This window comes from Oncorhynchus gorbuscha, linkage group LG05 (genome assembly GCF_021184085.1).
Source record: "Oncorhynchus gorbuscha isolate QuinsamMale2020 ecotype Even-year linkage group LG05, OgorEven_v1.0, whole genome shotgun sequence".
In the NCBI taxonomy this organism is placed as follows: Eukaryota; Metazoa; Chordata; class Actinopteri; order Salmoniformes; family Salmonidae; genus Oncorhynchus; species Oncorhynchus gorbuscha.
The window spans coordinates 74,969,726-75,104,538 of record NC_060177.1 but is presented as its reverse complement, the minus strand read 5'-3'; the positions used below and the strand labels follow the sequence as shown (position 1 = coordinate 75,104,538).

Genomic DNA, 134,813 nt, shown 5'->3' with positions numbered 1-134,813 from the left:
TTCATGATTGTGTCCCATTTGTTGTTGATTCTTCACAAAAAAATACAGTTTTATATCTATGTTTGAAGCCTGAAATGTGGCAAAAGGTCGCAAAGTTCAAGGGGGCCGAATACTTTCGCAAGGAACTGTAGATAGATAGAAGGAGCAAAAACATGGAGGGGGAGTTGGGGGAGACAATGGTATACAAAAGTTTGGATATAAACATGTTTTGGTCATTACTCTTAGTTACACCCAATCTCTATGGACATTTATACTAAATCACCACAGGAATATGTATTGTCCACTGGCTAGAGAGTTTTGAACATATACGTTTTTTGTCAGAGTGGATGGTCGTGGGGGCGGAACATAATTGTAATAATTGGTATACTGCAAATTGACAACAACTAAGACAAAAAAATTGATTGTGTCTCAATGTAGTTTTCAAATACAATCACGTCTTTCTTTTGAACAGATTTAGCTGAATTCCTGGTCTTTTTTAAGTCTTTTTTAAAATCACTTGCAGGAGGGTTTTGGCTCGTCGGCCGCCTGTTACTGACCCCTGGAACAGACTATCTGTCTTGAAAAATATGAAACTGTTGCTGCATTAGACTGCCAATTGTGATGCAGCCTGTTTGTCACTGTATAAAGATCCAGCCCCTCTTCAGTTAGTTCTGGTCTCACCTTGGTGGGGAAGTAGCGACTGAACTTGAACTTCTTGAGGGAGACGGTCATGGAGTAGGTCCCGAAGAACAGGATGAAGGACATGAGGGCCAGGTCAGGGACGTACTTACAGGTGTTGCCCACCAGAGAGCCTCCGTACTTCACACACTCCTTCTTACTGAGCTGGCTCCAGTCCAGGCCTGTGATGTTTAACTGGTAGGAGAGAGGGAGAGAGGGTTGGAGGGGGGCAGGAAGGGGGAGACAGTTTTACAGGTGGAAGAAAAAGGTGATGTGTAGAGAAAACGATTGGCATGGATGTGAGGATGTGAGGGTTTGTCAGGAGAGAGAGAAAAAAAAGAAAGAAAGAGAGAATAACAGGGAAGAGAGTGCAGGGGAACAAAGGGGAGACAAAAAAATTTAATGAACAGACTCTTTAAACATATAGTTTCCACTTAGCTTCGTGTCATACTCCTGTTTTTTAAGTAGTATCATTAAACTTGAGTTCAAACAAACAACAACTAGGAAGTCTGTTGTGTCAAAAAATGAAATATTGAAAAGCCCTTAAGGCCTAATGGGTATTCAGCAGGGGTGTGTTGTGTTTCCAACAGAACACCAGTTCTAACATCTCCTTAAAAAGACATGACAAAATAAACATTGAATAAAAACAACAACTTACTCCAAAGAGACTAGAGGTGTTATCAGTTGGCACTGGCACTAAACCATTGAAGATCATTGAAGCCACTGTTTAAGTTAGAAGAAGGGAGAAAGAGACAAAGAGAGGAGGGTAATGAAGGAGAAATGGAGATGCAGAGAGGGAAACGAGATGACGGCAGAGTCAGGGGACAAGAGAAATACTAAATAAAAGAAGATTTTAACAGGTAGACTTTGAGACTGAACAGAGAGAAGGAGTAGCTAGTTAAAGCTCATGCATACACAGGAAGTATTACTCACTCGCATCAGACAGCAGCCATTTGTGTGTGCAGCAAAAACAAACGTGAGACAAATCAGTTACAGTAGTCAAGTATCTTCAGTCAATTCTCATAACGTTTGCAATATAAGATTTCACAATGCAATCAACATCTCCAAACAGGCATAAAGGTATAATCCATTCTTATATTACCAAACCATTCTAGAATTGTGGTGTCCCCAAACCCCTTGGCGGTAGCCAGGTCCTGCTAATACCCACATTTCTTTGTGCTATTGACATTTCTATTCCTGTCAAACTTTTGACATGGTTGGCAAGACAATTCCCTAAGGAGCTGTTATGAGAGATTGGAAACAGACTGACACCCAGGCTACTAGGCCCTGATAACCTCATCATAAGCCTCTTCAACCCTTTAACAACTGTTATATCCTCTGCTGGGGACTCTGCAGTTCAGTAATATTTTATACAGCTAAGGATGGACTCACTGGGGTCTGGGGCCAGGCACTCGCACTTGTAGGCGGTGACATAGTCTGGCTTGAAGTCGGTGTTGATGGGGTAGTATTTGAAGGAGCCCATCTGTAGCAACACATTAGATAAACAGTTAAGTGTGTGTGTGTGTTTGCTTGCATGACTACATGTGTACTCGCCTGCGTGTGTGTGTGCGTGTGTGTGTGCGCGTCTGCGTGCACACACACACATGACCCACCATCTTCTTGATGGCGTCAGAGATGAAGATGAAGGAGATGAGGCTGGAGAAGCCCTCCTCTGTGAAGCGGGTCATGTACTTGATGATGTAGCTGGCGTCCGTGGCGACCAGGAGGAAGCACTGCAGACAGGAGTGGATCCCGATCCACAGACGCAGCTCCATGTAGTCTATACCATTGTTCCTTAGAAATAAGAACATTATTGATATAGGGGCAGAATGTGGAAGGCAGGAGAGTCTTTTATGAAGATGGAATGGACACATACTCTCCAATAAGACACATCAAATCTTATCTCACCATTGTGCCATTCATAGAACTGTCTGATGTGCGTGTTGCTTGAATTCTCATCAAATCAAGAGGAGGAACCATATGTATTCAAATACTACATATAGGCTACAGTGTCTGATTGTGAACTAGGGTGGGGTTGAGCTCACTCACTTGCTGAATTCGAAGAGCAGTTTCTCAAAGATGAGGATAGGTCCAGTAGAGCTGAGGATGATGAGGGGCTGACCACTAAACAGACAGAATACTGTTCCTGACAACGCTGTGCCCAGGAAACTCTCCATCACACCCTGAAACAGAGAAAGAGAGAGAGGGCAGGTGGGGTTAGTTTGAGAGAGAGAGAGAGAGAGAGAAAATGAGAAAGAGAGATAGAGAGTTCAATTCTACAACCATCTAAAAGTGATTCCCAAACCTCTTAATCTGGAGAAGAGTCCCCTAAGCAAGCTGGTCATGGGGCTCTGTTCACAAACACAAACTGAACCCACAGAGCCCCAGGACAGCAACAGCAACACAATTAGACCCAACAAATCATGAGAAAAAAATATATATAATTACTTGACATGCTGTAAAGAATTTACCAAAAAACAGAGCAAACTGGAATTAGCCATAAACAGAGAGTATGCAGTGGCATAATACCTGACCACTGTGACTGACCCAAAATTAAGGAAAGCTTTGACTATGTACAGACTCAGTGAGCATAGCCTTGCTATTGAGAAAGGCCGCCGTAGGCAGACCTGGCTCTCAAGAGAAGACAGGCTATGTGGAACTTACTGCACATACTAACCTCCTGCCAAATGTATAACCACATATTTCCCTCTGATTACACAGACCCACAAAGAATTCCAAAACAAATCCAATTTTGATAAACTCAAATATCTATTGGGTGAAATAACACAGTGTGCAATCACAGCAGCCAGATCTGTGACCTGTTGCCATAAGAAACGGGAAACCAGTGAAGCACAAACACCATTGTAAATACAACTCATATTTATGTTTATTTATGTTCCCTTTTGTACTTTAACTATTAGAACATCATTAGAACACTGTACATAGCCATAATATGACATTTGAAATGGGTCTATTCCTTTGAAACTTGTGAGTGTAATGTTTTTGTATTGTTAATGTCACTTTAATTTATTATCTATTTTACTTGCTTTGGAAATGTAAACATACTATTTGTTTCCAATGCCAATAAAGCCTTCTGAATTGAATTGACAGAGAGAGAGAGAAAGAGATGAACAAATGTATTCAGTTCAGTCATTGGTCCATATACTGCATGTGATGGATAGGGCCAGTGACTGAACTAAATCCATCTCTATCTCAGTCTCTCTCTCCCCCCAATTAAGCTACCATACATTTATTTGTTTTGTTCCATTTTGCAAATCATCGACTCAGAAAATTAGGACATTAATTAATTGGCCCTACCCTGGGTACCAGTCTGTTTGTGCTAACATTCCATTCATTGTACTTTGTCATATGCCAAACATATTGGTATATAACACGGAGTATAAGGGGTGGAATGGTAACACAAAACAGTTGTGGATTTCAGGCTAAAGCAGCCCAACCTGGTAGTTGTCTGTGGCGTCTCCCAGCAGGCCTCCGAAGGTGATGGCGTTGGTAATGCAGCCCAGGTAGATGAACAGCACAGCAGAGATAGACTGGATGTGAAAGCCTTCATAGAAGTCACTAAGCAACCAGGGTATTTTTCTCTTGATGTCAAGAAACAGACCTCCACAGAACCTGCAATAGACACTCTGGTTATGATGCAGAACTTACCACAGACAAGGACACACTGGTTACCACAGAACCTGCCACAGGCACAGACAAACACTCTGGTTACCACAAAACCTGCCACAGACACAGACACTCTGGTTACCACAGAATCTGCCACAGACACAAACACTCTGGTTACAACAGAACCTGCCACAGACACAAACACTCTGGTTACCACAGAACCAGCCACAGGCACAGACACAAACACTCTGGTTACCACAGAACCTGCCACAGACACAGACACAGACACTCTGGTTACCACAGAACCTGCCACAGGCACAGACACAAACACACTAGTTACCACAGAACCTGCCACAGGCACAGACACAAACACTCTGGTTACCACAGAACCTGCCACAGGCACAGACACAAACACTCTGGTTACCACAGAACCTACCACAGACACAAACACTCTGGTTACCACAGAACCTACCACAGACACAAACACTCTGGTTACCACAGAACCTTCTGCAGACACAGACACACTAGTTACCACAGAACCTGCCTCAGACACAAACACACTGGTTACCACAGAACCTGCTGCAGACACAGACACACTGGTTACCACAGAACCTGCTGCAGACACAGACACAAACACACTAGTTACCACAGAACCTGCCACAGGCACAGACACAAACACTCTGGTTACCACAGAACCTACCACAGACACAAACACTCTGGTTACCACAGAACCTGCTGCAGACAGACACACTGGTTACCACAGAACCTGCTGCAGACACAGACATAAACACTCTGGATACCACAGAACCTGCCACAGGCACAGACATAAACACTCTGGTTACGACAGAACCTGCTGCAGACACAGACAAGCTGGTTACCACAGAACCTGCTGCAGACACAGACACAAACACACTGGTTACCACAGAACCTGCCTCAGACACAAACACACTGGTTACCACAGAACCTGCTGCAGACACAGACACAAACACTCTGGTTACCACAGAACCTGCCTCAGACACAAACACACTGGTTACCACAGAACCTGCTGCAGACACAGACACAAACACACTAGTTACCACAGAACCTGCCACAGGCACAGACACAAACACTCTGGTTACAACAGAACCTGCCACAGGCACAGACACAAACACACTGGTTACCACAGAACCTGCTGCAGACACAGACACAAACACTCTGGTTACCACAGAACCTGCCTCAGACACAAACACAAACACTCTGGTTACAACAGAAGCTACCACAGACACAAACACTCTGGTTACCACAGAACCTGCCTCAGACACAAACACACTGGTTACAACAGAACCTACCACAGACACAAACACTCTGGTTACCACAGAACTTACCACAAACACAAACACTCCGGTTACCACAGAACCAGCCACAGGCACAAACACTCTGGTTACCAAAGAACCTGCCGCAGGCACAGACACAAACACACTGGTTACCACAGAACCTGCCGCAGGCACAGACACAAACACACTGGTTACCACAGAACCTGCCACAGGCACAGACACAAACACACTGGTTATGATGCAAAACCTGCCACAGACACAAACACACTGGTTACAACAGAACCTGACACAGGCACAGACACAAACACTATGGTTACCACAGAACCTGCCACAGGCACAGACACAAAAACTATGGTTATGATGTAGAACCTGCCACAGGCACAGACACATTGGTTACCACAGAACCTGCTGCAGACACAGACACAAACACTCTGGTTACCACAGAACCTGCCTCAGACACAAACACAAACACTCTGGTTACAACAGAAGCTACCACAGACACAAACACTCTGGTTACCACAGAACCTGCTGCAGACACAGACACAAGCACTCTGGTTACCACAGAACCTACCACAGACACAGACACAAACACACTAGTTACCACAGAACCTGCCACAGGCACAGACACAAACACTCTGGTTACAACAGAAGCTACCACAGACACAGACACAAACACACTAGTTACCACAGAACCTGCCACAGGCACAGACACAAACACTCTGGTTACAACAGAAGCTACCACAGACACAAACACTCTGGTTACCACAGAAGCAAACACTCTGGTTATGATGCAGAACCTGCCTCAGACACAAACACTCTGGTTACAACAGAACCTGCCACAGACACAAACACACTAGTTACCACAGAACCTGCCACAGACACAGACACAAACACGCTGGTTACAACAGAACCTACCACAGACACAGACACAAACACTCTGGTTACAACATAACCTACCACAGACACAGACACAAACACTCTGGTTACAACAGAACCTGCTGCAGACATAGACACAAACACTCTGGTTACAACAGAACCTACCACAGACACAGACACAAACACACTAGTTACCACGAACCTGCTGCAGACACAAACACTCTGGTTACAACAGAACCTACCACAGACACAGACACAAACACACCAGTTACCACGAACCTGCTGCAGACACAAACACTCTGGTTACAACAGAACCTACCACACTCACAAACACACTAGTTACCACATAACCTGCCACAGGCACAGACACAAACACTCTGGTTATGATGCAGAGCATGCTACAGACACACACAAAAAAACTGGTTACCACAGAACCTGCCACAGGCACAGACATAAACACTCTGGTTATGATGCAGAGCATGCTACAGACACACAAAAAAACTGGTTATCACAGAACCTGCCACAGGCACAGACACAAACACTCTGGTTATGATGCAGAGCATGCTACAGACACACACAAAAAAACTGGTTATCACAGAACCTGCCACAGACATCAATCAAATATATTTTATAAAGCCCTTTTTATATCCAAACTTTTTGCAAAGTGCTTGTCACAGAAACTCTAGTTATGATGCTGCACACGTTCTGTTTAAAATGTTTTATCATCTATTTAATGCATCACTGAGTCTCTTCGTTTCAGCCTGTCTGTCGTTTCACCGTGTGACTGGGTGGGCCAATTGAACCGCTGATGATTTAATACAATAATTTTGGGCCGATGAGAAATGGAGAGGTGATTATCTTGGCTATCCTGACCGCCTGACCAGTCACTTTACTCATCACTCCTGAGTGAGTGAATGTTCCAAATGTGAATTAACAAGAGACAGGACATTTTAAAGCACGTTTCGATGCAATATCCCTTGAATACTAATGGGTTGTCCCAGCAACTCAGCTCTATGTAAAGGCCAGCTAAAGGTTCCAATTCCACTCTAGTACTCTACCTCATATCTCAATTCACTCAGTAGTCTTCCTCTCTTATCCCAGTTCAGACCCAGTTTCTCTCACGTTATCATACTTCCTAGTCTCCTAACATACATGCAAACGGTGTAAATCCCAGTCCCCACGCAGTAGCCTACCTCCCAGTGTGTGCCAGCTCCTCTCCCAGTTCGTGAGCCACTGGCATCTCCTCATCCTCAGCAAGGCCTCCACCTCCTCCGGCCGCACCATTTGGCTGACCCAGCTCATTCAGAGAGAACACTGACTTCCTGTACACACAGGAAACAGGAAGTACACAGCGGCAGAGAAGAGAGGTATAGGAAGTGATGATGACAGACATACTGAGAAAGACTGCCACATCTGGGTCTCAGAGTTTTCAGGTCTCAGACTCAGAAAAAATGTAAGTATTATTATTAAGTAGGGGGAAATGACTAGAGTCCAACCTCTTGTCAGCCGAGGTCACTTTTTTAGGAGGCTCAATACGTATTTTGGGGTCCCACTCTCCGGGCGGCAGCACGATCACCTCATCCAGGAACTCATCTATACCTGCAATCAGATCCTCTCGATCTCTAGCCTTGTACGCCACATCACTGAACAGCTAGGGGAGAGAGAGAGAGAGAGAGAGAGAGAGAGAGAGAGAGAGAGAGAGAGAGAGAGAGAGAGAGAGAGAGAGAGAGAGGGAGAGAGAGAGAGACAGAGAGAGAGAGAAGGGAGAAAGAGAGAGAGAGGGGAGAGAGAGAAGGGAGAGAGAGAAGGGGGTGAGATAGAGAGAGAGAGAGAGAGAGAGAGAGAGAGAGAGAGAGAGAGAGAGAGAGAGAGAGAATGGAGAGATAGAAGGGGGTGAGATAGAGAGAGAGCGAGAGAGAGAGAGAGAGAAGGAGAGAGAGAAGGGGGTGAGATAGAGAGAGAGAGAGAGAGAGAGAGAAGGGAGAGAGAGAGAGAGAGAGAGAAGGGGGTGAGAGAGAGAAGGGGGTGAGAGAAGGGGGTGAGATAGAGGGAGAGAGAGAGAGAAGGGGGTGAGATAGAGATAGAGAGAGAGAGAGAGAGAGAGAGAGAGCGAGAGAGAGAGAGAGAAGGGGGTGAGATAGAGAGAGATAGAGAGAGAGAGAGAGAGAGAGAGAGAGAGAGAGAGAGAGAGAGAGAGAGAGAGAGGAGAGAGAGAGAGAGAGAGAGAGAGAGAGAGAGAGAGAGAGAGAGAGAGAGAGAGAGAGAGAGAGAGAGAGAGAGAGAGAGAGAGAGAGAGAGAGAGAGAGAGAGAGAGAGAGAGAGAGAGAGAGGAGAGAGAAGGGGGTGAGATGAGATAGGGAGAGAGAGAGAAGGGGGTGAGATAGAGGGAGAGAGAGAGAGAGAGAGAGAGAGAGAGAGAGAGAGAGAGAGAGGAGAAGGGGGTGAGATAGAGAGAGATAGAGAGAGAGAGAGAGAGAGAAGAGGAGATGAGATAGAGAGAGATAGAGAGAGAGAGATAGAGAGAGAGAGAGAGAGAGAGAGAGAGAGAGAGAGAGAGAGAGAGAGAGAGAGAGAGAGAGAGAGAGAGAGAGAGAGAGAGAAGGGGGTGAGATAGAGAGAGATAGAGAGAGAGAGATAGAGAGAGAGAGGAGAGAGAGAAGGGGGTGAGATAGAGAGACAGAGAGAGAGATGGAGTTATTCCTCTGCGCTGCAGTATCTGATACAAGGTTCTGACCTCTCCCCTCATTAGTTAATCGGATGCATACCCAGGGACCAATTCTTCATGTATGACAGTGGTGGGTGTTCAAAACACCTGCCAGTCTATTATGGGAAATAACAGGCTGTTACCTGTCTGACATAAAACATTTATATCCATGATATTTTGATAACGAGAGGCTGACTGGTACCAACAGCAAGCCATGAAGGCCTCATTATCACCATGTGGAGTTCTGGCTGACTCAAGTTAACACACCATCAAGCCTGTATTTCCATGTCATCTGTAATGTCATCTGTCATCTGCCATCTGTCATCTGTCATCTGTCATGTTCCCTCTAGTGGTGTGGGGGCTGTGCTTTTGCAAAGTGGGTGGGGTTATATCCTTCCTGTTTGGCCCTGTCCTCCTGTCTCAGCCTCCAGTATTTATGCTGCAGTAGTTTATGTGTCGGGGGCCTAGGGTCAGTTTGTTATATCTGGAGTACTTCTCCTGTCTTATCCGGTGTCCTGTGTGAATTTAAGTATGCTCTCTCTATTTCTCTCTTTCTCTCTTTCTCTCGGAGGACCTGAGCCCTAGGACCATGCCTCAGGACTACCTGGCATGATGACTCCTTGCTGTCCCCAGTCCAACTGGCCGTGCTGCTGCTCCAGTTTCAACTGTTCTGCCTGCGGCTATGGAATGCTGACCTGTTCCCCGGACGTACTACCTGTCCCAGACCTGCTGTTTTCAACTCTCTAGAGATTTAGATGCACTATTGTAAAGTGACTGTTCCACTCGATGTCATAAGGTGAATGCACCAATTTGTAAGTCGCTCTGGATAAGAGCGTCTGCTAAATGACTTAAATGTAAATGTAAATGTAGAAATACTCTTAATGATCGGCTATGAAAAGCCAACTGACATTTACTCCTGAGGTGCTGACTTGTTGCACCCTTGACAACTACTGTGATTATTATTATTTGACCATGCTAGTCATTTATGAACATTTGAACATTACATTTACATTTAAGTCATTTAGACGCTCTTATCCAGATCTTGGCCATGTTCTGTTATAATCTCCACCCGGCAAAGCCAGAAGAGGACGTGCCACCCCTCATAGCCTGGTTCCTCTCTAGGTTTCTTCCTAGGTTTTCACCTTTCTAGGGAGTTTTTCCTAGCCACCGTGCTTCTACACCTGCATTGCTTGCTGTTTGGGGTTTTAGGCTGGGTTTCTGTACAGCACCTTGAGATATCAGCTGATGTACGAAGGGCTATATAAATACATTTGATTTGATCTGTCATGTCATCTGTATTCATGAAAAGAAAGAAACATTGACAGACACTTACGTCATCCACCATTAGGGTAGCTATGGCTCGACCGATCTGATTATAGGACTTGGCTTTTCCTGTTGGCCCCAACAGAATAAACAGGAATCTGTGGTAGTGCGGGGGAAAAGAAACCTCAACAATGGCTCACAAAATGTCTAAATACAGTATGTGCTGCATGGGCATAAGAACAGATACAATGGACAAGGCAAGATGTAGCCATTATGTACAGCTAGTACTTATATGTCAGACATTGTTTACATGTTAGTCCTTTAGCAGGCGCTTTCATCCAGAGCAATATACGGTCAACCAAGGTTAGGTAAGGCTGTGTGGGGAATAGGTTAGGGTCCACAAAATGTCAAAATATGTGCTTGCATGAGCATAAGAACAGATACAAAGAAGGCAGGCAGGCAGGCAGGCAGGCAGGCAGGCAGGCAGGCAGGCAGGCAGGCAGGCAGGCAGGCAGGCAGGCAGGCAGGCAGGCAGGCAGGCAGGCAGGCAGGCAGGCAGGCAGGCAGGCAGGCAGGCAGGCAGGCAGGCAGGCAGGCAGGCAGGCAGGCAGGCAGGCAGGCAGGCAGGCAGGCAGGCAGGCAGGCAGGCAGGCAGGCAGGCAGGCAGGCAGGCAGGCAGGCAGGCAGGCAGGCAGGCAGGCAGGCAGGCAGGCAGGCAGGCAGGCAGGCAGGCAGGCAGGCAGGCAGGCAGGCAGGCAGGCAGGCAGGCAGGCAGGCAGGCAGGCAGGCAGGCAGGCAGGCAGGCAGGCAGGCAGGCAGGCAGGCAGGCAGGCAGGCAGGCAGGCAGGCAGGCAGGCAGGCAGGCAGGCAGGCAGGCAGGCAGGCAGGCAGACAGACAGACAGACAGACAGACAGACAGACAGACAGACAGACAGACAGACAGACAGACAGACAGACAGACAGACAGGCAGGCAGGCAGGCAGGCAGGCAGGCAGGCAGGCAGGCAGGCAGGCAGGCAGGCAGGCAGGCAGGCAGGCAGGCAGGCAGGCAGGCAGGCAGGCAGGCAGCTCATTACCTGGTGGGCACAGGAACCTCTGTCAGTCCTCCCAGAGTGGTGGCCTGGGCCAGACGGACAAAGGCTACAAAGGGCTTATCCAGGAAGTCCACTTCACCCACCAGAACATTAGATGCCTCAGCATCTCTAGGGATCTTTTTCATGAACTTATTCCTTAGCTATGGAGGGAGGGAATGAGGGAGGGAGGGAGGGGTAAGAAGGACAGTCAGAGAGAGTTGATACATCAGGGCATACTGTATATGGTATGGACACTGGATATCTTGTCAGCATAACTGACAAGAACATTTTGAGATGAAATTTCATCATATTTTCAAGTTCAAGTTTCAAGTTTTTTTTATACATTCATACGCACATAAATATCCTAATATGACATTAATAAAGGATTCAGTTGTGACAGGGAAGGCATTAGATATGTATATACAATAGTGTCCTCCTGCTTGACGTTGTCATTGTGTTCTATCAATGCCCTTGGCCTTTCATCGATCCACTCACTGATCTGTTTGAAAATATCATTACATTTCACCTCACTGCTGTTCTGGCAGCTTACGTTTTTGCTGGATAAAATCAACTATTCTCTGAGCACAACATTTAAAGCAACTCTAGTGAATGTTAAAAAAAAATACTACATCCATTGGTGACTGGGGCTTGACCGTGGGAAAGAAACGTGGCCGTATAACCTGAACTGACCCATCGCATGGGGAGGTGGGCTGCAAATGAGATACTAACGATCTCACCCGATATGAACGTACAATCCCAATGCCAATCCCAGTCTCTACATGTGAGGCAGCAGAGGCACGAGGATGGGACACTGAGAAGCACGTTTTCCCAATGGCAGCTCAATACTGACCCAGGCAAACCTAGCACAGTCACGGGCTATGTCAGCTCATCTACGGAGGCCATTGCCAGCGACACACACAACACGTGGACTATCACTAGCAAACTGGCACATGTGACCTAATGTTGATTCAAACATGCCCCTGCGACTACGTTAAGTAAAAACCACTCAACCAGAGAATAATAGTGGTTAGAGCGGTGCGTCAGTAACCAAAACGTTGCTGGATCAAATCCCCGAGCTGACAAAGTAAAGATCTGTGATTCTGCCCCTGAGCAAGACAGTTTCCCGCGTGCCGAAGACGTGGATGTTGATTTAAGGCAGCCCCCCGCACCTCTCTGATTCAGAGGGGTTGGGTTAAATGCGGAGGACATATTTCAGTTGCATGCATTCAGTTGTACAACTGACTAGTTATCCCCCTTCCCCTAATCAGTGAGGGTAGATTGGCATAGCCTGGAAATCAGCCTGGTTCTGCTTTACGCTGGCCAAACAGATACAGGAACGGTCAAGTACCCAGAGATGTATTCATTGATGTGTCTACTGAGTTAAACATGGCATATTTGTCCAGCACATTATCTCAAGACAATTATTTTGGCATAAACTTGGCAGAGGCAACTGTTTCAACCCAATGCTCAGCACAATACACCTGACCAATCATTCAGGGAGGGGCTGTATTTCTCACTGGGTTTAAATGCTACTGTTAAATCATCCTTAGACAACACTGAGTTGTATGCCCGCCTGCTCCCCAGATAACTCTGTGACACGAACACTAAAACAAACACAATCCAAGATTTAATTATAACAACACTGTTTCCATCGGGCTCCCCTGGCAACAATGAAACACAACTGTAATCCAAATCCTCTACTGCATATGTACAGAAAGTAACATTAGATTACGGGTTAAATGTTATTTAATACACTATATGTCATGTACAAGCACACATATACACTCATTATAGCAAACATTAGGACCACCTTCCTAATATTGACTATATTTTGCCCTCAGAAGAGCCTCAATTCATCGTGCATGGACTCTTCAAAGTGTCGAAAGCGTTCCACAGCGATGCTGGCCCATGTTGACTCCAATGCTTCCCACAGTTGTGTCAAGTGGGCTGGATGTCCTTTGGGTGGTTTGATACACACTGGAAACTGCTGAACGGGAAAAACCCAGCAGCATTGCAGTTCTTGACACAAAACAGTGCCCCTGGCACCTACTACCATACCCCATTCAAAGGAAGTTCAATCTTTTGTCTTGTCCATTCACCCTCTGAATGGCACACATACACAATACATGTCTCAGTTGTCTCCTTCCCTTCATCTACACTGATTGAAGTGGATTGAACAAGTGACATCAATAAGGGATCATAGTGTTCACCTGGAGTACACACTCAACATGTTGTGCTATTACAAAATAAGAAACATTCATTCCTGCATTAAAAACACTCTGGTTGCAATTCAATCAAACAGCTTTGCAGAAAACTAACATCATCCCTAACTAACCTAGATTAACCTACATGAAATAAATATACATTGTATTATGACAATAATTCAGTAAAACCAGTCATTTCTCTGTGCAAGGACAATGTTTGATTGAATTGAGCCTGATGAGTTGTAATGTTATATTAGTGGGTCACCTGGTCTGTGCTCGGAGTGTCTGAAATGTCATTCATGCTCCTACTTTGGGCATGACCTGCAAAACAACACAGTACATATAAACAATTGCTTAGGATATGGAGAGGGTTCTAATTATCAATGAAAAATGTGCAAATCATTTTTTGTTCAGTTTTTTCTTCTTCAAATGAAATGAGTTCATGCCATGAAGACGATTAAATATTGTCTAGTATAGTACATATTATTATATATTGTCTAGTATTCTAGAGCTTTAAACACATCTGAAAAGACAGGGAAATAATTGGATATTTAGAAGTGATAAAAGAAGTCAAAGGAAGAGTGGGTGAAAGAAAGAGAGAAAGAGAGACAAACAGGCTCTAGAGAGATGAAGAAAGCAGTGAGAGGTACATAGAGATAGAGATATAAACAGAAAGAGAGAGGTACAGAGAGAGAGAGATGTACAGAGAGAGTGAGAGAGAGAGAGAGAGAGAGAGAGTATATAGAGAGAGAGTTGTACAGAGAGAGAGAGAGAGAGAGACAGAGAGAGAGAGAGGTACAGAGAGAGAGGACAGAGAGATGTACAGAGAGAGAGAGGTACAGAGAGAGAGAGAGAGAGAGAGAGAGAGAGATGTACAGAGAGAGAGAGAGAGAGAGAGAGAGAGAGATAGAGGACAGAGAGAGAGAGAGAGAGGTATATAGAGAGAGATGTACAGAGAGAGAGAGGACAGAGAGAGAGAGATGTACAGAGAGAGAGAGAGATAGAGAGGTACAGAGAGAGAGAGAGATGTACAGAGAGATGTACAGAGAGAGAGAGATGTACAGAGAGAGAGAGAGGTACAGAGAGAGAGAGAGAGATGTACAGAGAGAGAGAGAGAGAGAGATGTACAGAGAGAGAGAGAGAGAGAGATGTACAGAGAGAGAGAGAGAGAGAGAGAGAGAGAGAGAGAGAGACAGAGAGAGAGAGAGAGAGAGAGAGAGAGAGAGAGATGTACAGAGAGAGAGAGAGAGAGAGAGAGAGAGAGAGAGAGAGAGATGTACAGAGAGAGAGAGATGTACAGAGAGAGAGAGAGAGAGAGAGAGAGAGAGAGAGAGAGAGAGAGAGAGAGAGAGGGACAGAGAGAGAGAGAGAGATAGAGAGAGGTACAGAGAGAGAGAGAGAGAGAGAGAGAGAGAGAGAGAGAGAGAGAGAGAGAGAGAGAGAGAGAGAGAGAGAGAGAGAGAGAGATGTACGGAGAGAGAGATGTACAGAGAGAGAGAGAGATAGAGAGAGGTACAGAGAGAGTGAAAGAGAGGTGCAGAGAGAAAAACAACAACAGGAAGATGTATCTATCCAAAATGGAGATGTATGGGTTAACCACTTCTCCAATCTTTTTGGCTATATAACAAAGAACAAAGAGCAAAACATATACATGATCAAATACATATCTTAGAATCAAATAAAGACTACCAGAACCCACTGGAGTCTCCAATTACCTTGAATGAGCTACAGGACCAAATAAAAACCCTCCAACCCAAAAAGGCCTGTGGTGTTGATGGTATCCTCAATGAAATGATCAAATATACAGACAACAAATTCCATTTGGCTATACTAAAACTATTTAACATCATCCTTAGCTCTGGCATCAACCCCAATATTTGGAACCAAGGACTGATCACCCCAATTCACAAAAGTGAAGACAGATTTGACCCCAATAACTACCATGGGATATGCGTCAACAGCAATCTTGGAAAAATCCTCTGCATTATCATTAACATCAGACTCGTACATTTCCTCAGCTTTTTACCAAATTACCATACAACAGACTATGTATTCACCCTGTACACCCTAATTGACAAACAAACAAACCAAAACAAAGGCAAAGTCTCGTGCTTTGTTGATTTCAAAAAAGACTTTGACTCAATTTGGCATGAGGGTCTGCTATACAAATTGATGGAAAGTGGTGTTGGGGGTAAAACATACGACATTATAAAATCCATGTACACAAACAACAAGTGTGCGGTTAAAATAGACAAAAAACACACTTCCCACGGGGCCGTGGGGTGAGACAGGGATGCAGCTTAAGCCCCACCCTCTTCAACATAAATATCAACGAGTTGGCGAGGGCACTAGAAAATTCTGCAGCACATGGCCTCACCCTACTAGAATCTGAAGTCAAATGTCTACTGTTTGCTGATGATCTGGTGCTTCTGTCACCAACCAAGGAGGGCCTAGAGCAACACCTAGATATTATGCACAGATTCTGCCAGATCTGGGCCCTGACAGTAAATATCAGTAAGACCAAAATAATGGTGTTCCAAAAAGGTCCAGTCCCCAGGACCACAAATACAAATTCCATCTAGACACCGTTGCTCTAGAGCACACAAAAAACTATACATACCTTGGCCTAAACATCAGCGCCACAGGTAACTTCCACAAAGCTGTTAACTTTCTGAGAGACAAGGCAAGAAGGGCATTCTATGTCATCAAAAGTAACATAAAATTCAACATACCAATTAGGATCTGGCTAAAAATACTTGAATCAGTTATAGAACCCATTACCCTTTATGGTTGTGATGTCTGGGGTCCAATCACCAACCAAGAAATCACAAAATGGGACAAACACCAAATTGAGACTCTTCTGCAAAAATATATTCTGTGTACAACGTTGAACACCAAATAATGCATGCAGATCAGAACTAGGCTGATACCCGCTAATTATCAAAATCCAGAAAAGAGACGTTAAATTCTTCAACCACCTAAAAGGAAGCGATTCCCAAACCTTCCATAACAAAGCCATCACCTACAGAGAGATGAACCTGGAGAAGAGTCCCCTAAGCAAGCTGGTCCTGGGGCTCTGTTCACAAACACGAACACAGCCCACAGAGCCCCAGGACAGCAACACAATTAGACCCAACCAAATCATGAGAAAACAAAAAGATAATTACTTGACACATTGGAAAGAATTAACAAAAAAACAGAGCAAACTAGAATGCTATTTGGCCCTAAACAGAGAGTACACAGTGGCAGAATACCTGACCACCTTCAATTCTCTATTTTGGTTAGGTTGGGGTGTGACTAGGGTGGGTGATCTAGTGTGTTTATATCTATGTTGGCCTGGTATGGTTCCCAATCAGAGGCAGCTGTTTATCGTTGTCTCTGATTGGGGATCATATTTAGGCAGCCATTTCCCAACTGTGTTTTGTGGGATCTTGTTTTTGAGTTAGTTTGTTTCCTTTTGTTTTTGTAAGTTTCACAAAAATAAAGATGTGGAACTCAGAGCACGCGCCTTGATCCGTCTCTACACACAATATGACATTTGTAATGTCTTTATTCTTTTGGAACTTCTGCGAGTGTAATGTTTACTGTTCATTTTTTTGTTTATTTCACTTTTGCATTTTATCTACTCCATTTGCTTCGGCAATGTCAACATATATTTCCCATGCCAATAAAGTCCTTTGAATTGAATTGAATTGAAAGAGATGTAGCGAGAGAAGTACAGAGAGAGAGGTACAGAGAGAGACAGAGGAGCAGGCAGACTCACGCAGACGACCATAGCCTCCTGGCTGTGATTTCATGCGGAGGTCTTCTGTGGAGCGGTTGAATGCGGCTGCTGCACCTGGACTACGGGCTGAGGAGGGAATACAAGTAAAGAAGACAGCTGAACAAGATTATAATTCCCCCTTGGCGATAAATAACGTTTGTTGAATTGAATTGAATAAAACTGAGATTATTGCATGAAAAGATGTGTGGTCAATTGCAATTAATGAAAGTGTAAGACAGCCTGGGCAGTGGGCATACAATTTGATGTTTTCATGTATATAAGTAGAATACAAATGTAACATTTAGGAAGTACTATAATGTGTCTCAAGCTACTGACGGCCATACTTGACCAGAGAGCAGAGGGACACTCACGGGCACCACCACCGCTGGCCTTGCCCATGTCAGCCAGAGAGCGGTGGATGGGCTTTTTGGTCTGGTGCCTGTGCTTCCTCAGGAGGACAAAGCTGATCTTCTCTCTCAGGTCAGGAGATAGCATGCCCTCGTCTACCTGCTGCTCAATGATTTCATCTGGAGGAGAATGTGGTCTTATTATTGTTTGTGTAGAATCACTCACGATCATCACTTCATTTCCTTCTTGGTACCATAACATCTTTCTTGTCAACAACTGAAGGCTACTAGCGTCTTCATTTGAGCCAGTTTGCTACAGCAGGAAAATAATCCTGCAGCAACAGGAAATGTGAATTATTATGTAGATTATCATTCATGGACATTTTTGTAGAGGTTGATACAAAATGTTGTACGGGAAAATCAAGTCTGAAATTTGTAAGTGGTAATTACAAACTTCCAAAGCCTTTTTAAACCTCAAAAACACTACAAGTTTTAAATTTCCTGTATTGCAGGAAAGTTCTCATGCAATAGGGTGATCAAATTAAGATCCTACATCTGTACACATTATGATAACTGTTCTTAGAAGGGCAACCATGCTGAAATGCCTCTGCTTGTCAATTGTGACAGAGACTTGACATTTTTTACAGTACTACGTCTTAACATTAGGTAGGAATCACACATATGGCATGCATTAGTGCTCTGTACAAAGGAGTTTGTGTTGCTCACCAACTATCTGTGGCAGTGAGTATCCCTCCAGATCAAGCAGCACAGTGCCGGTCTGTATACAGGTCCTCAGCTCAAACAGACTGTGCAGGGACAGGGTGGACACATGGGGCTTGCTCCACCTCTCTCCTCCCTCCTCCACCTTCTCTTCAAACTTCACCCACCTGGACCACAGCACAGGGACAGATAGAGGACATGAGTTCGAGGCGTCAAATGAGTTGGAAGTTAAAAATGACTAATGTCGAATCTGGTATTAGATTAGAACACTGACTGAAAACACTGACTGCACTCAGACATTCAGTACATCAGACATTCAGTACATCAGACATTCAGTACATCAGACATTCAGTAGCTACGACATTCAGTAGCTCAAACATTCATTCATTCAAAATTGGAATGACATCTGTCTATGCTGAAGGAATGGGACAATTTGTTTTATGGCATGTATTTTGGTATCACCATGCACATGTTAAAATATAAATTAGCCTCTACTACAGTTGACTCAGAAGTTGATAACATAGACTGTCAATTTAACTTGTTTTGACATGAATTTGTTTTGGCATGAACAGATTTGACATTGGCTGGATTCTACTGTACGTTTCTGTTATGATTCTGTAGGTCTGTGTGTGTAATCTGTTATGATTCTGTAGGTCTGTGTGAGTAATCTGTTATGATTCTGTAGGTCTGTGTGTGTAATCTGTTATGATTCTGTAGGTCTGTGTGAGTAATCTGTTATGATTCTGTAGGTTTGCGTGTGTAATATCTTATGATTCTGTAGGTTTGTGTGTGTAATCTGTTATGATTCTGTAGGTTTGTGTGTGTAATCTGTTATGATTCTGTAGGTTTGCTTGTGTAATCTGTTATGATTCTGTAGGTCTGTGTGTGTAATCTGTTATGATTCTGTAGGTTTGGGTGTGTAATCTGTTATGATTCTGTAGGTTTGTGTGTGTAATCTGTTATGATTTTGTAGGTCTGTGTGTGTAATCTGTGGGTCAGCAGTCACCTAGCAGACTCTTTCCACTCCAGCTCATCCCCGTCCTGCTGCAGCGTGTCCATCTCAGTGAACAGTGTGGGGGTGGGCATGTCATCCTCCTCTCCCAGGATATAGCGCAGCCGCTCAGCTGCAGGGGACACTGGGATGAACACACACACGCACACACAGGACACACACCGGTCACACACACACGTCCGATATCATCACTGATGTCAGACTCATATTTACTCTGGAGATGTTTTCTTTATCTTGACTTTTATGGGTCAGAAATCTAAGCGTGCTTAATCTTTTCCCAGTTTAGCCACTTATTAGTTTCAAGAAATGGTGTAACGGCAGACGGTGATGATCACATTTCCTAATATCGAAAAGAAAGAATTTGACTGGCTTGTTGTAATTCCTCACACACATTATTATTTAGGGATGGTTTGCTGACACATCAGAAAGTGTTGAACTTGTCTTCCCCTTTCATTCCACTTAAATGGTAATGATCTGATCTTGAGCTTGACAGCATTTCTATTAATCCAACAGGAACACCCATAACCAGAGGGTTTGGTCTCCACACCGAGCAGTCAATGCTTAGGTTAACTCAGCGACCTGGCTTGTCACATTACAACCTCAATATAGGGGATAATGGGGTGTGTTGAGACATTCTACACATTCAGCATCACTACGTCAAGGGAAATATAGTATTTTTTCGAACAAAGATATCTATTATTCAGGATGCTGTGTATCCCTGGAAATAATCTGAATTAATTAAAAAATAACAACATAGCTTGTCCATAAAAAGTGATCTCTTGGCACAACTTGGCAGATTGAAACAGGTAAATATGAAATAATTGAGCATTGGTTCAGGGTAAGTGGAGCCGCCTTGGGGTAAGTGGGTGCCGGTGTCCTGTGACTGGGTGATGGTGCTGGTAGGTCAAAGTTTAATTAATGGAATGGGGGTGTGATATATGATCTTAAATGTATGCCTACATTCAGATATAGATTTCTCTATTCAATATCACTTACCCTTCCATCTCTTGACCAGTTATCTGGGACAGGGATGTTTCAATCTGCCAATTCATTGGCAAGTTCTCTGCATTTGAGGCTACTAAGCCCATGAAACTGGTCCACGAGATTCTTGATGTGTTTATCATGCTCAGACTCCAAGTCATCAGATGAGACCTTGTGTTCCTCTGCTACTCTGTCACATCCTCTCTTTATACAGCTCAGACTCCAAGTCATCAGATGAGACCTTGTGTTCCTCTGCTACTCTGTCACATCCTCTCTTTATACAGCTCAGACTCCAAGTCATCAGATGAGACCTTGTGTTCCTCTGCTACTCTGTCACATCCTCTCTTTATACAGCTCAGACTCCAAGTCATCAGATGAGACCTTGTGTTCCTCTGCTACTCTGTCACATCCTCTCTTTATACAGCTCAGACTCCAAGTCATCAGATGAGACCTTGTGTTCCTCTGCTACTCTGCCACAGACTCACTTTCACACAGCTACATGTTTGTTTTATTTGTTTGTCTCTGTACCTCTTCAGTGTCATTCAGTCTATTTTTTCCACCCTTGCTAGTTGCTTGTACTCTTATGGACTTCTTCCCTTCTCTCACTTCCTTGGCTGCTCTGTCAAGAACCTCAAAGGGGGGGCTAGACCCCTGCTTGTTTTGCGTTTGATTACATGGGGCTTGATGATCTCTGTAGCAAAACTAATGCACATCTTGAGTTCATATGGATGACACCTTGCTAAAGTACGATGAATTTATGCATAAAACTGACTGAACGTGTTGAAGACTATCTGACTGAAGGTTCTGGACTCGACAACTGGGCCACGACAACACCAATAGGAGGAACAGACTTAGTTGTTGCCCAGCAACAGAGACTGACTGTTTGTACTAGAAATACAAGGAGGTGACTCCAACTGTAGTCCAACTGGATTTGTACCAGAACTTAGAACCTATCAGGGGTATGTAGTATGGTGGCCATTGGCTCATATTAGCCCATACAGATACAAGTATGCACTTTCATTCTAGGTTTAGGACCTCCTATTGTAGCTGAGAGAGACCCCAACTGATGAATAAAACAATCTTAAAACTATCTACTTAGGTTTAGATACAAGCATCATAAAAACGTATGACACAATAAATTCACTTGAAAATCTGTTGTTTCTTTCTCTAATATTTACATGAAGATTGACATAGATGTCCATACCTGTGTCCCAAATTACACTCTATTTCCTATATAGTGTACTACTTTTGACCTGAGCCCTATGGGTTATGGTCAAGAGTAGTGCACTAAATAGGGAACAAGGTGCCATTTGGGACACACTCCATATGTGGGTTGTAGTTAGCTGAGGGAAGGGAGCTTTGCACTGCAGCTGGTGGTCACAGTGTTCTAACCTAACCGACGGATGGACCAGAGCAGTCTATAAATTACACACTGAGCTGTAAAAAGCCATGATGGATCAATGGCTTTAAATCATTGTATCGACAGGAACCAACCCGGGAGTGAATCCCTGTTATATTTCCTGTTTGCATACATTAGTACCCACAAAAACCTCACTTGTCAGCTTATGGGGAAGGACCATAGAAACAGAATCCCATCATCATAGTGATTCTATTTCTATGTAGAAAGACAGTACATGTGAATGAGACAGAGCATATTACTTTTTTCCCAATGCAGAAAACAACGACTGGGAAATAAATATTCAGCAACCATCACTCCTGTGTTCCAATGGCAGTTTCATTAAATAGTACCTGCAAAACACCAGTCTCAATGTCAACAGTGAAGAGGCGACTCCGGGATGCTGGCCTTCTAGGCAGAGTTCCTCTGATCAGTGTCTGTGTTTTTTTGCCCATCTTAATCTTTTATTTTTATTGGCCAGTCTGAGATATGGCTTTTTCTTTGCAACTCTGCCTAGAAGGCCAGCATCCCAGAGTCAACTCTTCACTGTTGACTTTGAGACTGGTGTTTTGCAGGTACTATTTAATGAACCTGCCAGTTGAGGACTTGTGAGGCATCTGTTTCTCAAACTAGACACTCTAATGTACTTGTCCTCTTGCTCAGTTGTGCAACGGAGCCTCCCACTCCTCTTTCTATTCTGGTTAGAGACAGTTTGTGCTGTTCTATAAAGTGAGTAGTACACAGCGTTGTTTGAGATCTTCAGTTTCTTGGCAATTTCTTGCATGGAATAGCCTTCATTTCCCAGAACAAGAATAGACTGACGAGTTTCAGAAGAAAGTGTTTTGTTTCTGGCCATTTTGAGCCTGTAATTGATCCTACAAATGCTGATGCTCAAGATACTCAACTAGTCTAAAGAAGGCCAGTTTTATTGCTTCTTTAAATCAGGACAACAGATTTCGTCTGTGCTAACATAATTGCAAGAGGGTTTTCTAATGATCAATTAGCCTTTTAAAATGATAAACTTGGATTAGCTAACACAACGTGCCATTGGAACACAGGAGTGATGGTTGCTGATAATGGGCCTCTGCATGCCTATGTAGATATACCATTAAAAATCAGCCGTTTCCAGCTACAATAGTCATTTACAACATTAACATTAACATGTCTACACTGTATTTCTGATCAATTTGATGTTATTTTAATGGACAAAAAATGTCTAAATTTCTAAGTGACCCCAAACCTTTGAACGGTAGTGTATATTTTTTAAACCCTTACGTATTTATCCAACTGTAATAAAAACACTGACACAAACAGTTTTCAAAGTGTGAGAAAATGACAGGTACGGGTAGACAGAGAGACTGTCGCTACAGTAAGCAGTTTCATTCACTTTCCCGAAATTCTCTTTATTCAGCATTTTCTAAGGTTTCATCTCCCAAAATGTTGTTGTCCTGAAGGGACTTTGGTACGACTCACAACCTTCAAACAGCTTCTAATCTTATAGTTCAGTTCCACAAAACAACATATTTATGTGGGACTGAACTATACCTTGTATTTCCTTCTTCTCTCAAATATATTCAAACATAGTGTTCCTTTAATTCCTGTGTAACAGCCCTCTCCTAAAATTGCAGCCATGCAGATGCTCTCTTACACCAGCTAACAAGCTGACTGAGATGAACAACAGCTGCATATTCATACTACTGTGCTGCTTTGAACTCAGTTACACCACATAAAGTGATGTGCACAGCTTCACCGAGCAATTTAACCAGGTCAGCATTCTGGCCAAGGGATGCAATTCCAACCAAACCTGATGTATGTTTTATTTGAGTTCCTGTAAGCATTACAGATCCACTTCCTCATACAGGAAAACACATGCAGTTATCTACATTTGACATTTCAGCCAATTTAGCAGATGCTCTTTTCCGGAGGGACTTGCAGGATAAATGAGAGTTGAGTGCCTTGCTCAAGGGCTTTGCTTTCAATGACTGGCCCATCATGCTTAACCTCTAGGCTTCCTGCCGCCAAAAGGGAAATAACAACTGGCTATTGAATCTGAAATAGTGTCTTGGTCAACTGTCCGGACCGTGCGTCACTGAGAGTTGTTATGATGCAGCCAGCGTCACAGGAGTTGTGACTTGTGGAGGGAATGGAATGAAATCAAATCAAACAAATGGAAACCATGTGTTTGATACCATTCATTCCATTCCCTCCTGTAGTGCAGCATAGTGACATGTGACTCATCATGACTTACTTGTGATGTGATGCGTGAAGTGATTGGTTTTTAATGGTGCATAGGCACTGGAGTGTGATGTGATTGAAGCCCAGGTAGTGCACTACATAGCGAATAGGGTGCCATTTGTCACGCAGACCATGACTAACTTGTGCGGTTGATGTCTTGAGGAACTTGGAGGTCATGTGGGTCCATGAGTCCCTCCTCCAGGTCCCTGTATCTGTCTCTGTCATCATGGTCATGGTGTCTATGGTGGTCGTAGTGTCTGTCCCCCTCTCCTTGTCTGCTGCCTCACGGCCCCCCGCAGAACGTCTTCGCCGGCGTTTCCGTCTGTACCCACGAGGCACCGGGACACCGATGTAGATGTTCTGCTGGTCTGTGGACAAACGGTAATGCAAATGACATTAACATCAAAGTTGGTTACTGGGACACTAATGCAGATGGACGAATGGCCTGTAAACAAACCGTAATGTAAAGTCACATTAACATACATGATTTAAATCAGTCATTGAGGAGAACGTACTGCAAACATGTATTACAGAAACAGAACGTCCTAAAAAAGACATTAAACTGGGCTTAATAATAGTTTTACAATATCTAGAAAAGCCAAACAACAACCTTGACAGACTAACATAATCACAGAGTCCTGCCACATCACTCATTAATCCCTGGTACAGAAAGGGACATTTCCATAAGCGTTCAATCATTGAAACAAACAATGAATAAATTATGATACAGTGTTCATGTCTGTTTCTCTAATAAATAAACCATTCTCAAGTATTTTAGTCAGGGTTGAAAATTCATTCTTATCAATGATTTGCATGTAAAAGATTACTCTTCTTCTGCACATTGTCTTTTCTTACATGACATACTTTGTCATGTTTTCCTGTCAGCTACTAACAGCAGGAACCATGTCAACGTTTGTGTTGTTTTACATTACTTTGATACCAACTGTACTGTCGCTTTGCAATGGACTCCTTTTTGAATATCAATGCATGATCAAGTTCATTTTATGCAACAACTACATTAAAACACAATTAGAACATCGTTCTAAATTGAATAATACGCTGTTTGCCGAAAGGACCCCCCAAAAATGAACCTAGCATGTGAGGCCTGAGGGGTAAGCCAGATCTACTCAGGGTTTTCTAAAGTTATCCAGCTTCAGTTAGCTTCCCATTCCAGCTCAGGCTTCATCCGGTGGATGGACGGTGGATATTACTCTTCTGCCTGCCACTAACTCTAGCAGGCTTGTAACTGAGTGTGCATGTCGCATGTGACTAGTCGAATTCCGAACTCTTCATTGAGACAATGCTGAAACATCAAGCCATGGGCAAGTTAGTGTCATATTTTAATTTGTGCCGAAATCAAAATGAAAGAAAAATCTTGCAAATTCAGCAGTCTTTTAGAAGTTCCGTCTACACAGCCTCCTCTTCCTAATATTCTGATGGCTAATGTCCAATCGCTGGAAAATAAATGTTGAACTCAGAGAAAGGCTTCAATCGCATAGGAACATCAGGGAATGCTGTGTCTGTTTTTCAGAGACATGGCTTATGGACAATTCACTTGCTCTGCTATTCAACCAGACGGCTTTTCCATTTTCCGTATGGATTGAACGGCGGCTTCTGGTAAGAGCAGGGGGAGGGGTATGCATCCTCATCAACAAAACATCTCAAGCTCCTGGTCACCCAACCTGGAGTTTTTGATGCTAAAATATGCTGAAGGAATTCCTGTGTTGTTATCACAGTGTGTACCTACCGCCGCAAGCATCAAGGCGGAACTCAGCGAACTGTCCAAGGACATTAGCCAGCAAGAATCCTCTCACCAAGAAGCAGTCTTTATTGTCGCAGGAGATTTTAAAACAAAGTATCACCAACATGTATCCTGCCTCATGAGAGGAAACAATGTGATGGACCATGTATATACAAACATCCGTGACAGAGGCAGAATCAATGCTGCAGGACTGTTTTGAGAATACTGATTGGAATATGTTCAAAGAGTCTACTCAGGACTCATCCATCAACATTGAGGAATATATATCATCAGTCACAGGCTTAATTAGGAATGTGTTAATGATGTTGTAACAACAATAACAATCTGTACATACCCAAACCAAAAACCCTGGATGAATGGTGAAATCCGTACCATGTTAAGAGCCCATACTGCAGCATCCAATGTCGGCAGAACAAATGACAGAATTCCGACGCATGTGGCAAAGACTACAGGCTATCAGGGACTACAAAGACTACAGGCTTTCAGGGACTACAAAGACTACAGGCTTTCAGGGACTACAAAGACTACAGGCTTTCAGGGACTACAAAGACTACAAACTATCAGGGACTACAAAGACTACAGGCTATCAGGGACTACAAAGACTACAGGCTATCAGGGACTACAAAGACTACAGGCTATCAGGGACTACAAAGACTACAGGCTATCAGGGACTACAAAGACTACAGGCTATCAGGGACTACAAAGACTACAGGCTATCAGGGACTACAAAGACTACAGGCTATCAGGGACTACAAAGACTACAGGCTATCAGGGACTACAAAGACTACAGGCTATCAGGGACTACAAAGACTACAGGCTATCAGGGACTACAAAGACTACAGGCTATCAGGGACTACAAAGACTACAGGCTATCAGGGACTACAAAGACTACCGGCTATCAGGGACTACAAAGGCAGATCCAGATGTGTGGTGCTCACTGAAGGTTCTAGCTGCTCCAGATGACCAGGTGTTTTTACTCTCCAAGGCTGACATGGGGAAAACTCTAAAAAGATGAAATACTCACCAAGCCACCAGGCCAGATGGCATCCCTGGCCGGGTGTGTGTTAACCAGCTGGTGGGCATCTTCTCTGACATCTTCAACCTGTCCTTGTCCAAGGCTGTAGTCCCCACTTGCTTCAAGGACACCACCATTGTCCCCATGCCCAAAACCAATGTGACATGCCCAAATGACTATCACCCGTCTCACTCACCACTGGCATCATGAAGTACTTCAAGAGGCTGGTCATGGACCACATCAAGGCCAGCATGCTAGCCACACTGGACCCACTCCAATGTACCTACAGCTCCAACAGATCCATGGAAGATGCCATTTCCATCGCTATTCACACGGTCCTAATACACCTGGACAAGAGGAACACCTATGTGAGAATGCTATTAATTGACTACAGTTCAGCATTCAACACCATTGTTCCTCCAAGCTCATCACCAATCTCAGAATAATGGGTCTGGACACTGCCCTCTGCACCTGGATCCTGGATCCTGGACTCCCTGATGGGCAGACCACAAGCTGTGAGGATTGGCAACAGCCCCCCCCCCCGCAGGGGTGTGTCCCCAGCCCTCTGCTGTACTCCCTGTTCCCCCACGACTGTGTTGCTTTGCACGACACCAACTCCATCATCAAGTTTTCTGATGACACCACGGTTGTAGGACTGATAACCAACAACAACGAGTCAGCCTATAGGGAGGAGGTAAGTGAACTGGCATTGCGGTGCTAGGACAACAACCTGTCCTTCAACATCAGCAAAACAGAGGAGTTCTGGAAGCAGAGGAGGGAACAAGCCCTGATCCACATCAACGGGACTGCATTAGAGAGAGTCAGCAGTTTTAAGTTCCTGCGCGTCCCCATCACAGATAACTTGACATGGACCAACAACACCCCCACTCTTGTCAAGAGGGCTCAACAGCACCTTTACCCACTAAGGCGGCTTAAGAATTTTGGCTTTCCACCCCGGGTCCTTGCCAAATACTACTGCTTCACCATCGAGAGCATACTGACCAGTTGCATTATGGCCTGGTATGGGAATTGCTCGGTCCATGACCGCAAGGCCCTACAGTGTGTGGTGAAGTTCGTCAAGTATCTCACTGGGACCGTGCTCCCACCCATCCAGGAAATATATTTGTAACGGTGCCTGAGGAAGTCCCAGGGAATCATCAAGGACCACACACACCCCAGCCATGAAGCATGAGGTCTCATACCAAAAGGCTCAGAGGCTGTTTCTAATTACAAACCATCAGAATGCTAAACACTTGAACTGGACTGACCAACTGCTCGGATTCTCCACACCTTAGCACACACACACACACACACACACACACACACACACACACACACACACACACACACACACACACACACACACACACACACACACACACACACACACACACACACACACACACACACACACACACACACACACACAGTCTTGTACAGCTAACAATGGGACACACAATTCAGTCCCATTCAACATCCAATTTTCTCTAACCCCTAATCCTAAACCTAACCCTAACCTAACCCTAACCTAACCCGTACTCTTACCCTAACCATAAACATAACCCTAACCCTAACCCAAAAACCTAACTTTAACCTTAAACCTAACTCTAGTGTCACGCCCTGATCTGTTTCACCTGTCTTTGTGATTGTCTCCACCCTCCTCCAGGTGTCGCCCATCTTCCCCATTATCCCCTTTGTATTTATACCTGTGTTCGCTGTTTGTCTGTTTCCAGTTCGTTTTGTTCCTCAAACCTGCCAGCATTTTCCCCTTGCTCCTGCCTGCCTTGTCTATATTCCTGTTTTCCTGGTTTTGTCCTTTCTGCCTGCCCTGAGCCTCCCTGCCATCCGGTACCTTTGACCTCTACTCTGGATTACCAACCTCTGCCTGACCTGACCCTGAGCCTGCCTGCCATCCTGTACCTTTGACCTCTACTCTGGATTACCAATCTCTGCCTGACCTGACCCTGAGCCTGCCTGCCATCCTGTACCTTTGACCTCTACTCTGGATTACCAACCTCTGCCTGACCTGACCCTGAGCCTGCCTGCCATCCTGTACCTTTGACCTCTACTCTGGATTACCAACCTCTGCCTGACCTGACCCTGAGCCTGCCTGCCATCCTGTACCTTTGCCTGCCTGTGTTCGTATTAATAAACTTGTGTTACTTCAACATTGTCTGCACATGGGACTCACCTTCAAACTTGATACCTAGCTCCTAACCCTAAAGCTAACCCTAGCTCCTAACCCTAAAGCTAATCCTAGCTCCTAACCCTAAAGCTAACCCTAGCTCCTAACCCTAAACCTAATTATAACACAAACATTAATTCTAACCTGAACCCAAAACAAACAAACAAAATGTCCCCAGTTGGTCAAATTGTTTGTGTACTATTCTTGTGGGGACTTCTGTTAAACACATCCATCACAACTGCTGCCACAAGATTCTTAGTTACGATTTATAATACTGCACAGTTTAAACACTTGTCCCCCGATTCCCCTATACTAGTATAAATATTGGACTATAAATTGTGTCTTCCTGTGTTATACTTATGCTAAAATGTTTGTTATATTCTACTGAGCCATTTACTTTATGTTCGTATTCTTATATTTTATTATTGTTGTATTGTCGAGGAGGAACCCGCAAGTAATAATTTATTTGGACGGTGTGTACCATGTGTACCCTGTACATACAACTAATGAAACTTGAAACATGAAAAGTCTGACATCCGCCTCAGTGCAAAGCTAAATACAGAGAAATCAATGCTGGAACAACAACATACAGCCCTGCTGGAAATACACACATCCCTGTTGCCAAATGGATAGATAGGGGCCTGCTTAGGACATGGTGAACCACACTGAAAGTACATACACACATGCGCACTCATATTCACATATAAAATGGTATCCAATGCCCATCATGATCATGTTATTCTTTCATCGTTGTTATTGCCAATTATCACATAGGACATGATTCATTCTTCAAGATAAACAGCACATTTACATAATGATACATTAGATACTTAAATACACTGAAATGATGAATGTCAGTTCATTCCATTTTAGCCAGGATAGTCCACTCAGTAATAATTGCCACTGTTTTACACAATACTGTAATTGAAAACAAACAAACTGTAACTGTAAATCTCTCATGTCCATTCTTGTTAGCAACAGACTGTTAGACCTATTCCATCATGATAGGTCTATTGTACATTATACATCATGTATTTCTATTGTAGACGAGGACAGTTTCCTGATGTACTGTGATGTGTCTCACTTACCCTCCTCTTCATCATATCCATGGTGAATGCCCCCCATACCCCGGTCTCCCATACCCCGTTCTCCCATACCCCGGTCTCCCATACCCCGGTCTCCCATTCGCTCATGGTCCATCCTGGAAAAAAAGAAAGACAGAAAGGGAAAGAACTGTGTGTATTTAGCACAGTTCACACAATCTTAGTTGACAACCCATCGGTTTCTAAGATCAATCAAAGTGATTGGAATGTATTTGCGTTCTAGAAATCATCAGAGATGTACTCCGATTCAGACGCATTGCGGAGAAGAAAATATTGTCAGTGAGCATTTGGTCGGAGAAAAAGTTTGGATAGCCAGGCAATATACAATGATAATGTTCACAAATTACAGGTCAGTGTGTGTACAGACTGAGTGCTGAACATTTCCCATATCTGGGAGACTCTGAGAATGTAGCGAACGTGTCAAGGATTTGAAGGGCGAGACAGTTCACATATAATGTATGCACTTAGAAGAGTGCTTGCATGGTTGTGACTGACTATATAGCTACTATTGTGTTTGTGTGCGTGCGTGCGTGTGTGCGTGTGTGTGTGTGTGTGTGTGTGTGTGTGTGTGTGTGTGTGTGTGTGTGTGTGTGTGTGTGTGTGTGTGTGTGTGTGTGTGTGTGTGTGTGTGTGTGTGTGTGTGTGTGTGTGTGTGTGAGACCCAACTGAGCAGTAAGCCATTGACCTGCATGTGAGGCTGCTGCTGCTGAGGATCACAGATCAATGTGGAAATAATTAAATGGCAGGTCAACTCAATGGAAATGTAATAATTAAAACAGATGAGCAGAGTACTTCATGCACGTGACATTTTGACATACCACTAGATATGGGGTAATGCCATTCACAATACTTAGGCTTCAGTCACGTTCTGACCTTTATTTCCTTTGTTTTGTATTTATTTTAGTATGGTCAGGGCGTGAGTTGGGTGGGCAGTGTATGTTTGTTTTTCTATGTTTTGGGGTATTTCTATGTTTTGGCCTAGTATGGTTCTCAATCAGAGGCAGGTGTCATTAGTTGTCTCTGATTGAGAATCATACTTAGGTAGCCTGGGTTTCACTGTGTTTGTGGGTGATTGTTCCTGTCTCTGTGTTTGCACCAGATAGGACTGTTTTAGGTTTTCCACATTTATTGTTTGTTTAGTTATTTCATGTCTAGTTCCTTGATTAAAGAACATGAATAACCACCACGCTGCATTTTGGTCCGCTTCTCCTTCACCACAGGAAAACCCTTACAGCTTCTCATGTTTGTGTGTCTTACTATTCCCAGGTAACATCATAACGTGGCACACAAAGTTCATAAACAATACTGACTAAACTATACATTCATAAAGTAGCCTGAGGGCATTTCCATGTAAAAAGCCCCATGAGGTTCATAGGGGCACAACACATTTGAAATCAAATGAAAGCTAAGAGTCTATTTAAAAAAATATATATATATTTATTTACATTTTCTAACTATTTTTCATCCTAAAAAATGGGATTTGATATCTGGTCAAACAGATGGAAAAGGGGGTCTTAGAAAACATCTTTCAGATAAAGTCTTAAAAGGTGTTAGAAATATATCAGAACACAACAATGTTGACGTAAAGACTCCTGCCAACTAATATCAGCACAGATTTAGCTCTGCAGAAATGATTTGTCTTCTGAACAACCCCTCCCTCTTTCTCTTCTCTCTCTCCAGTTAATGTCAACACTACCAACTATTACTGACACCTACCCATGAGTCCCCTTTCTTTCCTTATATTGTACTGTAACCTGCCCTCTCATGCACCCAGCACCAACTGATACCGGACGTGTCAATCCAAATCTGAAATAATCACAGACGTCTGCTTCACAAGTTTGGACAACACAGTACAGTACAGTACAGTATAGTGCAGTACAGTACAGTATAGTGCAGTACAGTACAGTATAGTGCAGTACAGTACAGTATAGTGCAGTACAGTACAGAAGAGTAAAGAAAAATATAGCAGAGGATAGGTCAGTGCAATACAGTACAGTACTGTACAGTAGAATAAGGTTTAGTACAGTCGATCACATTAGAGTAGAGAACAGTATAATTGATTGTATTGTATTGTACTGTACTGTACTGTAGAGTACTGTACTGAACTCTATTCTACTATAATGTGCTGTGCTGTGCTGTGCTATACTGTTCTCTACTGTGATGTCCAAACTTGTGAAACACATCAGTCTATGATTGATACAGGTTTGGTCCAGTGCGGACCAACAAAATGTGGTCTTGTTTGGGGGCAGAGACTCATTTGGGGCAGCAGGTAGCCTAGTGATTAGAGCTTTGGGCCAGTAACCGAAAGGTTGCTAGATCGAATCCCTGAGCTGACAAGATAAAAATCTATCATTCTACCCCTGTTCCTAGGCTGTCATTCTAAATAAGAATTTGTCCTAAACTGACTGTCTTAGTTAAATAAAGGTTAAATTAAAAGAAAAAGAAAAATAGAATAATAGCCAGTGTGTAGAATAATACCCCAACATATGACATATTTCTACCTTTGTGTTGCTATTCAGGATACATCACCATGAACAGAATGACATTCATAATGATGCATTTCTGTATAGTACAGATCAGGGACCCAGGATGTCATTCTGTTACCGCAATTCTGTTACCAGGTGTTAAATCAATTCACCTACTGTAGTTCAATAACCAAAAGAGATTATTTCAAACCCAAGGTGTCATATCATAGCTGACACCGCATTCTTTCTGCAGACATATTTGTTTGAAGTTTGATTCAAATGAGATATTTAACAGAGTTTTTTAGAAAACGTGGTCACCGATGAAGATTTTACCATCATTCTGTTACCAAACTTTGTACCTGCACTATTCTTTAAGTAAATGTGCTTTTGAATAATTTTCAGTGGAAATTGTTAAAAGTAGTAATTGTGCATAGAGTTGTATGATTTGTTTAACTTTGCAATCAATGGTTTTTGTGTGACATACATTTGAAGTAAAATATCTGCGTCTCAGCGTCTCATTCTGTGGAATTGCCCCTGACTACATTGACTCCACTTTAACACAAAATCAACAAGCATGAAAAGGGTAACAATAGTTAATATCCATTTCCTTTCAAACTATACCACCTGTGTATGCCTTGCTACCAACTATGAGTCCACCCTTTGCTAATATCACAATCCAACCTACAATTACTACCAAATGGATAGCAAGCAGAGTAGGAAAAATCTTGGTTAAGGCCATAGATAGTTAAGGCTGTGTTGAGCCTGTGTTGAGCTTGCGTGGTTCCTGTGTGTGGCTCTTGTTACTGCTGGCTTCCTGTGTGTGTAATTAGTCCTGTCACATCAGTGTCCTTCACACCCAGTGGACAGGCTGAGTGGGACCTGCAGGCCATCACCGCTCTGCTCTGACAGCCTGATCGATCCGCCTGCAAAGGCACTTAAACTCAATGTGAACAGCCACAGCACACTGATACAAACACTGGTTCTCTCTCTTTCGCTCTCTCTCTCTCTGTCACTCTCCCTTTCTCTCTCTCCCCTATCCCCCCCTTTCACTCTCTCCCCTATCCCCCCTTCTCTCTCTCCCCTATCCCCCCTTCTCTCTCTCCCTTATCCCCCCTTTCTCTCTCTCCCCTATCCCCCTTCTCTCTCTCCCCTATCCCCCCTTCTCTCTCTCCCTTATCCCCCCTTTCTCTCTCTCCCCTATCCCCCTTCTCTCTCTCCTTATCGCCCCCTTTCTCTCTCTCCCCTATCCCCCCTTCTCTCTCTCCCTTATCCCCCTTTCTCTCTCTCCCCTATCCCCCTTCTCTCTCTCCCCTATCCCCCTTCTCTCTCTCCCCTATCCCCCTTCTCTCTCTCCCTATCCCCCCTTTTCTCTCTCTCCCCTATCCCCCCTTTTCTCTCTCCCCTATCCCCCCTTTCTCTCTCTACTCTCTAAACACACATGCACTGCACTCCCCCGTCTCACCTTGGTGCACAATCAATAGTCACATCACATCTGCCTTGCAGATTATACTGTTTCTAGCTGAAAACAACACCTGCACCCAAAAAAGGCCAGCCCTCTGACATTTCTGTTGTATGGGTATCAGGAACCGTACTGCTCACAGTTCTGATTTCATTTGTTATTTAAAGATCAAATTAAGTGGTGTTTAATACATTGTAAATCCGTTTGCAGCAATTTAATTCCATGAAACCAAATTACATTAGCAGTTATCACAATTTTCTGTTCAAACATATTGTTTCCCAAAGATATGACACATTGAGTTAATTAAACAAAATTTAGTTTTGTACCCCAATTATGTTTATTCCCCAAGAACATTGCTTCTTAGATTAATTTGCTCAAAAACATCAACTGCTTAAAGACTTCACTGTCATTTTTGTGCCCATATCTCTACAAGACTATTCATTGACAGGCGCCAGTTCATATATATATATATATATATATATATGCTGGGATATCCAAGCCTACAAGATAAAACATAATACCCAAATTAATTTAACAATCCATCAAGTTTCAACAATTTATACAGACTTTAGGAAATCATCATCTGCATTTCAGTAAGTAGTTGACAGTGTGAGTTTCGGATCTATTTGCCATCTCCAGCAGGGAGCCTTGATTCTGCAAATGGAACCAGACTAAACAAGACCCAGAGGACAGGTTAATCTATGCACAAAGAGGGCTTACCTGGTGTAGTTTCCTCGCCTGCAATGAGCAAATGGAGAGAGAGAGGTCTTCTGTTAATTGCAGGGATGCATCAATGAAAACATAGTCTACTGTACCAATGGAGCTCTAATGAACTACTGACAACACCAAACTGAGGAATGGGGAAGAGTTGTTCTCTCTCAGCCCCCCCCCCCCCTCTCATCTCACACTCTCTTTCTCTAACCAGACAACTGGGATTGAGGCTGGGCCACAGGCTGGTTTGGGTGCTGGTGGGGTTGACTGATCAACCTTCTACAGTGATATGATTACTCTATATGTGACCATAGGAATTCCCTCACTCACACACATACCCTTCAGCTGACCAGGGCATATTTATATTGTCAGTTATACAGTTTTTTTTACAATTAAATTGAACACTGTATGCCGGTTCCACCATCAATGAGGTGTACTGATTTCGAACACTAGTTTCCCCCGCCACACACAAATAAACCAACTGTTATATACCTTCTGTCTAGAGAAACTACATGGTCATTGATTGTCACTGTCGTAGGCTCATCTTCTTGGATTTAACTTCACTTCGCTCTCTGAATCTGCCATCCTGAATCGCTGGCAAAAGGAAGGGTGTTGTACCAAAGAAAGTGGAATGCTAACAGAATGTGGGGGGGCACCTGGATTTGTATTTTATATTTGGAATCGCATTGTCTGAAAGAGATTTACACGGTTAGCAAAATGCCACGCCAGAATAAGCCTACACGAAACACAGGGCTTAATGGAAGTGTTTCTAAAATCCTCTATGGGAAAACTGAATGGTCAAAAAAACGATTGTAACCATTTCCCTGTTTAACCGCTAGATTTGATGGGCATTATGACTCATACTGTGGTACTCTATGATGGTATTACCCAATAATTGATATGTACACTAGATGACTGACAGGGGGCGCTGTTTTGAAGTCACTGCACCTCTCTCTTTACACTCCCCCACCATTGTAAAACATATTTTGGAAGCTATAGAAATGCATTTATTAATGTCTATATTTGTTTTTTGCCACATTTATTCTACTACAGACACCTTAATGCATACTTTTACATAATATTATGTGAGCTAAACATATATATTTTTTTTATCCGTATGATTTTTGAAAGTTCTAATGTTACTGTCCCCACTACAACAACAAAATAGTTAAATACATGTCATTTTGTCTTCGAAACATTCATTGAAATACTGTAGAACGAACTCTACTTGAGGACTGCCAGGCAGGTAGCCTGGTGGGTAGGAGCGTTGGGCCAACAACCGAAGCTGGATCGAATCCCTGAACTGACAAGGGAAAATGTGTCGTGTCTGCCCCTGAACAAGTCAGTAAACCAACTGTCACCCGGATGACGTGGATGTCAATTAAGGCTGCTCCTCGCATTGTGTGATCCCTCCTTAACCCATAAGAAGTTGACTGCTTTAAAATGGTGTAAGTACTCAACAGCAAAGTCCATGCAAAAACGTGTTATTTCCAAGCATCTATCTCAATAGGTTTTACTGATCAGAAAAGGAAGGGATGATTGGTTTTATATCTTTTAAAATAACCTCATATGGGTTCTTCTAATTGTTCAGATTTGTGTATATCAGCTACCAATCACATTGCATTTTATTTATAGTCCTATTGTGATTGGTCTCTGGAGCAATAAGAAGCCATTTCAAAAGGGTCCTTGCTATCCAGGTTCCTTGGGACATTGCCTGAGAGGGTAATCCAGTAAATATTGTAAGTGAATATGTAAGAACTCAGTACTATGCTGTCTTGGATATATTCACTGATGCATCTGAGGACCCTAAAACAGGGAGGACAGGTGCAGCTTTTAGTGTTTCTGAGTTGAAGGGAACATTGATAAAAAGAGCAACAGATCATTTATCTGTTTACACAATGGAGTTGTTATCTGCTCTGTCTCATCTGCAGCACTGATGAGTTTAAATGAATTTGTGTCAAAGGAGCATCCAAGATGCATCATATGTGATTATGCAGTGCCTGTTTAGGATGAGACAGCTGGGGGTAATGCTAGCAGTGGCGTGTATTCATGGGTGCCATGAGAAGCCATACTTCCCCCAAAAATGTACCAATATATAAATTCTATAGCATAAAACAATTGATCTTGCGTCTCTCTGTGTTTCATAATTTTCCTTCAGTTTGCAAGAGGCTGAATGTCTCTCACAGGAGAAAGCATCCGAGCGAGTAAAACAGCGCCCCTCTGTCTCTCTACGTGTAGGTCATCTAACTGATGCTGTCTGGTCCAAACCAGCATGACATCGTTGCCGCCCGTAGCATTGAAGGAAAGGGAAGCAAGCTGAGCACTTGGCCTCCCTTGATACCTCTATAAAAAAAATGGCCAATCAGCGTTGAGCTAAAGTGAGCGAGCTCAACTGTGAATTGTCCTGGCGCACCAACAAAAAGTGTCAATGGAAGCCAGCTTGGATTTAGCGTAAGTCCTATCAAATCCCATTGAGAGCATATGTCATTGACAGGAAAAACTTGAATTGTTGCATTCCAGCTAGCTAAAATTGTCTGGTTCCTAAATTAGCCATGGATGGAGATACGGATTTGGACTTGTGGTTTTACCAAATTCTCTGTACTGGCCAATATTTATAAAGGCAATTCTGATCCAACCATTAATTCATACATTGTCGTGCCCCTGGCCTGGGAGGATGGAAGTTCAGTATGTAGCTAGATATAAAAGGCTAATGTTAACAAGCTAACGTTGCCCATGAATGGAAGTTAGACTAGCGAGCAAGCATTTTAAACAGGTAGCCTAGGACAACAACAAATTAAAAGGTGTACTGTATGACAGAGTGATAGACCGTTCCCTACAAGTAGGGTGAGTCAACATGTTTTTCTACTTGCACGAACGTGCGCACACACACACACAGAAATCAGAATCATGGACAGCCACACCATATTTAGTTTAAGTTGATTGGACTAAATAGTTTTTGGTATCTTGTAGTTGTCACTGTATTAGACTAAGCAGAGGTGATTTGATGATGTTGATATGTTAAAGTTGAAATGGTGCTGGAATAGTGGAGGCAGCTCCTGTTTTCTTTGTGACTTGTGGTGACTCTATAACTCTGTGTTGTCGTATGTTGCCATGCCATGCTATGTTGTTGTCTTAGGTCTCTCTTTAATGTAGTGTTGTGGTGTCTCTCTTGTCGGGATGTGTGTTTTTTCCTATCTCTTCAAGAGAGCGAGAGTTGCACCCCTTCTGAAAAAACCTACACTCGATCCCTCCGATGTCAACAATTACAGACCAGTATCCCTTCTTTATTTTCTCTCCAAAACTCTTGAACGTGCCGTCCTTGGCCAGCTCTCCCGCTATCTCTCTCTGAATGACCTTCTTGATCCAAATCAGTCAAGTTTCAAGACTAGTCATTCAACTGAGACTGCTCTCCTCTGTATCACGGAGGCGCTCCGCACTGCTAAATTTAACACTCTCCCTCTGCTCTCATCCTTCTAGATCTATCGGCTGCCTTCGATACTGTGAACCATCAGATCCTCCTCTCCACCCTCTCCGAGTTGGGCATCTCCGGCGCGGCCCACGCTTGGATTGCGTCCTACCTGACAGGTCGCTCCTACCAGGTGGCGTGGCGAGAATCTGTCTCCTCACCACGCGCTCTCACCACTGGTGTCCCCCAGGGCTCTGTTCTAGGCCCTCTCCTATTCTCGCTATACACCAAGTCACTTGGCTCTGTCATAACCTCACATGGTATCTCCTATCATTGCTATGCAGACGACACACAACTAATCTTCTCCTTTCCCCCTTCTGATGACCAGGTGGCGAATCACATCTCTGCATGTCTGGCAGACATATCAGTGTGGATGACGGATCACCACCTCAAGCTGAACCTCGGCAAGACGGAGCTGCTCTTCCTCCCGGGGAAGGACTGCCCGTTCCATGATCTCGCCATCACGGTTGACAACTCCATTGTGTCCTCCTCCCAGAGCGCTAAGAACCTTGGCGTGATCCTGGACAACACCCTGTCGTTCTCAACCAACATCAAGGCGGTGGCCCGTTCCTGTAGGTTCATGCTCTACAACATCCGCAGAGTACGACCCTGCCTCACACAGGAAGCGGCGCAGGTCCTAATCCAGGCACTTGTCATCTCCCGTCTGGATTACTGCAACTCGCTGTTGGCTGGGCTCCCTGCCTGTGCCATTAAACCTCTTCAACTCATCCAGAACGCCGCAGCCCGTCTGGTGTTCAACCTTCCCAAGTTCTCTCACGTCACCCCGCTCCTCCGTTCTCTCCACTGGCTTCCAGTTGAAGCTCGCATCCGCTAAAAGGCCATGGTGCTTGCCTACGGAGCTGTGAGGGGAACGGCACCTCAGTACCTCCAGGCTCTGATCAGGCCCTACACCCAAACAAGGGCACTGCATTCATCCACCTCTGGCCTGCTCGCCTCCCTACCACTGAGGAAGTACAGCTCCCGCTCAGCCCAGTCAAAACTGTTCGCTGCTCTGGCCCCCCAATGGTGGAACAAACTCCCTCACGACGCCAGGACAGCGGAGTCAATCACCACCTTCCGGAGACACCTGAAACCCCACCTCTTTAAGGAATACCTAGGATAGGATAAGTAATCCCTCTCACCCCCCCCCTTTAAGATTTAGATGCACTATTGTAAAGTGACTGTTCCACTGGATGTCATAAGGTGAATGCACCAATTTGTAAGTCGCTCTGGATAAGAGCGTCTGCTAAATGACTTAAATGTAATGTAAATGTAAATGTTATTTATTTTGATCCCAGCCCCTGTCCCTGCAGGGGGCCTTTTGCATTTGGTAGGGCCTCATTGTTCTTAACTGATATGCCTAGTTAAATAAAGGTTACATTTTTATTTTTTATTTTTTATATCTCTGTAGTTCTAAATCAATAGTTGTTTAGTTGTCCGAAACTAAACAACTATGGTGGAAACATTAACTTGCTTGACCATGCTGTTGGTCATGCAATATGCTTTGTGGACTTCACTGGACAGAGGTCGCTATCCAGTTTTGTGATAAAACAAAGGTGTGGTGAATGTATTCTGCCATTGTGCCTTCTAATTGTCTCAAACATCCTAGTATTACATTTACATTTACATTTAAGACTTTAGGCCAATATATCATCCAGTGGAACAACCACTCAATAGTGCAAAATATTTTAAGGCAAATTAATTAACATGTTGTAAAGTAAACAAAGGGGGTGCTCGCTCCAAGCAGGCTCTCAAACATCCTAGTATGATATGATGATGTTGAAATCCTGATATGAAAATATCAATCAGTAAAGCAGAAGCTAATGAGATAAAATGAACAGTGGTTAAAAACAAATGTCAATAGTTGTGGAACAGGGAGGGCAAGGGAAGATAACTGTTTAAGATCCAGGAAAAGGTGGGGGCAGGGACGTCCTCAGGTCGAAAGAGAAGGGAGAAAAGTGTGATCACAAGGCTGAGACTGGGACACACATGGCTCAACAGTATATTGACATTGGTAGGAAAACATCTGACTGGGAGGAATGATCACTGTCAAGAAGAAGGATGCCTTGGAACAACTTGACATCACCCCATTGAAATTGCGTTAAAATGGTTAAGGAAAGGGTGTCACACCCTGATCTGTTTCACCTGTCCTTGTCATTGTCTCCAACCCCTCCAGGTGTCGCTTGTTTTCCCCAGTGTATTTATCCCTGTGTTTCCCGTCTCTCTGTTCCATTTCGTCTTGTATGTTCCATGTCAACCAGCGGTTTTTCACGTTCTCCTGCCTTTGCTCTTCTCTTTTTTCAATTCCTCTCGGTTTTGACCCTTGCCTGTTTCTGGACTCTGTACCCGCGTGCCTGACCATTCTGCCTGCCTTGACCTCGAGCCTGTCTGCCACTCTGTACCCGCCTGCCTGACCATTCTGCCTGCCTTGACCTCGAGCCTGTCTGCCACTCTGTACCCGCCTGCCTGACCATTCTGCCTGCCTTGACCTCGAGCCTGTCTGCCACTTTGTACCCGCCTGCCTGACCATTCTGCCTGCCTTGACCTCGAGCCTGCCTGCCACTCTGTACCCGCCTGCCTGACCATTCTGCCTGCCTTGACCTCGAGCCTGTCTGCCACTCTGTACCCGCCTGCCTGACCATTCTGCCTGCCTTGACCTCGAGCCTGTCTGCCACTCTGTACCCGCCTGCCTGACCATTCTGCCTGCCTTGACCTCGAGCCTGTCTGCCACTCTGTACCCGCCTGCCTGACCATTCTGCCTGCCTTGACCTCGGGCCTGTCTGCCACTCTGTACCCGCCTGCCTGACCATGCTGCCTGCCTTGACCTCGAGCCTGTCTGCCACTCTGTAACCGCCTGCCTGACCATGCTGCCTGCCTTGACCACGAGCCTGTCTGCCACTCTGTACCCGCCTGCCTGACCATGCTGCCTGCCTTGACCACGAGTCTGTCTGAAACTCTGTACCCGCCTGCCTGACCATTCTGCCTGCCTTGACCACGAGCCTGTCTGCCACTCTGTACCCGCCTGTCTGACCATTCTGCCTGCCTTGACCTCGAGCCTGCCTGACCATTCTGCCTGCCTTGACCACGAGCCTGCCTGCCATTCTGTACCTCCTGGACTCTGAACTGGTTTTGACCTTTTGCCCGTCCACTTCAAATTTTCTTGCCTACTCATTTTAGTATTATTAAACATCTAAGACTCCAACCATCTGCCTCCTGTCTCATCTTGTGTTATGATAAAGGGTTAAGGTAAGGGTTTTGGTTGGGATTATGGTAAGGTTTAAGGTTAGGGTTTATGGGCGTCCCAAGGATGCTGGATAGCACTAACTATTTCGAAGGGTATATAAAATCTCCACTGATTTTAGTAACAAAACACCCCCAAGTAAAACTAACTTTTCCCTTTTTTTGTCAAAGCGCAGGTAGTCTGTGATCATTTCCGCAAACACTCAAGCTGAACAATTGTTGCATGAAAAATACAGACCCCTTGATAGGGTCGACAAGTATGAAGGTAGGTCTACTTACCAGAATGCTTTTGAGCTGTCTGTCACTCCTCTCCCCATTCACATGGTGTCCTTAGTGACCATTGCTCAGTGGCCTACACTGATGGAGAGGTGGGCTGCATTGCAAGCATAGGCAAATAGAAATTGCCTAAGCATTAGATGTCCAATGCAGTTGTTTTTATCTCAATATCATTTCTGGCTAACAAGTAAGTACATTACTGTGATTGTTTTCTATTAAAATGGTAAAAACAAATAGCTTCTTAGCAAAGAGCAATTTCTTAAGCAACCATTTTGCTAGGACTTGATTGGGAGTGGCCTAAGTGGGGAGGGGAAAACTGTTGTCATGAATTCACATTGGAAGAACATCTCCATCCCACCAAAACAGACATTTGCTTGGAAATAGGCTACAATGACACCAACATTATGTGATAAGGAATAAAGCAAGATATATGGCCTACTCAACTCAATTTTATTATTTTTATTTCACCTTTATTTAACCAGGTAGGCCAGTTGAGAACAAGTTCTCATTTACAACTGCAACCTGGCCAAGATAAAGCAAAGCAGTGTGACAAAAACAACCCAAAGTTACACAAACAAATGTACAGTCAATAACACAATAGAAAAATCTATCTACAGTGCAAATGTAGGGAGGTAAGGCAATAATTAGGCCATGGAGGCAAAATAATTACAATTTAGCATTAACACAAGCGATAAATGTGCAAATGATGTGCAAGTAGAGATACTGGGGTGCAAAAGAGCAAGACGATAAGTAACAATATGGGGATGAGGTAGTTGGGTGTGCTATTTACAGATTGGCTGTGTACAGGTACAGTGATCGGTAAGCTGCTCTGACAGCTGATGCTTAAAGATAGAGAAGGAGATATCAGTAATTTTTGAAATTCGTTCCAGTCATTGGCAGCAGAGAACTGGAAGGAAAGGCGGCCAAAGGAAGTGTTGGATTTGGGGATGACCAGTGAAATATACCTGCTGGAGCGTGTGCTATGGGTGGGTGTTGCTATGGTGACCAGTGAGCTGAGATAAGGCGGGGCTTTACCTAGCATAGACTTGTAGATGACCTGGAGCCAGTGGGTTTGGCGACAAATATGTAGTGAGAGCCAGCCACCGAGAGCATACAGGTCACAGTGGTGGGTAGCATATGGGGCTTTGGTGACAAAACGGATGGCACTGTGATAGACTGCATCCAATTTGCTGAGTAGTGTTGGAGGCTATTTTGTAAATGACATCGCTGAAGTAAAGGATCAGTAGTATAGTCAGTTTTACGAGGGTATGTTTGGCAGCAATAGTGAAGGAGGCTTTGTTGCAAAATAGGAAGCCGATTCTAGATTTAATTTTGGATGGCTTATTGTGAGTCTGGAAGGAGAGTTTACAGTCTAACCAGACACCTAGAATATGTGGACAACTACAAATACCTATGTCAGAACCGTCCAGAGTAGTGATGCTAGTCGGGCGGGGGGGTGTGGGCAGCAATCGGTTGAAGAGCATGCACTTAGTTTTACTTGCATTTAAAAGCAGTTGGAGGCCTCGGAAGGAGTGTTGTATGGCATTGAAGCTCATTTGGAGGTTTGCTAGCACATTGTCCATGTGTACAGAATGGTGTCTGTGTAGCAGTGGATCAGAATCACCAGCAGCAAGAGTGACATCATTGATATATACAGAGAAAAGAGTCCTGCCCAAGAATTGAACCCTGTGGCACCCCCATAGAGACTGCCAGATGTCCGATTTGACACGCTGAACTCTATCTGAGAAGTAGTTAGTGAACCATGCGAAGCAGACATTTGAGAAGCCAAGGCTGTTGAGTCTGCCGATAAGAATGCTGTGATTGACAGAGTCAAAAGCCTTGGCCAGGTCGATGATTATGGCTGCACAGTACTGTCTATTTTCGATGGCGGTTATGATATTGTTTAGGACCTTGAGCGTGGCTGAGGTGCACCCATGACCAGCTCGGAAACCAGATTGCATAGTGGAGAAGCTACAGTGGGATATGAAATGGTCGGTGATCTGTTTGTTAACTTGGCTTTCGAAGATTATAGAAAGGCAGGGCAGGATGGATATAGGTCTATAACAGTTTGGGTCTAGAGTGTCTCCCCCTTTGAAGAGGGGGATGACCGTGGCAGCTTTCCAATCTTTGGGGATCTCAGATGATATGAGAGGTTGAAAAGGCTAGTAATGGGGATTGCAACAGTTTTGACGGATAATTTTAGAAAGAGAGGGTCCAGATTGTCTAGCCTTGATGATTTTTAGGGATCCAGATTTTGCAGCTCTGTCAGAACATCAGCTCTCTGGATTTGTTGAATGAGAAGCAGGAGAGTGTGGGCATGGGTAAGTTGCTGCAGGGGGTGCTGAGATGTTGGTAGGGGTAGCCAGGTGGAAAGCATGGCCAGCAGTACAAAAATGCTTATTGAAAATATTGATTATTGTAGATTTATCGGTGGTGACAATGTTTCCTATCCTCAGTGCAGTGGACAGCTGGGAGGAGGTGGTCTTTGAGTTTGAAGGTACAGTATCACATTGAGTAAATCCCAAGAGAGCTGCTCTTATCTGCCCTTACTGCTTGAGAATAAGCGATTGAATGGAGTTCATGATTTAATAGAATTTCCATATCTAATCTCAAAGGCTAATATGGAAGTATATCTCCTTTCATATGGATGACAAAAATGGCATTTATAATTTGAGTCCTCGGAAAAGGATACAATGACCTCTGCCTTTGCTGTGATAATATGTATGGCCATGCTTCAGTAGGAAATGAATGATTTGATCTTATATGGACTGTCTCACTACATCAGAGGTAGACAAAAGGAAAGGGGATTCCTAGTCAGTTGCACAACTGAACGCATTCCATGTTCAACCCAACCCCTTTGAATCATAGAGGTGTGGGGGGTGGCTGCCTTCATCAAGGTCCACATCATCAGCACCAGAAGAGATTTTGTTACCTCAGGGATTCGAACCAGCAACCTTCCAGTGACTGGCCCATGGCTCCTGGGCTACCTGCCACCGGCTGACTTTTGTTGGAGCGGATGGTTGGCTGGCCGAAACAACATAATTATAATAATTTGTACACTGCAAATTGACCACAACTAAACCCTAAATAGCGATTATATATGAACAATAACAACACGAATACAGTTGAAGTCGAAAGTTCACATACGCTTAGGTTGCAGTCAATAAAACTTGTTTTTCAACCACTCCACAAATGTCTTGTTAACAATCTATAGTTTTTGCAAGTCAGTTAGGACATCTACTTTGTGCATGACACAAGTAATTTTTCCAACAATTGTTTACAGACAGATTATTTCACTTATAATTCACTGTATCACAATTACAGTGGGCCAGAAGTTTACATACACTAAGTTGACTGTGTCATTAAACAGCTTGGAAAATTCCAGAAAATGATGTCACGGCTTTAGAAGCTTCTGATAGGCTAATTTACATCCTTTGAGTCAGAAGTTTACATACACTAAGTTGACTGTGTCATTAAACAGCTTGGAAAATTCCAAGAAAATGATGTCACGGCTTTAGAAGCTTCTGATAGGCTTCTGATGGGCTGATAGTTGTACCTGTTGATGTATTTCAAGGCCTACCTTCAAACTCGGTGCCTCTTTGCTTGACAAATTGGGCATCAAGACTTTAGAAAAAAATGGTAGACCTCCACAAGTCTGGTTCATCCTTGGGAGCAATTTCCAAACGCCTGAAGGTACCACGTTCATCAACAGTAGGCAAGAATAAACACCATGGGACCACGCAGTCGTCATACCGCTCAGGAAGGAGACGCCTTCTGTCTCCTAGAGATTAACGTACTTTGGTGTGAAAAGTGCAAATCAATCCCAGAACAACAGCAAAAGACCTTGTGATAATGATGTAGGAAACAGGTACAAAAGTTTCTATATCCAAATTAAAATGAGTACTATATTGACATAACCTGAAAGGCTCAGCAGGAAGAAGCCACTGCTCCAAAACCGCCATAAAAAAGCCAGACTACAATTTTCAACTGCACATGGGGACAAAGACTGTCAGGATTTGGCCAGGGTTGTTCCGGTTTTTGGTCACTAGATGCCCCCATTGTGCCTTTTGACCTTTTGTTTTCCCTTGATCCCCATTATTATTTGCACCTGTGCCTCGTTTCCCCTAATTGTATTTAAACCCTTTGTTTTCCTCAGTTCTTTGCTCTGTGTTTGTATGTCAGCACCCAGCCCTAGTACTCTGTGAACTCTTATTGATCCCGGTGGACTCTCTTGTGGAATTTTTTTTTGTTCTTGTTTGTTTGTTTTTGTTCTTGTTTGTTTGTTTTTGAGTATCTTTTGAGGCTTTTTGTGCTTTACCTTCCACCTTGTGGATTTACCTTTTTTGTCTTGGAGGATTACCTTTGTTCTTGTGGAATTCCTTTTGAGGTTGTGGAGTTACATGTTTTCCTGAAGAACTTAACTTTTTACTTCATTAAATACACCGTCTCAAGTACTGCTGTGTCTGCCTCATCTTCTGGGTTCTGCAGACTATTCGTGGCTCAGTTGGTTAAGTGACTGTTTCTCACTCCGGAGACCCGGGTTCGCAACCGGGTCCTGACAAAGACTGTACTTTTTGGAGAAATGTCCTCTGGTCTGATGACAAAAGAATAGAAATGTTTGGCCATAATGACCATCGTTATGCTGGGAGTAAAAAGGGGGAGGCTTGCAAGCCTGAAGAACACCATCCCAACCGTGAAGCATGGGGGTGGCAGCATCATGTTGTGTTTTTTTTTGCAGCAGGAGGGACTGGTGCACTTCACAAAATAGAAAATTATATGGATATATTGAAGCAACAACTTAAGATATGAGTCAGGAAGTTAAAGCTTGGTCGCAAATGGGTCTTCCAAATGGACAATGACCCCACCCCAAGCATACTTCCAAATTTGTGACAAAATGGCTTAAGGACAACAAAGTCAAGGTATTGGAGTGGCCATCACAATGCCCTGACCTCAATCCTATAGAAATTTGTGGGCAGAACTGAAAAAGCATGTGTGAGCAAGAAGGCTACCCAAAACATTTGACCCAAGTTAAACAATTTAAAGGCAATGCTACCAAATTCAAATTGAATGTATATACATTTCTGACCCACTGGGAATGTGATGAAAGAAATAAAAGCTTAAATAAATCATTCTCTCTACTATTATTCTGACATTTCATTCTTAAAATAAAGTGGTGATCCTAACAGACCTAAAACCGGATATTTCTAGTAGGATTAAATGTCAGGAATTGTGAAAAATGTACTTTAAATGTGTTTGGCTGAGGTGTATCTCACATTCCGACTTCAACTGTATTTCTTGACTACCTAGGTTTTCAAGCCCCTGTTAGAATCACCTGTGACAGCGATTACAGCGTCTTTCTGTTCACATCTCTAAGAGCTTTGCACACCTGAAATGTTCAATATTTGCGCTGTAATGGGATATTTTTTTTAAACCGTGTGAAACTGTCCTATTATAATGTCCTGTTCTTCTGAGTATAATTTGGTATTGAATACCAGTTTGCTCCTGTGTCCTTGTAGGAGAACTGAAAGTCCCACCCAAGAACAGGAAACTATAAAGATTCGTGCTTATCACCCAATGCTTCGGAATTCAGACTATCTGCACTGCGCTGTGTAACTCTGTTCTCATGAGTTCACAAAAGTAAAGAATCTTTGACTTGGACTCCAGCAAATCCTTATTTTATAATATCCACCACAGCACCTTATTATTTTTTAAATTCTTCAAACTCTGTCAAGTTTTGTTTTGTTGATCATTGCGAGACCGACATTTTCAAGTCTTGCTATAGATTTTCAAGATGATTTAAGTCAAATCTAACTGTGCACAGGAACATTCAATGTCGTCTTGGAAAGGAGCTCCTGAGTGGCGCAGGTGTCCATAGCTGGCCACAATTGTTAGGGGAGGATTTGGCCGGGGTCATTGTAAATAAGAATTTGTTCTTATTAACTGACTTGCCAAGTTAAATAAAAAAAGTATATTTGGCATTGTGTTTTAGGTTATTGTCCTGCTGAAAGGTGAATTTGTCTCCAAGTGTCTGTTGGAAAGCAGACTGAACCAGGTTTTTTCAGATTTTTTTCCTGTGCTTAGCTCTATTCTGATACTTTTTATCCTAAAAAACCCTCATCCTTGCAGATGACAGGCATAACCATAACATGATGCAGCCACCACATGCTTGAAAATATGAAGAGTGATGTGTTGTGTTGGATTTTTCCCAAATATAACACGGTGTATTCAGGACATGTTTTGCAGTTTCATAGTGCCTTATTGCAAACAGGATGCATGTTTTGGAAAAATGTTATTCTGTACAGTGTTCACTCTGTCATTTAAATTAGTATTGTGGAGTAACTGCAATGTTGTTGATCTCTCCTCAGTGTTCTCCTATCACAGCCATTAAACTCTGTAACTATTTTAAAGTCACCATTGACCTCATGGTGAAATCCCTAAACGGTTTCCTTCCTATCCAGCAACTGAGTTAGGAAGGACGCCTGTATCTTTGTAGTGAATGGGTGTATGATAAAGCATCCTAAGTGTAATTAATAACTTCACCATCTACCAATAGGCACGCCTCTTTGCGAGGCATTGGAAAACCTCCCTAGTCTTTGTGGTTGAATCTGTGTTTGAAATTCAGTGCTCAAATGAGGGACATTACAGGTAATTTTATGTGTGGGGTACAGAGATCATTATAGTAATTCAAATCATGTTAAACACGATCATGCAACTCATTATGTGACTTAGTAAATGTTTACTCCTGAAATTATTTAGGCTTACCATAACAAAGGGGATGAATACTCATTGACTCAATACATACTCAATTCAGTTTTTAATTTTTAATTCATTTGTACAAGATTCTAAAAACATAATTCCACGTTGACATGATGGGGTATTGTGTGAAGGCCAGTGACACAATATCAAATGTTATTGGTCACATACACATATTTAGCAGATGTTGTTACGGGTGTAGGGAAATGCTTGTGTTTCTAGCTCCAACAGCAATATCTAACAATTCACAACAATACACACAAATCTAAAAGTAAAATCATGGAAATAAAGAAACATAAATACTAGGACAAAAAATGTCGAAGTGGCATTGACTAAAATACAGTAGAAGAGAATACAGTATATACATGTATACTGTTTTTCAGTCTCTCGGTCCCAGGTTTGTTGGCCATGTACTGACCTCACCTTCTGGATGATAGCAGGGTGAACAGGCCTTCACTCGGGTGGTTGATGTCCTTGATGATATTTTTGGCCTTCCTGTGACATAGAGTGCTGTAGGTGTCTTGGAGGGTAGGTAGTGTGCCTCCAGTGATGGGTTGGGCGGAACGCACCACCCTCTGGAGAGCCCTGCGGTTGTGGGTGGTGGAGTTGTTGTGCCAGGCGGCGATACAGCCCGACAGGATGATCTCAATTTTGTATGGCGCTGGAGAAGAAGCCTGATGTTTTACATGTCTCCATCCATGTTAAATGTGCAACAAGAGGAAAAAAACTCTGGAACACCTTTACTCCACACACACATACAAAACTCTCCCTCGCCCTCCATTTGGAAAATCTGACCATAATTCTATCCTCCTGATTCCTGCTTACAAGCAAAAATTTAAGCAGGAAGCACCAGTGACAAGATCAATAAAAAAAGCGGTCAGATGAAACAGATGCTAAGCTAAAGGACTGTTTTGCTAGCACAGACTAGAACATGTTCCGGAATTCCTCCGATGTCATTGAGGAGTACACCACATCAGTCATTGGCTTCATCAATAAGTGCATCGATGACGTCATCCCCACAGTGACCGTACGTACATACGTACCCCAACCAAAAGCCATGGTTTACAGGCAAGATCCGCACTAAGGTAAAGGAAAAACTGCCCCTTTCAAAGAGCGTGACTCTAACCCGGGAGCTTAACGAAATCCCGCTATCCCCTCCGACGAACCATCAAACAGGCAAAGCATCAATACAGGACTAAGATCGAATCGTACTACACCGGTTCTGATGCTGGTTGGATGTGGCAGGACTTGCAAACCATTACAGACTACAAAGGGAATCACAGCTGAGAGCTGCTCAGTGACGCGAGCCTACCAGACGAGCTAAACTACTTCTATGCTCGCTTCGAGGTAAATAACACTAAAACATACATGAGAGCACCAGCTGTTCCAGAAGACTGTTTGATCACGCTTTCCGCAGCCGATGTGAGTAAAGACCTTTTAAACAGCATTCACAAGTCAACATTCACAAGGCCGCAGGGCCAGACAGATTACCAGGACGTGTACTACGAGCATGCGCTGACCAACTGGTAAGTGTCTTCACTGACATTTTCAATCTCTCCCTGTCCGATTCTGTAATACCAACATGTTTTAAGCAGACCACCATAGTGCCTGTTCCCCAGAACACTAAGGTAACCTGCCTAAATGACTACTGACCCGTGGCACTCACGTATGTAGCCATGAAGTGCTTTGAAAGGCTGGTTATGGCTCACATCAACACCATTATCCCAGAAATCCTATACCCACTCCAAGTTGCAGCAGATCCACAGATGATGCAATTTCTATTGACTCCATACTGCCATTTCCCACCTGGACAAAAGGAACACCTATATGAAAATGCTATTCATTGACTACAGCTCAGCGTTCAACACCATAGTGCCCTCAAAGCTCACCAGTAAGATAAGGACCCTGGGCCCAAACACCTCCCTCTGCAACTGAATCCTGGACTTCCTGATGGGCCACCCCCAGGTGGTAAGGGTAGGTAACAACACATCCGCCACGCTGATCCTCAACACACTCAGGGGTGCGTGCTCAGTCCCCTTCTGTACTCCCTGTTCACTCATGGCTGCAAGGCAAGGCACGACTCCAATACCATCATTAAGTTTGCCAAAGACACAACAGTTGTAGACCTGATCACCGACAATGAAAAGACAGCCTATAGGGAGGAGGTCAGAGACCTGGCCATGTGGTGCCAGGACAACAACGTCTCCCTCAATGTGATCAAGTCAAAGGATATGATGGTGGACTACAGGAAAAAGAGGACCGAGCAAGCCCCATTCTCATCGACGGGGCTACAGTGGAGCAGGTTGAGAGCTTCAAGTTCCTCGGTGTCCACATCACCAACAAACTAACATGGTCCAAGCACACCAAGACAGTAGTGAAGAGGGCACTTCAAAACCTATTCCCCCTCAGGAGACTGAAAAGATTTGGCATGGGTTCTCAGATCCTCAAAAGTTTCTACAGCTGCACCATCGAGAGCACCCTGATTGGTTGCATCACTGCCTGGTATGGCAACTGATCGGCCTCCAACCGCAATGCACTACAGAGGGTAGTGCGAACGGCCCAGTACATCACTCGGGTCAAGCTTCCTGCCATCCAGGACCTGTATACTAGGTTGTGTCAGAGGCAGGCCCTAAAAACTGTCAGACTCCAGCCACCCTAGTCATAGACTGTTCTCTCTGCTACCACACGGCAAGCGGTACCGGAGTGACAAGTCTAGATCCAAGAGACTTCTAAACAGCTTCTACCCCAGGCCATAAGACTCCTGAACATCTAATCAAATGGCTACTCAAAGTATTTGCGCCCCCCCACCCCTTCTTTTACACCGCTGCTACTCTCTGTTGTTAACATCTATGCATAGTCACTTTAATAACTCTACCTACATGTACATGTTACCTCAAATAACCCAGTGCCCCCGCACATTGTCTCTGTACTGGTACCCCCCTGTATATAGTCTCGCTATTGTTATTTCACTGCTTTTCTTTAATTACTTTTTACTGTTATTTCTTATTCTTATTCATATTTTTTAAAACTGCATTGTTGGTTAGGGGCTTGTAAGTAAGCATTTCACAGTAATGTAACAGTAAAGTTACCTGTTGTATTTAGCACATGTGACTAATAACATTTGATTTGATTAGTGGTCAAATGTCTTCAGCCTCCTGTTTGTGTGGGTGGACCATTTCAGATCATCAGTGATGTGTACACCGAGGAACTTGAAGCTTTCCACCTTCTCCACTGCTGTCCCATCAATATGGATATGGGCGTGCTCCCTCTACTTTTTCCTGAAGTCCACCATCAGCTCTTTAGTTTTGTTGATGATGAGGAAGAGGTTATTTTCCTGTCACCACTCAGCCAGGGCCCTTGCCTCCTCCCTGTACGCTGTCTCGTCATCATTGGTAATTAGGCCTTCTACGGTTGTCATCTGCAAACTTGATGATGGAGTTGTGTGAGAGGTGTCGTGGCAGAATCAGAATCCTTTAGGTAACATTTATAAATAAGATGTTTTATTAATTTTTATAGTATGCTTATGTGGGAAAAGTTACTTGGGCCCAGAGAGGGGAGAGGTCGGGTTAGTCTTATCTGTGAATGTGTCTAACTATTCCTAAACCATGTGAAGGGATGGTGTGATTAATGGGGAACCAGTTAGGTGGCTCCACAATGTCTGTGTGCCAGTCACGTCTCTCTGTAAGCTTGTCCAGGAGGGGGTGTATTTGATATATGCCATTGGATGAGGTAATGTGTTTGGTTCTAAGTGGTACCAAGAACGAGATAAGAGCTTTGGTTTAGGAGACCAAAAGGAACGATAATTTATAGCTAATGCTATAAATTATGGGATACTCCTTTTTCTGGTGAAGGTTATTTGTATAATGTTCCTAAAATCTGTTATTTGTCATGTGAGTTTTGATGAGTGTTTCTTGGCTATAAATGATACTAAGGACTGTTTTGCAAGCACTCTCAGAGAATTCATTTATAAACACTGAATTGATCTGAGAGTCACAGGGCTATGGTGAAGGTCATACAATTAAAGATGGACTTTATGATAACTCTGACTTGTGTGTGGTTTGCTCTCTCATGATTTGGTAATACAGGAAATTTCCACAACAGACGTGTGTGTTGTCATGCAGTCATGGGTGAACAGGGAGTACAGGAGGGGGCTGAGTACGCATCATTGTGGGGCCCCTGTGTTGTTTCCTACCTTCACCACCTGGGGGCGACCCGTCAGAAAGTCCAGGATCCAGTTGCACAGGGCGGGATTCAGACCCAGGGCCACCGAGCTCGATGATGAGCGTGGAGGGTACTATGGTGTTGAAGGTTGAGCAATAGTCAATGAACAGCATTCTTACATAGGTATTCCTCTTGTCCAGGTGGGACAGGGCAGTGTGCAGTGCAATGGTGATTGCATCATCTGTGGATCTATTGGGGCAGTAAGCAAATTGATGTGGGTCTGGGGTGCAAGGTAGAGGTGATATGATCCTTAACTAACCTCTCAAAGCACTTCATGATGACAGAAGAGAGTGCTATGGGGTGACAGTAATTTAGTTCAGTTGCCTCTGCTTTCTTGGGTCCAGGAACAATGGCGGACATCTTGAAGCAAGTGGGGACAGCAGACTGGGATAGGGAGAGATTGAATATGTCCGTCAACACCGCAGCCAGCTGGGCTGCGCATGCTCTGAGGACGCGGCTAAGTGTGCCGTCTGGGCCGGCAGCCCTGTGAGGGTTATCACGCTTTAATGTCTCACTCACGTCAGCCACGGAGAAGGAGAGCCCACAGTCATTGGTTGTGGGCTGCGTCCATGGCACTGTGTTATTCTCAAAGAGGGCGAAGAAGGTGTTTAGCTTGTCCAGAAGCAAGGCATCCTGGTCCACGATGGGGCTGGTTTTCTTTTTGTAATCCGTGATTGACTGCCACATGCGTCTCGTGTCTGAGCTGTTGAATTGCGACTCCACTTTGTCTATGTACTGATGTTTTGCCTGTTTTATTACCTCACTGAGGGAATAACTACAGTGTTTGTATTCGACCATGTTTCCAGTCAGCTTTAGCATGAATGCTGCCATCTATTCACGGTTTCTGGTTTGGATAGGTTTTAATAGTCACAGTGGGAACACCATCCCCTACACATTTCCTGATGAACTCCGTCACCGTGTATACATCAATGTTATTATCCGAGGCTACCCGGAACATATCCCAGTCCGTGTGATCAAAACAATCTTGAAGCACGGATTCCGGCGTTGAATAGACCTTAGCATGGTTACGTCCTGTTTGAGTTTCTGCCTTTAGGAAGGGAGGAATAAAATGGAATCGTGATATAGTATGTTGCTCTTGCTGCGGGCGATTCCCTGATCCACCTCTACGCAGACGACACCATTCTGTACACTTTCGGCCCGTCATTGGACACTGTGCTATCTAACCTCCAATCGAGCTTCAATGCCATACAACACTCCTTCCGTGGCCTCCAACTGCTCTTAAACGCTAGTAAAACCAAATGCATGCTTTTCAACCGATCGCTGCCTGCACCCGCTTGCCCGACTAGCATCACCACACTGGATGGTTCCGACCTCGAATATGTGGACACCTATAAGTACCTAGGTGTCTGGCTAGACTGCAAACTCTCCTTCCAGACCCATATCAAACATCTCCAATCGAAAATCAAATCAAGAGTCGGCTTTCTATTCCGCAACAAAGCCTCCTTCACTCACGCTGCCAAGCTTACCCTAGTAAAACTGACTATCCTACCGATCCTCGACTTCGGCGATGTCATCTACAAAATTGCTTCCAACACTCTTCTCAGCAAACTGGATGCAGTTTATCACAGTGCCATCCGTTTTGTCACTAAAGCACCTTATACTACCCACCACTGCGACTTGTATGCTCTAGTCGGCTGGCCCTCGCTACATATTCGTCGCCAGACCCACTGGCTCCAGGTCATCTACAAGGCCATGCTAGGCAAAGCTCCGCCTTATCTCAGCTCACTGGTCACGATGGCAACACCGACCCGTAGCACGCGCTCCAGCAGGTGTATCTCATTGATCATCCCTAAAGCCAACACCTCATTCGGCCGCCTTTCGTTCCAGTACTCTGCTGCCTGTGACTGGAACGAATTGCAAAAATCGCTGAAGTTGGAGACTTTTATCTCCCTCACCAACTTCAAACATCAGCTATCTGAGCAGCTAACCGATCGCTGCAGCTGTACATAATCTATTGGTAAATAGCCCACCCATTTTCACCTACCTCATCCCCACAGTTTTTATTTATTTTCTTTTCTGCTCTTTTGCACACCAATATCTCTACCTGTACATGATCATCTGATCATTTATCACTCCAGTGTTAATCTGCAATATTGTAATTATTCGCCTACCTCCTCATGCCTTTTGCACACATTGTATATAGACTCCCCTTTTTTTCTCTACTGTGTTATTGACTTGTTAATTGTTTACTCCATGTGTAACTCTGTGTTGTCTGTTCACACTGCTATGCTTTATCTTGGCCAGGTCGCAGTTGCAAATGAGAACCTGTTCTCAACTAGCCTACCTGGTTAAATAAAGGTGAAAAAAAATGCCGAAGGGAGGGTGGGGGAGGGCCTTATAGGCATCCCGGAAGAGAGAATAGAAGTGGTCGAATGTTTTCCCAGCGTGAGTACTACAGTCAATGTGTTGATGAACCTTCGGTAGCATTTTCCTCAAATTTGCTTTGTTAAAATCCCCAACTACAATAAATACGACCTCCGAATATATGGTTTCCAGTTTGCATAAAGTCCATTGTAGTTCCTTGAGGGCCGTCATGGTATTGGCTTGTGGGGAATATACACGGTTGTGACTACAACCGAAGATAATTCTCTTAGGAGGTAATACGGTCGTCATTTGATTGTGAGATATTCTAGGCCGGCTGAACAAAAGGACTTGACTTTCTGTATGTTATCACAATCACACAATGAGTGGTTAATCATGAAACATACACCACACCCTTCTTCTTCCTGGAGAGTTCTTTATTCCTGTCTGTGCGATGTACTGAGAACCCAGCTGGCTGTATGGACGGGGACAGTATATCTGGAGAGAGCCATGATTCCATGAAACAGAGTATGTTACAGTCCCAGATGTCTCTCTGGAAGGAGATCCTCACCCTGAGCTCATCTACTTTATTGTCCAGAGACAATACTCGGAAGTGGTGGATGGTGTGTCCACCCCCACTTCGTCCACTTCGAATACCTCTTCTCCACCGGCGGCATCTTGGAGCAGCTTCTGGGATAAGTTCAATTGCGTGCGAACAAAGGTTCCAATACGGGAAAGTGGTATTCCTGGTTGCCTTGCTGGTGAGTTACCCCCGCTCTGATATCCAAAAGTTATTTCCGGCTGTTTGTAATAACACCAAAAACATTCTGGGCTAATAGTGTAATAAATAACACACAAAAAAAATACTGCAAAGTTGCTTAGGAGCTAGAAGCAGAGCTGCCATGGCTGTCGGCACCATCTTGCTGGTTCTCTAGATCTTAATTGAAGCCATTTTAAATTCAGGCTGTAACACAATTATTATTATTTTTAAGTCAAGGGGTGTGAATACTTTCTGAAGGCAAGTATGTCTCTTATTTATTTGTAAAAATAGTTGTTGAACAGATTTCCTAAATAAAACTCATTTTTTGCTGAATTTCTGGTGATTGTATTATTTTTTAACCCAAAACTAAATTTCCCCCACCCCCTACCTAGGCTACATAATCTATATTTCCATAACAATTATTTTGTTTCCCATCTTACAAATGGTTTTATTCTATTTATAGGACTATATAATTTATTGCAAATGATGAGGCCGTAATTGTCCACACAAGATGATGACAGCCTGTCTGTCTCTGTCATATGGGGCCTAACACAGACACACACACCCACCCACACACACACAGTCTATCTTCTCTATTAAAACTTAGTTAGCTGTCGTTTTATAAAGGGCTCAGAAATTATTTGAAGTGAAGCATTTTATGAATACAATCAAAGTGAAAAACAAGTGCAGTTTTAAAGCTGGGATCTGTGAAAGGTGAAACAGCGCCAGGGATCGCTCCCAGGCGATGTGGCAGTTTCATCGCTAAGGATTCCAGCTTTAAACCCAAAGACAGTTTTGGCAATGGCCAGTCACAGAGATAAATTAAATTGAATAGAAAAGCAGAACTAATTGCAAAGGAGAGGGGTAGGTTATGAGCAGTGGCCTCGCAGGATGCTAAAAGCTAGATGAAGACAGCAATAGTGAAAATGCAGAGAACTGTTTCAAAACACTGGATAACATTTCCATCATATAAGCTTCAAACTCTCATTAGTTTACTGAGGTATCAGCAGGATCACAGTATACTTGAAGAAACAACAAACACTGTGTCTCGGAAACTCACTCAGCAAATGAACGCACACGGTAAACAATTCAAGCTTTTGCAAAAGACAACAGAAAAAATACCTCTTTTAACAGGGAAATCATTTTAAAGAATTGTTTTAAACCTTTATTTAACCAGGAAAAGCCCATTGATACCCAGTCTCTTTTTCAAGGGAGACCTGGCCAAGAAGTCAGCAACAATCAATACATTACAGAATTAAAACATACAACAACACAATACAACAACGTGATCCAGCCTAGAAAAGGCATTAACACTCCTCTGTAACAGAGTCTCCCATCAATATTTCAAATTCATTCAGTGGCACTAACATATCTAGATGAAGCATGGATTGTTGATTATTCCATGCTTCTGGTGCACAAGAAGAGAAGGCAGTCTCAGACACCAACTGATCTGACATCATATTCTTTAAGTACCAACGGACACTTCCAACTGGTTGGATTACAGGAATTCCCCAACCTTTTGATGTTACCATTCTCTCTATGTTAACAAAGGGCTTTCCAAAAGTCCATTCTGTAGAGTGGAGAGAAACTGGGAAATGTGTTTATAGGGGTCATAAACCTCACCCAACAGGGCAATGTCATGACACTGTGCTATGGTGGGCACGAAAACAGGATTAAATGAAAAAAAAATACCTTTGGTGCTTAAAACATAATTTTGCTATTTGAAAACCAATTTCTCCAGAATTTTGCTTAAGAATGGAAGGTTGGAGATTTGCAGTAATTTGCTAAAAACGGAAGAATCTAGATTACTTTTCTTCAGAAGGGGTTTCACCATAGCTTTCTACTGCAGTAGAAAGTGCCTGTGAAGCTTGCACTTCTTCAGATATGCAATTAAAACCAATTTGAAGAAGGTGGTGGGGATAGGCAGGTTGAAGTCTTAAGTTATGATATCCCCTTCCTGAACATGGCTATGTCAACCAGGGAAAATAAATCCATAAGGCCTTTGCGTGCTAGGCTAGGGCACATATCATCAAAATTCTCATCAGGTCTTGCTTAACTGATACCCTGCCTAATGTTATCTTATCTTTGAAATCTGCCGCAAACTCATCATATTTAGATATTGAGGAAAGTTCACATAGGTTTGGGGGGGTAAGACTTATCAGGCCATCAATGGTCGAGAAAAGGACTCTCGAATTATTTTGATTACTAGTGATCAAGATTTTTAAAATGCACTCGTCTGGCATGTCGAATTGCCTTTGTGATGACCCTCCCACTCTGTCTGCTGAGTTCTTTCTCTTTGCTTTTGTTTCCCTTAATAGGATGTTGGTGGGCGGAGCCGGGAGTGTCGTCAGCGAAATGGAACACACCTGGGCCCGGGTGTGAGATGTAAATACAATAAATAAATAAGTAAATGAATCAGATGTAAATACATCTTTCCCCCATTCGTTGAGGAGACTCTCTCCATGCAGACACATTGTTGGATTTTGGTTGTGGCCTGTTTGTTTTGTTTTGTTTTGCTTTACTTTGCTTTGTTTTGCTTTGCTTTGCTTGCTTGGGCAACTTTCAACACCCCTCATTATCACATCTATGCACGCAACCACTCACTTACACTACTGACTACATACAGCATTGTTAATTGTTATACTGTAGTTTACTTTAGTTAATAAATATATTTTTGTTATTCCTTATCTCCACATTGTCTCCCTTTTTGTTATGGGCTTCGAGCCGGTTCGTGACACCTTGTTATACCAAGTTGCTCTCTCAGAATATCATAATGAACCTGCAACTTGGACTTTCTCCACTTCCGCTCTGCCTTTCTGCGAAACATGTAAGACGGAAAAAAATCAAGTAATTTTGGCCTTCCATTATTGTTTTCTGTGATTTTCCCATCTGCCATCTTTCTCAAATTCTCTTATAGTCCTCGCTTCAGAACTACCATAGATAACAAGACACAAAAAGCCTTCTTTCCACCAAAGTTTGAACAGGCACTATCTGTACCAGCCATTGATTTTTCATCTGTTACATCTTAATCCCAGTCTAAAACTCAGTCATAGATCAGCTCTAAGAGGGTACATGGGGGGTTTGTCCTTGAGAGGCTCCCTGTCTGCTCTTGGTAATTACCAACAGCAGCATTCATGTTGTTATTATCATAATGGCTGTTTGGATGCGTCTCGTTCTTGCACTCAGCCCACCGAGTGTTATTTTGGCGACGCAATTCATTTCCTCCCATTGAGCCTCTCGCCTGAATATAATTATTCCACCCGCTTGCTCTTGATCACCATCACAGAGGTGAGAAGAGAGACACAGAGAGAGGTAGAATAGAGGTGGGTGGCACAGTCTCTTTCTCTCAGTCTATCCCCCTCTATTCTAGCCATCTCTCTGCCCCTCTCAAGATATGTGTCATGTTCTGTTTGTAGAAATGAATTGATGCATACCTGTATATGCATTTCATTGAAAGGGTCTTTCTTAGAATTCCATTAAGATAGTAAAGTATTTCCTTTTAATGTGATAAGCAGCAGCTCGGGAGAGTCAAACATGTCAAAGCGGATACCAGTCTATGGCGAGTCCAAAACGGCACCCTATTCCCTATATACTATAGTGCACTGCTTTTGACCAGGGCTATGACTGACGATTCAAAATCAAATCAAATTTGAAAGGTTGCGTTAACATATTTTGTATGTTTTCGCAGGTGCAGCAAAATTCTTACGTTTCTAGCTCCAACAGTGCAGTAATACCTAACAAATACACACAAATCCCAATTTTTTTTGAAGGAATTAAGTAATATCAGAATGAGCAATGTCAGAGTCAGGAATATATATATACATGTATATATATACATACATACATACATACATACATACATACATACATACATACATACATACATACATACATACATACATACATACATACATACATACATACATACATACATACATACATACATACATAAGAGCGTCTGCTAAATGACTTAAATGTAAAATGTAATGTAAATGTATATACACACATATATATATATTCTCATTCAAGGGTTTTCTTTATTTTTACTATTTTCTACATTGTAGAATAATAGTGACTACATCAAAACTATGAAAAAACACATATGGAATCATTTAGTAACCAAAAAAGTGTTAAATAAATCAAAATAAATTTAGAGATTCTTCAAAGTAGCCACCCTTTGCCTTGATTACAGCTATATACATAGTGCAGCAGTCTGTTAGCTGCAGGGTAAAGTACAGAGTAATGACTGATGATTAAAGCCAACCGATCTAGGATAGGCATTGGCAGTTACCCATTTCAGAAATGCATCTGTGAAATTACATTTCCCTTTTAAGTGAATGAAAAGTGCATAGGCTTCATATTAACTCTAAGCACATAGCAGCACATGCTACTGGTGGTGGTACTATCAATCTCTGGCCTGCTTCCAAGCATCTGCTGCAATTTGCCCTGTGTGCCAACCGAGGGTGCATCCCAAATGCCACCCTATTTCCTTTATTGTCCACTACCTTTGATCAGAGCCCATAGGGTTATAGTGCCACTTTGGGCGCAACCATACTTTTCATGGGAGATGGTTGCATGCATCACATGTTTACAGGCAGAATACAGATGACATTACAGCAAAGAAATCAAGTTCAAAACGGCTTTATTAACAATGACAGTAGTGTTTATACAAGACCAGAGCTAAGATGAATCTAAAATAAATCAGATATGAAAAAAGATCCTAGCTAAACATGGATTGATATCATTTGGACTCATGGGCGGACAGGCCATCTGGCTATTTGGGCAAATAGCAGATGGGCTGGTCCATTTTTAGCCCAGTGGGCCTGTGTAACTTTTTTATTTTTGAGCAAAATGATCATTATCTGGGTAACAATGGGGACCTCAAAGGGGGGGGGGGGAGTGGGCTGGTGTGGGGGCCACAACTAAAAAAAATGGGCAGGTGTGTTAGAAATGCCAGGGCCGATTTCTGGTCTCAGTCCGCCCCTGTTTGGACTGGATTTGTTTTATCCCTTATAATGTATTATAAAAGTATAATAAATATGGAGGAAATTGTTTGAGAAGAGACTGAAAACCCCTGATGAGACGCTAAAAGAGCTGTAAACAGTTTGTTTTTTAAACTTCATTAAAATACAAAACACACATGCTTCCCACGTTGTTCCTGAATAGGCAGTTCATAGCATACATACCGGTACAAATGGAATCAAAGAGTTCATACTAAAAAAAGAAACATTAGGCTACACATCCTTCACAGACACGCAACACAACGCAAGACACAAGACTGACTATTGCTATTCCTCTGCTCTGACTAGAATGATCATCTCAAACTGATCATTTCATAAAGTCTGTATAGTAAATATACATGACGTAAATCTTCTTCTGACTACTGGGCTACATTTGAATACAGCCTGAGGTATGCTTTAACTTCAGCATTTGAGACAAAGCTCAAAATCAAAAACCCCCAAAAATAGCTGGAACAAAATTATAAGAAATATTTAAATAATGCAGAGACGGCAGCTCCACTTGAAAGTTCCGTTTTGAAAACGACACACTTAAAGGGGTGTCTAAAAGCCACTGCAGCATCTTGTTCTTTTAAAGATTTGGACTTCAAAATAAAAAATATATAAAAACAGGAAAAACGCCAATAATGCCTTGTCAAAGTGCCATACCTCTGGTCGCTTTCCAGACAACTACATGCATCGCATCAACCAACTGTTGTGTGCCACATCATCGACTGAACAGTCGGGAATCAGATTGCTATATCATATGGTGCGGTTAGCTGATACGTTAAACACCTATCCAGGAATTGAGATCTGGCATGCATCTGCAATGTAGTCAACTAGGAACGTGACCAATATAACCTGTAAACCTGTCAGTTAATGACCATTGATTGGTCTGACCACCAAATAGAACCCCAGGTCTAACCTGTCCTTCAACAAACACAGTGACCAACACAACAACAAAACAACTGAGAAAATTCACAAATCAATATTCCCTTCTTTTCTGCTTATTCTGCTTACGCCCAATGTCTACCTCATCCAGTCTAAGCCCAGATAGCTGGAGGTCTTGGAGGGATTGGGCCAGGGGCTTATGGACTTGGACGGGCAGGGGCCGCTGGACCCGGATGGGGATGGGCTTTAGGTCAGGGTCAGACAAGATGGGGTCTAAGGCTGGCAGAGGGAGGTAGCCTCCGTCTCTGGGCAGACACAGGCAGCAGCCGGCACCAGCCAGGTCCAGCTCGCTGTACTCGAAGCCAGCCCTCTTGAGGATCTTGAAGTCCACCATGTCCATGGACTCGCTCATCTCCACCAGAAGGTTCCAGAACATACAGCTCAGCATGATGCCCATCAGCTGGAGAGACACACAGGAAACAGAGCAGAAAGGCCAGTAGCATTTAGACTCTGACACTGGGACTAGTACACCACACATCCCATCAGCTGGAGAGAGAGGGAACATAGAAGACCAGAGAGACCAGTTAGAGTTAAGACTCTGATACCCTATTCACTTTATATTCCACTACTTTTGACCAGGGCCCATAGGGACAAATATTACAGCTGTAGATACAAGGACCATGTAACTATGTACTTAAATATATTGCACTGTCATGTGTGTGTTTAATGTGCTTGTATGTACCTGACACTACAAAAGTTGCAGAGGCACACAAATATCCAACTTTTGAATGAATGAATATCTTACTTTGGTCCCAAGGTGAGCTATGCCTGGGCAAGCCAACTTGAGCGTGCTGTTGTCCATTCCCCAGTGCTTTAAAAATGGACTAGTTCACCTGAGCTTGCCTGATAAGAACCCCCAGTTTCCTTTTCCATTTGAGAAAGTTTTCTGCAGCCAGTCTGTGGTCTACTGAACCCTGGTGTACTGGACTGTCTGTCTGCTACTGAACCGGACTGTCTGCTTCTGGACTGAACAATCTGCTAATGGACTGGACTGTCTGCCTGCTACTGGACTGTCTGTCTGTCTGTCTGCTACTGGACTGTCTGCTACTGGGCTTGACTGTCTGTCTGCTACTGGACTGGACTGTTTGTCTGCTACTGGACTGGAATGTCTGTCTGCTACTGGACTGGAATGTCTGTCTGCTACTGGACTGGACTGTCTGTCTGTCTGCTACTGAACTGGACTGTCTGTCTGCTACTGAACTGGACTGTCTGTCTGCTACTGAACTGGACTGTCTGTCTGCTACTGAACTGGACTGTCTGTCTGCTACTGAACTGGACTGTCTGTCTGCTACTGAACTGGACTGTCTGTCTGCTACTGAACTGGACTGTCTGTCTGCTACTGAACTGGACTGTCAGTCTGCTACTGAACTGGACTGTCTGTCTGCTACTGAACTGGACTATCTGTCTGCTACTGGACTATATGTCTGATACTGGACTGACTGTCCGATACTGGACTGGAATATCTGATACTGGACTGCCTGTCTGTCTACTACTGGACTGGACTGTCTGTCTGCTACTGGACTCATGGCCTAATAGTGCAGCGACTGCAGACTCAGGATGTGGTGTTATTACACGTCTCCAGGGGGGCTCGCATTGAAGTCTGGCTGCAAAACTTTCACAGCACAGGAGAGGAGTGAGGCCGGGGTAGGAAATGGAATAGAGAGAATGGATGAAAGAGAAAGAGGAGAGGAAGAGAGAATGGGGGGACAAAATAAATTAGAGACAGATAGACAACAGATAATCAAGGTAGATGGATTATTTTAAATATGTTATTGGACAATAAACAGATATGGCTTATTAACCTATACGGTCCAAATAATGATGATCCAAGCTTCTTTGAAGATATAAGAATTGATCAACTCTACAAGCAACACTAGACTATTATTATGGTGGGGGATTTTACTATGGTTTTAAATACTTTCTTATGTCATCATCTCTGGCACCAAAAGTTTAAAAAGTGTTGATAGGGGACAGAATGCTGTCAGATCATCACATAATTGGCATATATATATGTTACTCTTTCAGAAATTCCACATGGGAGAGGATATTGGAAATGTAATCAAACCCTACCGGATGATAACTTGTTTTTAACTAGGACAGAATAATTTATAACTGACTTTTCCCGACATTACATACAGATCTTTACTGTATGGGACACTTTTAAATGTGTCTTTAGAGGCCATGCAATTCAGTACTCATCTATAAAACAAAAGCAATTTAGATCAAAAGAGTCCAAATTAACAAATGAAATTGAAGGACTAACAGTAAAGTTAGATAGCAATAAAAACTGTACCATAGTGGCACAGAATATGATAGAGGAAAAAGAAATGGAGGAACCTATTCAAGAAAGATCCAGTGTAATAAATTATACAAATTAAGCAAATTGGTTGGAATATGGGAAAAATGCACCAAATTCCTTTTCAATCTTCAACATAGAAATGCATACCACTTTTTTGATATACTCAGAGGACCATTATTAGTATGTTTTAACCACTCCTATATAAACTGTAGATTATGGGACACACAACAAGGTCAGATTTCATTATTACTGAAAGGATCCAAATGGTATATATAAAAATCCAGTCCACAAAAAAATTGGAGGCCTCTTACACTTCAGGGTTGTGATGCAAAACTTCTAGCTACTGTAAATGCTTGATGCATATAATTAAAAAGGTATTGTCGTATTATTCATCCTACTCAGGAGACAGGTTGTTTTACATGGACGATACATTGGAGGTAATATAAGACAAATACTGGAAACAATGGGATAGTATGAAATATTGGGGAAACCAGGCCTGGTTTTCATAGCTGATTTTGAAAAGGCTTTTGATAAAGTACGACTGGTGTTAATATATACAGTGGGGAGAACAAGTATTTGATACACTGCCGATTTTGCAGATTTTCCCATTTACAAAGCATGTAGAGGTCTGTAATTTTTATCATAGGTACACTTCAACTGTGAGGGACAGAATCTAAAACAAAAATCCAGAAAATCACATTGTATTATTTTTAAGTAATTAATTAGCATTTTATTGCATGACATAAGTATTTGATACATTAGAAAAGCAGAACTTAATATTTGGTACAGAAACCTTTGTTTGCAATTACAGAGATCATACGTTTCCTGTAGTTCTTGACCAGGTTTGCACACACTGCAGCAGGGATTTTGACCCACTCCTCTATACAGACCTTCTCCAGATCCTTAATGTTTCAGGGCTGTCGCTGAGCAATACAGACTTTCAGCTCCCTCCAAAGATGCTCTATTGGGTTTAGGTCTCCCAGCCTTGTGCAGGTCTACAATTTTATCCCTGATGTCCTTACACAGCTCTCTGGTCTTGGCCATTGTGGAGAGGTTGAAGTCTGTTTGATTGAGTGTGTAACAGGTGTCTTTTATACAGGTAACGAGTTCAAACAGGTGCAGTTAATACAGGTAATGAGTGGAGAACAGTAGGGAAACTAACAGGTCTGTGAGAGACGGAATTCTTACTGGTTGGTAGGTGATCAAATACTTATGTCATGCAATATAATGCAAATTAATTACTTAAAAATCATACAATGTGATTTTCTGGATTTTTGTTTTAGATTCCGTCTCTCACAGTTGAAGTGTACCTATGATAAAAATGACAGACCTCTACATGCTTGGTAAGTAGGAAAACATGCAAAATCGGCAGTGTATCAAATACTTGTTCTCCCCACTGTAAATGCCTAGAATATTTCAATTTTGGAGAATCTCTTATAAAATAGGTTAAAGTTACATATAAAATAGTAAATAATGGCTACATCTCAGAAGATTTAAACTGTCAAGAGGAGAAAAACAAGGTTGTCCACTATCGGCATATCTATTTATTATTGCCATCGAAATGTTAGCTGTTGAAATGAGATCCAACAATAATATTAAGGGATTAGAAATCCATGGCTTAAAAACAAAGGTTTCATTCTACGCTGATGATTCATGTTTTCTTTCAAAACCATAATGATAAATCTCTCCACGGCCTCAGAATATCTAGATACTTTTGCTAATCTCTCGGGATTAAAACCAAATTATGATAAACTTTTACATTATCGTGTAGTTTACCAATAAAAATGGTCTGACGGGGATGTGGGCATATTCGGTATACTTAGCCTGAAAGAAAGAAATGATTTCACTCCAAAAACTTTTAATAAAAAGTGAGCAAATATAGACAAGATCTTGCTACCATGGAAAGGAAAATACCTGTCTATTTGTGGAAAAATCACCCTTATTAACTCTTTAGTTATATCACAGTTTACCTATTTGCTTATGGTTTTGTCTACACTGAGTGACCTGCTTTTTAAATTATATGAACAAAAAATATTCAAGTTAATTTGGAATGGCAAACCAGAAAAATTAAAAGGGCCTATTTATATAACAAATATGATTTTGGAGGGCAGAAATGATTAAATATTAAAGCATTAGACCTCTCACTAAAGGCATCAGTCATACAAAAGTTATACTTAAATCCAAAATGGTTCTCTAGTAAATTAGTAAGACTGTCTCACCCCATGTTCAAGAATGGCCTTTTCCCCTTTATTCAGATTACAACTGCTCACTTTCGTTATTTGAAAACTAAATCAACTCAAAAATAGAATTATTTTCTAAACAAGCCTTAGAAAGTTGGTTGCAATTTCAGTTTAATCCACCTGAAAAGACAGAACAAATAATCCAACAAATATTGTGGTATAACTCAAATATACTACCGTAATTATATTTTGATATAATAAAAAAAAAGGTTTAATTTTTGTAAATTATATCATAAATAAGACTGGTGGAGTTACATCAGACGTGCAGCTAACACAGACATGGACAAAATTACAACCAACTAATTACAACATTATCACAAAAATGGAAGAGGCAAGTAGAAGGGGAAAAAGTAGGGAACTTGTCTGTCGGCCCTGCATTAAAGACCATAAATGGTTAAAGAAAATTGTGATAAATGAAAACATAGACCAATTTCATTTAAGGACCAAAAAATTGACAGCTGTGCCATATACCTTATACCAAATAGTTGGGAGGAGATTTTCGATGTACTGATTCCATGGCACATGGTCCATGAATTGACACGCAAAACAACGCCTGATTCAAACTTCACATTTTTCTATTTAAATTATTATACAAAAATCTTGCAACCAATAGAATGTTATATATATATATATATATATATATGGGGGATACAAACTTCCCAGCTCTGCAGATTTTGCTGTGAGGAGGCAGAGTCATTAGATTATTTATTCTGGTCCTGTCCACATGTAACTTGTTTTTGGTCACAGGTCCAGGAATGGCTGAAGAATTGCAACATTTACCTAGAACTAAACGCTACAGATAGCAATACTGGGTGATTTGAAAAATCATAGTCAATCGATCAATAATATAATAATTATTTTAGCAAAAAATGTTTATCTTTAATTTCCAATCTGTAGAAGCTATGAGAATAGAAAGGTTCAGAACTTACAGTATGTGAAGCATCACAGTACAGTTGAAAAATATATGGCAAATAGAAATCCAAAACGGATGGTGTTAAGAAATAGATGGGAGGGGTTGAATTGAGCTGAAGGGTGGGACTAATAACAAGATAACCAATGTAAAAAATATGGGGTTTGTAAAATGTATATAGGTTCAGAAATGTTGTGAAAGAGCACAGTTACAATTAGAAATCAACTTGAATGGACATCAGAAATAGAAAAGGACTAAAAACAAACAAAATATAACTATTGTAAAATAGATTGTGTCTTTAAAATGTGTATAATATGTATAAACTGAAGGTAAAAGCCTACTGCTGTGTATTGTTTATTAGTTTGTTTATTAGTTTACTCAAATTGGGGGAGGGGTGGTAGAGTTTGCGTGGAATAAAGATATATTAAAAAAGCATGTACAGTGCCTTGCGAAAGTATTCGGCTCCCTTGAACTTTGCGACCTTTTGCCACATTTTAGGCTTCAAACATAAAGATATAAAACTGTATTTTTTGTGAAGAATCAACAACAAGTGGGACACAATCATGAAGTGGAACGACATTTATTGGATATTTCAAACTTTTAACAAATCAAAAACTGAAAAATTGGGCGTGCAAAATTATTCAGCCCCCTTAAGTTAATACTTTGTAGCGCCACCTTTTGCTGCGATTACAGCTGTAAGTCGCTTGGGGTATGTCTCTATCAGTTTTGCACATCGAGAGACTGAATTTTTTTCCCATTCCTCCTTGCAAAACAGCTCGAGCTCAGTGAGGTTGGAGGGAGAGCATTTGTGAACAGCAGTTTTCAGTTCTTTCCACAGATTCTCGATTGGATTCAGGTCTGGACTTTGACTTGGCCATTCTAACACCTGGATATGTTTATTTTTTAACCATTCCATTGTAGATGACAAATCTCTGTCCCAGTCTCAGGTCTTTTGCAGACTCCATCAGGTTTTCTTTCAGAATGGTCTTGTATTTGGCTCCATCCATCTTCCCATCAATTTGACCCATCTTCCCTGTCCCTGCTGAAGAAAAGCAGGCCCAAACCATGATGCTGCCACCACCATGTTTGACAGTGGGGATGCTGTGTTCAGGGTGATGCGCTGTGTTGCTTTTACGCCAAACATAACGTTTTGCATTGTTGCCAAAAAGTTCAATTTTGGTTTCATCTGAACCAGAGCACCTTCTTCCACATGTTTGGTGTGTCTCCCAGGTGGCTTGTGGCAAACTTTAAACGACACTTTTTATGGATATCTTTAAGAAATGGCTTTCTTCTTGCCACTCTTCCATAAAGGCCAGATTTGTGCAATATACGACTGATTGTTGTCCTATGGACAGAGTCTCCCACCTCAGTTGTAGATCTCTGCAGTTCATCCAGAGTGATCATGGGCCTCTTGGCTGCATCTCTAATCAGTCTTCTCCTTGTATGAGCTGAAGGTTTAGAGGGACGGCCAGGTCTTGGTAGATTTGTAGTGATCTGATACTCCTTCCATTTCAATATTATCGCTTGCACAGTGCTCCTTGGTAAGTTGGTTGTCTGATTGGAGGCAGTTGCGCAAGTGTGTGTGTTGGGTGTTTGTCTGTGTCTGTGACTGACCTGTGGCAGCCCTATAGCACAGCAGAGTCCAATAGTTGCTCCCACATTGTCTCCCATCCACAGGTTGACAGCATGGATACAGCCCCGCACATGGATCACCTCATCCAGGAGCTCACGCTGACAGAGAAAGAGAGAAGACCGGTAGAATGAAAGAGAGAGAGACTACAGTACATGAGATGCATTTGACTGATTGTAGATATGTTTTAAATATATGTCATCAAGGCAAAAGAAAGACAGTAATTTCACAGATGATGAGGCACTACAATGCTAATATGAAAAATAGAAAAACAGTGGATTTTCTTCGTTTTTATCTACTACGACAAACTAATATTGTGTCTTAAACTAATAAACTATTCCCCACAAACAGCTGAGATTTTCCATAGTACCAAAGAAAATATGGAGGTGAGAACATCTCAAGGACAGAAAACAGAGACAGCTGAATCAATATCACAACAATACCAGCCACTACCAGCTGGCACAATATATCGTGACTCAGTTAGTCTACCTTATTTTCAGCATGCTGCAGCTAGAGAAAATAAAATGTTTTGGGGCCATGAAAGTAAATGATCCTGCTGCTGCTCTTTTCCCGTTTGTAGTCTCTGAATGCGTCCTGATGCGGGCCCTGGTCAAAAGTAGTGTACTATGTAGGGAAAAAGGTGCCATTTGGGACGCAACTCCACAGACTAATGAAGACCAAAAAGTGAGCAGAACACTGGGGGGGGGGGGGGTTTCACAGCCTATTAGGAGTGGAATATAGCAACTTATTTTACCCTTACCTGTTGGCTGAGAGTCTTGTAACCACAAAGAGTGTTGACAACCTCTCCCACCTGGGAAAAATGAGACAGGAAGAGATGAAGATCATAAAGAAGAGGATTCATGTATTGTCCATTCTTCTGTGCATAGATAAGAAGGAGAAAAAACTACAAACATTTCCTAAGTCAGATATGCTTGTAGTGGCCCAGTTAAAAATACGCACGTTGGACACACACACATCCCCTAATCTGTGTTTATAGCTGTTTGGCGCTTTGGAGTTGCCCTGCGTGGGCACAGACCAGACAGAGGAAGAGAGGAAGAGAGAAGGAGAGGAACAGATGAAGAGAGAAGGAGAGGAATAGATGAAGAGAGAGCGAGACAGAGAGGGAGAGGAAGAGAGAGCGAGATAAAGTGAGAGAAATAGAGGGCAGAAAGAGATAAGCCCGAGTGTGAGTTAGACAGGGGGAGAGAGAATGAATCATGAGCTCAGTAAATTAATTTGATTAGCTCCCACTCTCTCCACTGATGCTGAGGTCTCGGGGTCTCTTCCTGTGCCTGAGTGGCTTTACACATTTCACTGTAACCAATTCAGCCAGCGCTAATTACCTAGTAATGAACCATGAGGCCAGGGGAAGTACTGGCAGGTGGAGAGAGGCTTTACTGAGAACAAAACATGGATCCCTCCAGTCACTGCATTCACACAGCCAGCCCAATTCTGATCTTTTTCTGTTCCCTTGTTGCCATACAGTTCTGTGCGTGGGGAGCCTAGATGAGCACTAAATGAGATCCACAGAAACATGTCTCCCCCAGAGATGTGAGAGACTGATAGGCTGATAAGGAGGGCAGGTATAATATTGGATAAGGTTCATGTGTTATCGGATCCTAACTTTCAGAGCTCCTTTCATTCATTCACACACAGTCTAGATGAGAGGTGAAAAGCGAGTCGAGAACGGTTTTAGCATTCACCTTGTGGGGGACACAGCATGTATAAGGGACGCCACAGGCCAGTGGCCCGGTGCCATTGCAGAAATGGTATTGATTGACACCCCAGTCTTTGTAGTCGTCCCCACCACAACAAGAGAACTAGAGAGAGAGAGAGGTTTAATAAAAAATCAGTTAAGTCTATTGTTTTTTACTAGATCAATCACACTCTATCCATGTCAGTTAGGGCTGCAAAACTACAGGTAATTTACCAAAGTTACCAGAATCTTCATTACTTTTGGCAATTAAAGACACACTATGTAGAAATCGCTTTGCCATTTGCTGGATGCAAAAATGTGACAAAACAAGTCATGCATAGTGTCGAGAATCATTGTAACATCTAAACCGCTGTGAAATGTATTTTCCATAACCAAAAATATTGTATTTTAAGCTGTTTGAAACTGGTGTACAAAACTGAAAGTAAAAGACAGCAAAAAATAAACTTAAGAGCAGGAGGCATAGAAATTGAGCACATAGAACAGATCTACCGCTTCTTGGACTTGCTTTCAATGAAAAGGACATAACACACATTTCTATGTGAATTTGGTCAGGTCGCCCAAAGTTACATATTGCAGCTTTAATAGAAAATCTATGGCAATCTATCGTAATGTTGGGAATTTATATTTAAATAACTTTTTTTTAAAGTATTCATATACAGTGCTTTCAGAAATGGATTAAATACATTTTATTTTCTCACCCAACTACACATAATACCCATCATGACAAAGTGAAAACATGTTTTTAGAATGTAGTCAAATGTATTAAAAATGGAACACATAACTAACAGAACTTATTTTCACATGTGATAAGGCCAGAGAGAGGCCAGAGATAATTACAGACACCTGTGATAATGTGAAGTATTCAAAAGGGCCACTAGATGTCTTGTGATAGGTTACATATAATCCTTGAAAATCCTGGTAGTTTACTGGTAAACATATACATCTTACAGTAATATACCTTCTCTTTGCAACCCTACCCACTGGGCACAGATGTCAATTCAACGTCTATTCCAAGTTGGTTTAACATAATTTCATCAAAATGATGTGGAAACAATGTTGATTCAACCAGTGTGTGCCCAGTGGGTAATGTGTGGGTGTGTGCCCAGTGGGGCAGCAGGTAGCCTAGTGGTTAGAGCGTCTGGCCAGTAACCGAAACATTGCCAGATCGAATTCCCGATCTGACAAGGTAAAAATCTGTCGTTCTGCCACTGAACAAGGCAGTTAACCCACTGTTCCTAGGCTGTCATTGTACATCAGAATTTGTTCTTAACTGACTTGCCTGGTTAAATAAAACACGGTCAGTGGCCTCTTCATTCAGTACACACCACTATTTACTGTCTGTTGCTTCTGATAATGAAAAGGGAATCAGTCCTCTTACCTTCTGTTGCACAAAATCCAGGATGTTTTTGAAGTCCAGGTCATCGTAATAGTGTTTAATTCCCTCTCGTATACTGCTCTGGAACAGGGCTGATGTCTACAGGGAGAGAGAGAAAGAGTAGAGAGAGAAGAGGGATGATAAAGCCATGAAATTCCTCATCCATCACATTGAATGCTTCTTTGATGTGATCTTATCGTGACTGGAGGCGATGCCAGAGGCGACACTGGTGAACATGTGTTACAGCTGTGTGTGTGTGTGTGTGTGTGTGTGTGTGTGTGTGTGTGTGTGTGTGTGTGTGTGTGTGTGTGTGTGTGTGTGTGTGTGTGTGTGTGTGTGTGTGTGTGTGTGTGTGTGTGTGTGTGTGTGTGTGTGTGTGTGTGTGTGTGTGTGTGTGTGTGTGTGTGTGTGTGTGTGTGTGTGTGTGTGTGTGTGACAGAGAGAGAGAACTGACCTTTTTCTCAAAGATGAGCGCAACGATGAGAGCCACAGCCTGCAGGAACAGTAGCACACACAGGACACACAAAAACTGGAAGATAGATGGAGAGAGGGAGAGAATGCACTTAGCATGCCATGTACATATCAAGCCAGAGCGTCCAGAGATTGCTGGGCTGAGATTGGCAACAACAGCCTCAGGTTGACTGACATATCCCAGTCAGCAGAGTCCTCTTGTCCTGTCCCCTCCTCCTCCCACTCCATATACCTCGAGTCTCCTCAACCTAATCTCTCAACCCTCCTATTCTTTCCTTCATCCCTCCTCTTTTCCATCCTAACCTCCATCGCTCCTCATATCCCCCCTTCCCCCCTCCCATCCCTCCCTCTCTCTCTCTCTCACCATGTGTAGCAGGGTCTTGTTGTCCCTGAGGGAGCCCACCATGCCCACCAGGGAGACGGTGAACATCACCAGGCCCAGCAGGATGAGCACCACAGCGGGGGCCAGGAACACCCCCTCCAGGGTACGGTTCTTCTGACGCTCCACCTCCGCGTACACCCCCACGCACAACACACACAGGCCCAGGAGCTGGGGGAGGGAGCGAGAGAGGGAGAGGGGGAAGAAGAGAGGGTAGGGGTCGGGGTGAGATGGTCAGAGCTCGGCAGTGTGCCATTTTTCTGAATAAGCATCATTTCATGAGAGCAGTGTGCATAGAAAGCCTAACCAAGCAACGTTCAAAGCTACCGATTCCCTTGGATTGTGTTGTAAACTCATAGCTGATGTCAAATAACATGGACTTCTTCAAAATAGCATGGATAAGTCCCAAATGGTACCCTAGTCCATATAGTGCACTTCTTTTGACCAAAGCCCTGGATGTCTTCCTCTCTACTGGTAGCATCCTGATGATACGACCCATTTCCCTTGTTCCTTGTAGTTAATTAGGAAACACAAAGGGCTTTAGTTTAAAGTTGGCAAATGACGACAGGAGATGGTGGTTAGAGAACTAGGCCAAGGCTAGCTGCTGTGTTGTTGTGGCATCAGCCTTGTTAGCAACAAACAAACCCCACTTGACTACCTCCTGGTGTGCCATTTGAGAGCTTTCAAAACCATGGCAGGGTGGGTCTCACGTTGTCTGCATCCCAAATGGCACCCTTTTCCCTTTATAGTTAATTAAAGGGACTATAAAAGGCACTAGCCTATATCGGGAATAGGGTGCCATTTGGAATGCAGACTGACTCATAATGATAGTCCTTTCTTTCTGCAACAAACAATCTTAACCCCATAGGCCTACCTATTGATTCTCAATTAGGAAGAGAGGCAATCTGCACTAAGAGAGCAAGCCTCATCACTCTTTCCCTACTTTAGTCCATTCACGACTGCCAGCACCACCCCGCCCAACATCGGAAAAAGTGCCTACCCAGTGGGGTGCAAAAATCTAGTTGAATCAACGTGGAATACTGATTGGATTTGCAAAAAGTCATCAACGTAAGGGAATTTCATATTTTTTTCACACAACTTCACTCAAAGTAGGGTCAAATTGTAGGTTGATGTCACACTGAATTCACGTTAGTTGACAACTCAACATGTAAATCAAAACTAGACGTTCAAATGACATCTGTGTCCAGTGGATATTTTCAAAAGATGTCTACTTTTAGTCTCTCACAGCGGTTAGCTAATTTATCATTCATTCTGTCATCCACTGTAGTGTAGCGTAAGAAGGAGGCTACACACACTGAGACTGAGAGACAAACCCATCATCTTACAAAATAACAAACTTCAGACTGATAAGAAGCAATGCAAATAGGCTACACAGTACACATACTCTCTCAAAGGGTTAGTCGACTGACTCTCTCCTTCCCAAAGGAAACCTACACGCAAAACTGTGTGAAATGACACAAAGCAGATTGAACAGACAAGGAGAAGAAATAGCATTAATTAACAATGAGTGCTCCTGCATGGCTTTGGGCCAGGGGAGCTCTTGGGGGAACACAAGCCAAGGCATTACATCTGAACACGGCAGAGGAGGCAGTGCTGAAAGGAAAAAGGATTAACGAAAGAATGGAGAAAATAAAAATCGAAGCGGGGGAAGCTCCTACTCAGCAGCAGTATGGCTGACGAAGGGAGACAGGCAGAGAGACAGAGCTAAAGACAGACAGGTGGGGTGAAGATTGAACATGAAATTGACTGCAATTTCCTGTGAGAGAGGGTGAGAAAGCAGAGAGGGAGATGGCTGAGGAACGCTCAACTCCGTTCTCTTATATCGAGGCGGAGTTGAGTAGTGATAACTGGTCGCGCGATTCGCTAACAACAACATTGAGTCACCATCAGTCGTCACTTGTAAAAATGTAAATACTGAAAATGCTTACCGGTACCTATGTTTGACCTGTGCTACTGTGGTCCGTCCACATTAAAAAAAATGTATTGAAGACAACCACCAACTTTTCCCTCATTTGTGTTGCACAACTCAGCGTGAATGTGAATGTACCAATTGAATCCCAGCACACATAGTACGTCAAGGCCGCTACGTCTCCAGTTGAGCAACACAAAGGAGCACGGTTGTACAGGTCAATCATAGGTACAGGTAAGCGTTATCAGAATTGACATTTTTACAAGTATCAACTGATGGTGACTTAATGTTGTTGCTAGCAAATTGCAAGACCAGTTATTAATAGTCAACTCCGCATTGATATAAGAGAACGGAGTTGAGCTTTCCTGAGTTAAGAGGGAGAGAGAGCGGGATTCATTATAGCCGCTGATTGATTCCAGGATGACGAGTATTCACTAAAAATGGTGGCGGAAAGAGAGAGTGATGGCGGGACAGGGTTACATTTAAATGATAAAGTAACTGGATGAGAAAAATAGACTCACCATCTAAATCCGCTGACTCATCCACTAGCTTAGGCTATGGTTTGAAGTTTCAATTTGACAAATAGAAAAGAGGCGGAGAGCACTAGGATCTGTTCAATAGTCTCCTTTAAAGACTTTCTATTCTACCACCTTTCAGGCAGCACATCCACAACTAGAGGCCTAACTATAGGGGCACACAATGGATCTAGCACTCAAAGGTTGTCTATGGTGACTCATAGAGATGGGCGAATCAAATTCAATTGTATGTGTCAAATACACAGTTTACAGCAGGTATAAAAGTTGCAGTGAAATGCTTGTGTGCTAATAGCTCCCTCAACAATGCAGTACATTAGTCAATATGTATCATAACAATAATCCGTGTAAAATCTAAAATAACAAGTATGAGTGTGGGTGCTTGTGTGTTTGTGTGTAAGGGTTAAATGTGTGGAGACTCGAGAGTGCAAATAATAATAATAATAATAATCTAAATTGCAGATAGTCTCTGAGGTGCATGTCTGTGCAGGGTGAAAGCTAGTTCAGCATTCTGATGGCCTGGTGGTAGAAACTGTCTCTGAACCTGATGCTCCGAAAAAGCTTGCCAGATGGTAACAGAGTGAAGAGTTTGTGGCTCGTGTGCCCTTGACAATCAGTCCTTGACAATCTTACTCAAACATCGCCTGGTGTACAGTGGCAAGAAAAAGTATGTGAACCTTTTGGAATTACCTGGATTTCTGCATAGATTTGTCATAAAATGTGATCTGATTGTCATCTGTCACAACAATAGACAAACACATTTTGCTTAAACTAATAACACACAAACAATTATACGTGTTCATGTCTTTATTGAACAGACTGTGTAAACATTCACAAGTGCAGGGTGGGAAACGTGTGTGTACCCTTGGATTTAATAACTGGTTGACCCTAATTTTTGCAGCAATAACCTCAACCAAACATTTTCTGTAGTTCAGACCTTCACAGCAGTCAGAAGGAATTTTGGACCGTTCCTCTTTACGAAACTGTTTCAGTTCAGCAATATATGGGATGTCTGGTGTGAACTGCTCTCTTGAGGTCATACCACAGCATCTCAATTGGGTTGAGGTCAGGACTATGACAGGGCCACTCCACAAGGCGTATTTTCTTCTTTTGAAGCCATTCTGTTGTTGATTTACTTCTGTGTTTTGGGGTCGTTGTCCTGTTGCATCAACCAACTTCTGTTGAGATTCAATTGGCGGACAGATAGCCTTACATTCTCCTGCAAAATGTCTTGATACACTTGTGAATTCATTCCATCAATGATAGAAAGCTGTCCAGGCCTTGAGGAAGCAAAGCAGCCCCAAACCATGATGCTCCCTCCACCATACTTTACAGTGGGGATGAGGTTTTGATGTTGGTGTTCTGCCTTTTTTTCTCCACACATAGTGTTGTGTGTTCCTTCCAAATAACTCAACTGTAGTTTCATCTGTCCACAGAATATTTAGCCAGTAGCGCTGTGGAACATCCAGGTGCTCTTTTGCGAACCTCAGATGTGCAGCAATGTTTTTTTGGCTTCTTCCATTGTGTCCTCCCATGAACACCATTCTTGTTTAGTGTTTTACGTATTGTAGACTCATCAACAGAGATGTTAGCATGTCCCAGAGATTTATGTAAGTCTTTAGCTGACATTCTAGGATTCTTCTTAACCTCATTGAGCATTCTGCACTGTGCTCTTGCAGTCATCTTTGCAGGATGGCCACTCCTAGGGAGAGTAGCAACAGTGCTGAACTTTCTCCATTTCTAGACAATTTGTTTTACCGTGGACTGATGAACATCAAGGCTTTTAGAGATACTTTTGTAACCATTTCCAGCTTTATACAAGTCAACAATTCTTAATCTTTTGAGATATCTTCTCTTCAAGGCATGGTTCACATCAGGCAATGCTTCTTGTGAATAGCAAACTAAAATTGTGTGAGTGTTTTTTATAGGGCAGGGCAGCTCTAACCAACATCTCCAATCTCGTCTCATTGATTTGACTCCAGGTTAGCTGACTCCTGACTCCAATTAGCTTTTGGAGAAGTCATTAGCCTAAGGGTTCACATACTTTTTCCAACCTACACTGTGAAAGTTTAAATTATGTATTCAATATAGACAAGAAAAATACAATAATTTGTGTGTTATTAGTTTAAGCACACCGTTTGTCTACTGTTGTGACTTAGACAAAGATCAGATCAAATTTTACGACCAATTTATGCAAAAATCTAGGTAATTCCAAAGAGTTCACATACTTTTTCTTGCCACTGTACATGTCCTGGAGGACAGGAAGCTCACCCCCAGTGATGTATTGGGCCGTCCACACCACCCTGTGTAGAGCGTTCCAGTAGAGGCGGTGACGCAGCCGGTCAATATGATTGTGCAGCTATAGCACTTCTTGAGGATCTGAGGGCCCATGTCAAATTTCTTCAGTCACCAGAGATTGAAGAGACACTGTTACGCCTTCTTCACCACAGTGGTGGTGTGTATGGTCCATGTCAGCTCCTCTGTGACGTGCACATCGAGGAACTTGGAGCTTTTGATCCCCCTCTCCCCCTGTTTCCTATAGTCCACAATCAGCTCCTTAGTTTTGCTGACATTGAGGTTATTTTCCTGGCACCGCTCTGCCAGGGCTTGTCACCGTCGGCGATCAAGCCTGCCACCGTCGTGTCGTTGGCACTCATATACGTTCATAAAGACATCACTTAAACACTGAGTCACTAATCAAGGTTAGGTTGCATTTCATTACATAAATTATCGACCATACCGATCAATTTTATCCCAAGCATTTTTGCTGATATCCTTCATGACGATATGTAGCCTATTCTAGAGAAATGTGACATTTGAAATGAAATAGGTTTGCTAATATGGGTGATTGTTAATGGGACAATCGATGGCTACTACCATCAAACTGGTAGTAGTAGTTTACAGGATAATGAAAAAATAATTGTGGTAGACATTAATGTTAGATGATTATCATTCTACTTATCATATCAATTCATCGCAAATTTTGTCCATATCGCACAGCTCTATACTGATGTATAAGCAAAGAAAATGAATTGAAAGCAAGCTAAAGTCACCAAGCCACCCATCCTTATCTCTTACTAACTTTCCCAGTTCCCTTCCTTCTCTCTTTCAGCTGTAGCATCCTCACTGCCTGCTGGTGGGATGACAGTAAAGACTGACATTGCAGCATCCTACTGGATTAATGCATAATCTTCACAGACCTTTCTAGGGAGTTGTTCCTAGCCACTGTGCTTCTACACCTGCATTGCTTTTAGGCTGGGTTTCTGTTCAGCACGTTGAGATATCAGCTGATGTACGAAGGGCTATATAAATACATTTGATTTGACAAAGCAGAGCAGAGAGTACAGATCATCCCTCTTAGGAGCAATGGGACAGGGGGCTCTCAATCTCAAGCCCTCACTCTCAGAGTAAAAGCCTCTCAACACACAGCATGTCCAAATGGCAACCTGTCCCCTATGTAGTGCACTACATTTGACCAGGGCCCATAAAGCACTGGTCAAAAGTAGTGCACTATGTAGGGTATAGGGGACGCACAACAATATTACTGCACGCAACGCTTATCACCAAACTACAGCTGGTAAAGCAAATGACAGTCTGTGACTTGTGCCACATGGTACCCAGAGATAGGAATATGGTGCTGTGTTGCGTGTGGGTGGGTTGGTTGCATGCCCTTCCTGAAAAGGCTGTGTCAGAAACCCCAAATCATGTGACACTGGTAGACAGTGACAGTCTGTGCAATGAGATGGTGTCATAATTGAAGATTAAACACTCAGAAAACTAGGCTATTCACTACAAAATGGCACTAGAAAGTTCATCTGTAGACCGAGCAGCATTTTAAGTTAAGCTTATTCACCCAAAAATACGTATTTGCTGTAAAATACATCAATGATGCAAATTCCCTTATTTTAAACAGACACATAATACTTTTAATACTCTGTAATCTGCATCACTAGCCTTAAAGCCTACAGCGCACACAATTAAAATGTGTCATATAGGCTAGCCTGTCATGGACTTTAAGAGAATTAGACCTACCTGTGTAACCCACTACTGCCCTGAAAAGCTGTAATTACAATGTTGTAAATACCCTAAGTCTCAGAACACCTAACCAAGGCATGTCAACACCAGGCTGCATTACATGTCTCAGAACACCTAACCAAGGCATGTCGACACCAGGCTGCATTACATGTCTCAGAACACCTAACCAAGGCATGTCGACACCAGGCTACATTACATGTCTCAGAACACCTAGAAGAGGCTTGTCAACACCAGGCTGCATCACATGTCTCAGAACACCTAGAAGAGGCTTGTCAACACCAGGCTGCATCACATGTCTCTGAACACCTAGAAGAGGCTTGTCACACCTAGAAGAGGCTTGTCAACACCTAGAGGCTAGGCTCAGAACACCTAGAAGAGGCTTGTCAACACCAGGCTGCATTACATGTCTCAGAACACCTAGAAGAGGGTTGTCAACACCGGGCTACATTACATGTCTCAGAACACCTAGAAGAGGCTTGTCAACACCAGGCTGCATTACATGTCTCAGAACACCTAGAAGAGGCTTGTCAACACCAGGCTGCATTACATGTTTCAGAACACCTAGAAGAGGCTTGTCAACACCAGGCTACATTACATGTCTTAGAACACCTAGAAGAGGGTTGTCAACACCAGGCTACATTACATGTCTTAGAACACCTAGAAGAGGCTTGTCAACACCAGACTACATTACATGTCTCAGAACACCTAGAAGAGGCTTGTCAACACCTAGACGAGACATGTCAACACCAGGCTACATTACATGTCTTAGAACACCTAGAAGTGGCTTGTCAACACCTAGACGAGACATGTCAACACCAGGCTGCATTACATGTCTCAGAACACCTAGAAGTGGCTTGTCAACACCTAGACGAGACATATCAACACCAGGCTACATTACCTGTCTCAGAACACCTGGAAGAGGCTTGTCAACACCTAGACGAGACATGTCAACACCAGGCTACATTACATGTCTCAGAACACCTAGACGAGACATGTCAACACCAGGCTGCATTACATGTCTTAGAACACCTAGAAGTGGCTTGTCAACACCAGGCTACATTACATGTCTCAGAATACCTAGACAAGGCTTCTCAACAACGGGCTACATTACATGTCTTAGAACACCTAGAAGAGGCTTGTCAACACCAGGCTACATTACATGTCTTAGAACACCTAGAAGAGGCTTGTCAACACCAGGCAACATTACATGTCTCAGAACACCTAGACGAGACATGTCAACACCAGGCTGCATTACATGTCTCAGAACACCTAGAAGAGGCTTGTCAACACCTTGTTAGACGAGACATGTCAACACCAGGCTGCATTACTTGTCTCAGAACACCTAGATGAGACATGTCAACACCAGGCTGCATTACATGTCTCAGAACACCTAGACAAGGCATGTCAACACCTTGTCAACACCTAGACGAGACATGTCAACACCAGGCTGCATTACATGTCTCAGAACACCTAGACAAGGCATGTCAACACCTTGTCAACACCAGGCTGCATTACATGTCTCAGAACACCTAGACGAGGCATGTCAACACCTTGTCAACACCAGGCTGCATTACATGTCAACACCTAGACGAGACATGTAATGCAGCCTGGTGTTGACATGTCTCAGAACACCTAGAAGAGGCTTGTCAACACCAGGCTGCATTACATGTCTCAGAACACCTAGAAGAGGCTTGTCAACACCAGGCTACATTACATGTCTCAGAACACCTAGACGAGACATGTCAACACCAGGCTGCATTACATGTCTCAGAACACCTAGAAGAGGCTTGTCAACACCAGGCTACATTACATGTCTCAGAACACCTAGACGAGACATGTCAACACCAGGCTACATTACATGTCTCAGAACACCTAGAAGAGGCTTGTCAACACCAGGCTGCATTACATGTCTCAGAACACCTAGAAGAGGCTTGTCAACACCAGGCTACATTACATGTCTCAGAACACCTAGACGAGACATGTCAACACCAGGCTACATTACATGTCTCAGAACACCTAGAAGAGGCTTGTCAACACCAGGCTGCATTACATGTCTCAGAACACCTAGAAGAGGCTTGTCAACACCAGGCTACATTACATGTCTCAGAACACCTAGACAAGGCTTGTCAACACCAGGCTACATTACATGTCTCAGAACACCTAGAAGAGGCTTGTCAACACCAGGCTACATTACATGTCTCAGAACACCTAACCGAGGGATATCAACACCAGGCTGCATTACATGTCTCAGAACACCTGGATTAAAACCAGGTACTGCAGTGATACCTCTTGCACTGAGATACAGTGTCTTAGACCACTGCGCCACTTGGGAGCCCTCGTCAAAAGTAGCATAGTAATATGTAGGCATAGCATAGATAACTACATTTAATGGCCCTGCCTGTCACAATATTGCAATATGTAGGCCCTGGGTATGAAGTTAGACTGAAACAAAAATATGTGTTAATGGAATACAGCTAGAAACATGTTTCCTGTCTAGCAAAAATAAAAGATCCCACTTAACCCCTTTCACTGTATCACTCAGTAGTCCCACACCCTGCCCTGTACTACAACACAGAAAGGAAAGAGTGTAGCCTAGTGTAGTAAATTAACGACTGTATCAGACAAAGTGTACACACAGTAGTATTTCCTTGACATTATTTGTTTAGCTATCGAACTAGGAAGATGCAGTACAGATAGCTATACTCTTTAAAGACAAAGCAGAGCAGAGCAAACGGTTCATCCCTCTTAGGAGCACTGGTGCAGGTTGCTCTCAATCTCAAGCCCTCACTCTCAGAGTAAAGGACTCTCAACACACAGTTATTGTCCCAATGGCACCCTATGCCCTATATAGTGCACTACTTTTGACCAGGACCCAGATAGAGCTCTGGTCAAAAGTAGTGCACTATGTAGGGAATAGGGGACGCACTCCACCCCTTTCACTGTATCACTCAGTAGTCCCACGCCCTGCCCTATACCACAAAGCAGAAAGGAGAGTGTAGCCTAGTGAGGTAAATGAACAACTAACGTTATATCAGACAGAGTGTACACACAGTAATATTTTCTTGGTATTATTCGGTCTTCTGGCAAGCAATTTGGCACAAGAGAGTTAGCTAGCGAGCTAGGAAGATACCGATAGCTATACTAGCTAGCTACTACACTGGCTAGCTAGCTAAACAAAGGTGGTGGTTTTCTGACAGCCAACAATGTGGTCCCCCTAGCCCATTCAAATAGACGGCCATTTCCTGCTTGGGTTCTTGAGAGCAAGCTAGTGGTCACCAACCCTGTCCCTGAAACCAACAAGTCCATATTAACAACACTTACCGAGAAGAGCATTGAGTAGACATTTAAGGTGAATTTGATGAAATAATAGAAGCGGTTGCTGTTTCTCACTTCTTTGTATGAAGGCATACTGCTTGGTAGCTGAAGAAGCTTGGTAGCTGAAGAAGCTAGCTAGCTAGCCAAGACAGTAACGTTAGCTAGCTAGCTAGCTAGCTAGCTATGCTAGTAGAAGAATATCAACAACACTGATTAGCTATTTCAGCAAATTAGCTAGCTATATTATCGGATTTAATTTTCAAAACGTCTCAATTTTGCACGAGGACGTGAACGCTTTAATTGATCTCAAATAGCTACTCGCGTTAAATTTTGTCTCACACACACAAATCCCCCTCTATTCCCACAAACAATAACTTCCGTGCACGCTCTGATTTGGCCACATAATTTAAAGGGCCAGAGCGGTGAAATACATTGTACTAACGATGTAATTAACGTGTCATCTCACTCTATCTTTTAAAAATAATTATCGAAATACATAGCAATTTCGTTTTTTTGTTGTTGCTATTTATAGCAATTATCCAACAGCACTCGATTATTACAGTATGATCACGTGCAACAGCCCAGATGGTAGACAAAGGAGCTTGCATTCATCATCCAGACATGCATTGCTTGCTTTCCTTTGGAACGAACATCTTAAAGGAAATGGGTCACATCCAAGGTTCCCCTTAGCCGCTTAATAGGCTGTGTCACTACCCGAAAAATGTCACTGTTACTGGACAAAGAGCATTTAATCCCTGCTATTGCTCATTATTGCATCAGCTCTTGTTGGTGTATTTTTGGCACCCATGTATGTGATGTAGATACTGGATACTAGGCTATTACTAGGATCAGTAGTCTTTGTTGTAACTTACATTTTAGAAGCCGCAGGTAGGCCTACAATGAACACATCTAAATAGCATGTGCCCTAACACAGCTCACGTACATTAAGCACCATGGACAGCACCGCGAACCCGATTCAGCACCAGAGCCGCTAAACAGCGCAGCGCCCAGGCAACTCATTCCCCCTTTTCATGGAATTTACAATTGAAGATTCTACGCATCTGTATGGTGGCGCTGCAGAAAGGCCTGCAGAAAGACTCTGCCATGCTTTTGCTATTTTTCCCATTCCTTTCTTCGCTGGACATTATAATTGCAAACCTATAGGCAATATAACATTTCTTACAGGAAACAGAAGATACAGAACAGTATTTCAATAGCCTAAGACTACTGCTTTCAGACTCTTTTAACATTTAGGCTACATTTTATTGGATGAATACTGTATTAGCAAACAGACTCTAAGAATAGTGAGTCCAATTAATCAATCAATCAAGACATGCCCATTAATTATTATCCACATAAAAATTCACATTTCCTGTTGCTTCAGGATTATTTTCATGCTCTAGCCCCACACCTGTATTAGATTTTAAAGCCCTTGCAAGGTCTAATCAATAGCCTATGCCTTTGGATCTACGAGTCATTACACACCATTGATGTGAACAGGATTTAGGTAGCTAAGTAGCTAAGGTAGCTAAGTCCATCTACAGATAAATGCATGTTTTGGGGATTTGAAGCCCTCTTGCATTTCAATGGATAACAAGCTGCTCCTCGCTGCCTCTCACACATACACCAGAGCGTGCCTGGAATATGGGTGGCTTGCTTAATATTCAATAATGGATAATTCATGAATTATAGATGGTTGTGCTGAGGGCATTGGGGATCACTGAATGAATTACTGGCCAGATGCACGTTGGGGTCAGTCTATTGGATGCCAACTCACATAACCAGTGACCGACTGATGGACTGACGAAATGAATGACTGTCACAGTGGTTGACATGTCATTGTGAGTGAAAGTGGGAATATACACTACCGGTCAAAAGTTTTAGAACACCTACTCATCCAAGAGTTTAGAATAATAGTGAGGACATGAAATAACACACATGGTGTAACGGCGTTCGTCTGTTGAAGAAAGAGAGTCGGACCGAAATGCAGCGTGTTGGTTACTCATGACTTTAATGAAAGAAAACGCGGTGCATGAAAATACTGATACTAAATACAAAAACAACAGAACGGACCGTGAACCTAATTACAGCCTATCTGGTGACTATAACACAGAGACAGGAACAATCACCCACGAAATACAAAGCGAAACTCAGGCTGCCTAAATATGGTTCCCAATCAGAGACAACGATAAGCACCTGACTCTGATTGAGAATCGCCTCAGGCAGCCAAGCCTAACAACACCCCTAATCAGCCGCGATCCCAAATAATACAAACCCCAATACGAAAACAACATATAAACCCATGTCACACCCTGGCCTACCCAAACATATAACAAAAACACAAAATACAATGACCAAGGCGTGACACATGGAATCATGTAGTAACCAAAAAAGTGTTAAACAAATCAAAATATATTTTTTATTTGAGATTCTTCAAATAGCCACCCTTTGCCTTGATGACAGCTTTGCACACTCTTGGCATTCTCTCAACCAGCTTCATGAGATAGTCACCTGGAATGCATTAAAATTAGCAGGTGTGCCTTGTTAAAAGTTCATTTGTGGCATTTCTTTAACTTCTTAATGCGTTTGAGCCAATCAATTGTGTTGTGACAAGGTAGGGTTGGTATACAGAAGATAGACCTATTTGGTAAAAGACCAATTCCATATTATGGCAAGAACAGCTCAAATAAGCAAAGAGAAACGACAGTCCATCATTACTTTAAGACATGTCAATATGGAAAATTTCAAGAACTTTGAAAGTTTCTTCAAGTGCAGTCGCAAAAACCATGAAGCGCTATGAAGAAACTGGCTCTCATGAGGACCACCACAGGAATGGAAGACCCAGAGTTACCTCTGCTGCAGAGGATACATTTATTAAAGTTACCAGCCTCAGAAATTGCAGCAAAAATAAATGCTTATCTGAGTTCAAATAACAGACACATCTCAACATCATCTGTTCAGAGGAGACTGTGTGAATCCGGCCTTCATGGTCAAATTGCTGCAAAGAAACCCCTACCAAAGGACTCCAATAAGAAGAGACTTGTTTGGGCCAAGAAATACAAGCACATTAGACTGGTGGAAATTTGTCATTTGGTCTGGAGTCCAAATTTGAGATTTTGGGGTTTTATGAGACACAGTGTGGGCAATGGATGATCTCCGCATGTGTATTTCTCACCTTAAAACATAGAGGCAGAGGTGTTATGGTGTGGGGGTGCATTGCTGGTGACACTGTCTGTGATTTATTCAGAATTCAAGGCACACTTAACCAGCATGGCTACCACAACATTCTGCAGCGATATGCCATCCCTTCTGGTTTGGGCTTAGTGGGACTATCATTTGTTTTTCAACAGGACAATGACCAAACACACCTCCAGGCGGTGTAAGGGCTATTTTACCAAGAAGGAGAGTGATGGAGTGCTGAATCAGATGACCTGGCCTCCACATTCCTCCGACCTCAACCAAATTGAGATGGTTTGGGATGAGTCAGAGTGAAGTAAAATCAGCCAACAAGTGCTCAGCATATGTGGGAACTCCTTTAAGACTGTTGGAAAAGCATTCCAGGTGAAGCTGGTTGAGAGAATACCAAGCACGTGCAAAGCTGTCATCAAGGCAAAGGTTGACTATTTGAAGAATCTCAAATATGAAATATATTTGGATTTGTTTAACACTTTTTTGGTTACTACATGTCACGCCCTGGTCGAAGTATTTTGTGTTTATCTTTATGTATTGGGTCAGGCCAGGGTGTGGCATGGGGTTTTTGTATTGTGTTGTGTTTTGTCTTGGGGTTTTGGTGTTGGTATTGGGATTGTAACTTAGTGGGGTATCTAGCAAAGTCTATGGCTGTCTGGAGTGGTTCTCAATCAGAGGCAGGTGTTTATCGTTGTCTCTGATTGATAACCATATTTAGGCAGCCATATTCTTTGAGTTTGTCGTGGGTGATTGTCCTTTGTGTCTTTGTTCCTGTCGGAGAGGCGCCGGTATGAGGAGGCAGCATGGCGACTCGGAAGGAAACCTGAGAGTCAGCCCCAAAAAGTTATTGGGGAGGGTCTCAGGGAGAGTGTGGCAGAGTCAGGAGTCAGACCTAAGCCAACTCTCCCTGTTTATCATGAGGAGCCAAGGAGGAGACCAGAACCAGAGCCAGTGTTGGGGGTAAGCGAAGCAGAGACTGTGAAGGAGTTAATGGGGAAATTGGAGGAGAGAGAAATGAGGGAGTTGCTGTGTTGGTGCTTTTTGCATGGAATTCGCTCGATGGAACGTGTCGGGGATTTGATGGCACCTGGGTCAGCGCTCCATACTCCATTAGTCGGCTGGTGAAGTTGGTGCCAGCCTCACGCATCAGGCCTCCTGTGCACATCCCTAGCCTTGCACGTCCTGTGCCAGCACTGCTCTCAAGATCTCCAGTACGCCTTCACGGTCTAGCCCATCCTGTGCCACCTCCACACACCAGCCCTCCGGTAGCAGCTCCCCGCACCAGGCTTCCTGTGCGTGTCCTCGGTCCAGTACCACCAGTACCAGCACCACGCATCAGGCCTACAGTGCGCCTCGCCTCTCCAGCGCTATCGGAGCCTTTCTCCTCTCCTGCGCTGCCGGAGTCTCCCGCCTGTTCAGCGCTGCCAGAGCTTTCCTCCTCTACAGCGCTGCTGGAGTCTCCTGCCTGTTCAGTGCAGCCAGAGCTGCCAGTCTGCATGGAGCAGCCAGAGCTGTCAGTCTACATGGAGCAGCCAGAGCTGCCAGTCTGCATGGAGCAGCCAGAGCTGTCAGTCTGCATGAGCAGCCAGAGCTGCCAGTCTACATGGAGCAGCCAGAGCTGTCAGTCTGCATCGAGCAGCCAGAGCTGTTAGTCTGCATGGAGCAGCCAGAGCTGTCAGTCTGCATGAAGCAGCCAGAGCTGTTAGTCTGCAAGGAGCTGTCAGTCTGCAAGGAGCTGCCAGTCTGCAAGGAGCTGTCAGTCTGCACGGAGCCGCCAGAGCTGTTAGTCTGTAAGAATCCGCCAGAGCCGCCAGTCAGCGTGGAGCAGCCAGAGTCGCCAGTCAGCATGGAGCAGCCAGATCTTTCAGTCTGCCAGGATCCGCCAGTCAGCCAGCCTCTTCCAGATCTGCCAGAACTGCCAGTCGGCCAGGATCTGCCAGTCGGCCAGGATCTGCCAGTCGGCCAGGATCCGCCAGACGGCCAGGATCCGCCAGTCGGCCAGGATCCGCCAGATCCGCCAGTCAGCCAGGATCTGCCAGTCAGCCAGGATCTGCCAGTCAGCCAGGATCTGCTGAGACCACCATCCAGCCAGGATCTGGTAGATCTATCTACCTGCCTGAGCTTCCTCTCACTCCCGAGCTTCCTCTCACTCCCGAGCTTCCTCTCACTCCCGAGCTTCCTCTCACTCCCGAGCTTCCTCTCACTCCCGAGCTTTCTCCCACTCCCGAGCTTTCTCTCACTCCCGAGCTTTCTCTCACTCCCGAGCTTCCCCTCAGTCCCGAGCTGCCTCAGTCCCGAGCTGTCCTTCAGTCCCGATCTGCTCCTCAGTCCAGTGGGGTTCTGGGTGAGGACTACTAGGCCATGGTCGGCGGCGAGGGTGGACTATCTAGGGACGCGAGGAGAGGGGACTAAGACTTTGACTGAGTGGGGTCCACGTCCCGCGCCGGAGCCGCCACCATGGACAGACGCCCACCCGGACCCTCCCTATTGTTTTGAGGTGCGTTCGGGAGTCCGCACCTTAGGGGGGGTTCTGTCACGCCCTGGTTGAAGTATTTTGTGTTTATCTTTATGTATCGGGTCGGGCCAGGGTGTGGCATGGGGTTTTTGTATTGTGGTGTGTTTTGTCTTGGGGTTTTGGTGTTGGTATTGGGATTGTAGCTTAGTGGGGTATCTAGCAAAGTCTATGGCTGTCTGGAGTGGTTCTCAATCAGAGGCAGGTGTTTATCGTTGTCTCTGATTGGGAACCATATTTAGGCAACCATATTCTTTGAGTTTGTCGTGGGTGATTGTCCTTTGTGTCTTTGTTCCTGTCGCTGTGTTAGTTGACACAAGTATAGGCTGTTTCGGTTTTCGTTTCGTTATTTACGTTCTTTTTTTTGTAGTGTTTGTGTTAATTCGTGTTTACGTTGTTTATTAAACATGGATCGCAATCTACACACTGCATTTTGGTCCGACTCTCCTTCACACCTAGAAAACCGTTACACTACATGATATCATATGTGTTATTTCATAGTTTTGATGTATTTAAAAATAACGAGAAACCCTTGAATGAGTAGGTGTGTCCAAACTTTTGACTGGTACTGTATTTTATTGCCTGACTGAAAAAAAGGCACTTCAAACTTTTGACCGGTAGTGTAGCTTAACAGGATATTATATGAATTCTCAACTTTTTATAATCCCCCATTAGATATACATTTCACAAAATCTGCCCTTTCTATCAGAATAGGGTGACTCAGAGTGACTATTTAGAAATAACGAAACACATGGGTCTGGGTTGACCAACCCTCCCACCCCCAAAAAACTGTGGATGAAGAGTTGTCAAAAACAAGAGGAGAAAAAAGTCAGCTTTTGGCATTCAAAGCAGGTTGCAAAAATGTCATAACAGAAGAGCTCATTTGACCAGAAAGCACTTTGAATTCTGAGTTGTTCTCATGTAAATCAACAGGACAAAGGTCAGAGAGCTAAGGACTAAGATCATTCTTATTAATGTTTTGTCTATTGAAACTGTCCTTTAAACACTGGTGTAATTATTCCAAAAGGGAATTGGACAATTAGCATCTTATCTGAACCACCTTCCTTCATTGTGAGAAAGTGCTGGACTGAAACTACTCTGACATAGATCAGGATATTAGAGCCCAAAGACACAATATTAGAGTCCAAAGACATTTACTGCGTCATTGATTATTACTGTGTCATATCTACACCAGATAACAGGAGTTTGGTTCTGTTTCTGGACATCACTATATTAAACATTTATTTTCTTCCTCGTCTCTAAGGTGACAGGATAATCTAGTTTTCCTCTACCTATACTGTGAACCATTAACATTGTACAGGTTGCCATGCTAACAATAACATGCATGTACTGTGCCAAAATGAAAATCATGAAATTAATGTGAAACAATGTTGTATATGATTCAATCATCTCTCTCCCATTGCCTATAGGGGAACTGGTGAGAATGTTGAATTGCTGACAGCAGTCCCGATGATTACCTTGGAGCACTGATTACTTATTTCCCCCTATAGGAAATAAGTGATGTCATGTAAAAAAATAGAGGTTTAGGTGAGAGAGAATGGAATTTAAGAAGGACGTATTAAAGAGGATGAGGGAGAGGATAGAGGACAGTGATCAGGAAAGAAAGGCTGTGTGTGACTCACAAGGCGGGGAGCATGGAGTGGAGAGACAGGTAGAGAGAAACCCCAATATTCTGGACCATACATTTCATGACCACCCTTTCGTCCTCAAGTTCATAGCTAGTAGTGAGATGAATACCATATTTTCTCTCCAATAATAGATGATTCTATAGATCTTAGAGATAACGTTTACAGTAATAGGAGCTCAATATATGATGAAACCTACTGTTATCCAAGATAATGACATACTGTACTGTATGGCGGTACAGATGTAGGATCTTCATTTGACCACTCTGTTGCAGGAGAACTCTTCTGCAATGCAGGACATTTAAAACTTGTATTGTATTTGCTGGTTGACTCGACAAAGACAAACTGGCAACAGGCGAACAGAAACCACAGGTATAAATTCACAGGGGATAATGGGGAAGATAGGCGATACCTGGATGGGGGTGGAGACAATCACAAAGACAGGTTAAACAGATCAGGGTGTGACAGGCTTCTGAAGTTTGTCATTTCCACTTTGAAATCTAGACTTGATTTTCTCTTACAAAAAATCTATTGACCCCTGCAAAACTTTCCATGAATTACAGTCCACATAATAATTCCAATTTCCTGTTGCTCCAGGATAATTTCCTACTGTAACTGGCTCAATTTAAGGTCATACAAATTTAAGATCATACATCTGTACAGTAGTTACACCGTAGCATCCACTGTACTTGTGAGATTTTAAGCAATCCTATATGATAATCAATAGAGAGTCCTCATTGCAAGGGCTTCCAGCTGTTTAGTGATGGTCCTACTGTATAAGTGCACACTTAATGATGTTACCACTATGCTGTCAGGCATGTCAATGGTTGCTCTATGTGGAATAATATTTTAAATTCTTCTTCTCAATTGTAATAGGTACATTACACATCCATCCAGGTTGATTCCCCCCCCCCCTTGGGCTGTGCCATTGCGAAGATATTTGTGGGCTATACTCGGCCTTGTCTCAGGATGGTAAGTTGGTGGTTGAAGTTATCCCTCTAGTGGTGTGGGGGCTATGCTTTGGCAAAGTGGGTGGGGTTATATCCTGCCTGTTTGGCCTTGTCCGGGGGTATCGTCGGATGGGGCCACAGTGTCTCCCGACCCCTCCTGTCTCAGCCTCCAGTATTTATGCTGCAGTAGTTTATGTGTCAGGGGGCTAGGGTCAGTCTGTTATATCTGGAGTATTTCTCCTGTCTTATCCGGTGTCTTGTGTGAATTTAAGTATGCTCTCTAATTCTCTCTCTTTTCCTCTCTTTCTTTCTCTCTCTCTCTCGGGGGACCTGAGCCCTAGGACCATGCCTCAGGACTACCTGGCATGATGACTCCTTGCTGTCCCCAGTCCACCTGGCCGTGCTGCTGCTCCAATTTCAACTGTTCTGCCTGCGGCTATGGAACCCTGACCTGTTCAACGAACGTGCTACCTGTCCCAGACCTGCCGTTTTCAACTCTCTAGAGACAGCAGGAGCGGTAGAGATACGCTGAATGATCAGCTATGAAAAGCCAACTGACATTTACTCCTGAGGTGCTGACTTGCTGCACCCTCGACAACTACTGTGATTATTATTATTTGACCATGCTGGTCAGTTATCAGCTGATGTAAGAAGGGCTTTATAAATACATTTGATTGATTGATTGAAGTAAGACACATGAATCAACCTCCATTATTTTCAGTGATGGGATTACTACAGCATATGATGCTAGTAGTACTATGACAGGCTACCATTGTGTGGTCTTTTCTCAATTCTGAAGAGGATATTCCAAGAACTGCAATGCCCTAGCCTCGGCTCCCAGGCTGAGCTCACGTCATGTGAAAGCCTGTGACAGAGGCGAGCAATGGCCTTATAAAATGCAATGTCCTTGTTAAAGCATATTACTACATACACTACTGTTCAAAGGTTCGGGGTCACTTAGAAATGTCCTTATTTTTTAAATAAAAGCCATTTTTTGGTCCATTAAAATAACATCAAATTGATCAGAAATACAGCGTAGACATTGTTAATGTTGTAAATGACTATTGTAGCTGAAAACATCTGTTTTTATATGGTATATCTACATAGGCATACAGAGGTCCATTATCAGCAACCATCCCTTCTATGTTTCAATGGCACGTTGTGTGAGCTAATCCAAGCTTATCATTTTAAAAGGCTAACTGATCATTAGAAAACCCTTTTGCAACTATGTTAGCACAGCTGAAAACGGTTGATCTGATTAAAGAAGCAATAAAACTGGCCATCTTTAGACTAGTTGAGTATCTTGAACATCAGCATTTGTGGGTTCGATTACAGGCTCAAAATGGCCAGTTTTTCTTCTGAAACTCGTCAGTCTATTCTTGTTCTGAGAAATGAAGGCTATTCCATGTGAGAAATTGCCAAGAAACTGAAGATCTCGTACAACGCTGTGTACTACTCCCTTCACAGAACAGCGCAAACTGTCTCTAACCAGTCACTTAGACATTCAGACACAGAAAATCCCACAGAAGTATTTATCCCTGGGCCTCTAGGGATTTCTCTCTCTCTCTCTCTCTCTCTCTCTCTCTCTCTCTCTCTCTCTCTCTCTCTCTCTCTCTCTCTCTCTCTCTCTCTCTCTCTCTCTCTCTCTCTCGCTGTCTCTCTCTCCCTGTCTCTCTCTCCCTGTCTCTCTCACTCTCTGTGTTACTAAAGCACATTGACTGATTGTCGATCTGCCCCAATTCCTTGTGTACAACATTCATTCAGTAATTTAGCTATGACCATTATCGTGCAGAGAGCGCCACAGAGCATTGGGTGGTTGAGGCCAGATGGAGAGTGAGCAGGAACATGTGACAGACAAGTCACATTTTAAGTCAGTTGTGATAACTGACTTAAAATGAATTTCCCTGCTCTTTCAGGTTTCAGGAGCTGACTTCAGTTATGCTTGACATAGTACTCTATCTATCCCCTTATGGTGCATGCAATAGAAGCCCATCAGGTACGTTTTCAGAGGCCTCTAAAAAAAAACCACCTCAGTATAAATATCTTCTACACTTTTTACACCAATATGGGGAAAGGAAAACAGAGCAACATTCATATTAGTCTCTCTCTAATCTAAACCTCTCTTTCCCCTTTTCCTATTTTTTTGGCACCATGTCTTATTTCCCCAAGGTTGTCAGAATATGTGGCCTATGTTAGCTGATTGGAAATAGTGGGGTAGAGCCTATAATGAAATACATTCAGTTTATATACATCATCCATTCACTATAGGTATCCCCATATCCTACAGTAGCAATATGTATTTGTCGGCTACATATCTCTCTATTGTCTAAATTCAGACATTTATGAATTTGCTAAACTATGCTGGGCTCGTTGAACAAGTTGTCCAGTCCATGAACGTTTCCAGGTACCATATACAATTGCTGAAAATATCTGATATTTGCGTACGCGTGCTAAGTATGAGAGAGAGAGAGAGAGAGAGAGAGAGAGAGAGAGAGAGAGAGAGAGAGAGAGAGAGAGAGAGAGAGAGAGAGAGAGAGAGAGAGAGAGAGAGAGAGAGAGAGAGAGAGAGAGAGAGAGCGCACCCCAATGAGCCAACAGTATAGGGTACGGAGTAGAGCGCTGGAGAGGAGTCAAGTCTATGAACAGCTTCTTTCACGTCCTGTGTCTTTTTGCTGCGGTGGAGAAAAGGTGCTCCTTTGAACGCCAGGGAACACCTACATTTTACGCGGAGTGGAGTCAACTTAAATACACATTAATTATCTTATCCAAATTACATTTTTAATAACTGCGGGTTATTCTAAATGTTCTCTGTGTGTGCTGCTTTTCAGTGATCATTGCATCGTGTTACCAGTCTAATTTAGGGGTGCCAAATTCGTCAGGATGGCAATGACGAAGAAAGTTTCAATTGAAAGACATCAGTATTCTCCAAGATGATTCCTTACCATTTATTCAATCAGTAACTGGTTGATTAGTGTACATTTCATAGGTGTTGCATGGACTAATTATATTATTGTCACCAGCAGAACACCAAAAAAATGGATCCCTTGTTCACCACAACTGATTTAAAATTGCCAAGCAATTGGACTAACTCTTCAGGGGTCAATGGAACTGATCAGGACTGGAACCAGTTTGTGCAACCCGTTTGGAGAATTGTGCTATGGGCATTCGCCTACAGTTGCATGGTTACTGTGTCTCTGGTGGGGAACGTCGTTGTAATTTGGATCATTATGGCGCATAAACGAATGCGAACTGTGACCAACTATTTTCTGTTGAACCTCGCGTTTGCTGAAGCGTCTATGTCTGCCTTCAACACCGTTATCAACTTCATCTATTCCGTGCACAACGAGTGGTACTTCGGGCTGATGTACTGTCGCTTTCACAACTTCTTCCCCGTCGCTGCTGTCTTCGCTAGTATCTACTCTATGACTGCGATAGCGGTGGACAGGTGAGTTCTGTTTGGGGAGACGTTTCAATGCGCAGCTTCTTATGTCTCACATTGATGTAACAAATGTGAATTTAATCCAAAGGCTAGAATGTATGTTTATGGTGACAATAAATCAAACAGAACAAAAATGCACTTTAATAATAACAATAATGCACTTGAATCCAGTCACCAAGTTATTAGTAGCCTAATAACTATGTTATAACATATTAGGATTAAGACAATAACATTTATACATTTATACATAGGTTACATGTTATATAGCTAGTAATGTATTCATTCAAAAAAATTGGTTCTGGAGTTATGCTACTGCCGCTGCTACTACATCCTTCATCAAACCAACCAATCAATATATATTTAATTTGTGCACTGCAATTCAAACGGTTATTTAGGGTATGTCAATCAGCAACTGCTATAGATAATTGATGTTAATAATAATGTATATAGTAGATGTCTTCATGTTATGTATTGATGTAAGGTGACAGAGGCTGTGGTATGTTGTGTGTGCATGCATGTTCGTGTGTGTGCGTGCATGTTCGTGTGTGTATGTGTGAATGTGTGTTTGACCTCACTGTTTTGTTTATCTCCAGGCTTTTGTTTTTAAACAGACTCACCCATCACATGGCTGTTATAATTAACCTCCATTTCTGTTTGTGAGATAAGCCCTTCTCATGTGAATGCTGCTGTCTGATTTGTCCTCTGACTTCATACTCCAGCAGTAATAGTCTGTAATGCCTGGATATCTCTGCTTTTCTACAGTAGAGTCTGCATGTATTTGACCTTTGCAGTGTTTTAAAATCAAATGACCCCTGAGAGGAATTGGAGTAGTGAGAGCAGGTTTCATGTCAGGTGCTGAAAGGTCACAGAGAGACACGCTCCAAACACACACTGATCTGAATTTACCCCCAATGCCCCCCCACGCACACACACACTGCTTGTGAGCGGAGCAATACTATACACACAGGGGTTAAGCTAGTAGTCAGCTCTCCATTCATCATTATTCAACTACATACTGTAATTAACTTGCCTAATGAACCCTGTCTCTTCATGAACACATTATCTTTACAAACTCAATGAGCCAGTGATCATGTACGCACTCCTGTATGCAAAACGTAACTGGTAAGGTCTATCATGTAGCGTCTGTGTTACCTCCTTCCTCCGTCTGTCAATGTGTGTGTGCGTGCATGCATTTGTGTGTATTTGTGTCTTTTTGTCAGTGCATGCGTTTGCCTGTCTGAGTATATCTGCATGGGTGTGTGTCGACGATGGACAATATCCCCAGCAGCTTGTGGTGGGTGCTAAAACATTCAGTGTTGCAAAATTCAAAAATGCCGTCTGACTCTCAGTCTCCCAGTGAAGACACCCTGGTAAGTATGTACACACAGTCAGATCCTCAGCCTGCCAAACCAAAACACACTGACAAGCCCTGCCACCTTTTTGTGTGTATATATATTTGTGTGAGAGAGCATGTATGTGTGTGTGTGTGTGTGTGTGTGTGTGTGTGTGTGTGTGTGTGTGTGTGTGTGTGTGTGTGTGTGTGTGTGTGTGTGTGTGTGTGTGTGTGTGTGTGTGTGTGTGTGTGTGTGTGTGTGTGTGTGTGTGTGTGTGTGTGTGTGTGTGTGTGTGTGTGTGTGTGTGTGTGTGTGTGTGTGTGTGTGTGTGTGTGTGAACATAGGGCAGGTACTGCAAAGCACTTTAAAGCACATTAAATTGCATGTTAACCCAACTGTACCATCTGCTGTGGCAGTCAGACTACTGTGTCTGTTATTCTTCATTCACTTTCCACTCATTTAACCCTGACTCACTGTGATTTGGCAAATCACTGAATCTGCATCTCTCTCACCTATCTTCATCTTATTGCTTTATATAGAAAAGGACAACAGCATTCTTTATGTGTTCATTTGAAGGAATGAAATAGGGAGAGTTAGAGGGAAGTGAAGAGAGATAAGTAAGGAGTATGCGTGGAATGAACCCCCAGTGCTGGGGGTCAAACGTGTAAAGTCTGGGGTCAATGCGGCAGCGCCACCTCCAGACCAGACCCTGGTGGACCATGTGATTGCTGACTTTTTTTATTGATCTGCGGTTGGACTATTTGATTAGTGACTCTTAGGGCTATAAGCCAACATGTTGCTGTTGTTCATTTTTCTGTTGCCTACCCTTGGCTTTTACAATGTTGACGATACTTTTAGAGCCCGTTGCTCTGTGAATGAGGAAATATATGACTGTTTTTCCCTCAAGTTTTGTGAGAACACTTGCACCGCAAATACACGTGAGAACTATGCACATTTCTCCCAAACAATATGGGAGAAATGGGACTCTTGCTCTTAAATGTCAGGACTGTTCTCTTGGTACCATGTCTCTGGACTTCACACATCTCCTGAAATATGTGGTGTTAAAGACTCTGGTGACTCTGGACTCTCGTTCAAGTGCTGTCTGGAACTCCAAATGTTGTAACCCTCGATCTAGACATTATCTTGCTGCTTCTACTGTCTGGAAATGTGCAATCTAACCCAGGTCCTGACCTTCGTACCTCTGCCAAATTAAGTAGTCAGTGGCCTACAGTTTTTGCATAGGAATGTAAGAAGTCTTCTGCAGAAAGCTTGATTTTGTGAATATATGGATAATAACTGCCGACCCTGATGTATTTATGCTTTCTGAAACCTGGCTCAAAAAATATTTTACAGACAAAAATATTGGCATAAATGGTTACAATGTTTTTCGTACAGATGGTAAATCTAAAGGTGGTGGTGTTGCTATATACATAAAAGACAAGTTTTCAGTGGTTGTTCTGACTTCTGTTACTAAACCTAAGCAATTTGAATATCTGTCTTTGAACCTAAACCTTGGTTCATCTTTAAATATTGTTGTATCTTGTTGTTATAGACCTCCATCTGCTACTGTTGGCTCTCTGGATTGTATTTTCAAATTGTTATCACAGAATGTCAACTCTGAGTTCGTCCTGATGAGTGATCTGAATCAGAACATGTTAACATCTAGCTCTGATCATCTCTAAATTCTATGCAATACCCATAATCTCACTCAGTTTGTTAACAGTGTAACTAGGTTGAATATAAAATATCCTCTGAAATCCTCTTTGATTGATTTGATCTTAACCAATACTCATCATTATTTTAATGCTTCTGGTATTTTAGCAAATTACATAAGTGATCACTGTGCTATTGCCTGAGTGAGAGATAGTACAATTCTTAAGAAATCTCCACTTGTCATTAATAAGAAAAGAAACTGGAAGCGGTTTGATATTCAAGGTTTTCTACATGATGTATCTAGCATTGAATGGAATAGTCTGGAATTAATCCCTGATGTTAAACTAGCCTTTTCCTACTTCCATAATGCATTCCAGGATGTATAAAATAGGCCCCTTTAAAAAAAATCAGGATTAAGGTCAGAGAGTTTGTACTGCTTCTCCTGAAAGGTGGAGATCCTTCGCTACTTGACAACTATCGACCCACATCAAGATTGTCTGTATTGTCAAAGGCACCGGAGTCCTTAGTTAGTAGGCAGCTAAAGGCCTACTTCCAAGAAAACAACATCTTAAATGGAATGCAATCAGGTTGTAGGTTTGACCACGGCACATCCACTGTGCTCTTGACAAGAAGTTACATTGTGATCCGCAAGGTTCTATTTTGGGCCCACTGTTGTTCATTTTGCATATCAACAACATTGGGGATCTTATTGAAACAGCAGATGTTCATTTTTATGCAGATGATACTGTTATTTATTCAAGTGGTAGTAGTTTATCTTTAGCTTTTGAAAATGCCCAAGGAGCATTTAACATCATACAACATAACCTGTATGATTTAAAGCTGGTTCTAAATTTGGGTAAAACAAAAGGCATGGTATTTTCAAATGCCAGGCATGTTAAAAATCATGTAATTGCTACATTGGCTGGACATACTATGGAGCAAGTAAAAGTGTAAAATATTTGGGTGTGTGGGTGGATGACTAGCTGAGCTTCACTGTTCATGTAGAGAACTTGATAAGGAAGCTCAAGCTGAGAATATTTTTTTTTTTACCGGCATCAGGCTTGTTTTTCTTTGGAGGCCCGGAAGGAGCTGGTATGATGTACATTACTGAAGGTTTTAGATTTTAGAGATGCTATATACCGTTGAAGTCAGAAGTTTACATACACTTAGGTTGGAGTCATTAAAACCTGTTTTTCAACCACTCCACACATTTTTGTTAACAAACTATAGTTTTGGCAAGTCAGTTAGGACATCGACTTTGTGCGTGACACAAGTCATTTTTTATACAATTGTTTACAGAGATTATTTCACTTATAATTCACTGTATTACAATTCCAATTCCTTTGCTGATTGGGAACCATACCAGGCCAAACACATAGAAATAGAAAACATAGAACACAAAACATAGAATGCTCACCCCAACTCACGCCCTGACCAAACTGAAACAGAGACATAAAAAAGGAACTAAGGTCAGGACGTGACAGATATAGAAACTTTTGTACCTGTTTCCTCCAGCATCTTCACAAGGTCCTTTGCTCTTGTTCTGGGAATGATTTGCTCTTTTCGCACAAAAGTATGTTACCCTCGAAGAGACAGAATATGTCCACTTCCTGAGAGGTATGACAGCTGCGTGGTCCCATGGTGTTTCTACTTGCGTACTATTGTTTGTACAGATGAACGTGGTACCTTCAGGCGTTTGGAAATTGCTTCCAAGGATGAACTAGACTTATGGAGGTCTACAATGTTTTTTCTGCAGTCTTGGCTGATTTATTTAGATTATTCCATGATGGCAAGCAAAGAGGCACTGAGTTTGAAGGTAGGACTTGAAATATATCCACAGGTACACCTCCAATTGACTCAAATTATGTCAATTAGCCTAACAGAAGCTTCTAAAGCCATGACATCTTTTTCTGGAATTTTCCAAGCTGTTTAAAGGCACAGTCAATTTAGTGCATGTAATACAGTGAATTATAAGTGAAATAATCTGTCTGTAAACAATTGTTGGAAAAATGACTTGTGTTGGAAAAATGACTTGTGTCTTGCACAAAGTAGATGTCCTAACCGACTTGCCAAAACTATAGTTTATTAACAAGACATTTGTGGAGTGGTTGAAAAACTAGTTTTAATGACTCCAACCTAAGTGTATGTAAACTTCTGACTTCAACTGTATGTGCTTGACTGACCTTGCTGCTTAATTGACCAATAGAATTGTCCCAAAACTGTAAACCCCATCCATTTGGTACTCCAGACAGGCTATAGCCAATGTTTTGTTTCAAGTTTTATTGTCACGTGCACGAGTACAGCGCAATGCTTTTCTTGGAAGCTCTTTTCACAACAGTGCTGTAATCAATATCAATATGTAGTACTATAAAATAAAGTAAAGTAGAACAAAAACACAAGAAAAATAAATAATAAGAACACGAGAAGTAAGTAAGCTATATACAGGTTCAGTTTCAATACCATATTTATATTATGCAGGAATACTGGAGTGGTAGGGATTGATAGGTATAGGGGTAAGTTGACTAGGCATCAGGAGTAGCAGCAGTGTGTGTGTGTCGTGTTAAATTATATCAAAAGTTATTTGCCACAAGCTTCGTAAACAACAGGTGTGGACTAACAGTGAAATGTTTACTTACAGGTCCTTCCCAACAATGCAGAAAATAAAGAAAAAATAGAAAAATAATAGAAAAGTAAAGAATGTAATAATAAAAGTAATAATAAATACACAATGAGTAAGGATAACTTGTTTATATACACGTGGGACCAGTACCAAGACGATGTGCAGGGGTACGAGGTCATTGAGGTAGATATGAACATATAACTAGGAATAGAGTGACAGTTAGTAAACAGTAGCAACAGCGTGTGTGATGAGTCATAAAAGGGGTCAATGCAGATAGTCAGGGTAGCTATTTGGTTAACTATAACTATTTAGCCGTCTTATGGCTATTCAGGATCCTGTTGGTTCCAGACTTTGTGCATTGGTACCGCTTGCCGTGCGGTAGCAGAGAGAACAGTCTATGACTTGGGTAGCTGGCGTCACAATTTATAGGGGCCCCCTCTGACACCAGAGATATAGAGATCCTGGATGTCAGGGAGCTCAGCCCCCTCCCTGTAGGCTGTCTCATTGTCGCCGATGATCAGGCCTACCACCGTTGTGTCGTCCGTTGTGTCGTCAACAAACTTGATGATGGTGTTGGAGTTGTGCATGGCCACGCATTCGTGGGTGAACAGGGAGTACAGGAGGGGACTAAGCACACAACCGCCTGGTAGAGAGGCATCATTGGGCAGATCATGGCTGTGTCTTCCTTTATAATCTGTAATAGAGTGTTGCCCCTGCCACATGTGGTTGGTGGCAGAGCCTATGTAATAGATCCTACCTTGTTCCTTTATTGTCCTTTTGCTTGGTTGATGGCTCTGGGGAGGTTGTAGTGGGACTTCTTGTACTTGTTCATGTCCTCAGCTGTAGCCTCAGGGTTGTCTGCAATACCCTTGTGTGTGGTAGCCCTTTCCTTTAGCTTAGTGTCAACTTCTGTGTTAATCCTGGGCTTTTGATTGGGGAAGCAGCGAACCTTCACTGTGGGGACAACGTCGGCGGTGCAGTTCCTAATGAAGCTGGTGACGGCGATGGTTAGCTCATTGATGCGCTAGCAAAGCAGTCCTGTAGCATAGCCTCTGATTCGGAGGAGCATTTCTCAACAGAGTGCGTCAAGGGTACTTCCTATTTGAGGTACTGCTTGTAGACAGGAAGCAGGAGAATAGAGTCATGATCTGATTTGCCGAAGGGGGGACGAGGGAGTGCCCTGTATGCTTTCTTATGGGTAGAGTAATAGTGGTCTAGAACTTTATCGCCCCTTGTGGCAAAGGAGACATGTTGATGGAAGTTTTCCTCACGTCTTAATGACTTGGAATTCAAATCACTGGCAAGAAGAAAAGGCCTTCGTGTGCATGATTTCCTGCTTGTTTATAGCCTCGTACAGTTCATGAAGTGCCAGCTTGTTGTTATTTTTGTTATGACGTGGAATGTATAACAGTCACGATAACAGCAGCACACAGTTGAGATGTAGAAGTGTTGGCATTTGACCATGAGGTATACCAGGACGGGTGAACAATGGGTCGAGACATCCACTGCGTTAGAGTCAGCACACCATTTGCTGTTGATGAAAAGGCATACCCCTCTCCTTCTCGATTTCCCTGAATCCAATGTCCTATCCGCTTGGTGAATGGAGAATCCATTGAGTTGGATAGCCATGGGGGGTATCTTGTCCCAAAGCCATGTTTCATATTTACTATTTGATATAAGTATTGGAACCCAGGTCTGCCACCGGGACACATCTCCTCCCATCTGTTGATGTGGATATTATGCAAGGGTGTTGGCCCCTCTGCAGAAGGACCCTATTCCATGGCGAGCTCTCTATGAGATGAGAGCACCCTGACGGCAAAATCTTCCTTTTGCTTGATTGCATTTTTCCTTGTATTGTAGGGGGCTTTGGTGGTTTAGATGTTATTGCCGGATCATTGGATTTGTGCCTCTCTAATTCATTCATACCATCTTCCAGTGTTGCCTGCTACTGCCTAAAGACATTCACAACAAAGGCAGGTAGAACACAGAGAAAGAAAGTGAGGTGCGAAACAGGTGTGAAAGAAATTGAGACAAAGAGCGAGGCTGCAGACACTCTGGGGCAAGTAGTAGCTACAGAATACAGATCGAATTTCCCCTTGGAAAATAAGAAAAGGATTCGCTAAACAATGATTCCATGGTGTAGTAAGGGTATGAAAATAAAAAATAAAGACAGTGGTTATGTGTTTGGTGTTTGTTCATGTGGACATACAGTACGTACATCTATGCATTTGTATGCCATTGGTGAAAAGTAAACAAACTGACATCAGTCACCAGTATCAAACCCACACTAGCCTCAAAAGCCATTACTCTATAGCATCTACTGTATATAGGCTCTTCAAGTAGTGTTGTCAGAGACACCTCTAAACTAAACTCATACCATGGAGAAGCAGCATTGGAACAATATACAAGTTTCCTAGCCATGTGGTAGTGGAACGAGCCGAGCATAGCAGAGAGTCAAAATGGGACAAATATTTGTGTCGACTACTGGGAGTGTTTTGAAATCAAGTATCATCTCTCCCCCAATTTGGTTATCGGCAGAAATCCAATTAGCAGATTAAATGGGGCTATTATTTGGATTACGATGTTGATTAGATCTCCCAGTATAACCCCTAGTGTCTAAGCCTCTAGATAGCGATATCTACTAAGCTAACAGATGAGTTTTTGTTGAGATGGTCATACCATATACCATCTAGCTATTTGATTTCACATTTTAGGATCCCTGTAGGTATCAGCAAAAAAAATAGTTTTTATTATTTGATGAAACATTGAATTTGGTCTTACTGCTATTAGCCCATAGAAACACATTGAATAACACATTCATACATGGCAAAAAAAGACATTGCAAAACCAGTCTCTGACATTGCTCGTTCTGATATTTGTTTTTTTATGGATTATGTGCGTATTGTTTATTGTATTATTGCTAGGTATTGTGAGGATCAATGCTGGAGACAGGAAGCAGGTACAAGGAGAAAATTTAATGAACAACGGACATGAAACAGGACAGGAACAGCGTCTGGACGAGGGAAATATAACCACACCAATGCTGACACAGGGAATAACGTGAGGAGCAGGCAGATAAAGAGGGGTAATTTACAAAGTAATGGAGTCCAGGTGAGTCCAATATTGTGCAGCGGCAGGTAATGATTGTGACAGGTGTCCGTAATGAAGGGCAGGCTGACATCCTCGAGTGCCAGAGAGGGGGAGTGGGAGCAGGCGTGACAGGTATTAAACACAAGCATTTTGCTGCACCTGCAAATCTGTTTACATGACCACTAAACGTTGATTTGAGATAGTCTAAAAATAAATCCAAAGGAAGTTTGTTTTGAAGTATGTTTCCTGTATTTTAGAAATATAGGAAAGCTCAGGGACATTTTTTTGGTTGAAAGATCCTATTCACTTCCAGTTACCGGATGACCTTGGGACCAGTACTGTGAAGCTTGTGTCTCCGCTTTTCAGAACTGTGTCCAAATAGTTTCTAGCTCAAACTGTTCCGACTCTACAGACGTTTTGTGAGAAGACCTGTACAGAGTTAGTACGCCGATGGACCAAAATGGATGACACGTTCGTATTAGTGAGAGTCTCAGCTTTACAAATATTTACTAGCTCAAAACGTTCTGACTTTACGGACGTTTTCATGAGAAGATCTGTGTCCTGGTCTCACAAACACGTTGTAAGTCTGTTGTTTTCCATTGCAGAGCCGAACAGCCAACACCGGCGCAGTCAGTGGATGGAGATGCGCAGCCCATGCAAAAACCCAGAAGTCTCTAGCTTAAAGTCAGCGATTAAATTATTGTGCTAATTAGATTTCAGCGCAGATATCGACTCCAGGGGGAAGAATTTGCACTTCCTCTCAAGTGCCGCTTGATATGCTGCTGTCGAAGTGTGAGATACTGTCACATCAGTAGCCTATTGATGGAATGGGACTTAGTGGGTTTGCATCCCAAATGGCACTTTATTCCATATAGTGCACTACTTTTGACCAAGGACTCAAAGGTAGTACATGATATAAGTCAGGGGTATTCAACTCTTTCCCAGTGAGGTCCGAAGCCTGCTGATAATGAATTGCACCCACCTGGTGTCCCAGGTCTAAATCAGTCCTTGATTAGAGGGGAACAATAAAAAAAGCAGTGGCTTCCAGGTCCTGAGGTGAGTTAGAGGGATATAGAGAACAGGGTGCCATTTGGGACATATTCATGCACTCAGTACAGTATGTGCTCCGACTGAAATGAGGTGCTGCATGATTATCAATCTAAGAGAGAATGATACTAAAGTGGTGGAGAAAATAAATACTTTGACTTCCATAGCGCCTCTTTTCATTTCAAAGGTCTGATAATGTCTGGATTAATTATTATGTTGGTACGATTCAAAGGAGACCAATTTACAGTATGATTTTCTCTTATCAGAAAAAAATGTATTCACAGGATGACGATAAGTTTTTACTCTGTCAAAAGGCAGACGTAGTCTATGAATCCAACTGAAATTGTAACATCCACATTGCATTGTTGGAGACCCTGAAGCTCAGCGGAAAATAATAGAAAATGTTTTATCAATACCTTCAGTGTGTGTGTAGATGTGTGTGTGCGTGCCTGCGTGTATGTGTGTGAGGACACAGAAGGGAGGACATTTTACCGGTCTTCATTTTAAAAAATTGTTATTTTAAGATTAGGTTAAGGGTAAGAATAAGAGTAAGGGTTAGTTTTAGGGTTGAGTTTAGGGTTGGGGAAAATAAAATGTTTGAATGGGAAATAATTGTTTGTCCCCTCAAAGTACTCAGAAGTATAGTAAGACATAGTTTTGTGTGTGTGTGTGTGTGTGATCATTTGTGTGTGTGTGTGTGTGTGTGTGTTTGTAGATCTTCCCATCTTCCCAGGACTAAACATGTGTTTGCCCCTGCTGCCTCTCCTCTCCTCCTAGGTACACTGCCATCATCCACCCCCTGCAGCAACGCATGTCATCCACAGAGACCAAGGTAATCGTGGGGGTGATCTGGGTGCTGGCTCTGCTTCTGGCCTTCCCTCAATACTACTACTCAGTGACCGAGGAGCTCCCTGGACGAATCATTTGTTACATCGAGTGGCCCGAATACACCGGCTGTGACTACAAAATTCTGTAAGTTTCATTTATAAGTGTGTTTGAGAGAGAGAAAGAGAGAAAGTCAGAGAGCGAGAGAGAGAGTCAGACTGTGTGTGTGTGTGTGTGTGTGTGTGTGTGTGTGTGTGTGTGTGTGTGTGTGTGTGTGTGTGTGTGTGTGTGTCATGCCCTGACCTTAGTTATCTTTTGTTTATTATTTTGGTTAGGTCAGGGTGTGACGAGGGTGGTATGTGTGTTTTTTATCATGTCTTGGGTTTTTTGTACATCTATGGGGTTTTGGTTTGTCTAGGTAAATGTAGGTCTATGGTGGCCCGAATTGGTTCTCAATCAGAGGCAGCTGTTTATCATTGTCTCTGATTGGGGATCCCATTTAGGTTGCCATTTGCCATTTTGGTTTTGTGGGTTATTGTCTGTGTGTATTTGCATGTCAGCACTCGGTTTAGTACAGCGTTGTGTTTGTTTAAGTGTTCTTTGTTTATTATAGAAGAATGTTTTCTTATCACGCTGCGCCTTGGTCTCATCATTATGACGAACGTGACAGAGTGTGTGTGTATGAGTGAATAAAAGCAACATGGAACAAAGATACTTTGTTTCTTTATGTGAAAAGAAAGGGGAAAGTAGGGTGTTGAGCCATTTTCTACATTCAGCATCACTCCAAAAAGGGAAATCTAGTATTCTTTCTAACAAAGATATATATATTTCAGGAAGTTGTGTATCCCTGGAAATCAGAATTAATGTAAACATTACGGTTTTGAAAACGGTTTGTCTGAAAAAAGTGGTTTATGGGGTAAGTTGAGCAGCGGGACACGATAACTTGAACCCCCTTGGGGTAAGTGGGTGACGTGGTCCTGTTACTGGGTGATGGTGCTGGTAGGTCAAAGTTTAATTCATGGAATGGGAGTGTGGCATATTGTATCTCTTAAAAAATCTCTCTAGTTTCTTATAAATTTCTATACTGAATGAAATATTACCACTACCTTTTTAAAACCATGTTAATATTTCTTTCCCAAACACAATTCAACACAATCACAATGGCTTTTTTTTGTCTTTTAATCATTTTAAGCATCTTTTAACACAGGCTTAAAGGACACCTCTAAAGGAATTTGCCTCTATTTCAACATAATTTCCTGTCCAATAGAGGAAATGCATGTTTAGGTTCCACCTCCAAAGAATAACAATGGCTACTTATACATATGCACGAATTCGGAATTTCCACATGGAGTTGATAAACCTCAAGTAATAGGGCACTGACAGCTGTCAGTGTAGCTAGCTAGAAGGCTAACCGTATCTAGTTAGGTAATGTTATTAGCAGTTTTGTTTTTGACCACACCATATTCAAAAGATTAGCCGGCTGGTTCCGGAGCTGGTTTTGTCTTATGCATTGGTTTTAGGGATAACTTTGCCTCAGACGGAAACCACTGGCCCATCTTTGACTTTGCCATCTATTGTTTTCGATTGTTATCTTAATCTTTTGTCATCTTCCATAAATTGAGCGAATCCGCCATAGAAATAGTTAGAAAAAATAAGATGAAGCTCAGCAAAATGGATAGCTGATATGCGTTATTCTACATTGTAATGGACACCGTGCAACCTTAGGTAGGTAGGCGGCTGGCAGGCTTTGGTTGAGGTACAGCAAAGCCAAGTCAGCCCGTGCTCATGGTTCTCACAGGGGAAGTGAAATGATAGGCTACAATTACTTTGCTCATGATCATGCACGCCGTAAATGGCATGTAACTATAAGTTCCATGAGTTCTCTTTCACAGGAGCCTTTTCATTATCTGGATAGACACTTGTGGGTTCTAGCTAACATTACACCAATCAAAACAGTGGAGCATGTAGGTAGCCTAGTGGTTAGAGTGGCAGGTAGCCTAGTGGTTAGAGTGGCAGGTAGCCTAGTGGTTAGAGTGGCAGGTAGCCTAGTGGTTAGAGTGGCAGGTAGCCTAGTGGTTAGAGTGGCAGGTAGCCTAGTGGTTAGAGTGGCAGGTAGCCTAGTGGTTAGAGTGGCAGGTAGCCTAGTGGTTAGAGTGGCAGGTAGCCTAGTGGTTAGAGTGGCAGGTAGCCTAGTGGTTAGAGTGGCAGGTAGCCTAGTGGTTAGAGTGGCAGGTAGCCTAGTGGTTAGAGTGGCAGGTAGCCTAGTGGTTAGAGTGGCAGGTAGCCTAGTGGTTAGAGTGGCAGGTAGCCTAGTGGTTAGAGTGGCAGGTAGCCTAGTGGTTAGAGTGGCAGGTAGCCTAGTGGTTAGAGTGGCAGGTAGCCTAGTGGTTAGAGTGGCAGGTAGCCTAGTGGTTAGAGTGGCAGGTAGCCTAGTGGTTAGAGTGGCAGGTAGCCTAGTGGTTAGAGTGGCAGGTAGCCTAGTGGTTAGAGTGGCAGGTAGCCTAGTGGTTAGAGTGGCAGGTAGCCTAGTGGTTAGAGTGGCAGGTAGCCTAGTGGTTAGAGTGGCAGGTAGCCGAGTGGTTAGAGTGGCAGGTAGCCTAGTGGTTAGAGTGGCAGGTAGCCGAGTGGTTAGAGTGGGTAGCCGAGTGGTTAGAGCGGCAGGTAGCCGAGTGGTTAGAGTGGCAGGTAGCCTAGTGGTTAGAGTGGCAGGTAGCCGAGTGGTTAGAGCGGCAGGTAGCCGAGTGGTTAGAGCGGCAGGTAGCCGAGTGGTTAGAGCGGCAGGTAGCCTAGTGGTTAGAGTGGCAGGTAGCCGAGTGGTTAGAGTGGCAGGTAGCCGAGTGGTTAGAGTGGCAGGTAGCAGTGGTTAGAGTGGCAGGTAGCCGAGTGGTTAGAGTGGCAGGTAGCCGAGTGGTTAGAGTGGCAGGTAGCCGAGTGGTTAGAGTGGCAGGTAGCCGAGTGGTTAGAGTGGCAGGTAGCCGAGTGGTTAGAGTGGCAGGTAGCCGAGTGGTTAGAGTGGCAGGTAGCCTAGTGGTTAGAGTGGCAGGTAGCCTAGTGGTTAGAGCGTTGGACCAGTAACCAAAAGGTTGCTGGATTGAATCCCCGGGCTGACAATGTAAAAATCTGTCATTCTGCCCCTGAACGAGGCAGTTAACCCACTGTTCCTAGGCCATCATTGTAAATAAGAATTTGTTCTTAACTGACTTGCCTAGTTAAATAAAATGTAATGAAGCAAAACTTTAATTGTGAAAACCTCATCTCAGTCACGAAGAGGAATAACTTTGTATCTGTTTCTGATTAATAAACAAGGCCAACCTGGTGGATGGTAATATTGCCTTGCATTATGCCTTGGAAGAAAACACTCCAATTTGCTCAACTTGCCATTGGCTCAATTTACCCCATGGCAATTGGCTCAAATTACCCCAAGGCAAACATTTGTAACTATATTAGCCAACACAGATACAAGGATGCACTTTCATGCTAGGTTTAGGACCTCATATTGTAGCTTATAGAGACCCCCAGCTGATGTATAGAACAATCTTAAAATTATCAACTTTGGTTCAGACACTAGCATCATGAAACTGACTGCTTCCGGTTTGGAGCGAGTGGTCGCATCGGCGCTTCGCTCCCGCAGGTAGTATAACTTTTTACATTTCATTATATTTCATTATAGCACAACGGTTTGATTTGTCTAATCTTAGCAATTTGTTCTCAGCTAGCTACATAGCCATCTTTGTATCAAAGATAATTGCGTAATTATCGTATTTCGCCGTCCTAACGTAGTCTTCACTAGCCAGCTAGCTAACGTCCACTGATTAGCTGCACTGGGAAAACTATTACACTCAACTGAACGACTTGATTAGTGTAGTGTTAGCTAGCTACATAGCTGTCTTTGCTGTCTTCGTATCTTCGTTCCAAGATAATTGCGTTGTTTAGGTTTAGAGTGTGTAGTCTTAGAGTGATTATCTTAATTTACCGAGGTTAGCTAGCCAGCTATTTGTCGTCCTTAACGTAGGAGACTCTGCTAGCTAGCCAACAGCTAGCCAACGTCTTCTGAATAGAACTCAACAACCCGGTCGCATTCCGCTTCACTCCACAGGTAGTATCACATTTTCATTTCATTTCATTACAGTACAACGGTTTGATTTGTTTGATCGTAGCTAGCTACATAGCTAGCTACATAGCCGTCTTTGTATCAAAGATAATTGTGTAGTCTAGAGCGATTTTCTAGGTTAGCTAGCCAGCTATTGTCGTTCTTTTAACGCAACGTAACGTAAACAACACTACTAGCTAGCCAGCTAGCCCCCGAATAGCAGCACTGTAGAAACTATTACACTCAACGGAACGACTTGATTAGTGTAGTGTCAACAACGCACCCACTGCCAGCTAGCCTACTTCAGCAGTACTGTATCATTTTAATCATTTTAGTCAATAAGATTCTTGCTACGTAGCTTAACTTTCTGAACATTCGAGACGTGTAGTCCACTTGTCATTCCAATCTCCTTTGCATTAGCGTAGCCTCTTCTGTAGCCTGTCAACTATGTGTCTGTTTATCCCTGTTCTCTCCTCTCTGCACAGACCATACAAACGCTCCACAACGTGTGGCCGCGGCCACCCTAATCTGGTGGTCCCAGCGCGCACGACCCACGTGGAGTTCCAGGTCTCCGGTAGCCTCTGGAACTGCCGATCTGCGGTCAACAAGGCAGAGTTCATCTCAGCCTATGCCTCCCTCCAGTCCCTCGACTTCTTGGCACTAACGGGAACATGGATCACCACAGACAACACAGCTACTCCTACTGCTCTCTCTTCGTCCGCCCACGTGTTTTCGCACACCCCGAGAGCTTCTGGTCAGCGGGGTGGTGGCACCGGGATCCTCATCTCTCCCAAGTGGTCATTCTCTCTTTCTCCCCTTACCCATCTGTCTATCGCCTCCTTTGAATTCCATGCTGTCACAGTTACCAGCCCTTTCAAGCTTAACATCCTTATCATTTATCGCCCTCCAGGTTCCCTCGGAGAGTTCATCAATGAGCTTGATGCCTTGATAAGCTCCTTTCCTGAGGACGGCTCACCTCTCACAGTTCTGGGCGACTTTAACCTCCCCACGTCTACCTTTGACTCATTCCTCTCTGCCTCCTTCTTTCCACTCCTCTCCTCTTTTGACCTCACCCTCTCACCTTCCCCCTACTCACAAGGCAGGCAATACACTCGACCTCATCTTTACTAGATGCTGTTCTTCCACTAACCTCATTGCAACTCCCCTCCAAGTCTCCGACCACTACCTTGTATCCTTTTCCCTCTCGCTCTCATCCAACACCTCCCACACTGCCCCTACTCGGATGGTATCGCGCCGTCCCAACCTTCGCTCTCTCTCCCCCGCTACTCTCTCCTCTTCCATCCTATCATCTCTTCCCTCCGCTCAAACCTTCTCCAACCTATCTCCTGATTCTGCCTCCTCAACCCTCCTCTCCTCCCTCTCTGCATCCTTTGACTCTCTATGTCCCCTATCCTCCAGGCCTGCTCGGTCCTCCCTCCCGCTCCGTGGCTCGATGACTCATTGCGAGCTCACAGAACAGGGCTCCGGGCAGCCGAGCGGAAATGGAGGAAAACTCGCCTCCCTGCGGACCTGGCATCCTTTCACTCCCTCCTCTCTACATTTTCCTCCTCTGTCTCTGCTGCTAAAGCCACTTTCTACCACGCTAAATTCCAAGCATCTGCCTCTAACCCTAGGAAGCTCTTTGCCACCTTCTCCTCCCTCCTGAATCCTCCTCCCCCTCCCCCCTCCTCCCTCTCTGCAGATGACTTCGTCAACCATTTTGAAAAGAAGGTCGACGACATCCGATCCTCGTTTGCTAAGTCAAACGACACCGCTGGTTCTGCTCACACTGCCCTACCCTGTGCTCTGACCTCTTTCTCCCTCTCTCTCCAGATGAAATCTCGCGTCTTGTGACGGCCGGCCGCCCAACAACCTGCCCGCTTGACCCTATCCCCTCCCCTCTTCTCCAGACCATTTCCGGAGACCTTCTCCCTTACCTCACCTCGCTCATCAACTCATCACTGACCGCTGGCTACGTCCCTTCCGTCTTCAAGAGAGCGAGAGTTGCACCCCTTCTGAAAAAACCTACACTCGATCCCTCCGATGTCAACAATTACAGACCAGTATCCCTTTCTTTTCTCTCCAAAACTCTTGAACGTGCCGTCCTTGGCCAGCTCTCCCGCTATCTCTCTCTGAATGACCTTCTTGATCCAAATCAGTCAGGTTTCAAGACTAGTCATTCAACTGAGACTGCTCTCCTCTGTATCACGGAGGCGCTCCGCACTGCTAAAGCTAACTCTCTCTCCTCTGCTCTCATCCTTCTAGATCTATCGGCTGCCTTCGATACTATGAACCATCAGATCCTCCTCTCCACCCTCTCAGAGTTGGGCATCTCCGGCGCGGCCCACGCTTGGATTGCGTCCTACCTGACAGGTCGCTCCTACCAGGTGGCGTGGCGAGAATCTGTCTCCTCACCACGCGCTCTCACCACTGGTGTCCCCCAGGGCTCTGTTCTAGGCTCTCTCCTATTCTCGCTATACACCAAGTCACTTGGCTCTGTCATAACCTCACATGGTCTCTCCTATCATTGCTATGCAGACGACACACAACTAATATTCTCCTTTCCCCCTTCTGATGACCAGGTGGCGAATCGCATCTCTGCATGTCTGGCAGACATATCAGTGTGGATGACGGATCACCACCTCAAGCTGAACCTCTGCAAGACGGAGCTGCTCTTCCTCCCGGGGAAGGACTGCCCGTTCCATGATCTCGCCATCACGGTTGACAACTCCATTGTGTCCTCCTCCCAGAGCGCTAAGAACCTTGGTGTGATCCTGGACAACACCCTGTCGTTCTCAACCAACATCAAGGCGGTGGCCCGTTCCTGTAGGTTCATGCTCTACAACATCCGCAGAGTACGACCCTGCCTCACACAGGAAGCGGCGCAGGTCCTAATCCAGGCACTTGTCATCTCCCGTCTGGATTACTGCAACTCGCTGTTGGCTGGGCATTAAACCCCTTCAACTCATCCAGAACGCCGCAGCCCGCCTGGTGTTCAACCTTCCCAAGTTCTCTCACGTCACCCCGCTCCTCCGTTCTCTCCACTGGCTTCCAGTTGAAGCTCGCATCCGCTAAAAGGCCATGGTGCTTGCCTACGGAGCTGTGAGGGGAACGGCACCTCAGTACCTCCAGGCTCTGATCAGGCCCTACACCCAAACAAGGGCACTGCGTTCATCCACCTCTGGCCTGCTCGCCTCCCTACCACTGAGGAAGTACAGCTCCCGCTCAGCCCAGTCAAAACTGTTCGCTGCTCTGGCCCCCCAATGGTGGAACAAACTCCCTCACGACGCCAGGACAGCGGAGTCAATCACCACCTTCTGGAGACACCTGAAACCCCACCTCTTTAAGGAATACCTAGGATAGGATAAGTATTCCCTCTCCCCCCTTTAAGATTTAGATGCACTACTGTAAAGTGACTGTTCCACTGGATGTCATAAGGTGAATGCACCAATTTGTAAGTCGCTCTGGATAAGAGCGTCTGCTAAATTACTTAAATGTAAATGTAATGAAACCTCTAACACAATAAATTCATTTGACTTGGTGAAATTCCTTTTTTGCTTGCCACTTTTTCCACGTGGTTTCTTCCTTCACATACTCCATAAAATGATGACCTCTTCCCAAATGTTGTCAAATTGTTACTTTTTGTGTATGGTTTCCTAGAAACAAGGTTGGGTCAACTTACGCTTTTGGCTCAGTTTACCCCACTCTCCCCTACAGTTTACTATTCTCTCAATATTTATTAAAGCTAATATACCCTTTTTAGAGGAATTGAATTCCTAGATGTTCATTAACCAATTCAATTATAACAAAGCAAAACACTTTGTCCGTTTCTAAGAATTTGTAAGATTCTTATTTGCATAAAATAGACAAAGATCAGTCTCCAACTTATTAGTGTTTATTCCCGAGCGCTCTCCTTAAAAAACCATGTACATCAGTTTATATATCACATATAACGTGAAAGCCTTTTAAATGTCCCTCCTCTTTATTTATTTATTTATTTTCTCCGACAAGGACAAAGCATCTTCTAAAGTCCATTCCAACCCACTAAAGCACATACATTACACACTATATCTGGATTATCTCCTGAGGTCCCACCACAGTTTATTACCACTTAGCTGACAGTTCCAGGCCCTCCCAGATACGGAAAACCTGGAGGGGCTCTCGCTGTCTTATTTAATCTCCAGAGTTATAGCCGGGTCGGTTCAAACATAGGTTAAGGATTCTCTTTGCTTACTTTAAACACACACATACATTCCTTCTTCCACAATGGTTATCATTTCCAGATACCCCTTGTCCATGCTACATAACCTCTTTCTTATGAACTAACACCACCAATCAGATACAATAAAACAGGGTAGAATTCAACCAGTTCTAGTTAAATGTATACATTGTATAGTCATTATTCATACAATTCATAACAACCCTAAAGCAGAAATTTCTAACTATGTTTTAAATGTAATGGAAATGATCCATGTTATTCCAGAGCAGTAGAGACTTAAGGCACCGCCTGGGTTGACCCCCTGGGTTGACCCCCTGGGTTGACCGATGCATGTCTTCAGCAGAGTAGATAAAACACAGACGAAGACATTCTACTGTTTATCGTTCTGTTGCCTAACAGAGAAAATCCCTTATTTACCTTCACTATTGATTCCAAGTTTATTCTAATTGTATCTCCATTCAAGAGCAACTTTGGTTAAATATTAAAGAAAATTCCATTATCTCACAACTCGAGCTGATTCCATATTCTCCTCTTAGCGCCAACCACCAGAAGCAACGAATGACCTTGGGGGGACTGAGTGCGTCCCAAATTGCCTCCTATTCCGTTTATAGTACTTTTGACCAGGGCCCATAGGGGCTTTGTCATTTTAGATGTTATTGTATAGGTTTACATGAATTGTATTGCTGGATCTGAGTCTCTCTCATTCATTTACACCATCTCCCAGCGTTGTCTGCCCTTCCTAAACATTGTCAAGGGCATTCACGACTCGACCAACTAGGAAACAGAGAAGACGGATGATGGGAAAGAGTTACATTAATCTATGATCTGTTCTGGAGAGTTGTGAAAGGACGGGATGCAGCACCTTAATGGCTGAGTTGGAGTTGTGCGAGTTAGATCTGCTCTCCTAAGTATATACACTTGAGTGTACAAAATATAAAGAACACCTCATTCCATTACATAGACAGACCAGGTGAAAGCTTTGATTCCCCCATTGATGTCACTTGTTAAATCCACTTCAGTCAGTGTAAAGAAGGATTTTTAAGCCTTTAGACAATTGAGAAATGAATTGTGTATGTGTGCCATTCAGTGGGTGAATGGGCAAGACAAAGTCAAGTGCCTTTATAAAGCAAGGCAATAATATACAGTACCAGTCAAAAGTTTGGACACACCTACTCATTCAAGAGTTTCTTTATATTTACTATTTCCTACATTGTAGAATGATAGTGAAGACATCAAAACTATGAAATGACACACATGGAATCATGTATAAACCAGAAAAGTTTTTATACAAGATTCTTCTTGAGATTCTTCAAAGTATCCACCCTTTGCCTTGATGACAGCTTTTCACACTCTTGGCATTCTCTCAACCAGCTTCATGAGGTAGTCGCATGGAATGCATTTCAATTAACAGGTGAGCCTTGTTAAAAGTTAATTTGTGGAATTTCTTTCCTTTTTAATGCGTTTGAGCCATTCAGTTGAGTTGTGTCAAGGTCGGGGAGGCATACAGAAGATAGCCATATTTCGTAAAAGACCAAATCTGTATTATGGCAAGAACAGCTCAAAAAAGCAAGGAGAAACGACAGTCTATCATTACTTTAAGACATGAAGGTCAGTCATTCTTGAAAATTTCAAGAACTTGAAATTGTACAGTGCAATTGGAAAGTATTCAGACCCCTTGACTTTTTCCACATTTTATGTTACAGCCTTCTTCTAAAAATGATTAAATATTTTTTTCATCATCAATCTACACACAGTACCCCATAATGACAAAGTGAAAACGTTTGTTTTGCAAATGTATTAAAAATAAAACAGTAATACCTTATTTACATAAGTATTCAGACCATTTGCTATTGAGCTCAGGTGCATTGTGTTTCCGGCCAAACTGAGCAATTGGGGGAGTAGGGCCTTGGTCAGGGAGGTGTCCAAGAACCCGATGGTCACTCTGACCGAGCTCCAGAGTTACTCTGTGGAGATGGGAGAACCTTCCAGAAGGAAAACCATCTGTGCAGCACTCTACCAATCAGGCCTTTATTGTAGAGTGGCCAGATGGAAGCCCCTCCTCAGTAAAAGGCACATGACAGCCAGCATGGAGTTTGCCAACAGGCACTGAAAGGATTCTCAGACCATGAGAAACAAGATTCTCTGGTCTGATGAAACCAAGATTGAACTCTTCAGCCTGAATGCCAAGCGTCACGTCTGGAGGAAACCTGGCAACATCCCTACAGTGAAGCATGGTGTGACAAACACCAAATTTAGAGTCTGCATGCAGAATTCTGAAAACATATCCTACGTAAAACTAACTAACTCTGCAAGCATTATTTGGTGTTTTACATTGTATTTTACGTAGGATATGTTTGCAGAATTCTGCATGCAGACTCTAAATTTGGTGTTTGTCACATTTTGTGAATTCTTGGTTGGTGAGCGGACCCCAAATCTCTGTCTCTCTCTCTCTCCCTCTCTCCTGCGTGTCTCTCTCTCTCTCTCACTCGATCTATCTCTCCTGCGTGTCTCTCTCTCTCTCTGTCTTTCTCTCACAGCAGCTACATTGTGAGGCGATAGGAGGATTTACACCTTCAGCTGAAGCTGCCATTCATTTTCGCGGCTCTCACACACACACACACATACATCTTCACAGCCTTTGGTTTGATGTACATCATCAGGTGAAGGGGACCAGAAAAAGAATTGGGGAGCAGTGCTGTTGACGGCCTTCCTATTCTATTCCCCACAGCAAAAATGTATACTGTAGGTGACATTATTTCCTTGATATATACTGTGCATTTGGAAAGTACTCGGACCACTTGACTTTTCCCACATTGTTATGTTACAGCCTAACTCAAAATTGATTTTTTTTCCTAATTCAATCTACACACAATACCCCATAACAACAAATTAAAAACTGGTTTTTAGACATTTTTGAAAATGTATAAAAAACTGAAGACAGTTTTAGAAAAATATTCAGACCCTTTACTCAAGACTTTGTTGAAGCTGGGCCACTCAAGGGCATTCAGAGACTTGTCCCGAAGCCACTCCTGCATTAGCTTGGTTGTGTGCTTAGGGTCATTGTCTTATTGGAAGGTGAACCTTTGCCCCAGTCCGAGGTCCTGAGAGCGCTGGAGCTGGCTTTCATCAAGGATCTCTATGTTCTTCTCCATTCATGTTCCCCTCAATCCTGACTAGTCTCCCAGTCCCTGCCACTGAAGAACATCCCCCAGAGTATGATGCTGCCACCTGCTTCACTGTAGCGATGATGGCAGGTTTCCTCCAGACGTGACGCTTGGCATTCAGGCTGAAGAGTTCAATCTTGGTTTCATCAGACCAGATAATCCTGTTTCTCATGGTCTGAGAGTCCTTTCGGTGCCTGGGGGCTGTCGTGTGCCTTTTACTGAGGGGCTTCCATCTGGCCACTCTACAATAAAGGCCTGATTGGTAGAATGCTGCAGAGATGGTTGTCCTTCTGGAAGGTTTTCCCATCTCCACAGAGTAACTCTGGAGCTCTGTTAGAATGACCATCGGGTTCTTGGACACCTCCCTGACCAAAGCCCTTCTCCCCCGAATACTCAGTTTGGCCAGAAACATGATGCACCTGAGCTCAATAGCAAATGGTCTGAATACTTGTGTAAATAATGTATTTCTGTTAAATTTTTTATACATTTCCACAATGTTTTCACTTTGTCATTGTTGCGTCAAAAAACAGAACACTGAAAACATGAGCACAATGGCAGCTCTTCCTTTAAAGAACTCCAGGCCTCAAGAGGGCAGATAACCAAAAAACACGGGTGGAACTAAAAAAATTGAACCAACGTTCAAGTTGTCTAGGTGTTATAATTATTTCAGCTCTGCTCAAACTTGAAAACGGCTTGCTCAACACATGAAGAATGCAAAGAGACAACTCAATTCCTTTTTAGTGTTTTATGGTTTTGATGCCATTTGTTGAATATGTTGAAACAGTTGTTTTGTTGAATAGAGTAGTTGAATGACAGAGGAATAGGAATAGGTTGATAACCTTAAACAGAATAAACATGCATTATTTTACACAATAAACAATGCATGACACAGCAACAAAGCATGGCTTTGAATAAAGTAAATGTTTAAACAATTTAATCTAGCACTTCAAGCAATTACTTCTGCAGTCAGAAAATATCCACAAAAAAGAAGTCACCACTCCTACCAGAGTTAAACATGTATATTGTGCTAAGCACTGGATGCAACATAATAAATAATTCCAAACATTACATACCAGTTGCGTCTTTAGGGTTGAACAATGAGCTGTTTGTATTTTGAGGACCCAAGCATTTACATTACATTTAAGTCATTTAGCAGACGCTCTTATCCAGAGCGACTTACAAATTGGTGCATTCACCTTATGACATCCAGTGGGACAGTCACTTAACAATAGTGCATCTAAAACTTAGGGGGGGTGGGGTGAGAGGGATTACTTAACCTATCCTAGGTATTCCTTAAAGAGGTGGGGTTTCAGGTGTCTCCGGAAGGTGGTGATTGACTCCGCTGTCCTGGCGTCGTGAGGGAGTTTGTTCCACCATTGGGGGGCCAGGGCAGCGAACAGTTTTGACTGGGCTGAGCGGGAGCTGTACTTCCTCAGTGGTAGGGAGGCGAGCAGGCCAGAGGTGGATGAACGCAGTGCCCTTGTTTGGGTGTAGGGCCTGATCAGAGCCTGGAGGTACTGAGGTGCCGTTCCCCTCACAGCTCCGTAGGCAAGCACCATGGTCTTGTAGCGGATGCGAGCTTCAACTGGAAGCCAGTGGAGAGAACGGAGGAGCGGGGTGACGTGAGAGAACTTGGGAAGGTTGAACACCAGACGGGCTGCGGCGTTCTGGATGAGTTGAAGGGTTTAATGGCACAGGCAGGGAGCCCAGCCAACAGCGAGTTGCAGTAATCCAGACGGGAGATGACAAGTGCCTGGATTAGGACCTGCGCCGCTTCTTGTGTGAGGCAGGGTCATACTCTGCGGATGTTGTAGAGCATGAACCTACAGGAACGGGCCACCGCCTTGATGTTAGTTGAGAACGACAGGGTGTTGTCCAGGATCACGCCAAGGTTCTTGGCGCTCTGGGAGGAGGACACAATGGAGTTGTCAACCGTGATGGCGAGATCATGGAACGGGCAGTCCTTCCCCGGGAGGAAGAGCAGCTCCGTCTTGCCGAGGTTCAGCTTGAGGTGGTGATCCGTCATCCACACTGATATGTCTGCCAGACATGCAGAGATGCGATTCGCCACCTGGTCATCAGAAGGGGGAAAGGAGAAGATTAATTGTGTGTCGTCTGCATAGCAATGATAAGAGAGACCATGTGAGGTTATGACAGAGCCAAGTGACTTGGTGTATAGCGAGAATAGGAGAGGGCCAAGAACAGAGCCCTGGGGGACACCAGTGGTGAGAGCGCGTGGTGAGGAGACAGATTCTCGCCACGCCACCTGGTAGGAGCGACCTGTCAGGTAGGACGCAATCCAAGCGTGGGCCGCGCCGGAGATGCCCAACTCGGAGAGAGAGTGGAGAGGAGGATCTGATGGTTCACAGTATCGAAGGCAGCCGATAGATCTAGAAGGATGAGAGCAGAGGAGAGAGAGTTAGCTTTAGCAGTGCGGAGCGCCTCCGTGATACAGAGGAGAGCAGTCTCAGTTGAATGACTAGTCTTGAAACCTGACTGATTTGGATCAAGAAGGACATTCAGAGAGAGATAGCGGGAGAGCTGGCCAAGGACGGCACGTTCAAGAGTTTTGGAGAGAAAAGAAAGAAGGGATACTGGTCTGTAATTGTTGACATCGGAGGGATCGAGTGTAGGTTTTTTCAGAAGGGGTGCAACTCTCGCTCTCTTGAAGACGGAAGGGACGTAGCCAACGGTCAGGGATGAGTTGATGAGCGAGGTGAGGTAAGGGAGAAGGTCTCCGGAAATGGTCTGGAGAAGAGGAGGGGATAGGGTCAAGCGGGCAGGTTGTTGGGCGGCCGGCCGTCACAAGACGCGAGATTTCATCTGGAGAGAGAGGGGAGAAAGAGGTCAGAGCACAGGGTAGGGCAGTGTGAGCAGAACCAGCGGTGTCGTTTGACTTAGCAAACGAGGATCGGATGTCGTCGACCTTCTTTTCAAAATGGTTGACGAAGTCATCTGCAGAGAGGGAGGAGGGGGGGGAGGGGAGGGAGGCATAGGCTGAGATGAACTCTGCCTTGTTGACCGCAGATTGGCAGTTCCAGAGGCTACCGGAGACCTGGAACTCCACGTGGGTCGTGCGCGCTGGGACCACCAGAGTAGGGTGGCCGCGGCCACGCGGTGAGGAGCGTTTGTATGGTCTGTGCAGAGAGGAGAGAACAGGGATAAACAGACACATAGTTGACAGGCTACAGAAGAGGCTACGCTAATGCAAAGGAGATTGGAATGACAAGTGGACTACACGTCTCGAATGTTCAGAAAGTTAAGCTACGTAGCAAGAATCTTATTGACTAAAATGATTAAAATGATACAGTACTGCTGAAGTAGGCCAGCTGGCAGTGGGTGCGTTGTTGACACTACACTAATCAAGTCGTTCCGTTGAGTGTAATAGTTTCTGCAGTGTTGCTATTCGGGGCTAGCAGGCTAGCTAGCAGTGTTGTTTACGTTACGTTGCGTTAAAAGAACGACAATAGATGGCTAGCGAACCTAGAAAATCGCTCTAGACTACACAATTATCTTTGATACAAAGACGGCTATGTAGCTAGCTAAGTAGCTAGCTACGATCAAACAAATCAAACCGTTGTACTGTAATGAAATGAAGTGAAAATGTGATACAACCTGTGAATGCGACCGGGTAGTTGAGTTCTATACAGAAGACGTTGGCTAGCGTTGGCTAGCTGTTGGCTAGCTAGCAGAGTCACCTACGTTAAGGACGACAAATAGCTGGCTAGCTAACCTCGGTAAATTAAGATAATCACTCTAAGACTACACACTCTAAACCTAAACAACACAATTATCTTGGATACGATGATACGAAGACAGCAAAGACAGCTATGTAGCTAGCTAACACTAAACTAATCAAGTCGTTCAGTTGAGTGTAATAGTTTTCCCAGTGCAGCTAATCAGTGGACGTTAGCTAGCTGGCTAGTGAAGACTACGTTAGGACGGCGAAATACGATAATTACGCAATTATCTTTGATACAAAGACGGCTATGTAGCTAGCTGAGAGGAAATTGCTAGGATAAGACAAATCAAACCGTTGTGATATAATGAAATATAATGAAAAAGTTATACTACCCGTTGGAGCGACGTGCAGATGCGACCACTCGCTCCAACCGGAACCGGAAACCGGAACAAGCAAAGCTAAGCCCAAACATTTTATACCCATGCTTATCTGCCAGGTGCACATGTAAAAGTAGTCCCTCCAGAAATCCTGGCTCAATTTTTTTAGTTCCACCCGTGTTTTTGGGTTATCTGCCCTCTTGAGGCCTGGAATTCTTTAAAGGAAGAGCTGCCATTGTGCTCATGTTTTGAGTGTTCTGTTTTTTGACGCAACACCTACCACTTGACCTCCTGGTTCTTGAACCCAAGGAGGTCACACGGACCTCGCTCATCAGCTATCAGGTTTTTTCCTTCTTCAACAGGAAGTAAAACAATGATGCGTCTGACATCCCTATGAAGAACTGTAGCAGGTATTTTAGTTGAGAGTTTTTTTGACTTCTCTTGAGCAGGCTTCACAGTTGGGACTGGGTAACTGGGAAAAGTTCTGACATGCACATCTCTGACGATGCCCTTCTTGTCAAAGTTGACACTGACTCTGGCTAGTTTGTAGTGACCCCTCCAGGCATTTTGGTCAGCCAGCCAGACAACATCTCCAACAGCCACATTCCTATGTGTCGTGCGCCATTTACTCCTCACGAATAGATTGGGCCCAGCTAACTGACTCCACTTCCTCCAGGACCAGTCAACTTCTGTTTGGATAGCTCTCAGTCTTTTGTATGTGTAGCTTTCAAAATCAAAGCATCCAAGATCTCCTCTGGGTCCAATCCGTCCAAGCAGAAGGGAATTTGGGCTGATGTATTCTATGCAGTCCTCCCGGCTTTGAGTTCTTGCATCTATGGGCCTCTCATTGGCAAGGTTAGCAGCTGTGTAGAGAAATGTTTGAAACTCACTCCATGTGAAGAGTCCTCCTCCCAGGTTGTGCATCATGGTACGACCAGGTTGTGCTTCACGGTACGAACAGCTGCTTCTGCAGCTCCATTCCTGTGAGGGGAGTCTGCTGGGTGGATTTTCCAGCTCCATCCTGTCCCATGCTTGGAAGCTTCATTTTCAAGCTCAGATTTACTTAGTTGATCCAAGAAGAGGTAGAGTTCTTTGAGGGCAGGTCTGGCACCCATAAAGTACTTTCCAGGATCTGACCACAATTTCTTTGGATGCCCTCTCAGTGCCGTGAATCTTTGGTAAGCCAGTAGGAAGCCTTCAGTCGACTGGTCACTGACAACATCTGTGTGTATAGCTCTGGATACCATGCAGCAGAAGACAATACCCCACACCTTGAGCTTGATTTTCTTTTTCACCTCGTCCTTGACTTCATACAGTCCAAATAAGTCCACTGTTGTGTACTCAAATGGTCTGGCTGGTGTTATCGGATCGGATGGAAGGTCACTCATGATCTGTTGGCACTTTCTGGCCCTGGCCTTTCTGCACACCACACAGTTGTCTGAGGCTGAATTCTTGGTCAACATTTCTTTCCATCTCGTTGCGGCTCTCCAAACCCAGGCAATGACTCGGATCAGCCTGGTCAGACTGCTGAATTTCCTGATGTCAATCAGTTTGGTTTGGTCCTCACCTCATTCCAAATACGATCGTTACACCAACCAAAAACATAGAGACCCAGGTAACCTGAGCCTACGCCTTCACTATGGTGTGAGCCCACACCTTCACTATGGTGTGAGCCCACACCTTCACTATGGTGTGAGCCCACGCCTTCACTATTGTGTGAGCCCACGCCTTCACTATGGTGTGAGCCCACGCCTTCACTATGGTGTGAGCCCACACCTTCACTATGGTGTGAGCCCACGCCTTCACTATGGTGTGAGCCCACGCCTTCACTATGGTGTGAGCCCACGCCTTCACTATGGTGTGAGCCCACGCCTTCACTATGGTGTGAGCCCACGCCTTCACTATGGTGTGAGCCCACGCCTTCACTATGGTGTGAGCCTATGCCTTCACTATGGTGTGAGCCCACGCTTTCACTATGGTGAATCGCTAAAACAATTCAGAAATACACTATCGAAAAATAAGGAACTACACAGAAATCAGCTCAATGTAATTTGAAGAATCCATAGAATCTAACCACTTCTGGGAAGAACTGGGAAGAACTCGAAACAAACAACACAAAGAGTTATCTTTCCAAAATGGAGATGTATGGATAAACCACTGCTCCAATCTTTTTGGCTATTTAACAAGAAACAAATGGCAAAAACATATACATGATCAAATACAAATCTTAGAATCAACTATTAAAGACTACCAGAACCCACTGGATTCTCCAATTACATTGAATGAACGACAGGACAAAATACAAACCCTCCAAACGAAAAAGGCCTGTGGGGTTGATGGTATCCTAAATGAAATGATCAAATATACAGACCACAAATTCCAAATGGCTATACTTAAACTCCGTAACATCATCCTCAGCTCTGGCATATTCCCCAAAATTTGGAACCAAGGACTGATCACCCCAATCCACAAAAGTGGAGATAAATTTGACCCCAATAGCTACTGTGGGATATATGTCAACAGCAACCTTGGGAAAATCCTCTGCATTATCATTAACAGCAGACTGATACATTTCCTCAGTGAAAACAATGTACTGGGCAAATGTCAAATTGGCTTTTTACCAAATTACCGTACGGCAAACCAGGTATTCACCGTGCATACCCTTATTGACAAACAAACCAGAACGAAGGCAAAGTCTTCTCTTCAAGTTTCTTTCCACAGGCCCAGGGGGTGAGAAAGGGATGCAGTTTAAGCCCCAGCCTCTTCAGCATATATATCAACGAGTTGGCGAGGGCACTAGAGCAGTCTGCAGCACCCCGGCCTCACCCTACTTGAATCTGAAGTCAAATGTCTACTATTTTCTGATGATCTGGTGCTTCTGTCCCAAACCAAGGAGGGACAACATCAGCACCTAGATCTTCTGCATAGAATCTGTCAGATCTGGGCCCTGACAGTAAATCTCAGTAAGACCAACATAATGGTGTTCCAAAAAAGGTCCAGTCGCCAGGACCACAAATACAAATTCCATCTAGATACCGTTGCCCTGGAGCAGACAAAAAACTATACATACCTCGGCCTAAACATTAGCGCCACAGGTAACTTCCACAGAGCTATGACGATCTGAGAGTCAAGAAGGGCCTTCAATGCCATCAAAAGGAACATAAAGTTTGACATACCAATTAGGATCTGGCAAAAAAATACTTGAATCAGTTATAGAACCCATTGCCCTTTATGGTTGTGAGGTCTGGGGTATGCTCACCAAACAAGAATTCACAAAATGGCACAAACATCAAAATGAGACTGCATGCAGAGTTCTGCGAAAACATCCTCCATGTACAGTGTAATGTAAAACACCAAATAATGCATGCAGAGCAGAATTAGGCCGATACCAGCTACTTATCAAAATCCAGAAAAGAGACGTTAAATTCTACAACCACCTAAAAGGAAGCGATTCCCTAACCTTAACAAACCCATCACCTCCAGAGAGATGAACCTGGAGAAGAGTCCCCTAAGCAAGCAGATCCTGGGGCTCTGTTCACAAACACAAACAGACCCCACAGAGCCCCAGGACAACCAACCCAATTAGACCCAACCAAATCATGACAAAAACAAAGAGGTAATTACTTGACACATTGGAAAGAATCAACAAAAAAACTGAACAAACGAGCATGCTTCTTGGCCCTAAACTGAGAGTACACAGTGGCAGAATACCTGACCACCGTGACTGACCCAAATTTAAGGAAGGCTTTGACTATGTACAGACTCAGTGTGCATAGCCTTGCTATTGAGAAAGGCTGCCATGGGCAGACCTGGATCTCAAGAGAAGACATGCTATGTGCACACTGCCCACTAAATGAGGTGGGAACTGAGCTGTACTTCCTAACCTCCTGCCAAATGTATGATAATATTAGAGACACATATTTCCCTCAGATTACACAGATCCACAAAGAATTTGAAAACAATCCAAATTTTGATAAACTCCCATATCTGCTGGATGAAATACCACAGTGTGCCATCACAGCAGCCAGATTTGTGACCTGTTGACACAAGAAAAGGACAACCAGTGAAGAACAAACACCATTGTAAATACAACTCATATTTATGTTGATTTATTTTCCCTTTTGTACTTTCACTATTTGCACATCTTTACAACACTGTATATATACATGATTTGAGAGAGAGAGAGAGAGAGAGAGAGAGAGAGAGAGAACCTCCTTGAGCTGTTTAAGTCTGGGGTTCTGAAAACGAGGAATGATTCTAGTACGTGTAAGGTCCATTTACTCTCACAGCCGGAAAGTGCTCCACATACCTGTGGCCCTTAATGTATTTGTTTGTTTGCAGTCATTACCTCCCGCCATCCAGCAGGCTGATAAACACAGATCGGCCAGCTCTGCTCTGTTCACAGCAGTCCCTCCGCTCTCAGCACATCAACACCCCAGTGTTTTAGGAGCTGCTTTCTTTGTCTCCAAATACCATTGTCATTCAGCCTGGCTGTCCAGGCTCCCACCCTCCCACATTGCAATCATTTGTAATGAATAGGACGATGACAATGTTCATGTCAGAATTGCTGCGGCACTCATTACTTTTTTAATGAAACTGTAATCACTGACACATCTGGCTAAGTGATCAGAGCCTAGGTGTGGTTGTAATTCAGCCAGCCTGCCTGCTGCTGTAAATTACATCTAATTATGGCTGACCCCTGGTCAGATCTTCCAGTCTGTGTGTGTGTGTGTGTTTGCTGTTCCTGCCTCTCTGCCACCATCGTTGAGGCCCCCGCTCAGCCAGCAGGGATTAGGGAGCAAGGCAACAGGGGAGGGTATAATTAGCGTTGTCACAAACTAACCGCAGTTTCAGTTCCTGAAAGTATGATCACACACACAGACAATTACAGCCAACACAAACAGCTGCGCGCAGATCTATGTAAATTCACACATAAAGAGAGAGTTTTAGACACACATTCTCACACACACACACACACACACACACACACACACACACACACACACACACACACACACACACACACACACACACACACACACACACACACACACACACACACACACACACACACACACACACACACACACACACACACACACACACACATACACACACACACAAAGTGAAAGAGAGAGAGAGAGAGAAATAGAAAGATACGGACAGGGATTAATAGAGAGAGAAAAAGAGACACACAAATTGACGCACACACAGACCATCCCATTCAAGCACACCCTGTACTCTCTGCCCCCCACCTTCCCCTAAATTGAGTACCTTAAAAGCTTGTCTGTGATGAGTAAGCCAGCAGTGTTGTGCAGGGTATCATGTTACCTCAGCCACTACGTTCATCTCCCTTTGCAGACACCCAGGTCGCATTCTCTTTTCCCAGAATAGTCAAAAGAACTACAACAGCAGCCCAGACAACAGAACCCAGACACTGAGATGCAGGATAGGGGTAGAATGGACACTCAGGCAGGAAGTCAACAGACACTGAGACCCAGGCTAGGGCTTGGCTGGACACTCAAGCAGGAAGTCAACAAACACTGAGATTCAACAGACACTGAGAGGGGGAGAGGGGGGGGGGGGGCGGGAGGGAGAGAGGGAGGGAGAGAGGGAGGGGGAGGGAGAGAGGGAGGGAGAGAGGGAGGGGAGGGAGAGAGGGAGGGAGAGGGGGAGGGAGAGAGGGAGGGAGGGGAGGGAGAGGGGAGGGAGGGAGAGGGGGAGGGGGAGGGAGGGGGGAGAGATGGAGGGAGGGGAGGGAGACGGGGGGGGAGGGGAGGGGGAGGGAGGGGAGGGAGAGAGGGAGGGAGGGGGGGGGGGGGATGGAGGGAGGGGAGGGAGACGGGGGAAGGGGGGAGGGAGAGGGGAGGGGGAGGGGAGGGAGGGAGGGACATATGACAATGTTGTTTGTTATTGTCTTTTTCTCTCTGTTTGATGTGTGGTCACAAATGAAACAGGTCTTTATCTGAGAAATATAAATGAAATACAAGTGCTGCCTACCTGTTCTCCTTCTAATGTAATTAGTTGCTCCCTCCTAGTGTGTTATTTACAAACAGAAAGCGGTAAACTGTGACAACCAATTTCACACATCCCAGACAACAAAGTCAGTGGAAGTCTTTACAGCCATTACCAATGTACTGCATGTGCTCTCTCATGCAATTCCCAAACATTTCACTGTTGTAACCACTCCAAATAGGCTGTGAATGCCTCTAATATTGGATTACTCAGCAAACACAAACAGATGCTTTCCATAATCCCTTAAAACCGAAAACACTGCATGCATCCCTGGAGAACAAAAAGGTACAACAAAGGTTTTTGGAAAGGAAAACATTTTGGAGGAAAAGGGTGCATGAAAAAGTTCAGCCTCATAGTCAATTGGTTGAATTACAGCTTTTCTCTCTTTGAGCTCATTTCGTATGCCTTGTGTGCTGTGTGGGCCATGTTTGATCTGTATTTGGCTCAGTAGGCAGGTACTGTATGAGGGCCTGAAGACTGATGTGTCCCTGTCCTCCTGGGCGTTCTGATTATCATAATTGTTGTTAATTACCAAGGAAATGGCCTTGTGAGTCTCAGCCATGCTGTGTGCAGCGAATTAAATGGAAGTTCACTGGAGATGAGGGATGTCCCCTCTCCACATGAACAAGCACACACACACACTCATATTTAACATTTTGACAATTCCAACCATCAAAAACCTTTAAGTATTTCTTTCATTAGTCCATTGTTGATATAGTCCCAAATGTTTTGCATGTCAGCAATCAAGTCTTCAATATTTATAACTTTCAAAAATATAGAAATATAGCTGGTATGATGCATAATGGGCTGGGGTTTGTTTCTTTCCCATTTAAATATCTAAAAATGAGCACAGAATATTTGCATTTGATGTATTTGCTTCCTAAAGGAAGCCCTTATTTATATTGTATTATTGTTACACCTTACATAAAGATACAGTTTCCCCATCTTTATCCCATCGGAACCCACACACCTGCCTGATCTCTGCTTTAGACTGTACGTCATCATTCACGGCTTTCCTCAGTGTCTGCCTTCCTCTCCCCCTGTCTCCCCTGTCCTGTCTTGTAGGTACTACGTATGTGTGACTGTGCTGATCTACTTCCTGCCTCTGCTGGTGATGGGCTGTGCCTACCTGGTGGTGGGCCTCACCCTCTGGGCCAGTAACATACCTGGAGACTCCTCTGACCGCTACAAGGAGCAGCTCACTGCCAAACGCAAGGTACAGTACAGTATAAAGATACTATAAGCCTGGGTGTACATGCTCATAGCCAAATGCAAGGTTTCAATTATGAGTTTTGTAGGGTAATGATATACTGCGGGGCTTGGTAAGAAGCAGGCTGTGACATCATTCAGTACAGTGCTTTAAGAGACTAGTAAAGTATCATATCACCTCCACCTTACCTGTCACCCTAGACCCACTTCAATTTGCTTACCACCCCAATAGGTCCACAGACGATGCAATCGCCATCACACTGCACACTGCCCTATCCTATCTGGACAAAAGGAATACCTATGTAAGAATGCTGTTCATTGACTATAGCTCAGCATTCAACACCATAGTATCCTCTAAGGTCATCATTATGCTTGAGGGCCTGAGTCTCAACCCGTCCTGTGCAATTTGGCCCGTCAGGAAATCCCGGACCATTCCCAGGTGGTGAAGGTAGGAAACAACATCTCCACTTCGCTGATCCGCAACACTGGGGCCACACATTTTGTAGTATCAGTATCTTGGGTTTATGGGGCTAGCTCTATGCCTCTATGTTTATCTCCCACTTTAACTTGGACTTTTACTTTGACTTCTAAGTCTAGCATGTGTACCGCATGCTAGAGCTCTCTCCGACTGAGCCATTCATTATAGACACATAGTTAGCAGATACGTTTGGTTAAGAGCTAGGGTCTATTTTCCTGAATTACCGCCTGACTGACGTGCCCAAAGTAAACTGCATGTTACTCAGGCCCGGAGGCCAGGATATGCATATAATTGGTAGCATTGGATAGAAAACACTTTCTCCAAACACAAGTTTGTAGAAATGTAAAATAATGCATGAGACTATAACACAATTGATATGGTAGGCGAAAATCCAAAACCGGAATGTTTTTTTTTTTGAGGTCCCAGGCTCTTATAATGGAAAGCTATATGTCCTATGCAATTCTAGCTCCCATTTTGCAATTCCTAAGGCTTCCACTAGATGTCAAGAGTCTTTGTTTAAGGTTTCTGGCTTGTTTCTTCCAACACGAGCCTGGTCCCAGTGGAATATCAGTCTGTCGCTGTGTGACGATTTTACCTTTCTATTGAACATACTTCTTTCTGTATGAAATATTGTAGTTTATTTACAGTTCAGGATACCTGAGGATTACATAGAAATATAGTTTGACTTGTTTGAACTAGGTTTAGCGGTAACTATTTGGACTTCTTTGTCTGCATTTTGAACGAGTGGATTACTGAAATTGATGGCGCCAACTATACAGACTTTTCTGGGATATAAAGAAGGATTTTATCTAACAAAAAGACCATTCATGTTGTAGCTGGGACCCTTGGAATTGCAAACAGAGGAAGATTTTCAAAAGTAAGTGGTTTATTTAATTGCAATTTGTGATTTTATGAAGCCTGTGCTGGTTGAAAAATATGTTGATGTTAGGCGCCGTCCTCAAACAATCGTATGGTATGCTTTCGCTGTAAAGCCTATTGTAAATCAGACAATGCAGTTAGATTAACAATAATTTAAGCTTTTAAACAATATAAGATACTTGCATGTTCATAAATGTTTAATATGACGGTTATTTATTTGAATTGCGCTCCCTCCAATTTCACCGGATGTTGTCGACAGGTGTCCCGCTAGCGGGACGCCTAGCCTTAAGAAGAATCATGAAGGGCAATCTATAAACTAAAAGACACTTTAAATGAGACATTTCCTCAGAAATGTACACATTCTCATGTCATGTTTGTAAATAATTTGCTTCCAGGAATACCTGCTTCCAGGAATGCTTCCAGGAATAATTCCTGGAATAGCACTATAAAAGGAACATGGTTCCATTTGGAACGCATCCTAAACAACTCTGCTGCATCAACTTCAGGTCAAGTCAGAGAAACAGAGGGAGGAGTTGAAAGTTGGTCAATGTTTAGTTCTTCCTCCATGACTCATGAAATAAACACAATGACACCCTGAGCTTCAAGATCTCTCTACTCCTCTCATCATTCCCCAACGGACAGCTACATGTCTGATGGTTTCTTATTGCTCTAACATACACCATCTTCCACTTTCTTTCTGCTGTCTTGTCCCCTTTCTGAATGACTGAATTGAACACAGAATTACATTTAGAACTAATTAAATAGAATATCTGTGGAATGGATTAATTGAGCCCAACCCTTTGTGGTATCTGTGTCTGTCTGTGTTAGGTGGTGAAGATGATGATCGTGGTTGTGTGTACGTTTTCTCTCTGCTGGCTGCCCTACCACGTGTACTTCCTGCTCCACCTGTTCTTCCCCCTCCTGTTTGAGACGCTCTACATCCAACAGGTGTACCTGGCTGTCATGTGGCTGGCCATGAGCTCCACCATGTACAACCCTATCATCTACTGCTGTCTCAATGACAGGTAGATATACTATACTACACTACACACAAGCACACACACTACAACCAACACACACACACACATACACGCACAATTGTTTTTATTACGTACATAGATTATTCATTGCATTATTTATAAGTTATGGACTGTTCAGCACGTATTATTTATAACTTTTACCACTGTGGTGAAGGCAAAATGAAAAATACTTATTTGAATTCCTGCGTGGAAAAACAACCACTTGCTCTCATATGACTTGTTGACATCCTGGGTAGGGCATAATAATAGTAAAAGATAATAGTAAAACCTCTATGAGTTAGTTTTTTAATGATTTAAAAATTGTTTTGGAAAGACAGATGTCTAATATTGCATTTGTAACCAAGTGGGAAGTGTGAATCTACCACCATAGAGTTAGATGGTATGGACACTGTCATTGAGTGCTTCACCATTTTAAAGTAGTCAGCTGGGTGGGATCATTCCATCCGGTTCATCAGGAGGGATACGCCAATAAATTATACTTGTGAGCAAACATTCCATAATTGTAGGTAGCAGGAAATCACCAACCATGGCTTTATACATGTTCAAACAATACACTCTAGATGGCAGGCAGTATGTACCTTTTTAGTTTGCCAATTAATAGCAGTAGAAGAAAATGGACTACTTCAAAATGGAGATTGCCTCAATGGCGCTGCCCGTGCGCTCACAGACACCATAATGGAACATATATAAAGATGATCTCTATCATTCTATATGTTTATCACATATGACTGGAAAAAATACAATTGAATGGCCCTCCAACTGGTAATTACTGGCAGGAAACTTGTCTATCATCCTTGAGCTCCAATCGGGAGGTAGGAATCGTTGTGAAGTTGTGAAGTTGTAAATACCAATTGGATGCATTCACGTGCACTTGCTGAGAAACATCCGATTAGCTAATAGCCAACAAGCTGTGTCAACCATAAACTAAAAGTACAGCTATCAGGCTCGTAAAGAAATGATGGTCTTCAAAAACTATATTAATAAATAGCTTTATAAAATACTGTTTCATAGTTAAATGCTGAAAATGCTGAAATCAAGGTCATTTCCTTAGTAGGCGACGTCAGAGGTCACCATTTGGGACAAGTCAGAGCTCAAGGAGGACAGAGGTTTCTCACTAGTAATTACCAGTTAGTATCATGTTTTAAGGTATGACCCAGGTGCAGACAGTGTTGAAGAAATGAATGTTTATTCTTTAAACAGGGGCATGCAAACGACAGGTCAAGGCTGGCAGGGGTATATAATCCAGATTGGGTATAAGGCACCGGAACAGCAGGCGGGCTCAGGACAGGCAGAGGTCAGTAATCCAGAGTAGTGGGGCAAAGGTACAGGATGACTGGCAGGCTCGGGGCAGGCAGAAATGGTCAAAACCGGGAAACTAGAAAACAGGCACTAAAGCACAGACGGGCGCAAGGGAAAAACGCTGGTAGGTATGAACAAACTAATTGAACTGGCACAGACAAGTATAAGTACCCAAGGGATAATTGGGAAGATGGGTGACACCTGGAGGGGGGTGGAGACCAGCACAAGGACAGGTGAAACATATCAGGGCGTGACAGTTAGAGGGCAGTTCAATAGATTTTTCACAGTGGTATGTTGTAAACATATAGAAGGATAGCAATATCAATTTTATACTGTACATGTCCCATTATGGTATCTGTGAGCGCACATGCAGCACCATTGAGGCCATCTTCCTTTTGAAGTAGTCAATTACATTTTTGTACTACCTATATGAGTTGGCAAACAAACTGAAAGGATGCATACCGCCAGCTAGAGTGTGTTGTTTGAACAGGTTTAAAAGCCAGGTTGCCGATGTACTACCAACAACAGTTTTGGAATGTTTGCTCACGAGTATAATTAATTGGCTGATGACCCAGATGGAATCCTGTGATCCTTCCTTCACCCAAATAAAGGCCCACCCAGTTAACTACTTTAAAATTCTGTAAGCCCTCAAAGGCGATGTCCATGTGCCAAAATGGGTTTTATCCATCTAGAGTCCAAAACTTTATGGTGGTAAATTCCCACTTCCGACTTGGTTACGAACACAGAATAATTCACTGTGGTGGTAAAGTTTTATGAAGAGCCAACTTTCAATTGGTTTTCAGAATAACAAGCTGGTGTCTGAAAAAAGTCTGAAAAGTCTTTGAAATATGTCTCTGAAAGATGCCTATTTCATACTCTGAGTGTCGTTACAAGAAAAAATTAAAATGTGAGAGTTAGTTGCACTGCTAGAGAACTGTTAGGGTCTAAGTCATGAATCATTATACAGTGTTCTTCTCTCCACAGCAATATCCATTTGAAGTTTTAAAATTCATAACCACATCTGCCTCCCCACTCATTTTCCAACAAATTCTTGCCTCTTCGTCTGTCTTCAGCCATTTTACTTTCCCTTTTTTGAACATGTCTGTCTGTCTGTCTGTCTGTCTGTCTGTCTGTCTGTCTGTCTGTCTGTCTGTCTGTCTGTCTGTCTGTCTGTCTGTCTGTCTGTCTGTCTGTCTGTCTGTCTGTCTGTCTGTCTGTCTGTCTGTCTGTCTGTCTGTCTGTCTGTCTGTCTGTCTGTCTGTCTGTCTGTCTGTCTGTCTGTCTGCATGTCCTCTGTTATCTATCCGTTTGTCTGTCTGTATATACTGTCTGTCTGTCTGCATGTCCTCTGTTATCTATCCGTTTGTCTGTCTGTCCTCTGTTATCTATCCGTTTGTCTGTCTGTCCTCTGTTATCTATCCGTTTTTCTGTCTGTCCTCTTATCTATCCGTTTGTCTGTCTGTCCTCTTATCTATCCGTTTGTCTGTCTGTCCTCTGTTATCTATCCGTTTGTCTGTCTGTCCTCTGTTATCTATCCGTTTGTCTGTATGTACTGTATGTCTGTCTGTCTGTCTGTCTGTCTGTCTGTCTGTCTGTCTGTCTGTCTGTCTGTCTGTCTGTCTGTCTGTCTGTCTGTCTGTCTGTCTGTCTGTCTGTCTGTCTGTCTGTCTGTCTGTCTGTCTGTCTGCATGACCTCTGTTATCTATCCGTTTGTCTGTCTGCATGTCCTCTTATCTATCCGTTTGTCTGTCTGTATGTACTGTCTGTCCTCTTATCTATCCGTTTGTCTGTCTGTATGTACTGTATGTCTCTCTGTCCTTCCCTAGGTTCCGAGCTGGCTTCAAGCAGGCCTTCAGCTGCTGTCCCTGTGTCCCCACCGGTTCCTACGAGGGTCTGGAGCTTAAGTCCACACGTTACCTGCAGACCCAGGCCAGCATGTACAAGGCCAGTCGCATGGAGACCAACGTGTCCTCCGTGATGCATGTGGCTGACGACCTGGAGCCTCCCAGGTTTGGGGCCCTATCTGTGGCCGGGTGTGGGTCCGAGGCGCAGGGGGTTAGCGGAGGGGAAGGGGGGTTGTGTGCAGTAGCGGCACCCAGGTGCTCCTCTCTGGACCTGACCTCTAACGGCTCTTCGTCCCGCAGTGTCTCCAAGAATGTGTCGGAGACCTCCAGCTTCTACTCTAGCAACAACCTGCATGAGTAGAGAGGGGAAAGGAGAATCAGGCACCGCTAAACACTCTATCTCACTATACCTGCCCATGGGGGCTGTGTTTGTGTATGTGTGTGCACATATATTCCATCCATGTTTGTCTTTGACCATTTACATAATGTCCTTTTTTTTAAATTTTGGGCATCAAGTCTACCACCTGTGGCTGAGGCTTGGTTGGTTCCCCTTCAGAGGGCAGTGCGCTTATCCAGTGGTCCTTAGTTTAAACTAAGGCAATAAGGCATATCTAGGGCACACTGCCTGGTACCTGCTATAGCCCAGAGAGATACTGTAAGGGCTGGGTTCATGACTGGGTAACAAGACTGGGTCAATACGGGACAGGACTGGGTCAATACGGGACAGGACTGGGTCAATACGGGACAGGACTGGGTCAATACGGGACAGGACTGGGTCAATACAGGACAAGACTGGGTCAATACAGGACAAGACTGGGTCAATACAGGACAAGACTGGGTCAATACAGGACAAGACTGGGTCAATACAGGACAAGATTGGGTCAATACAGGATAAGACTGTGTCAATACAGGACAAGATTGGGTCAATACAGGACAAGACTGGGTCAATACAGTATAAGATTGGGTCAATACAGGACAAGGTTAATACAGGACACAGCACTAACTGAACCCGATAACATTCACACTATCCACACACCTTCAACAATCAGAATGTATCCAATACTTATCTAGCAATTGACATTTGCTTCTAAGGACCCACTCACCACACACACACAGTGGTGTATGAGTTCATATTACCACCCGTACTTCTGAATGGTGCATTAATGTTTGAATGCCGCCCCCGTGCTGGAAGCACAGTCAGTCCTCACAGTATAGTGGTTTTCTCAGCTTGTCAGAAACATATGCCATTCCTGCCATTCCTGTAGCATCTCCTCAGCCCCTATAGTGGAGCCCAGGGTTAACAAGCCCACACTCGATAGGACACACACTTTGAAACAGATTAGGTGTGTTTAGGCCTGAGGTGTGGAATTGTGGGATAGCTGGTGTCCTGTCCGTGGTGTGATTAGACAGAGAAACTGACTGTGGAATAGACTTCAGTGGAATACTTTAGCATGGAGGAAGGGAGGCAGCTTAGAGGCCATGCTCTCTTTATGAGACCTCTGGGTCTCAAATGGAACCCTAT

At 43.5% G+C, this 134,813-nt stretch overlaps 3 protein-coding genes across 7 annotated transcripts in view; 1 reads left to right on the top strand and 2 right to left on the bottom strand.

Moving 5' to 3' along the window:
- LOC124036500 (electrogenic sodium bicarbonate cotransporter 4-like) overlaps positions 1–30,263 on the bottom strand; it is a 45,554-nt gene extending 15,291 nt beyond the window's left edge. Inside the window, 18 exon segments of the mRNA XM_046351165.1 lie at positions 661–852; positions 1,316–1,353; positions 2,050–2,140; positions 2,271–2,451; positions 2,707–2,840; positions 4,116–4,290; positions 7,667–7,795; positions 7,970–8,124; positions 10,511–10,598; positions 11,516–11,673; positions 13,982–14,037; positions 17,480–17,566; positions 17,851–18,006; positions 18,553–18,713; positions 19,553–19,682; positions 24,312–24,432; positions 24,435–24,538; positions 30,221–30,263. Of these exon segments, the coding sequence (XP_046207121.1) occupies positions 661–852; positions 1,316–1,353; positions 2,050–2,140; positions 2,271–2,451; positions 2,707–2,840; positions 4,116–4,290; positions 7,667–7,795; positions 7,970–8,124; positions 10,511–10,598; positions 11,516–11,673; positions 13,982–14,037; positions 17,480–17,566; positions 17,851–18,006; positions 18,553–18,713; positions 19,553–19,682; positions 24,312–24,432; positions 24,435–24,538; positions 30,221–30,257 (2,193 nt within the window). The 5' untranslated portion in view covers positions 30,258–30,263.
- Positions 30,264–60,533: 30,270 nt separating this feature from the next.
- LOC124036498 (tetraspanin-15-like) lies at positions 60,534–83,096 on the bottom strand. 5 transcript variants are annotated; one of them, XM_046351161.1, is made up of 9 exons: positions 82,881–83,096; positions 82,697–82,829; positions 72,863–73,048; positions 72,482–72,556; positions 72,031–72,126; positions 70,639–70,755; positions 69,696–69,746; positions 68,920–69,036; positions 60,534–62,256 (listed from the first exon to the last, which is right to left on the bottom strand). In XM_046351161.1, exons 2-9 carry the CDS (start codon positions 82,781–82,783, stop codon positions 61,891–61,893), a joined length of 1,095 nt encoding a protein of 364 aa, XP_046207117.1. In that variant the 5' UTR covers positions 82,784–82,829; positions 82,881–83,096; the 3' UTR covers positions 60,534–61,890. The 5 variants fall into 5 exon arrangements, with proteins under 5 accessions (XP_046207117.1, XP_046207116.1, XP_046207118.1 ...); XM_046351160.1 differs by having other exon boundaries at positions 82,697–83,096; XM_046351162.1 differs by lacking the exons at positions 82,697–82,829; positions 82,881–83,096 and adding an exon at positions 75,329–75,455.
- A 10,999-nt stretch (positions 83,097–94,095) lies between these two features.
- On the top strand, positions 94,096–134,384 carry LOC124035253 (substance-P receptor-like). The gene is made up of 6 exons (XM_046348699.1): positions 94,096–94,432; positions 104,948–105,142; positions 127,608–127,758; positions 129,937–130,133; positions 133,274–133,482; positions 133,537–134,384. The coding sequence occupies exons 1-6, from the start codon at positions 94,167–94,169 to the stop codon at positions 133,650–133,652; spliced, it is 1,134 nt and encodes a 377-aa protein (XP_046204655.1). The 5' UTR covers positions 94,096–94,166; the 3' UTR covers positions 133,653–134,384.
- Positions 134,385–134,813: the final 429 nt, after the last annotated feature.

Bases quoted from the DNA above. Each gene is read 5' to 3' on its own strand.
- LOC124036498 (XM_046351160.1), bottom strand. From the start codon at position 82,783: ATGCCTTCATACAAAGAAGTGAGAAACAGCAACCGCTTCTATTATTTC. The intron at 69,747-70,638 runs GTGAATGCTAAA...CATTTTTCCCAG, and splicing joins CATGCTGTGTCCCCCACAAG to GTGGGAGAGGTTGTCAACAC. The intron at 69,037-69,695 runs GTAAGGGTAAAA...TTTCTCTGTCAG, and splicing joins ACAAGACTCTCAGCCAACAG to CGTGAGCTCCTGGATGAGGT.
- LOC124035253 (XM_046348699.1), top strand. From the start codon at position 94,167: ATGGTTACTGTGTCTCTGGTGGGGAACGTCGTTGTAATTTGGATCATT. The intron at 105,143-127,607 runs GTAAGTTTCATT...CCTGTCTTGTAG, and splicing joins GGCTGTGACTACAAAATTCT to GTACTACGTATGTGTGACTG. The intron at 127,759-129,936 runs GTACAGTACAGT...TGTCTGTGTTAG, and splicing joins AGCTCACTGCCAAACGCAAG to GTGGTGAAGATGATGATCGT.